The 138,090-nt window shown below is 51.3% G+C and overlaps 5 protein-coding genes across 12 annotated transcripts in view; 2 read left to right on the top strand and 3 right to left on the bottom strand.

Annotated features, from left to right (window-relative positions):
- ACSS2 (acyl-CoA synthetase short chain family member 2) overlaps positions 1–25,340 on the top strand; it is a 31,578-nt gene extending 6,238 nt beyond the window's left edge. Inside the window, exons 3-19 of one of the 2 annotated variants that reach the window (XM_048321673.1) lie at positions 11,163–11,254; positions 11,754–11,857; positions 12,142–12,214; positions 13,001–13,076; positions 13,970–14,084; positions 15,639–15,677; positions 17,421–17,558; positions 17,805–17,975; positions 18,761–18,894; positions 19,137–19,269; positions 19,680–19,736; positions 20,004–20,084; positions 20,622–20,730; positions 20,871–20,939; positions 22,077–22,253; positions 22,969–23,043; positions 23,564–25,340. In XM_048321673.1, the coding sequence (XP_048177630.1) occupies positions 11,163–11,254; positions 11,754–11,857; positions 12,142–12,214; positions 13,001–13,076; positions 13,970–14,084; positions 15,639–15,677; positions 17,421–17,558; positions 17,805–17,975; positions 18,761–18,894; positions 19,137–19,269; positions 19,680–19,736; positions 20,004–20,084; positions 20,622–20,730; positions 20,871–20,939; positions 22,077–22,253; positions 22,969–23,043; positions 23,564–23,691 (1,771 nt within the window). In that variant the 3' untranslated portion in view covers positions 23,692–25,340. The remainder of the gene's footprint in view (positions 1–11,162; positions 11,255–11,753; positions 11,858–12,141; positions 12,215–13,000; positions 13,077–13,969; positions 14,085–15,638; positions 15,678–17,420; positions 17,559–17,804; positions 17,976–18,760; positions 18,895–19,136; positions 19,270–19,679; positions 19,737–20,003; positions 20,085–20,621; positions 20,731–20,870; positions 20,940–22,076; positions 22,254–22,968; positions 23,044–23,563) is intronic. The other variant, XM_048321674.1, reaches the window with a different exon arrangement.
- A 468-nt stretch (positions 25,341–25,808) lies between these two features.
- GSS (glutathione synthetase) lies at positions 25,809–36,687 on the bottom strand. 6 transcript variants are annotated; one of them, XR_007207184.1, is made up of 13 exons: positions 35,126–35,640; positions 34,558–34,703; positions 33,280–33,355; positions 32,341–32,480; positions 32,108–32,224; positions 31,894–31,974; positions 31,537–31,614; positions 29,888–29,954; positions 29,103–29,297; positions 28,639–28,720; positions 28,113–28,302; positions 26,097–27,425; positions 25,809–26,047 (listed from the first exon to the last, which is right to left on the bottom strand). XR_007207184.1 is itself a non-coding variant. In XM_048321676.1 (13 exons), the coding sequence occupies exons 2-13, from the start codon at positions 35,943–35,945 to the stop codon at positions 27,302–27,304; spliced, it is 1,425 nt and encodes a 474-aa protein (XP_048177633.1). In that variant the 5' UTR covers positions 35,946–35,952; positions 36,611–36,687; the 3' UTR covers positions 25,809–27,301. The 6 variants fall into 6 exon arrangements, 4 of the variants coding, with proteins under 4 accessions (XP_048177633.1, XP_048177634.1, XP_048177632.1 ...); XR_007207185.1 differs by having other exon boundaries at positions 25,809–25,998; XM_048321676.1 differs by lacking the exon at positions 35,126–35,640 and adding exons at positions 35,817–35,952; positions 36,611–36,687 and having other exon boundaries at positions 25,809–27,425.
- An 8,728-nt stretch (positions 36,688–45,415) lies between these two features.
- On the top strand, positions 45,416–73,787 carry MYH7B (myosin heavy chain 7B). Of its 2 annotated transcripts, XM_048321577.1 has the most exons (43): positions 45,416–45,475; positions 46,214–46,369; positions 47,075–47,178; positions 48,813–48,956; positions 49,041–49,197; positions 49,298–49,325; positions 50,388–50,484; positions 51,345–51,368; positions 53,087–53,179; positions 53,902–53,965; positions 54,067–54,165; positions 55,144–55,247; positions 56,098–56,236; positions 57,361–57,479; positions 58,251–58,400; positions 58,733–58,903; positions 59,567–59,746; positions 59,831–59,963; positions 60,395–60,471; positions 62,069–62,156; positions 62,585–62,702; positions 63,246–63,369; positions 63,727–63,863; positions 64,271–64,526; positions 65,038–65,280; positions 65,677–65,853; positions 66,205–66,350; positions 66,904–66,994; positions 67,553–67,942; positions 68,331–68,457; positions 68,768–68,886; positions 69,522–69,718; positions 69,882–70,231; positions 70,714–70,838; positions 71,118–71,233; positions 71,360–71,552; positions 71,630–71,833; positions 71,940–72,065; positions 72,181–72,351; positions 72,603–72,707; positions 73,092–73,187; positions 73,343–73,480; positions 73,668–73,787. In XM_048321577.1, the coding sequence occupies exons 2-43, from the start codon at positions 46,273–46,275 to the stop codon at positions 73,671–73,673; spliced, it is 5,823 nt and encodes a 1,940-aa protein (XP_048177534.1). In that variant the 5' UTR covers positions 45,416–45,475; positions 46,214–46,272; the 3' UTR covers positions 73,674–73,787. The 2 variants fall into 2 exon arrangements, with proteins under 2 accessions (XP_048177534.1, XP_048177535.1); XM_048321578.1 differs by lacking the exons at positions 45,416–45,475; positions 46,214–46,369; positions 47,075–47,178; ... (1 more) ...; positions 50,388–50,484; positions 51,345–51,368 and having other exon boundaries at positions 49,138–49,197.
- A 908-nt stretch (positions 73,788–74,695) lies between these two features.
- On the bottom strand, positions 74,696–109,745 carry LOC125334585 (transient receptor potential cation channel subfamily C member 4 associated protein). Its single transcript, XM_048321579.1, has 19 exons — positions 109,518–109,745; positions 99,085–99,213; positions 98,705–98,821; positions 96,109–96,166; positions 95,074–95,129; positions 93,419–93,547; positions 92,109–92,310; positions 90,418–90,606; positions 89,221–89,363; positions 84,902–85,033; positions 84,181–84,239; positions 82,079–82,180; positions 80,635–80,718; positions 80,245–80,335; positions 79,584–79,724; positions 78,356–78,464; positions 78,044–78,156; positions 77,609–77,815; positions 74,696–76,638 (listed from the first exon to the last, which is right to left on the bottom strand). The coding sequence occupies exons 1-19, from the start codon at positions 109,737–109,739 to the stop codon at positions 76,501–76,503; spliced, it is 2,421 nt and encodes an 806-aa protein (XP_048177536.1). The 5' UTR covers positions 109,740–109,745; the 3' UTR covers positions 74,696–76,500.
- A 2,268-nt stretch (positions 109,746–112,013) lies between these two features.
- EDEM2 (ER degradation enhancing alpha-mannosidase like protein 2) lies at positions 112,014–120,568 on the bottom strand. The gene is made up of 11 exons (XM_048322016.1): positions 120,394–120,568; positions 120,215–120,325; positions 120,094–120,133; positions 119,627–119,732; positions 118,172–118,297; positions 117,314–117,525; positions 116,030–116,171; positions 115,641–115,765; positions 114,786–114,930; positions 113,571–113,692; positions 112,014–112,658 (listed from the first exon to the last, which is right to left on the bottom strand). The coding sequence occupies exons 1-11, from the start codon at positions 120,510–120,512 to the stop codon at positions 112,167–112,169; spliced, it is 1,740 nt and encodes a 579-aa protein (XP_048177973.1). The 5' UTR covers positions 120,513–120,568; the 3' UTR covers positions 112,014–112,166.
- Positions 120,569–138,090: the final 17,522 nt, after the last annotated feature.

Here is a 138,090-nt window from a genome sequence, read left to right as displayed (position 1 = left end):
CTTCTCTGTTAAGTCAAATCTGCTAAGAGAGAAGGAACTCAGGCAACACTTTGTTGGTTGCTCTGTGGCAGAGCAGTGAGGAGAGGGGTTGTTTAACCTCTCCTGCCTGGGAGAGCAGCTCAGCTGCCTTGAATCAGGGGAGCAGCTTTCATTTGGGTTTTGTTGGATCTGTTTGTTCCCAGCCATTTGCTCAGAAACCTTTGGTAGCTGCTACTGGCAGGGATACAGCATCCATCTATATAAATACAAGGGAATATCCAGAAGGTATTGGACCAGATAAACAAGTGAGATGTCCGTAAGTGCCCAGGATTAAATGGCATGTGCCCCAGATGGGGGGCAGGAACTTGAATGTGGAATTGCAGAGCTGCTGGCCAGGGTATGCTGGTGGTGTTTGCGAAAGGTTGCAGTGCCAAGGGCTGGGAGGTTGCCAGCCCCTCTTTGCCCAGAGAGGGCAATGGAGGGAGTCCTGGGAACCAGTAAATCTGATTTGCATCCCTAGGGGTACAGTGAAACAGGGTCACTGGGAGAGGTGGTGGAGCTGCTGGCAGAGCTGCCCGAGCACGAGGCCGGTGGCACTGAGCGCACGGAGATGGCTCTTTTCAGACCACCTTCGGGAGCTTTCCCACAAAAAGTTGTTCAAGAAAGTAATTCAAGTGTGCCTGGAAGAACAGTGTTTTTGTGGAGCTGGTTTAGCCTTGCCCTTTGCTTCCTCACTTTCAGTGGTCACTCTTCAGGGTCAGCAGCAGGACTGCCAAGGACAATGTTGAAACAGAATTGCTGATGGTGGCCAGGCCCACGTGCTCCAGAAACAGCATCTCCTGCTGCTGATGTTGCTCCTGGAGGCAAAACATCAGCTGTGGTTCTTACCCAACATGGTACTTTGGTTCAGTCTAAGAGGCTCTTGGCTGAGCTGCTGTGAACACAACTGCAACGCTGCTGCGTAAATTACACCAGTGACAGCTTTTATCTTCTTACTTAGTACTTTTTCCTCATCCTCCTCATTGCTCTGACAGCTCTCTAGGTCCAGCACAAGGGATTTAATAACTTTTCATGAATTTCTGCTTCCACCCGTACCCAAAAATGTTGGTTTATACCCTGTGCAATGCTGCCTTTCTGCATGGTTCTGGGGATGTGATTGTACAATGACTACCTGGGGCAGTATGAGGGGTGTGTGTGCACTGACAGTGGCACCTGGATTTTCCCATTTCTGTGAAACTTCTGTCTTGTTTTGCTTGCAGCTAGTACAGGCAACTGGCTGTGTTTTAAGAAAACTTGATTACTGTAGGGAAGGGCACCGTGGTTGTGCCATGATGGCATATTGTAAATATTGGCAGGAGATTTGAAACTTGAGGTGGATAAATGGAGTTCATGGACGGAGAGGATGGTGAACTTCTGTATGGATTCAGGACATGGAAGATCAGAGCCTTCAGTTTGCTCATTGGACTAGAAAACCTGATTATTTTAGCTGTGTGAATCGCTTGTGTGTTCTCCCCTGGTGTGAATGGAGCAGCAGTGGACAAGGACTCCGGCTCCACGTGGATGAGACTTGCTCCAATTAGGGGACAAAATGCTCAAGCTTTGCCAAAAGAGGTGTGAGTGGGTGCTTTTTCCAAGTGTGGCATTTTTCGGGTGGGTTGTTGCATTTGCTGTGCCTGGTGGACTCTCTGTGCTCAGAGCTCCTGGGCTGAAGTGTCGATGGCCAGTGGTTTCACAAGAGCTCTTGCCTCCCCCTTTTTGGGGCAGGGTTTCAGTTCTCTGTTTGCATTTCTGCACATTACTTGGAAATGTCGAAATGAGGTGTGGTAGGAAATCGTGAACCCTGGCGGTTTTCCATGAATTCATTTTCACAGATGTCACCTCCCTTCTTTGGGGGAATCCCTCAAGGAAGTTGAGGGCCTTCCTGGTTGCTTTGTTACACTTGACTACCTGATAGTGCCCAGAGAAGCTGTGGCTGCCCCATCCCTGGGAGTGCTCAAGGCCAGGTTGGATGGAGCGTGGAGCAACCTGGGATGGTGGAAGCTGTCCCTGCCCATGGAACCAGGTGGTCTTTAAGATCTTTTCCAAACCAGACCATTCGTTTTATGTTTCATTCAGTGGTAATGAAGCATGTTTGCCATTCCTGATGCCACTGACCATCTTCTAAGAGATGTTCCCTAAATGACATTCCAGCAGGTGACACTTGGCTGTCACCTCTGGAGGTTTATGATGCATGGAGTTGAAATGTCCACCAAAAATCTGATTAAAAGCCTAATTTCCTACCATGACCTTTATGGATATTGTTTGAGCCTCCATTGAAATTGCCTTGTCTGGCTTTCTGTGTTTCTAGAAGCTCTTCAGAATTTGGCAGAGTGTTCCAGCCAGAGATGCAGCTATTTCCCAAAATGGGGCATTTCCCAGCTGCAGGGAGCACGTTGATTATTTTACTTACAGAAGCTTCATCCAGGGTCTATTCCACAGCCCAACTGTAAATTGTTTAAACAAGGAATCAGCTGTTTTGTACTGAATATAAGCCCTACTCCCATTGGACTGGTAAAAATAGTCCATGCTCCTTTAGAAACTGATGGTAAACATCTCAAATGTTTCCTCTCATGTCAAACTCTCACATTCTTCTGCAGCATTCAGTGGGTTTGACTGGTGGGGTTACGAGTGCTGGCTGAGGGCAGCCAAACTCCGTGACCTGCTGGGTGAGTCTTGCGCATGATCTCTGTTGCAATGCTATATGATCATTTTGTTTCAAAAAAAGTAATTAAAATTTGCTTTAAAAAACCTCTCCCCTAAATAAAATAGTCAAAAAGCCGTCGTTTGTCTCCATTGGTTGTTCTCTTGTGGTTTAAAGTACTTCAGAAAGTAAGAGTTAGAGTTAATGCTTTTCCTCTTGACTTGATGGTTACTCAGTATCAAGCAAGTAGGAAAACTGTGAAGCCATAGAGGAGCAAATTCCCCTTGCTGAGCCCATCAGCACAGAGTGGCTGCTGACACCGTCAGCAGGGTATTCACATGTGGTCTGTATGACTTGTAAAATGACTTATCTTGTCAAGTGTTCCAGGATGAGAGTCTATTTCCCTTGAAGAGGGACTTGTTAGCTGCTGTTAATCCTGTCTTCCCCAAAACTGTTCCCCTGGAGTGTTCTGGCTCTTAGGTGTGAGCACACACTGTACAAACCCCACGGCACTGAGTTCACTTGCCCATGTTGGCTGATGAACCAGCAGCAGTGTGAGGTGGGAGGTGTTGATTCCTTTAGAGATGTCTGAGCATCCCACTGCCTAAAGAAAGGGGCTTGAAGTAGATTTTAGGGCATAGCCTGGCATGAGCTGGATAACTGGAGGTAATTTTGGTAGGTTGATAGTTAAAGAGTGGTTTTGGAGGAGTGTCCACCTCCAGCTGGGCTCTGTGGTGTAAGATCACTCAGGGTATGGCAGAGTGAACAGTGGTTGGGCTGCACAAGGTAAATATTACTTCTTTAGATGCCTCTGGTATTTGTTCAGCTTCTGAAAGGCTGCAGATACAAAGAGTAGCTGGGAGTGCATTTAATGAGAGGGAAGGACAGAAAGATGGATGTGGTTTTCCTATGGGACAGTAGCAGCCATGCAGGGTGTTGGGTGTTTGCTTTGTAGGCTGCATGTCCATATGGCTGTTTTTAAAGGTGAGTAGAGGACTGATTCCCTGATCAAAGAGCAGATGGTGGCCCATAGTCCCTGTAGAAATAAGCTCCATTTTAGCTGTTCTGTAGAATACACACTAACACAGTGCCTGTGTTGGAGTCAGTTGGGCTGGAGGGGATGGGCCTGGGGCTGAGCATAGAACATTGTGCCCTGCAGAGCACAGGGCTCCTGCTTTGACACAGCTGGTTTGGGTTTCTTAACAGCTATAGGAACCCGTTCATCCTAGGTATGTGACCAGCTTTTTAAAATCTACTTCAAGTCACTTCGGGATGGTTTGGCTCAGAGATGGATTTGAGAGCAGAGCTTTGTTAGGCCCTACCTAAGTGTATGGGGGACGCTGGAGGGGAAAATTGATGGATGGTTTTAATGCAGTTGTCACAGTCAGCTGTGTGGGTTTAGGAAGTGATGGTATTAAACTGTTAAGATTCTTCTTTTCCCTGGGCTTTGTGTTCCCAGGTTTTCTCAACAATGTTCTCTCAGTGCTGCCAAATATCTCTGAACACACTAGGAAGACTTTTTCACCAGCCCCTCCCAAGCTGAGCTCTGTCATTACTCAACTTCTTCTTTCTTGATCCATGTTGTGACGCAAGGGGATTTAAGCATGGTGATGGTGGGGTTGACCTTTCTGGTAAACCTGCTGCTCCAGAAACCTCAGGCTTCCCAGAACTCCTTCGGGAATTTTACATTACTGTGGTGGGAGATAGTGACGCTAAGCATGGGCAGGGCTGGGCAGTCTGCCCTGTTATTATGAAATGTTCTCATGGAAGTTTTTTGCAGACCCATCTGCTTGAGCAGTTAAGAGCATTTCCATATTGAACAATCCCTGCAAATACCAGAATTTTTTTCTGATGAAAGGGTGTCTTTTTCTGATTATCTTGCACAGCCGCTCTCCCCAAACTTCATGCTCCAATGTATCTATTTTCTCAAAACCAGATTTAAAATGCTGTCTTTACTCAAGTGCCATTCCTCTCTAAAATGGCATAAGCAAAGCTGGGGCAGAGGGAGAAATGCTATTTTTTTTCAGTTTTGGCTGCTGTTGTTCCTGAGAAAGGAAGATATGTCCAGGCAGACCCTTTCCAGACAGCAGTTTTGGGTCTGTCCTAAGAACAGCCGAGGCCAGGTGGTGGCAGGAGGTGCGTGAGCAGCTGACACCACAGTGGCTGAGCACGCCCGGGGCTCTCGCTGCCCATGCGGCTCACGCGTGAGCACATTTCCCACATGGCAGGAGCCTGGCTGGGCCCAGCTCTGCCTGGAATTTTGGCTACTCTAATTCTGGATGTGGAATGGATCGGGGAGCCATGAGCTCTCCTGGCCGCCCCCGGTGACCTTGCACGTGAAGAGCTGTCACCACAGCAGGACAATTCCTTCCTTTACCTTGTACCCTGCTCTGGGGACAGGCTGCTGGTGAAGCAAGAGCTGGAGATCTCTCATGCTGCTTTTGGTCCCATGTTTAGGAGGGATTTTGGGCTCTGAGCATGTTTTAGTTTAGATGGCAACAGAGATGTTCTAGGGTGGACATTGCCACAGTCGCCATCTGTGCTCTACTGGAGTCCCAGGATCACAGAATTAACTAGGCTGGAAAAGACCTCTGAGATCATTGAGTCTCTCTGTGGTTCCCCACTGTGCAAATTCTTTCTGTGACATGGCATCATCTGGTAAAGGTTTCTTTCCCTCCTACAACGCCTTTTCCAAACTGGGAATCCATGTTTACTTAAGGGTGCTTTCCAATAGGGAAAATGCAGAGCCTTTGTCCTGCATTAAGAAAAATTGCTCTGTGGGCTGCCATCACATCTCTGCCAGTCAGAAAATGAGACCTGGTAGCTTTGAGATGGTTTGCTGTGCTCTGAAAATTTACCTTTCAGATGCCCCACACCTCTGCTTGGTAACTTTGGGTTACTGCTTTTACTCAATCACAGGATGGTTTGCATTGGAAAGGACATTAAAGCTCATCTTGTTCCACCCCCCTGCCACGGGCAGGGACACCTTCCACTAGCCCAGGTTGCTCCAAGCCCCATCCAACCTGGCCTTGAGCATTTCCAGCAATGGGACAACTGTGGGTCCTGTGCCAGGACCTCCCCACCATCACAGGGAAGAATTTCTTCCTAATACCCAGTCTAAACCTATTCTCCATCAGTTTAAAGTCATTGTTGCTTGTCCGGTCACTAGATGCCCTTGCAAAAGCTGAGTGATGTGTTGACAGGAGCTTAGAGGAGAAACTTAAATGATCTGCAGCCCCTTTGGTCCTCAGTGGGAGCATTTTCAGGAATCAGAAAGGCTTTGGCTTTGTCCTTAGCTTGCTTTGGTCTGTGATTTCTGTGTTTCTGGCTGTGTGGATCTGCAGATGGTCTGGCAGACCTTGAAAACTTCTAACACTTCACTTGCTTGGCTTTAGTGCTTCCTTTTCTCCTGTACATCACCTTATCAGTGGTGTTGTAGCCCTTGTAAACCACAGTTGCCATCTTTAATTCCTTTGAAAACTGTAATTGCCACTGAGGCACCCCACGCTTCCTGCTGCTCCGTGCCAATGCCGGGGCAGCTTTGCCTAGGGAGTCGTAGTCATCTGTTATTCAAACAGGTGATGCAAATAACTTTTCTTTGGAAATGTGGTGAAAGAGAAAAGCCAAACAATGGCTGATTCATTTTCAAGTCAGCTTTGCTTGGTCTGTTTGGGTGCTCTGGGAAGCGTGTGTCCCCTTGGCTGCTGAGTTCCTGCCCCTCCCTCCTGTTTGTCACCCTACAGCTGAGATGGGCTCGGCTCACTTGGTTAGGTGATGAGTGGGTGAAGCAGACCATGCTTTACAAAGTCCTGTAGTCAGCCCTGGTGCTTGGCAGAGGACGGTAACTTCTTAACCTGCTTTGGTGTAAATACCCAGGAGAGCATCTGGGCACAGCATCCCTCTCCCACACTGCTGCTCTGCATCCCTGACTGCTCCACAGGGTAACTGCCTGAGCTAATGGGGCTCTACAGAAATGCTTGCCTGCTCCTACAAACCACCTTCCCTCCTACACCATGTATGTACAGCACTAAATCACTTGCTCACCTGCGTGGTGGCTCTAACAGGGAAGCTTAACCTTGATTTACTACCTGGGCACCAGGTGAAATAGCTCTGTGGCTCTGCACCTCCAAGGTCAAACTCCAGCTGAGCAGGCAGTCTGTGAGCCCCCTGTAAGTGTGGTAGTGCCACAGAGGTGACGAGTGTTCAGCTTTCCCACCTGATGTTTTCTTCCTCCCCTGCCCGTGTGACTTCTCCATGTGGTTGTTCCTTGCTCGGACGCTGGCAGGGTCTGTGCCATGGGGCTTTGTGTGTCCCAGTGCCTGCTCCGAAGTGGGGAGCCCTATGTTTTAACTGCTGGCAGAAGGGAGCAGGAGGGTAAGAGCTCTGCAGAGCCTGTGCTGCCTTTCATATGTTGACAAGGATCTGTTTGGAGCAGGGCTGGGTGCTACCATCGTGCATCGTGCACACTGTGGTGGTGGTGGTGGTCCCCCATGCCCTTGGGGTGTCTGGGCCTGGCAAGGAATGGCTGCAGGCAGATACAAAACTCTCCTCTTTGCAGGAAACCTGGCTTCTTCAACAAATCACCATTTCTAGGAGAAGACCTGCCTCAGAATGCCTCCGGTTGTGCATCTGTGTGTTTAGGTGAAAAACTTGGATTTACTGAGTCAGTGGGTGGTTCAGTGGAGATCTTAGAATGGGTTGGGTTGGAAGGGACCTTAGAGGTCATCTAGTTCTACTCCCTGCCACGGGCAAGGACACCTTCTACTATCCCAGGTTGCTCCAAGCTGTGTCCAACCTGGCCTTGGACACTGCCAGGGATAAAGCAGCCACAGCTTCTCTGGGCAGCCTGTGCCAGGGCCTCCCCACCCCCACAGGGAAGAATTTTTTCTGTATGTATTCCATATGGCCAAAACTCTCCTTTCTCCAGCTGAGTATTCACACAACATGCAATATGTAAAACACAGGCTTCTCAAGTGCTAAAAATCTCAAATGCATTCCTGCCATGGGCCAGATGATACTGTAAAATTTTGGATTACAGTTGCTAAATGTAGGACTCGGTTTCAAGATGGGAAAAAAAAAGTCAGACTCACTATACTTCACCAAATATTTCATCCAGTGATATATCTGGGGTGTTTGGGGAGCTGAGAATTGGATTTTCCTTTCAGAAGAAGCCTTGCTGTTAGAGCACAGATTGCACACGAATAATCACAGCAGTGCTGCTGCCAACTATTTTCACCACCAGATCTTAAAAAAATATGTATTTGGGGGGTGTTGGATTTGGTGGGGTTAGAACTGCGGAGGTGAGTTCTGCAGTGCTGTTTTCAGAAGAGTGAGGGTTATTTTTGGAGTTTTATTTCTTTTTCAGTTGAATTTGGACAAGGGAGCCCATGTGGGATGCTCGGATGCTCTTGCTTATGTCAGATGGGCACCATTGGGAAGATGCTGCTGGCAGAATTTGGATGCCAGGAGTTTACAGGCTCGCTTTTGATGCAGAGTACTTGATAGCATGCAAGTGGGCATTCCTTTAAATGCCCTTTCTAAAATCCATCATTCACTGGGCTTTTGTGCCAGAGCAGAGGACGGAGCAGTCTGAGTGCTACTGTAGCCTGCTGAGTATAGCTGTGGGCACTCCAGACTATTTTCAGATGCAAGGAGACATAAAGCAATTGCCTGCTCTTGAGAGACTGCTCAAGGCCTTGGCTGGAGATGCACTGAAAGGAGGCATCTTGTCCTGTAGAAGCAGTGGCATGGTTTGTTTCTCATTGAGCACAAGGTCTTCTTAAAACATGAAGCCTGAGGTTTCCCCCGCTGGTGGTAGAGGAGCTGTTTATTTGCAGTCACGCAAATAAATGGAGAGGACTTTGAAAGCCTCCTGAAAATCCTCGCAGAAGTTTTAACTTCTCTTTGACTTTACTCTGTGCTTCTCCTGCAGTGCCTTATGTGTTCTGACCTTGAGGACGAGCCTGGGTACATTCCTTGGCCTGAATGTCCCTCTGGAATCCTGCCAAGGAGGAGGACCTGGCATATTTGAGATGTGCCTCTCATGTGCAGGGAGAGCAGGAATGTCCGAGCGGTGCCTCGTGCCAGGTGGCTCTGGGCAGGTCCGTGTCCCTCATGGGCACTGTGTGCACGATGCAGCTCTGCCTGAGGGGTCACAGGGCTGCTGCCCTGAGAACCCACAGCTTGGGTGACCTGGCTGCCTCTCCCCTCAGCTACCAGCCCCCAAATAGCACGCAGGGCCTTGGGCAGCCTGTGCTAGTCTTCCCTCCTAGTGTGTTCCCCTCTTAGTAAAGGCTGTAATTGGATACTTTGCTGGGGCAGAGCACAGACAAAGGGACATCCTTCCACCCTGCCCTGTTTGTTGAGCTGGGGGCTGGCTCGCAAAGGGCCTGCCTGTGGTGCCCAGCAGACCCCAGTGACCTTCAGGTGAGGGATTAGTGGGCTGGGATGCTCCAGCTTGCATTTGGAAGCATTATAATTGTCTTTGAAAATCTATTCCATAGCAAGGCTCGTGGCTAAGGGCAGAGTTGCATGCATAGTGATCCTGCACGTCTGGTCACAAGCAGGTTTGCACAGCACCAGCCTGGATGTAGATGGACAAAGGAAAACCTGGATGGTGAGAGAAGGCGCTCAGTGTGCAGCCAGACACAGCAAAAGCAGATGCTGTTCCTGTGAGCCAGATCAGTAACAGCTGCACAGCCCAGCACTGAAATCAGCTCTTGGATCTTTGACCTCAAGTAAGAGAATGAAAAAGGAAACTGATTTCCTGGTTTCCCTTTCCTAGCTGAGAATCCTGCTGTAAGGGACCTTGACTAATAGTTTCACATGTCATTTAGCTCAAAGTGATGCTTCTGGCTGTGATGGGAAAAGGAGAGGAAACTGCTGGGATGTCAAGGCTGAGCCGCCTGCCTTGGCCTCTGGTTCACTCTCCCACACTTTGCTTTTGATCTGTATTCTTGTGTCTCTCCCCTTTGCACTTAGAAGGGGCCAAACTTGCATAAAGGATCAAGCAGAGAATCACCCTTCCAGCAGCCAGTGGTGGGAAGATTCCCTGTCCTGTGTCAGTGCAGGTATCATGGTCCCAATTGCTGCAGAGCACTGTGGAAGCCAGGAGCGTAACTGGGTATCGAGAGGGATGAGTCAAGTGTGTAAGCAGCAGATCCACAAGTAGCTTTTGAAGGGGATGATCCAGGTGTATCCACCAGTTTTGGAACCCCTGTTCTGTGTGGGACAGGAGCAGAGCTTGTATCAGTGGGGCTCCCCCAGCTCTTGTGGTTTCTCCACCAGGACCATGTCTGCCATTGGAGCACGTGGTCACTGTTGTGATGGCACAGAATGGCATGATTTACAGAATTTCTGCATTTCTGCATCCCAGAAGCCTTCCTGCTGTTTGTGTTGCTGGCAGAAGTGGTTGGTTTTGCTAGAATTCCATACTTAGTTTTGGAGTGCTCTGTTTGATGTGTTGAAGAAGTGAGGTTTCTGTTTCAGAGCTAGGCAGAGCCTGGCTGCAGTCCTGAGGGAGCACTGTTGTGCACCCCACTGGCATGGAGGTGCTTCTTGGCCTCTCCCCAGCACCAGTGTTGCTTTTCATTTGGCTGCACACACTAAGGGGACACTTTTCCAGAAGCACTGGCAGCTGAGAGTGATGTGATACCCTTATTCATCTATGGGTCACTGGCGTTTCTGTGCTGGCTGCCTTGGAGAGACCTGGAAATGTGTCTGTGTCCTTCCAGAGTGTAGGAGAGTGCTGCTGCTCCAAGTGTGAAGTCATGTCAAATTCTTTATGAATTTCCTGATCCTTTGGGAGTGCCACCACATTTGCATGTCTGAAGTGTTGAGTCACATTAAAATTAGCTGGTTTTTACTTCAGTAGCAAGCCATTTCCCTGGGGATATGACATTCCTGTCCCTTCTCCGGGTGCAGCCCTTGGCTCGTCTTCCCATCAGAGTCTGGGCTGCAGGAGCCCGGAGTTGGTTCACGGAGGACCACGGGCAGAATAAGGCAGAGCAGGCATGACACTAAACAAACATACACGGGTGTATTTATATATGACCTTGGAAAATAAGGCAGCCCTTGGCATCCCATCCCAGCCCATCAGATGTCAGGTATGTGGGGCTGGGTGTTGCTGCACACTGGCCCATGTTTCATGCAGAGATATCTGCAGGCGTAAGCAGCCAGGAGTGAGGGAGCCATGCCATAAATCCCAGAGTGCTCCTGAGCCGGTGCACTCTTAGCTTTGGTTCTGTTGGACTCTTTTTGCCTCTCTGAAAGTGCCACGTAGTTCCATTTCACACATTCAGTTGCTTTCAGTAGTGGTCTACACAGAGGTGGGAACTTGAACTGATTTTCCTACTATTGGAGAACTTTAGTCCAGAATTTGATTTCTGGAGTTTGGTTTGCTCGGAAGGGCAGGTGAGGACATATTTGTTGGCCAGAGCAGTTTTCAGTCTCACTCTTACCTTGTACTGCCTGCACAGTAACAAATGTTATCTTGCTTTTCCAGGGAAGGGAATGAACCTGGAGATTCCACAAAAATCACATACCGTGAGCTGTTGCACAAAGTCTGCCAGTTTGCCAATGTCCTCCGCAGCCAAGGTACACAGCTGAGGCAACAGGAGCACTGGATACTGGGGAGGCATTTGGCCAAGGGTTTGGAGATTGGGGTCATCTCTTGTGTGATTTCCAGTCTGTTGAGTAATTCTCATCAATTTGCTCTGCAACCTGCAGATTCATTCCTGGCTCTGTCTGTGAAAACTGATCAGTGCTGGTAATGTCAGCACTGGTACACTTCCTGTATAAGGAAGAAATCAGTGCTCAAAACTTCGTGCTCTGGGGTTTTCCAACAAGTGGGCTCTGGTTATTTTCCTGCTTCCTTCAGGGAGGCAGATGAGAACATGGAGGTTCATTGCCATCATCTCTCAAGAGTCATTAGTGCTTGAAAGGCAAAACCCAAGGCTGCTTCAGCTCTAACTCCAGCTGAAGCTTTATTGTGTGCATATAAACGTGGAATTAAAATAATTTATTTCTATATCCTGTTCTTTTGCCATGTAACATGTTCATTTTGACAAATGCCATGTTCTCCTTCCCTCCATAGGGGTGAAGAAAGGAGACCGGGTTTCCATCTACCTGCCAATGATCCTGGAGCTGGTCGTAGCTATGCTTGCCTGTGCCAGGATTGGAGCTCTGCACTCTGTTGTGGTAGGAACAAGCTCTCTGTGCTGCCCTTGGTGCTGAGCTCTGAGGGGAGCAGCTCTTGGTTTTGGGAGAGGAGCTGGAAAGACGAGTGCTGACCATGAGATGGATGGAAGCTTAATTAAGATGCTGCTGTTTCCCTGCATTAACTGTGCAATGAGCTCCTCCAGCTCTCTCCACCAGTGCCTGGTGGTGAATCATTTGCTTTGAGTGAGCTGCACAGCAGCTGTTGGGGTTTGGGGCTGGGTTTCTATGTGTCCTTGCTGACTCTGCTGTGTGCTCTCTGGCAGTTTGCAGGTTTCTCTGCAGACTCCCTTTGCGAGCGGATCCTTGACTGCGGTTGCTCTCTCCTCATCACGGCAGGTAAAACACACATCTGAGCAACTCTCTTCCTGTTGCCTGGCTGACAGGTCTTTATTTTAAAAGCTGGAAGTGCAAGAGGGAAGGGCAGTGCCTCAGCTGAGCCTCCCAAGGTGGATGCTGTGCTGTAGCTGTGCCCAAGTGCTGCTTCCCACTCAGGACGTGGTGAAGCCTCTAAGCAGCCCCCCAATTTGTCCTGTAAAGCTTGATGTCACCAGCTGCTAATAGCATGTTTCCAAACACTTCTTATCCATGTTCCTCCCCAAAGTCAGCCAGATGTTTGCAAGATGTATGATGAGGCGGACCTAATACAAGAATTCCCACCCTTCCCAGTTTTTTAAGGACATTCCTGCTGCAGCTCCCAGCCTTGTAAAGCAAAGGGTCAAGAATGTGGCAGTCGTTGCATGTAAGCCCACTGCATTTCCCCAGCTGTTTTTCCAACAGTGCAAGAAATAGTATTTTTGTAAATTCCCATGGCATGAAACAGACCCACTAAACTGCAGTCTGTGTTCTGGATGCATTGGATTATTTCCCACAGGATATTCCCAAGAGATTTGTCAGGTCAAACTGGGACCGCTCCCAGAGAAGGAATTCCACCATTTCTTTTGGCATCAGTTTCTCTAGGCTAAAAAGGTGCATCAGGAAAGCTTTCCCATCAACTGCTTGTCTGCTTCCCCTCACTCCAGTGCATGAGCTCTGCTCTGCCGTCCTGCAACTGCTTGTTGCTCCAGCTGTCCCAGGCTGCCTTGGCTGGGAAGCCCCTCTGATGTTTCCCTCACCATTTTGCAGATGCCTTTTATCGAGGGGACAAACTGGTCAACTTGAAGCACATTGCAGATGAAGCCATCCGGAAATGTAAAGACAGGTAAGTTTGGATTCCCTTGTAAAAAAGGCCATTGCTGCCAGAATCTGCTCCTGCACAAATGGGAGTTGTCATAGGTGGGCAGACTCTGCAGCAGGTCTGACACCAACAGTCATCAGATGTTACAGAGAGGGAAATAATCACGGTGAAATGACTTTGCCAAGCTTACAGACACAGCATCTGTGTAGCTTGTGTGAGACTGAATGTGGGTTTGTGTGTTAGAGCAAACATGGAAATTCAGGGCAGATAGTCTGCACGTTAGAAATTTGAACTCTTTAAGAAAACCTAAGTCTTTATGTCTGTAAAAATAGGTACCTGGGAGGACAGAAGTTGATCCTGAAGCTGGGAATTAACTGGTGGAGACTGTGTTGATACTCTGACAGGGTTGAAGGGAAATAAAGATCATTCTGTCAGTGTTTTGTAGGCTGTCTTTGCCCTCATGAGGGGGCAAACACCTACGCCTTTCCTTGATGTATAATCAGGCTTTGGAAGCCTTTACTCCCTCTGAGATAGTCAGTCATGCCTAGGGGTTGGAGCAGCCACCAGTATCTCCTGGTAGGAGGGCTTGTTCCTGGTCACAGGCAGGCAAATTTGGGATTTGTAAGGACAGCAGTGTCCTTGGAGAGAGACTTGTGGGACCCCCACTTTCTCCCCAGGAATCACACCTGATAAATCCCCAGTAAGTTGTACACAGACTGTTCCTGCTCTCTGAGCTGTTCCTGTGGCTGGTGTCCTTGGAAGTTCATGGTGTACCTGCAATTTGCATGGCAGCAAATGCTCCAGCTCAACAAAAGCAGCTCCAGGCTCCTGCCCTGCCTCCAGTGCTGCCTGTGAATACCAGGAAGGGCTGGCTCAGCCCCTGAGCAGCCCAGTGTGACAGCTCCTGCCTTTTACAGGGGATCCTCTTTGAAAAAGTGCATCGTGGTGAAGCACCTGGGCAGGGAAGAGATAACAGTGGATGGGACCTGCAGCAAGTCTCCCCCTCTGAAAAGGCTGTGCCAGGATGTGCAGGTGTGTTCCTGGTGGGATGAGACGGGGGTTTTATTGCCATGGGCCTGAGACCAGCAAATGGATCAGTGCAAAACCACTGCAGTGATTCCCTGGACGCTCCTGTTCTGACTCCTGTTCCTGTTTACTCCCCTTCTTACTGATGTTGCAGTGTGAGTGGTCTGAAAAACGGTTCCTTTTCCTTAACAAGATCCTCTCCTTGCTGCTTCCTTTAACACCCTCACCAAGCTGCCAGCCCACAGGACCCCTGGGTACATCTTCCAAAGCCACTAGGGACAAGATGCCCATTTTCCTCTGCCCAGTACAAGACTTTTCCTTCCTAGCCCTTTGTCTCTCTCCCCTTTTGTGCAAAGACCAGTGCTGTGCTGCACTGTAGCTGTGACATGGGAAGCAGGAGAGGAAACCCAGGAGATCTGTGCTCGTGGCATGGGCTCGGTGCAGCCCCCCAACAGGGCAGCAATCCTCTGCTGAGAGCAGTGCAGGGTGTGTGCAGCTGGCACAGGGGCTCTGTCAGCTCTCAGGCTGGGGCTTTCCCTTGCAGCTGAAAACAGATGAAAGGATGTGGGCCAGAGGCATGTGGTGAGATGGGGCTGGAAGGAGGAGAAGGTGGTGTGGAGCTGTGGCTGCCTGCTGATCTCCCGAGGCTGCTGAGCAGCCCCGCTGTGCCCAGCCCTTACCTGCTCCAAAGGCAGGTTACTTTCAGCTACCCCACAGCTCCAAATCTTGCAACATTGTCTTCTGTCCCTCTGTGTTGGGGGATTATTTGCACTGAGTTATCCCCAGGCTGCTGCTGGCTCAGAAATGGGTTGTGTTTGGGGAGTATTTGAGCTTTAGACTCTGCTTTCAGGAGGAGTGGTCTGTGCACTTCCCTGGAACAAGAAGTCCAGCAGCTTCTCTACCTTCGAGTTACTTTTCCTCGTTCAGCTGTGTTAATTTTATTGGGGTGTTGCTCTGTGTATGACAGCCTGGCCATGTTCCTTGCCCTGCTCTGCCCCTTCTCTTGTGAGGGCAGGGTAGATGCAAGGGAATGGGAAAACAGGGGCAGACCAGAGTTCCTGTGTGAGGTTTCCCTGGCAGAGTGGTTGCAGGGCAGCCTGTCCCTGTGCTGGTTCCAGTAGGTGAGGTGAGGTTTTTGTGCAGAATGTCCTGGAGGGTGGCTGGAGGGTGTCTCTTACCCTTTGGCTCTCTCTGCTCTACTTGTTTGGACACTTTATTAAGGATTCTTTTCCCTCGTGGATGCATTTTTACTGTGCCATTGGCTTGTGTGAGGCTATTGGATGGTCTGTGGGCTGTGTGCTGGCTCTGTGCCTCTGTGCCAGCCATGTGCAGGAAGTGGCCTTGGGGACTTATCCTGGAGGCACTCAGGGAAGGTGATGGAATGGGCAGGCTTCTGCTCACAGGGCATCTCCTGGCCTGGCCCTGGATCTGAGCGTTTTCCAGGCTGCCAGGGTGATTTCCCAGCATCCGGGCCTGTGGGCTTCCAGCTCCCTGCTTGCAAAGCCCAGTGTGGATCCTCCACTTCCCAGATTTCACACCCTCTTTGTGGATTTTTAACAGGAAAAAAAGACTGAAAGCTCACAGAGACTCCATCCCAAGGTATTTACACACAGCACTGCCTTCCTCTTTTTGGCACCTCCTCTCTGCTTCCCATGCAGCTCCTCACCTCCCCTAACTGGTCTGGCTGCAGGGCCACACGTGCCCTCCTAACCGGGCTACCAGCAGCTGCATGTCAGTGACAGACCCCACCCAGCTTGCCAGAGCTGCCCACAGCGTGGGGTGAATGCAATGCCACCAGTGCTTCCAGAAGCAGACCCACATCAGTGACCCCTGGGCACAGGCCAGCATGCTGCCAGGGGATTGCAGAGCCTCTGGGATGCAGTGTCAGCATCCAGGTCAGGGTTTGGCTCTCTGCCCATCAGCAGCAGCTCTCACAACGCACTTCCCTTTGCAGGGAAGCTGGCAGGGGTCACCTGCAGCTTCCTGGCCACAGGCAGCAAACCTGGAGCTCCAGAGCCAGCATGTGGACTCTGCCTGCCTCACGTGGCTTCTGGAACCCCAGAGTGGGCAGGCAAAGACACACAGTGCCATGGGGCTGACCTCCTCCCTGGGGCACTGGAGGCTGGGTGCTAAATCAGGGATCCTTCAAGGAGGGATGCAAGAGAAAACTGCTGGATGCCCTTGGGCTTGTTTACCTGGTGCCTGGCTGGGACCTTGCTGGTGGGACAGAATTGTGGAAACTGCTTTCCCAGGTAAAACCAGGAGCCCTGGGGGTCCATGAAGGCTTTCCAAGTGGGCCCAGTTGTGCCAAGCTGTCAAGCAGCTGATGTCCTGGGTACCACATGTGTGGGAGCTGTGTGCTGGGCTGTGGGGTCCTGGTGCCTCCAGATGTCAAATGAGCATCTTTAGGGCTGCACAGAGTCACCCTGCGCCCCCGTGGCTGCTCTCTGTGCACCGCAGCTGAAGGAGCTGTGGGGAGTCTGGCGCTGTGAGGAGGAAATGTGCAGGACTCTGGGTCAGGTGCCTGCCCTCACAGAGATGGGAGAAGTGAAGGTCTGAGCGGAGTCTGGGGCATGTTCCCTGCACAGCTTCCCCCAAGCTTCTCTGAGGAAAGGTGAGAAGGTCAGGGAAGTTAAGTCTTGCCCTGAGCAGTGGCACCACCCTGGAGAGGTGGACAGCCAGAGCAACCGTCAGGGTGAGCTCAGCCCATCAGCCTCAGGTGTTGGTGGCTCTGTCACAGTTCTGGCATCTTCAGTCAGCCAGCGCTGGGTGGCTCTGCACTGGTGCAGTCACTTCTTACCAGGGTAGTTATTACCTAAAAACCCAGAGAACAGATTTTTTGGGAGGCCTGCAGGGCCAAGCAGTGTGATCCCACCATGCTGCTGTTTGTCTCGGGCCGTGCTGCTGTCAGGATCCCCACAGGTGGCTGTGGGACAGGTGGCTGTGTGGCTGTGCTTGCTGCTTCGCTGTGGGACTGCAGCTCAGGGCAGCCCCACAGGGCAGGAGGAGCCTGTTTGTGGGAACAGCCCAGAGCAGCTGCTACTGCAGGGCCTCTCCTGGCTGCTGCTGCTGCCCACGGGGATTCATCGCCGTTACCTGCGGTCTGGACACTCTGCTTCAGGTGTTGCAGGCAGACTGTGTTTAAAGGTTTTCCTCATGGCTGTGGGCTGTGAAAAGGAGCTTCTGGAGTGGGAGCTGCAGCTCTGGTGCATGGTTTGCAGCAGGCTGTGCTGTGAACATCTCCCTCGGTGGCCCGTGAGGGGGGCGAGGTTTGGGTTGTTCTCCTCATCCCCCTTCCCTTGTTTTTGGACAAGCCTGTTTCCAATCTTGTGCTTTCCTCAGGCCCCCTGGAACCCAGATGTGGACGCGTGGTGGCACGAGCTGATGAGTGGTGCCAGCACGGAGTGTGAGCCCGAGTGGTGCGACGCCGAGGACGAGCTCTTCATCCTCTACACGAGCGGCTCCACTGGAAAACCCAAGGTGTGCTCCCAGCTCCCTGCACGGGACAGGCCAAGCCACAGGAACCCCTCAGCTGGGGGAACTGCTGAGGGGGGAGTTGGGAGTCCCCAGCAGGAAGAAGAGCCACAGAGGTCTTGGGAAAAGGGCTGTGCTGGTCATTCCTGCTCAGCTGCTGTTGGAGCTCAGTGATGTTCAGCTGGGCCTGGCAGGATGAGGGTGGGTGTGGGTGGGAGCTCACCCTGACACCCCTGTGCCTTCTCCTCACAGGGTGTGCTGCACACTGTGGGTGGGTACATGATTTTTGCTGCCACCTCGTTCAAATACGTGTTTGATTACCAACCTGATGATGTGTACTGGTGCACGGCCGACATCGGATGGATAACGGGCCATTCCTACCTCACCTACGGACCCCTGGCCAACGGGGCCACCAGCGTGTTGGTGAGTGCTGCGTGCTTCACTCCAGGAAAAGGGAGCTGGTGGTGCTGAGCTGCATCCCTGCACTGCTCTGTGATGGTGTGCAGGGCTCTGGGAGGAAGGGTGGTGCTCTCCAGGGAGGGCATGGTGACTGCTCACAGGGGTAGTTTGCACGTGGCTTTTGGCTGGTTAATTTTTCAAATGCTCCCTGTTTCTTTCCCATAGAAGTACAAGCCTTGTGTACCAATGGAAGCAGGGATGTTCTGAGTTAATGGAAAAACTGGATCAGGGGCTGGTGTTTTCCCTGCTGATGCTGATTTGGCAACTTGTTGTTTAACTCCTGTGCCTGTATCTCTCTTGGCAGTGTAACAGATCAGGGAGCCAGAGACCTGTGCCCAAAATCCCCAGGGAAATGCAAACAGGAAAATCACTGTTATGGTGGGGGGGGCCTTTAGGGAGTTCCTTGTGCTTTGGGTTGTGATTCTGTCACAGTGTTGGACCTCTTGCCCTTTGCCATGTGGGCAGGGTCATTTGGGCTGGTGGAACTGGGTCACTGTGGTGGCCACCCAAGTGCTTATGCTGCAAGGGGGTGTCAGGGGACATCTGCTAGGACAACTGGGGTGGGCTGATGCCAACTCCATCCCAAGGAGGCAGCGAGGGGGGTCCTTGACCTGGGCTGGTTTCACTGTGTGCTACCCCTATAAGGACATGCTGGGGTCCAGCTGCTGTTTGGCTCCTCCCGCTTGGGCAGGTGCTGCAGGTGCAGAGCAGTGAGAAACAGCTGTGTCACTGCTCTGTCTCCTGCTCAGTTTGAAGGTGTCCCCACCTACCCAGATGTTGGAAGAATGTGGAGCATCATTGACAAGTACAAGGTGACCAAGTTCTACACAGCACCCACAGCCATCCGGCTGCTGATGAAGTACGGCGAGGAGCCCGTCAAAAAGTGAGTGCCAGTCCCAGTGACATGAGGACATTGGCTGTGCACAGCAGGGTTGAGTGGGAACTGCCAAAGTGACCAGGTCTCCTCTCTTCCCCTATGGAAGAGTGCTGAGAAAGCTCTGAGCTGTACCTGCAAAGTCCATTTCGGGTAGCCCAGGGGTTCCTGCAGGCTCTGCTGTGCAGCAGGCTCACAGCTGCTGCTCTCCACGGCCTGCTGAACCCCTGCCAGCCCCTTCCTCTCTGCAGGCACAGCAGGAAGTCTCTGAAGGTGCTGGGGACTGTGGGTGAGCCCATCAACCCCGAGGCCTGGCTGTGGTACTACAGTGTGGTGGGAGAGGAGAGGTGTCCCATTGTGGACACGTTCTGGCAGACAGAGACGGTGAGTCCTAGCTGGGTGTCCCTGGCACCTCTCTGTCCCTTGTGCTCCCTGCAGGGCCTCTTGGCAGGTTTCCCGTAGTGGGGTTTTGGGTCTGTGGCCTGCCCAGGAAACTCTGGTGTGCCCCTTCTCTTCCTATCCTGGAACTCAAACAGGCTCCAAGGGGAAACCTTCCTCTCCAAGGGTCTCTTCCAGACTGTTCTCTGGACGCTGCTCTTCTTCCCCTCTTTCTCTCCCCCAGCAGCTCCAAAGCTTTGTGCCCAGACAGACTCCCCGTTGTGCCATTCCCAGGGCCCATCTGCACGCCTGCCCTGAGCAGCCCTGCCTGGGATGTGCTGTTGCCAGAGCTGATGGCACAGCTGAGGGATGGGCTGGCATGGCCCAAACTCACCGGTTTTTGCCTCTCTTGGCAGGGAGGCCACATGCTGACACCCCTTCCTGCTGCCACCCCCATGAAGCCAGGCTCTGCTGTGAGTACTTGTGTTCTCCCCATGAGCCTCAGCAGGGCCCTGTCTGTGCCATGGCTGGGTGGTTGCAGCCTGCCAGGGGGTGGGGGGACAGTGGGGAGGTGACCACCAGCCAAATCCCAGGCTGGCCCCCTGCAGCCATGCTCATGGGTCCCATGTACCACAGCTCTCCAAAGCTGCCCTTGCTCTGCCTGCCAATCCTGCTGGTTCACAGGGGTCTGATGCAGGGGCTCACCTCCATCTCTCCTTTCTCCCTGCTCCTCATGGCAGACATTCCCCTTTTTCGGTGTGGTCCCTGCCATCCTGAGCGAGTCGGGGGAAGAGCTGGAAGGAGAAGCAGAAGGTTACCTGGTAAGGAAGGGCTGATCATCCCCACCCTCCCTTTGTCCATTCCCTGTGAGCTCTGGGATATTCCTGGTAGACTACCCACATCTTTTGGCCCAGGGAAGGGGTAGAGTCACCATCCCTGGAAGTGTTCAAAAAATGTATGGAGGTGGCACTTGAGGACATGGTTTAGTGGTGAATGTGGGTGATGGTTGGACTTTTCCAACCTTAAAAATTTGTGATTCTACCTCCACTAACTCTGGTCCACACAAAGAGCCCCCTGGGGTGGTGGGAACTCCCTTCAAGGCCATAACTTTGTGGGAACTTTTACAGCTGATCACTGAATGAACTTGCACATGTGGGCAAGGCAGGAGGATGGGAACAACTCCTCAGCCAAGCTCCTTCCCCCTGGCCAAAACTGGTGAGACTTTCCCAGTGGATCAGCACTGGCAGCGAGTGTCTGAGTGCTACTCATGGCTGTCTCTGACATCTCTCTGACAGTGGTGTACCCCTGGGTTATTGGGGTGGCTCTCACTGCCCCAGCTCTGTGGTTTTCACCCCCAGGTGTTTAAGCAGCCCTGGCCAGGGATCATGCGCACGCTCTACGGAAAGCACCAGCAGTTTGAAACTGTTTACTTCAAGAAGTTCCCTGGGTACTACGTGACAGGCGATGGTAAGGGCGTCCAGGCTGCTGTGGTCACAGGGGCCTGGGGACAGCAGTGGAAATCTTACCCTGTCCTGCCCTCAGAATCCTTTATCAGTTGCTCTGAGGACTGGCACTGCTGCCTCACACTCATTTCTGGCTATTTTTAGGTTGCAGGAGAGATAAAGATGGTTATTACTGGATCACAGGGCGAATTGATGACATGTTGAATGTTTCTGGTAAGAAGGAGTTTTGTCTTCAGTGGGGACCAGTGCACTTTCTGACACCTTGCTTTGTGACACTTCTGCATCCGTTTCAAAAGCCACCTGGTTTATAGGGATGGTTCTGCATCTGTGATTCTGCCCAGCAACCTGTCCTCAAAGTGGATCCAGTTGCTGGGTCAGGGTTATTTCAGGGTTATTACAGGGACACACAAGCCTGTGACTTGGTGACTTGCTGCACCATTTTCCCTGGAGACGATGCCCTGGAAGGAATGAACCTTCTGTAACCAGCCAGGGCACCTCTGTGCTGAAGGATTTAGGGCTACAGGGAATCACAGAGTTTAGGCAGGACTGTGGGGTTGCTAATCCAACCTGCTGCTTCATGGAGGGCTCACCTCAAAGCTGGATCAGGCTGCTCAGAGCTCTGAAGACTCCTACCTCTCCTGAGTGAGTCTTCGAGATTCAGCTGCTTCTCAGTCCATCATTTTCCATATACTCTATTTAATAGTTCCCTCCCTCCTTTCCGGGAGCCTGTAGCCTCCAGGTACATCCTGCTGGCTCTGAGGTGCTGCTTTACTTGTCTCTGGATCAGACTAGATTCTTCCACCTGACCAGCAGTGCTTAATTCTCCAACTGATCGTTCTGGGAGTTGACCACCTTCCTGTGGCTTTCTGTGACAGCAGTGCCAGGGTGGGATGTCAGAGCACTGGTGCAGGAGCAGAGGTGTGCAGGAGTGAGTTGTGCCCCTGCCCCAAGATGTGGTGTGTCATTGCCCCTCCCCACAGCAGTGAGCTGGAGCCTGGACTCTGCAGACCCAACCTCTTCCTCTGCACCTTCCATGTGGGCAGGTCTCCTCCTGCCAAATCCAGCTCCTCCTCAGCCTGTGCTTTGGAAGGGCATCACTGTGAACTGTCCATGATCTGTTCCAGAAAGAAGCCTAAAGGTGGGAGGGAGAACAGCCAGGGGAGGTGGCTGCTGCGGGTGAGTGACACCTGGCAGCTTCCAGAGCACTGCAGAAATGAGTTTCACTCTCCCAACTCTTGTCCTTTCCCGAGCACATCAAACTGATGCTTTCAAACCTGTAGTTTAGGGCCTTTTACAGCCTCAGGCCTCTTCCTGCAGGTCAGTAAAGCTCTGCCTCCCCCTTGTTTCCAGGTCACTTGCTGAGCACGGCGGAGGTGGAGTCGGCCCTGCTGGAGCACGCGGCGGTGGCCGAGGCTGCCGTGGTCAGCCACCCGCACCCCCTGAAGGGCGAGTGCCTCTACTGCTTCGTGACCCTGAGAGAGGGCCACGAGTTCACCAAGAACCTCACAGATGAGCTCAAAAAACAAGGTAGCAACAGCCAAATACTGGGGAGCAGGCAGGGGGAGGACAGGGGATGGAGGGGTTAAGGGCTCGGGTGCCTGCAGGAGGTGCTTGTGGTCTGGGGAATGCAGCGTGGACAACTGCCACGAGGTGCCTCTTGATTACAGAGCATGGCTGACAAAGACTAAAATTAGTTCTCTCGGCCTTTGGCTGCTCATGTGATGCCATCTCTGCCTCGTGGGAGCTGGCAGCCCTGTGAGGGACTGGGGTACTCAGCAGCCTTTTGTTTGCAGCAGGGCTCTCCCTGGCAGACTGGAACATCCTGGGAGGATCATTGGGTTTCTTTGGGGTGGTGCTCTGGGTGTTTGTGCTCCACTCTCAAGGAGCTGTTTCACTGCAAACTGCAGCATTGAATACACAAAACGAACCTGCCCAGCAGTGAATCAGTCCTTGCTCTATCAAAATGGTCATGGTGATGGTTGTAGCCATTAGGGAGGTCTCTGGAAGATGGAGGGAATGAAAAGATGAATGTTCTCACTGTTGGGGAAATGTGCTTATGGCCCTGTTGGCATTGCAGGTCTTGCTGTCCCCTCCCACAGTGTGGAGGCCCAGGTGCAGCAGCCCCAGGCACTGCCCTGCCAGGTGCTCCAGGAGCTGGGCTCTGTCTTGCCACACATCCTTTCCAGTCAGGATAGAAGGTTATCTCCTCACCCCTACAATGAAAATCTCTCTTTTTTTGCAGTCAGAGAAAAAATCGGGCCGATAGCAACACCTGATTACATCCAGTACGCCCCCAGCCTGCCCAAAACCCGCTCAGGTGAGTTCCAGGGATGGTACTGGGGAGGACTGGGCAGCTCCTGCCAGTGGAAGTTGATCAGCCCTGCACTGCTTGTCCAGGGCTGCTCAGATTAGGGAGGGTGCAAGCTCAGGGTGAGCAGGATGTGCAGGTCTGGTACTTCCCACTTCTGCTAAGGATGCTGAGGAGATCCTGACTCCTGGGGAGGGGGACTTTTTATATGGGCAGATAATGAAGGACAAGGGGTGATGGTGTTAAACTGCTGGGGGGCAGGTGTAGATTAAACAGACCTAAGGAAGGAATAGTCTCCTGTGAGGGTGGGGAGGCCCTGGCACAGGGTGCCCAGAGAAGCTGTGGCTGCCCCTGGATCCCTGGCAGTGTCCAAGGCCAGGTTGGACATTGGGGCTTGGAGCAACCTGGGCTAGTGGAAGGTGTCCCTGCCCATGGCAGGGGGTGGAATGAGATGGGCTTTAAGGTCCCTTCCAACCCAAACCATGCTGGGATTCTGATTCCTGCTTCCCTTTCTTGGCTGTCATTACAGGAAAGATCACCAGACGGATATTAAGGAAGATTGCCAAAAATGACCAAGATCTGGGGGACATCTCCACCTTGGCAGACCCGGGCATCATCAAACACCTTTTCAACAGCAGATGTGACACTAAGCAGTAGCAGCAGGACCTGTCCCTGCTGAGCAGAACAGTGGCAGTGGCACCTGATGAGCAGGTCCCTCCAACAGCCACTGCCTGCCCAGGAAGGAAACCTTCACCTGTTGAATTGAATGTACCAATCGTAGGAACGAGGAGAGTCTGGCTCTGGAGAGGCCGTGTCCATGCCCTGGATGAGGTGTCTATCATGTTCCAGATGGATGTCACACATCTGAGGGTCAGCCTGGTGCACAGAGGGACTCATCCTCCTTTTTCAGCACCTCGTTCTTGATTTTAATTTAATTTGGGGGGGGCGGGGGAGAGGGCGTTAATTTACTTTATGTCCTGGAGGGGCCCTGGCACCTTGTGCACAGTGGGAAGGAGCTTTGGGGGTTGGAGGGGAAGTGGTGCTGGAGTTACTCAATGCAGGCAGGCCTGGGAGATGCATCTGCCACTGCCCACAGAGCAGCTGAGCTTCCTTCTGTCCTCGGAGTGCTGCAAGCTGAGGAGCACTGCAACAGCCACACCATCCCTGCACAACTCAGCTTGTCCTGCATGCACTGTCCTGCTGCTAGCACAGCTTCCCGGGGCTTCCAGGGGAGTGGGGCAAGGCTCCAGGGAGCTCTGGGCTTTAAACAGGTTTTTTTGGGCAATCTGATACCAGGAGCTGCTGCTTCCTAACTGTGTTGTGCCAGCTGCTGCATTGTCCCCAGTCCAGGGTCCTTCACTGGCCATGGACACTACAGGCAGCCAGGAAGGGAAAGCCTTGGTGTGATATGTTCCATGGAGCCCCGGTTCCTCCAGCCCTGCTGCCACCAGCTCACAGCTGAACCAGAGCTGGAGCAGCTGGATGCTCCCTTTGTGTCCTGGGGGAGGATTGGGGGCTGCTGTTACCCCAGAGGATGGAGAGGAAATGGAGCCAGGCAGAGGCACCTTTCTCATGGCACCACGACCACTGCTACAGCAGATAAACCAAGGCAGGCAGGGCTGTAGGAGCCCTACACATTTCTTCATCAGGAAAAAAGGGTGGGAGATGTTTAAAGTCAGTATTTGCTTGTATTTGGTGTGGTTTAAGAATGATGAGAGCTAAAGGCCCCCAAACCTCTTACCCAAGAGCCTGAACACCACCAGAGTCCTGCCAAAGCCATCCTTCCTCCAGTGAAGGACATTTAACTCCAGCCAGGGCTGAGCTGGAGCTGATACCTCCTTTACAATGTCTGTATGAAAACTGCATGTGAACTGTTTGATTTTGCACTTAAACCAAAGGAGAACTGGGCTTTAAAACTTGCTACAACAGCTGTTTTGGGGAGTGCCAATGGACAGGCATTACCTGCAACCTGAGCTGACATGGGGCTGGAAAGGAGGAGCAGCTGCTTCTGGGTTGGGGTGCTCAAGGCAGGTGTTGGGGTGCTCGACTGGGCTGTTGGCCAAGTCCCAAATCTCACTTGCTACTGCTGCTCTCACTGGCACAGCACCTGTGTCACCTGTAATCCCGGTGCCTGCCCGTGTCCCATGTGCCCCCACAGCTCTGTACCACTGGATTGTGCCACCTTGGTGACAAGGATTCCTACATCATCCTTCCTCCTGTTACTCTTTGTCAGCTATGTACTTTTGGCTGGAAACAGCGAGAATTTAATGCAAAATGAAATAAAATTCAAGAAGACAAAATGGAAACAGGCAGGGAGTGTGTGTGGGTGGGAGGTGCTTGTGTGCTCTTGGGTTTGGGGTGCTCAGTGCAGTTGGGAGTGGCTGTGCCAGAAACCAGGACTGGCTTTTGGGATGGGGAGGTGCAGGTTCCTGCCACCATGATGTTTTTCCATGGATTAGGATTTAGTGTGGCTGTGTGTGCTGGCTCCAGGGCTGCAGCCTGTGCCTCAGTTTCTCCCTGGTCTCCAGCCACTGCTGCTCCAAGGCTCGTGGAAAGCACAAGACAGTGTGACACCCACATGTCACCAACACCCTCATGCAGCACCAGGGCCAGGGAGACAGGTGAGCAGCTGAGGAGGCTTCAGGGCTCTCAGTACAGCTCAGGGCTGCCTCACCTCCACCCTGGGCCTGGTCCCCTCCCAGGCACAGCCATGGATCTCTGTGTACCTGGCCAGGTGTGCCCCTGAGCTCAGACAAACCTGGCACAAGCAGCAGTCAGATTGCACATTCCTTTTAATCTCTGGCTTGGGGTAATCAATTCCCCAACAAAACACCCAGGAATCCCAGGCTCAGTCACACTGGAAGAACGGAGCAGTTTCCCAGGTGACCGATTGGTGATTGATGCCACAGCAGCAGAGAGCCAGCAGGGCTGTCACTCAGCACGTCCATTCTGCAGGAATTCCACCTTTGTGCTGGTTCTGTCACTCAGCACATCCATTCTGCAGGAATTCCACCTTTGTGCTGGTTCTGTCACTCAGCACATCCCTCCAGCAGGAATTCCACCTTTGTGCTGGTTCTGTGTAACTGGCAGGGCTGGGCTGAGGCTGCCTGGGCTCTTCACTGCCAGAAAGGTGCAGCTTTTAGGGCTGAGGAGGAAAGGGGCTGAAGGAAGAGGCAGAAGACGTTGAGCAGGAGAGCCCACACTCCTCCACTGCTGTGCTGTTCCCTCTGATCCATGAAACCTGGAAGGAGACACATCTCCCCCTCTGCTGGTGCTGGTCCCAGAGTAAGGTGCTTGGAGCTGGGGCTGTGCCTGCCCAGCCTCTCCTGCAATTCCTTTGCTTCCCCACCACAGAGCTCCCAGTATCAGCAGGACCATTCCCAAGGTCGGGGTTTCCTGACAGGAAGATGCTCAGTGTTTGATTTCAGTGGGATGCACTGGCACAAGCCCAGGGGGCTTCAGGGTTTATCAACACACACAGGGCTCCAATTCACCACTGCCTTGGGAGCTGCCTCCAGCTTGTGATCTGTTGGACAGGGCTGTGGGAAGCAGCAGGAGCAGACACAGCCCTGGACCCCGCACTGCTGCCTGCCCTGTGGGGCACAGAGGCACTGTTCAGGATCAGCACCCAGTCCAACAAAACAGGAGTTGGGCAAAGCGAAAGCAAGCAAGAGGCCCTTGGCAAATTACCCAGGGCAGCTGTGCCTGGTGCAGGAACCCTGAGGGCTCCTCAGGCACAGGGGAAAATAGAAATGAGGACAGCAGCAGCACAGGAAGAAGGGCTGGAGGGGCCATCGTGAGTGGAGCTGGGCTCTCCTCTTTAAGCTGGAGAGCACTGAGGCACTGGATGAAGATCAAGGCTGGTACTTGCCCATCCACCTTTCTCCTCTCATTCCTTACACTGTGTACATCTCCAGAAATTACACAGCATCAAGGAGCTCAGAAGTGGGAGCAGCACTCTACGTCCCACTGCCGTCAGGCCAGGCCCCAAGGGAACATCCAGACCCTTGCAGTCCTGGGACTCACAGCTGGGCTGTGCACAGGGCAAGGCCCCCTGAGCAGGCAGAGCAAGGGAATCCCTTCTTTCTGGAGGGAGAATCACAGGAAGAAGCTCGGGCTGGCACCCTGGACCTTTGAGCAGTTGCATCCACACAGTCCCTCCTCACAGCCTCCAGCATGTTGGACCTTGGCAAGTGCACCCTTAGGAGAAATCCCTGTGGCAGATCAGCTCTTCAGGCAGCAGAGGGGAGGGTGGGGCCATGGCTCTTCACACCAGGTATGGCGTGTCCAGCACGGCCACCCCGGCTGCCACGCCGCCGTCCGCGTGCTCGATGGCCTTGGTGCGCAGGAGGTGACCGGCGGCCTGGTTCAGCACCAGCTCCTGGCCCTGCCTGCAAAGGAGAGGGAAACTGAGCCCCTGCAGAACACAGAGCTCATGGCATTTACCTTGGGCAGCGGATTCACCTTCCCTGTCAGCACCCAGGGCAGGGCAGAGCCCCAGGGCTAAGGTGGGGGCCCTGCAGTGGTGGCTGCCCTGGCCATTCTGCACACGGGCAGTGCCAGGGGCTGAACACTGCCAGAGCACCTTTGTTCCCAAAAGAGTGTGAGAAGGACTTTCATTTATACCCTATGGAAATCTGGTCTATGAGGGCTTAAAACAAAAGCAGCTGCTACTAGGGTTGAACAGGCGTTAGGCCTTCAGGTATTTCAGAGACCACCAGGGCTTCAGAAAAGCCACACTTCTGGATGTGGCTGCATCCAGAACCCAAGAAGTGCTCCCAGAAGTCAGGGATGAGACACACCGATCCCACGATCCCATTACACCAGTAACTGCCAGCACGAGCCCTGTGGTTTTCTAACAACTCGTTTGGCAGCAGGTTCAGAGCAGCAGCTCAGCGTGTGCACACGAGCTCAGAGCTGCCGCCAGGGGCACAGCCTGAACGGTCACATCTGTCCCCTGCACCTGCACGTCCCCAGACATCTGTCCTGCTGCTGTGCTTGTGCAGCACAGAGGGCAAAATGCTCCTGATCCACGTCAGGAGCAGGGACCTGCCCTGGAACACAAGCACATTCCTCACCTGACATAGACACCAAAGATCCCGAGCTCAGAGATGCACTCGGACACTTGGAGGGGACTGTGAGCCCTCAGCAAGTAATTCAGTGCTGGCTGGGGTTTGATCTTATCCATCAAGATGTAGGAGGTTCTCTCAGGGCTGTCTTTGATCTTCTCCAGAACCTGCCTAAGCTCTTCACCATAGAGATTGTTCCCTGGCAAACAAAACCAGCATGTCAAGCCCTTCCCAGGACAGCAGAAGCCCCTGGCCCCAGCTATGTAGCCCTGGCAGCCCAAATGACCTGGCCTTTGCCTCACCAGGGCCTTGAGAGCTCCTCCAGGAGCAGCTTTGCCTTAGTAGCAGGACTAGTCCCCATGGCTATGAGTAGCCACAAGACACTCCACCCTTTATCCCTCAGCACAGGACCAGGAGCTGGCACAGAGCTACTGCCCATCCCAAATACAGCACAAATCACAATGGAAACGCCCAGGGGCCCAGCCCAGCTCACACCTCCACAGCCCAGCTCACACCTCCACAGCCCAGCTCGTACCTCCACCTTCACGCTGCGGCTTCAGCACAAAGCGGTCGGGGTCAGCGATGGCTGTGGCAGCTATCATGTCACCCTCTTCACCCTGGCAGGAAAGGATGGAAACAGGTTGGACATCAGGAATGATTTCGTCATGGAAAGGGTGGTTTCACACTGGAATGAGCTGGATGGAGCCACCATTCCTGAAGGTGTTCAAGGAACAACTGGACAGGGCACTCAGTGCCATGGCCTAGTTGGTAACGCGGTGTTTGGTCAAAGGTTGGACTCAATGATCTCGGAGGGCTTTTCCAACCTAAATGATTCTGCAAACAGCAAAGCATCAGGGAGCAGCAGGGGCTCCTCAGCAGATCCCTCTGAGCAGAGGGATCAACAAATTCCCCAAGGACCACAACAAAGCCATCTCTTCTTCTCAACCAAAGAGCACAGGTGTGCATGTCCACTCCTGCTCCAGCCCCATTCCCACTCACCTCGTCCAGGGAGTAGAGTCCAGCAAAGGTGGCTCTCATCCGAGCGATGGCCTCGGGGCGGCCGGGCAGCAGCTTCTCCAGCGTCCCCGGCCGGCTGAGCTCCTGCTGCACCTTCTTGGTGCCCGCCAGCTGGGTGGCAATGTCAGGGCACTTCACTGCCCGGGACCTCTCCAGCAGCAGCCGCGCCTCCCAGTTCTGAGGCAGCGAGGGAGCAACCACCCCGTGAGGAGAAAAAGAAACACACAAAAGGTTTGCTCTGCTCTTTTCTGTGCAGTTATCGACATATGGTTTGTCTCCTCCCTGCCTGCTGGCAGGGACAGGGGGTGGGAACAGCACTCCAGAGAAAAGCAGACATGGATTTCCCACCACCTCTGGGAAGAGCACAGTCAGATTAATCCACTGTGTGCTCCCTCCCCAGCTTGTCCGGTGCTGCCACCTCGAGACACCAGCAAGATCTGCTCTGTGCTATTAATACCTGCAGCCTGATTGTGCTAAGAGAGCACAGAGTGAAACCTGTAAGCAGGTGCTCATACCTGTGTTAACCCCTATTGTACAAAAGCAATGCAGTGCTGCACTAAGGGATCAGCCCCTGGAGAAGAAAGCCACCCATTTTTCTTACTGCAGGGTCACCCACATGCTCTCTGGAGTCACAGCTTCCCAATGCTCTCAGCCACACCAGGCAGGACTGACCCCACCCCAGACAGGGTAGCTGCCCCTGGGATTATTTCAAGCTCCCTGAACAGTGCTCAGCTGGTGGTTTCTGGGGCAGGGAGGTGGGTACTGACCTGCTGGTCATAGTTCTGGGGCACGTAGCCCTCTCTGTAATACACCACTGCGACCTCCTGGCCGTCCCTGGAATGGAAACCAGAAGTGCTCGGAGAGCCAGGCCAGGCCCTGCCCCATCCCCAGCACCAAGGGGGCATCACAGCCCTCTGCCCCTTCTCCTTGGCCTCTGGCCCTCCTGCTCCTGCCTGGCTCTGCCAGAGCAAGCTGACCACTGAGAGCCCTGGCTCCTCTCCACTGAGCCCCAGCTTGGCTGGTCCCAAGACACAGAGAGCTGACACCCGGCCCCTGGGCTCAATAATTCTGACAACCAGCCTAGCAGAGAGTAAGAACCTCTTTTTTAACAGCTTTTACCCCACACTGGCTTAGGGGCTCAGCCTGGAGCAAAGGAGGCTCAGGGGGGACCTTGTGGCTCTGCACAAGTCCCTGACAGGAGGGGGCAGCTGGGGGGGTTGGGCTCTGCTGCCAGGGAACAGGGACAGGAGGAGAGGGAACGGCCTCAGGCTGGGCCAGGGGAGGTTTAGATTGGAGATTAGGGCAAATCACAGAAAGGGTTGTCAAGCACTAGGACAGGTGGCTCAGGGCAATGATGGAGTCACCATCCCTGGAGGGACTTTAAGACGTGTGGCTGTGGCACCTGGGGACACGTTCAGTGGTGCTGGGTTACAGGTTGGACTCCATCTCAGAGGTCTTTTCCAACCATAACAGCTCTGTCATTCTTGAAGCTGGAGGGAACAGGGTTCTCCTCCTGTGTAATTCAAGGCAGGACATCAACTCATCAACCTGAGAGGCACCAAACCACCCTGCCAGGGCTGGGCTGGCAGCACAGCTGTAGCACCACATGCCCAAACTTTGGCCACAGAACTGTGCACTTGGTCTGGCAGCTGCTGGCAGGCAGGCAGGAGAGGCAGAGGCATTCAGCAGTGACGAGGAAGGATACTCAGGAGGAAGCACAAGAGATACACTTTCCCCTCAAGTATCCGGCCATGACAAATGTATTTGTTAATTAAACACAGCACAGACACCAAAGGTCAAACCATGGAAAAATCAGCCTAACTACAGAAAAATCACTGGCATGAAACCATGTCTTCCCTTAGGTTCATCCAGCTCCAAGCACATTACCTGGAAATAGGACAAACGTCACACTTGGGACCAACTGGGAGTCTGTGATCCTCCCATCCTGGTCTCCACAGAGAGCAGGCAAGATGCTGAGTGAGTTCAAACCCAAGAGATCCTCAAAGGACATGGAATGCTGCCTCCTCCAGCACTAACAACCCAGCCCAGCTCCCACTGGGAGAGCATCATGTGGACAGTAAACAGGAAATGGCCCTGTGGAAGCCTCTCCAATAGCCAGGGCTGTTGAGAGCAGATCTTTGTGGAGGAGGTAAAAGATCCCACAGAGCAATGAAGGCTGAGGCCTCAAGGAGGGAGATTGTGAATGCAGCCGTAAAGAACTGATGTGCATCTGCAAAATGTCACCACTGTGAACACAAAATCATCTCAGCTCCAAGAGGAAACAGCAGCCTGGAGCATGGAAGAGAACTGCTTTCTCAGTCAGTCACTACTTACACTCAGCTTTGGCTGCAAGCTCCCACTGCCAGCCCCGTGTGCCCGAGAGACGGCAGGAGTGCGCACCTTGGCTCATACTCACATATACAGCCTCCTGCTGGCATCCAGGGAGCCCTGCTCAAACACATCCCGGAACCGCTTCCTGATCACACGGATATTCCTGTCAGGAGGAGAGCGAGAGTCACCAGGCTGGGCAGGGGTACTTGAGCTGGAAATCGTGGGTGGAATCGGTGGCTGCAGCAAGGAGGATCTGAAGGTTCCTTCACAAATAGCCTCAGGCTTTGTACAATGGAGGCAGAGAAATCCTACAGCCCAAAAAACTCCCTGTATAGGAACCCTTCCTATGTATCCTATGATCTGGCAGCAGTTTGCTCAGCTTCCCTTTCCAGAAACTGAACCATCTCCTTCCTTTCCCATCTCAGGGAAATTCAAACTTTACCTGCTCCAAAGCTCATTTTCTACACAACGCTGATCAAAAATGTTCCTCTGGATTTCCTCCACCAGAAACATCACCACAGCCCTGGAAGAGATACCAAGAACATCATTAAACCCATAAACACTTCACATGCTCCCAGCTGGATAGCCAGCCTTCCATCTCTGTGATTCAGGCTTCCTGCACTGCTCCTGTCCATGCTCTCCTCCTCTGTCCTTACCTTTGGGAACCGTAGAGCTCCCAGGCTTTGGCAATTCCCAAGGCCAGCCCCTTCGCTGGGTTGTTGGGCAGCAGGTGTGATGCCTCCTCAGTCTTTCCCAGCACTTTCAACACCAGCCTGTGGAACACAAAAGCCATTACTGCCATGTCCATGCCCAGCTGGACCAAGGGAGCAGCATGGAGAGCACAGGGGCCACGCAGTGCAGCTGCTGCAGTGCTAGAGGTGCTCCTTACCCGTGGACGTCGGCGGTGCGGGAGGTGAGCCCCCCGAAGCTGGCAGCAATGGTGTTTATTTCTATCTGCCTCAGAGCTGCTGTGCCATCCAGCCCGCAGTCAAACATGTAATCCGAGCGGTTGATGCCCAAAAACACAGTCTGGAACACAGGGAGGGGAGCTGGGGTCTCCTGTCACCTTTAACTGCAAATCCGTTGATGACCTCGCTTCAAAATCCTCCCAGAGCAGATCCAGTCAGAGGATCACAGAATGGTTTGGGTTGGAAGGGACCTTCAAGATCACCTCAACCCAGCCCCTGCAGTGGGCAAGGACACCTTCCACTATCCCAGGTTGCTCCAAGCCCTGTCCAACCCAGCCTTGAACATTCTGAGGGATGGGGCAGCCACAGCTTCTCTGGGCAACCTGTGCCAGGGCCTCCCCACTTGCACAATAAATTTCCTAGTATCTCATCTAAACCTATTCTGTGTCAGTTTGAAGCCATTCCCCCTTGTCCTGTCACCCTCAGTTTGATAAAAACCACTGCAGGTCACACACCTGGGTGCTCTGCCCCCTGCCCAGGGCCCACAGCCCTCTCAGAGCTCCAGAGGAGTTCCCAACACTCCTGAGAGTAAAGGAGCTTCTGCAGGGATGGCCTGTCTGGTGCAGGTCCCAACAGGACACATGTCCCTGCACACTCCTGAGGCTCCCAGAGGACAAACCACATTAAATCCTCCCACTCCAGGCCAGGCTGTTTCTAGCAGCACCAGCCAAAGAGCTCAGCTATTCAACAGGGCAAGGTCGTGAGCTCACAGGCTGTGACAAGACATCGCAGCGCAGGCAGTGAGCAGCCTGGCCAAGGGACAGCTCAGAGTCCACAGTGCCAAAGCATGCAGCCAGAGCCCAGGCACCCCCACCACAATGCCAAGGGGCACAGACCACTGGGATCCCCTGCCAAGGTACCTGAGCCAAGCCTTCCTCCAAAACTTGCATGTAGATTCTGAAGAGTTGAGCTGTGAAGTCGTCTACCTTGATGGTGCTGGAAAGAAACATAGACCACATCAGTCCCCTGATGCTGTCACAGAGGAACAAGAAAATTAATTCTTCTGCAGAAAAAGCCCTTAGCAGGGGCCTTCTCCAGCACAAAGAGCAGGGCTAGGGCTTGATCAAGTGCTGCAGCACTGTGAAACACCTCCCCATGAATGCTCAGTGCAAAACCACAACACAAACCCAGTTTGCCCAGCACAGCCACTCCAAAAAAGGCCCTCCTGTGCAGAGGTGACTCATTGGCAGGGCAGAGATGGGACAAGTAAAGGCAAAGAAATGCAGCAGAGTTCTGCAGGTTCAGGGAAGAAACCACAGGTCTCTCTGTGCCTGCCCACACAGTTCAGAGAAGTTTCACAAGCTTAATCCAAGTCCCCCTGCCCTGTCAGGCTCCAAATCCCTCCAAAACACTGTGGCCCTGCTAGAGTAGGTGTGGCTTTTCCTCAGGGTCCCAAATCCCTGAGCAGCACCTCCAGGGAGCTGCCCTGGCACAGGGCAGGCACCTGAGCACACGCAAGCCCCAGGTGCTGCATTCTTTAACCACAGGTATGAACACATCCCCACAAGCTCTGGCTGCAGCCAGCTCTGGAAAAGGCACAAGCACTGGAACAGCTCCAAGGGGTCAGGCTTCAACAAAACAAAAGCATACTGGAAACAGCCCCCTCTGCTCTGTGCCAGTGCCAGAGGCAGCAGCATGTGCACAGGCAGCACAGAATGGGCAGCGGGAAGGGAAGAGCGATTTGTAGAAGCATCAGCCCCACAATTCTGAGCAGCAAAGTCAGGGATGGTCACTCCAGCCCAGGGCAACAGCCACAGATAAACTCAGCAGAGTCCTGGAGCCAGAGCTGGAAAGTCCTGCACCCAGAGTTTGTGGATGGGAAAGAGGAGATGGGGGTGACTGACAGAGGGTGTGGGAAAAGGAACAGACACCTCCTCTCCACCACTGCTGCAGGAGAGCTGGTGGCTACTGGACAGACACAGGCAGATGCACAATAAGACTACAGGAGACTCCTAAACCCAGGACTCAAAGACTCCAGTGATTTGCATTTAAGGCCCAGGGTCCAACAAGCTCATAAGTATGAATTCACAAGCCTAAAACAGTGGCAAACAGACCTCAGAAAGGCAGGAACGCCAGAAGGGTGATAAATGCTTTACATTTGAAATACTTCATTAAAATGCAACACACAGAAACGTTACCTGGCCAGAGTTTGCTCCAGGAATTCTTTGTTTTGACTGATGGCATCCACCAGCAGGTTAAAATCCTGCTGGACAGCATAGGCTTGTTCAAACAAGGCCCGTGGCACTGCTGACGGGAGCAGCGTGAAGGGCGCGTAATTCACCACCTGCAAGCAGGGATGAAGCACAGCAGTCAGGTCTGGGCAGCTGAAGAGGAGCTAAAGAGGTGCTTCCTCTGCTTGTCTGAAGGGTGAAGCCACCCCCAGCCCTCCTGGGCAGACACAGGGCCTCGACCCTGCGGATTCCTAAGTTTTGAGGACTCTGTTTTATGAACCATCCACAGGCCACTGCTGCTCCAGAGCTCAGGGACTGATGGCTTCCCCCTGTCTCCACCTGAACTGGGCAGCACTGTCTCCAGAACATCTCAGTGGCAGAGAAAAGGTTCATTTGCCGGTCCTGGGTTCTTGGCCATCAGTTACTTCCTTTGATCCCTGCTCAGTGACTCCAGACCCCTGGCTCATCCCACATCTCAGGCACGGGGTCACACTCAAAGTCTATATATTAGACCACGGAGAAGTTTCCAACTCACCTGGATTTTCACATGAAACAAGGGACACTGGCAGTGTGTTTGGCCTCTCCTCCCAGGCTCCCTCTTCCTCTCACCCTTTGAGATCAGAGCCCTGACACCAAGGAGCAGTGCTGTGGTGAAGACCTCCCTCCTCATACCTCTGGCAGCTGCCTGCTTGCCCCCAGGCTCCTCAGAGACCCTTTCCCAATGGTGCCCCACTCCCCCTGCACAGGGGTACTTCTTCCTCTGAGACCCCTCATGGCATCCTGCTCCAACAGGCTGAGCCCTCCCACCCCAGCCATCCGCCAGGGATTGCCCAGAGGTAAATCCCACACATCAGCCACCTCCACCTCTGTCACCTCACCCCAGGTATGGGGCAAAGGCTGATCATAGCTGGGAACACGCCAAAAGCAGAGGCCCCTCCGAGAGACTCTCCTCTGGTTCAAAGGTTCATACAGGTGGCAAGAGGCTGGGAGACGGATTAACTCCCAGCACCAACACTGGCAACTTCCTAAGCCTTCCCAGATCTACCCCTCTCCTTGAAAAAGGGAATCTGTATGGCAAGGCAGTCTCCTCGGGGGCTGCGCTCATCATCGGGATGGGCTGTGAGCTGCAGCCCCAGCTCGGCCCTGCTCCAGCCGGGAGACGCTCCTTGAGAAGGGCTCAGGGACCCCGGGCACGGCAGCGGCTCCTCCCCGCGCTGCGCACTCACATCCGAGGCGTGGGGCTGCTCCCCGGTCCGCATCAGCACCCCCGCCAGCAGCGCCGCGTCCACCGCCACCGCCGCCGCCTCCCGCACGGCCGCCGCGTCCCGCACCACGTCCCGCCAGGGCGCGGCCATGGCAGCGCTGCGGGCACAGCACAGCAAGGGCTCACTGCCCGTCCCACACCCTCGCCGTCCCCATACACCAGACCCCTGGTCCCTGTCCCGGCGTCCCCAGCCCCTGTGCCCTGACCCCCGGCCCCTCGCTCTCCCCCAGCCCCTGTGCCCTGATCCCGGCCCCTCGCTCTCCCCCAGCCCCTGTGCCCTGATCCCGGCCCCTCGCTCTCCCCCAGCCCCTGTGCCCTGATCCCGGCCCCTCGCTGTCCCCCAGCCCCTGTGCCCTGATCCCGGCCCCTCGCTCTCCCCCAGCCCCTGTGCCCTGACCCCCGGCCCCTCGCTGTCCCCCAGCCCCTGTGCCCTGACCCCCGGCCCCTCGCTGTCCCCTAGCCCCTGTGCCCTGACCCCTGGTCCCTGCCCGTCGTCGGCCCCCGGTCCCCAGACCGTCACTGCGCCCGGACCCCCGAGCCCGGTTCCCGCTCCCCGGCCCCTTACTGGTTCCCGCTCCCCGGGCCATCGCTGTCCCCTGAACCCCGACCCCTCTGTCCCTCTCCGGCCCCCCGGCCCCTACTGACCCACGACCCCCGGTCCCTCCCCGACTCCCGGTCCCCGACCCCTCGCCCTCTCTGACGCTGCCGGTCCCTCCGCGGTCACCACACCGCCCCTGACCCTGGCCCCTCACTGACCCCGTCCCCCGGTCCGTCCCGGCGTCCCCGGTTCCGCCGCCCGGACCCGCTCCGGCCGCTCGGTGCGGGCGCTGCGGACGGCCCCGTGATTGGCCAGGCTGCGCTCCTCGCCCCGCCCTCCATTCAGATTGACAGCGCAAGAGACCAATCAGTGCGGGGAAAGCGCCCCTCGCGTGCGGCGCCGCGCACGCGGGGCGGGAGGAGGAGGAGCCGCGTGGGGAGCGCGCAGCGCGCACGCGCAGGGCTGTGTCACGGGGGTGTGACGTCATGTCGTGACATCAAGGAGGCGCTGAGGGCGCTGGGGGTGCTCGGCCGCGTCTGGGGCTGCGGCTCCTTAAATCCGAGCGCTGCAGGCAGGGGCTGCTCGGGGCCGGGGCTGCTGGGGGCCCAAAGCGATGGGAGTGGCTGGCGCAGTGGTCTCGGAGGCGGCTCCCAGCGTCGGCCGTGCTGCGGCCCCATGGAAGCGCCTCCGCGTTAACTCGCTGGCGCCCACGCACTGGAGCTGCGTTATCTGCTGCCCTCGTGGGAGCTGGAACTCACCCTTGGCAGGCAGGAGAAATGCAGACCTGCCCGAGGAAGTGAAAGGAATTTGAAATATCTTTGTGCTTTCCATTTCTTGCCCTCTTCCTCCCCGAAATGCCGTTGCTGCACTGCAGTGACAGGGCCCGGGGAGGGGCTGGCTGAGGGCACCTCGGTGTCCCCCGTTGCTCCCGGGTGTCCCCAGGGCGTGTCCCTGGCCGTGTGCCGGGGCAGGGAGGTGCTCCCAGGTGCTCAGCAGTGTCTGCGGTGCCCTGGGGCACAGCACAAGCTGAGATGTTTCTCCCCTGTGGCTGTGGATTTTTCTCCCCTCTGCCGCGCTTCCTCAGGGGACGGGGTTGCTCGCTGCCCTCGTGTCACACAGAGCCAAGGCTGGGGCTCTTCCGGGCCTGCTCACCTGGGCACACCTGAGAAAGAGCAGATCCCAGAACCCTTTCATGTACTTGCAGGACATTCGTTGCCCAGCAGTAGGGCTTGAATTGGCAGTGTGGGCGATTGAGAGGGTTATTCCTCTATTAGGAGCAGACCCAGAGAGTTCATCACTGTTGGACAGGTTGGGACATGACTGGCTCTTTATCCTACTACCTGTGCCAGGAGTTGTCCAGGGCATTTCGAGCCACTTAGCTCTGTTCTTAGGGATCTATCACCAAAATGAAGCTCTGTGGTTACAGCTTTCATGGACCTGCTGGAGCAGAGCCATGAAGATGCTCCAAGGGCTGGAGCCCCTCTGCTCTGCAGCCAGGCTGGGAGAGCTGGGGGTGCTCACCTGGAGAGGAGAAGGCTCTAGGGAGACCTCAGAGCCCCTTGCAGGGCCTAAAGGGGCTCCAGGAGAGCTGGAGGGGGACTTTAGACAAGGTTCTGGAGTGACAAAACCAGAGGAACTGGCTTCCCACTGCCAGAGGGCAGGGTTAGATGGGATATTGGGAACAAATTCTACCCTGTGAGGGTGAGGAGGCCATGTGCCCAGAGAAGCTGTGGCTGCCCCATCCCTGGATGTGTTCCAGGCCAGGTTGGACAGGGCTTGGAGCAAACTGGGATAGTGGAAGGGACATAGACATGGACATAGAAGTGACAGGGACATGGAATGAGATGAACTTTAAGGTCCCTCCCAATCCAAACCATTCTGTGATTCCATAAACACCCACTCTGTTTGTTTTCTGGACACAGGAATCCTTCTTCTTTTCCCTCTCTGCTGCCCCATCTGTCAGTAACTGTGGATTCACACCTTAATTAATACAGAATTTGGCAACTGGTAATCCAGTCGTATCTCACTGGAAAACTGCCCTGGGCCAGGATCCAACTCAGGCCCCACCAGCAGTGAGGAACAAATTTTAATAAGGATGCAGAAGGACAAAGTTTTCTCAAACAGAAGCATTTCCCTTCTCAGTCCTCAGTCCTGTCAGGGTCCTGCATCTCCTCTACCTGATGCTTGCTCTGAGAGTCTGAGAAAGGGCATAAAACCCTTCAGTTTCTAAGTGAAACACTGCAAAAATTGTCCAAGTTCAGTGCAAGAAGCTGGGAAAAAAGCTCTGCCCTTTCCCTGGGAGTTCCTGGAACTGAATGCACCCTGCTCAGAATAGAAGTGTTTTATAGGGAGCTGTGACTTGCCTTTTCTGTCTCTTTTCCCGATTCACTCTGGAGAATGAGATTTTTTTCAGAGTAATCCAGTAGCCCAGGGAGGATTTGTACGCGCAGATTGCTCCTAATCTCTGCCACAGGGTCAGAGAGCTGCAATGCAGCTCGGAGGAGGTTGAATCATAAAAAAATATGGCAGACATGGTAAGTATTTGGCATGTTCCATGCAACAAAAGATGAACAACAGCAACTGGGCCATTATCTTTATTTGCTAAAAATAGAGTCCCGCAAAGTTTAAAGAAAAGTATTTTATATTTGTAAACCTCTCCTCTCCCTGTTAAAGAGCCTTCAAAGATGGGCTTTGTGGCTTTGGGCTGTCGCATCCCCTTTCAAAGGCTGCCCTGCGCTCAGACAATTGAAACTCGAGACAACATCAGCCACAGCGGGGTGGGGGGAATGAATAGTTGTGCCATGACCCTGCTCTCCTCGCTCAGCCGAGCCTGGCACGTGAATGGGAGCTCTGCAGCAGGTACATCCCCCAGGCAGCCGCATCCCGCAGCCGGGATGCCCACGGCACACCGCAGGTGGCCCGGCCGTGCAGGGCACCGAGGGCGCTGGCAGGGCCAGCAGAGAGCCAGCACCCAGCTCGCTTGCCCGCACCGCTGCTGAGCTTTGCACGGGCAGTCGATACCCTTGGAGCTGCCGGTGGGTGCAGAGCTGGGTGCTGGCTGCCCCTCCACGCCTCCAAGGAGCCTCTCATCACTCGCACACTCGCTGCCCTGGTACCCTAAAATGAGGAAAAAAAACCCCAAAGCCCCGGATCTCCTTTGCTTTTCCGGCTTCAGAGAATTTAGCCCAGTCTGAGGTTTTGGGCGGCTCTGTTGTACCTGAGGATATTTGGGCATCGATGCAGAAACCAGCGCTTGCAATAGAGCAGTCCCAAAGCCACCCACGAGTGGTCACACGGCAGGAGGGGATGATGCGATGCCCAGCACCAGACCCATAAAGACAGAACAATAGGGCTATTTTCATGCAAGAGAGTTCAGAGGTCTCCTCGGAGAGCCAAACCTCTTGCTGGCCCATCATCCACGAGAAAAACAAGACAGAGCTCTGGAACCCTGTCTTCCCTGCGGTATAAGCACCAGCTTCAGCCGGGGCGTGACAGAAATCTATTGTCTCTAAGGCTGTATTTCGATGCAAAATGCTCTGGTAAAGCCAGCAATCCTCCTCCTCCCCCCCCCCCCCCCCCCCCCCCCCCCCACGTGTGGCTATTGTTTGAAGTGCAGAACAATTGAAGGGTGCTCTCATGGGCTAAAGATAGAACGGCAGCTGGTGCTGTCCTTTTCCCTGTAACTGAGAATAAAACAATGCCCGAGTATTGTCTGCACTGCTGGAGCAGTGACATTGGACTCTCTGCCAAGAGAGCATCTAAAAGATCAATGAAACCCGGGTTTATTTATAAGCGGGTAGTGTCATTTCTTCCCCAAAGTAATTTCACTTCCTTGGCTTTTCCACCAGACCATTCTGTGCCGTGAAGTGGCCGCGGAGTGAGGTATAAATAGCCCGAGCCTGGCTGCGACAGGGGCAGCAGGACCGGCTGGTGGCAAACGGAGCTGCCGTGCTGGGCTGCACCTTTGCTTCCCCGAGCTGTGCCCAAGCCTCGACAGCACCAGGGTGGGGACCAGGCAGGGATGCTGATCCCCTTCTGCCGGCAGGAAGCAGGTCCCTGCAGGCACAGCCCCAGTGCTGGACGTGCAGGGACCAAGCAGCTGGTCCCTGGGACCAGATCTCCACCAACACCAGCACTTACTTCCCGGGGCAGCTTTTAGAATCAGCCTGAGAATATCCCGGCTTGGAAGGGACACACTGCGTTCATCAAAGCCCAGCTCCTGGCCCTGCACAGACACCCCAACAACCCCACCCTGGGCATCCCTGGCAGCGCTGTCCAAACGCTCCTGGAGCTCTGGCAGCCTCGGGGCCGTGCCCATTCCCTGGGGAGCCTGGGCAGTGCCCAGCACCCTCTGGGGGAAGAACCTTTCCCTGATACCCAGCCTGAACCTGCCCTGGCACAGCTCCAGCCGTTCCCTGGGTGCTGTCCCTGGTCACAGAGAGCAGAGATCAGTGCCTGCCCCTCTGCTGCCCCTCGGGAGGGAGTTACAGACTTCCAGGGAGGGTTATTTCACTTACCTGCCACCAAGCAGGTGGGAGCACAGACTGTATGTGTGTGTCCAGCTCAGCTGCTCTGCTGGGGTGCTCAGGAAACCCTTGATCCCAAAAGCCATGGGACAGAGCCTTGTTTAGGGACAGGGGACAGCTTGTAGGGAAAAGCTTCTGTCTGCAGTCCAGACTAGAGACTGGATGCCTGGAACCAGACATTCGCTGCAGTTTTGGCATGGAAAAGCACATCTTGGCTGATGTGCCACAGGGAGGTGAGAAATTCTCCTGTCATGAGGTGAGGATATGCAGGAATATTCCTCCCTCCTGGGTCTTGAGAAGGGTCCAAGCTGACCAGATCCCATAAAGAACTCCCATGCTTGTTGCCACTCCACTTTGAACAATTTCCCCTGCCACGAGATGGACTGAGCTCGATCTCGTGTGAGGGTTGATGACCCAGAGCAGTGGGGAGGCTTCCTGTGGCATGAGGGAGAAGGTGCAAGAGGGATGGAGAGAGCAGGGGGCTGGGATGGGATCGTCCCAGGAACTGATGCTCTGCAGGCAGCTGCTGGTGTGGCTGGGCTTGGTGTGTATGTGCAGGCCAACACCCACCCAACCTCCTCCAAAAATCTCCCAAATCTGCTCCCAGATCACACAGCAGATGAAAACCAGTGCAAAACCAGAGTGGTTGGGGCACTGCAGGGGCAGACCCTGCCCACAGAGTGTCGGAACTGTTCTGGCTCTGATCAGCCTCTGCCCCTCCCTTGCAGCCTCCAAGGCAGCTGCTGGTCATGATTTCCAAAGGCTGCCGTGTTCCAGGGTCTGTCCTGGCAGGCCAGCTGCAATTAAGGTGCTATTAAGTATTCAAATGAACAAGGCAAGATTCTCTTTACTCTCATTGTTTTGAAGTGCATTGCCAAAACCTCACCAAAGGCTCACATATTCCTGTAATTTTGCAGTGTTCAGTACAACCTTCATTCCTACACAGATGCTTTATGATGGCAATCCCCAGAACAAAACCCCTTGGAACCTCAAATCTGGAAAATCCAAGGCGAACAAACAAAACCTCTCCGATTTTCCCGGTCCCCAGGTGACCTCACTCTCTCCATGCCTGCGTGTGACCTTGCTCACTAACTCTATACACTAATTTCTCATGCCACATCTCTTCCAGGAGCTTTCTCATTCCTGATACTCATTTTGGAGGCTTCCTATGTGGAGGGTCAGCCACCAACATGCCTGTGCTGCCCGAGGCTCCTGCATGGTGGAGTGGGGACCACTGCAGGAAGGTGCTCATGGCAGCCTTGTGTGTGTTCATGAAGGGTTAGAGAGGCAGCACCTCACCCCAGCCAAAGGACAGCCGGCTCAGGATGGGTCCAGCACTGTCCCATGCTGGGAAGTGCCCAGGGAGCTGTGAGATGAGGGGATCCAGTGCTCACCCCATCCTAAACCCCACAGGAGCACCTTAACTTTGGGATCCCAGCAGCAGAATTGCTGCTGCCCCCATCTCCTGCTCACTTCGAAGGGGCATGGAAAGCTGTGCTGGGCTAGTGGCTGCTGTCTTGGTCACCCTCGTGGGACAGCACTGGGGGGGGCTTAGGGGTTTGCTTTGGAGGGGGCCTTGCACAGCCAGGCTGAGCCGGGGGGATATGACCAGTCTGGCAGCACTGGCCTGTCACCTCCTGCCTCGCTGCAAGCAGACATTCCCACTCCATGGAAATATGCCTGAAATAGCCCCTCTGCAGATTGTCTTTATCTAATCAGCCGCCTTCGCACCCCCCTCCAGTGCATTTCAGGGGGCTGATAGTGGGGATATGTTAAGTGTGGAAACCTCTAGCGAGCTGCCTGACACGGAGAGTAATTCTCCTTCCTGCCACTTATCAGAGCCTGCTAATGGGAAACATTCCTCCTGGGGGTCAGGGAGCAGCCAGGGGATTTCTCTGGAGAGGGTGGCTGAGCCCCTGGCACCCTCCTGGCTCTCCAGGGCTGGGTAGGAGCTGGTCTGACCACAAAACATTCACTGAAGGGGCAGCTCTGCTGTCTGTTGCTGGTGGTGTCCTGCCCCATGGGGAGACAGGCTTGTCCAGCCCTCAGGGCTTGGCTGAGGAGCCCCATCCTTTTCCATTGTATTATGGGACACCAGCACCACACACAGAGAGTTCTCTTGGGGGGAGAACAGGGGTGTCTCAGTGGTCAGGGGAGATGATTTCACTGCTGAGGGTGGACATGCAGGGCTGGTGGATCATTTAGGCTGACTGTTCATTCTGGGCAAGAGCCACCTAGTGAAAACTCCCCTCTGCTCAGGCTGAAGCCATGAGCTCCTTGTTGTGCCCATGGGATTTTGTGGGAGGTCCATAGGATCCTACTGCCCCACTGGGAATGCCCTGTCCCACCTCCCTGAGCAGGGCACAGCTCAGGCCTTGCCAGCCACACAAGGATGAGCTTCCCACCATCCAGAAAACCACATCAGAAACACCAGCGCCAAAAACACCCAAACCTGGCAGAAGAACCCTTCAGCAGCTGCTGGAGTGACCAATTCACATTTCCCCGTCTACAGATCTGCTCAGCCTTTGATAGACCCTGCTGGAACCTCTTCAAAGAGGGTGAGAAACCAGGGCGAACAGAAGGAACTGCAGGAGGAATCTCCGAAAATAAAATTGCTTTAAAGATAAGGCAGGGGAGGGGGTGAGCAGAGTGCGGGGCGAGTACATGCCCTGAGAAGAATGTGTCAGGCTGGGCCAGCTGGTGTGTCTGGGCCAAGGGCTCATCCCACTGCCAGGCCGCTTGTGGCAAAGGTACTTGGCACAGGACCCACCAAATCCTCGGGTCCCTCCAGGGAGTGGGTGGAAACCTGACTCTGAGCCCTGGGCAGAGAGGCAGAAGACCACCAGGGTAACCTCAGAGGGAGCTGTGGCCCACTAGAGCCTGTGGCTCTTCAGGACCCTGGAACTCTGCCATCTTGGCAAGACTGAACACCTCTGTCATGCCATGCTCAAGAGAGACCTCAGGACTGGTGCGCCCACGGTGTCCCTGGTGGGGTTGCAGCTCTGCACCAGCTGCTCACAAAGCCAGATGAGGAGCTGCACTCCTGAACACTAACCTGCTGAGGAGTGCCCACATGGGACATGGAGATGGGGGCCTGCACCCCATTTCATCCTGATGTACCCAAAGTCCTTGTTCATGCTACAGATTCCCCTCCGTGGGACCGTTTCAACTCTTGGGGGAGTCTGGTACTGTGCAAAGCGCTGACATTGCACTGCACAGCCAGTGAAGGCAACATTAACCCATCCCTGAGCCTAGCCATCCTCCCTGCTGGGGCTCAACCCACAGGGGAGGGGTCTGGAGTCCTCCTCCACCCCATGAATCTCCCAGACTTCTCTCCAAAGTGGGGTGGGAGGGCAGGGGACCTTTCTGTCGGGGGGTGCGGAGATGGCGGCGTTGGGAACCCAGACTGGGGGGTGTAGCAGCAAACCTGTGTGCTGGATGGAAAGACTGACTGTGACTGGGGCTCAGATTCAGGGCAGGTGCTGGGGCTGCAAAAATCTCTCTGCAACCTGGGCTGTGTGCCCAGGCTGAAGCCACACACCCAAAGCAGCCTCCGGTGCTGCTATTCTGGCTGTGACAGAGGCCGGGCCACATCCAGCCTGGGCACAGCACTGCACAGCTGATCCTTAACTGCTCCCTGCCTCAGTTTCCCCTGGTCTCAGGAGGGTACAGCAGCCCCAAGTTACTCTGGGGTGTGAGAGGTGCTGAATGGGGAACACCAAACCCTGCAGCCACAGGCTCTGGCTCTCCAGGGTAGAAACCTCACTGCACTTTGGATGCCAGCAGCTAAATCGTTTTTCCTTAAGCTGGAGCGGCCCCAGGGTGTCCTATTCCCATCTCAGGCAGCCCGTGGTGGTGCTGCCAGGATGGAAGTGTGCTCCAGGCTGCCATCACCGTGTTGCACACAGCACTTTTGGGTGCTGGCTGGGTAAAATGGCGTGCAGGAAACCCAGCAACCTCTCTGCTGAGAGATTATGAACCTGGCCTAGCCACAAAACAAACTCCCATGCCAAGGTGAGGAGTTCTGAGAGCAGAACCTGGAGGATCAAGCCCCGCGGTCCCTTCCCTTCCAGACTGGCTGTCTGGGAGAGGCTAAACCAGAGCTGAGTGAGAAGCTGCGATGTTCCAGCTGGAAAAGCCAGCGGCCACACACATCCCACCAAGCAGCAGCTCTGCTGGCATGGTGTGAGGAAGGAGCAGCAGGATTGAGTGCTCAGGTGCAGGAGGAACTGGCAGAGCTCTCATTCCTCAGCTCCCCACTGGAGCAGGCAGAGCAGGCTGGGAGAGCTGTGCTGCCTTCCCAAGCTGGAGTCTCTCACTCTGCCTTTGTACTCGCCTGACAATACAGGAGTAAAAATAACCAGGCTGCATTTGCAGAGAGATAAAAGTGAAGTTTGCCTTTTGTGTCTGTCCGGGCAGTGGGACAGCAGCACCAATGGAGCTGCGTGGACATGACACATGGGAATTTCTGACATATCTTTTCCCACTCTGACCTTGACAGACACAATAAAAAGGGGCTTTGCAGCACGCACAGAGCCACTCGGTCCTAGCACCAAGGTCAGTAATACAGAGCATGTCTGTGTGCACGCGTGTCCCCTGTACTAACCCGCTTCCCCCTTGCAGGGTGGCTGATCCCAGAGGACAGGGGCTGACTCTGGTGGCACAGGGGAGGGTGGGATAGACTTGGATCATAAGCATTTTTGCTGAGGACTGTGTGTTTTGCCAAGCTGTGGCTCCATTCGTGGTGGCTGCGGCGTTCCAGAGCTCTGTAGGGTGGCACTGCATTAGATGGATATTAGGAAGCACGGTCACAAAAGCGCTTTTCCAAGCTGCCACGGCAGCCTTCTAGAAGGGTCTTCCCAGGGATAAGACATCCAGCCTTGCTTTTATCTTCCTGCAGTATTGGTCAGCAGAATAGCCCTGGGTCTTTGCAGAGGGTTTGTGTAGGGCACCAGGGCTTCAACAGGTCTGTAGAGCAGGGATAGGTTTTAGCTGAGTTTATCAAGGAAAGGGGTGTTACTGACAACCTCACCTAAAGTGGGAATGTGGATTTTGACACCAAAGCGATTCTGGCTCACCCAGCTGGGACTTCCATTGTGGGGATGACAGGAGCAGAAGGGAAAGTGTTCAGTAATTGTCTCATTAATATAATTTCTATCAGCTAGCAGTGTTGTCGCTGTCTTCTCTCGCTCCCTAAAATTAAAAGCTTGTTTGGTGTCCGTGTTGCTTTTGGTTCTCAACCCCATGGCGAGCAGTTTCCCCATGCACTGACTCCTTGTCCTTCCCTCCTGTCAGGGCTCAAGTGTCCTTCACTCTTCCTTCGCTGCTGCCAAATCTCCCTCCAGCCGGACAAGATGTCTATGCTGGACATGAGCGAGTTTGGGGAGGCTGCTCAGTACCTCCGGAAAAGCTACACGGAGCAGCTGAAGCTGCAGACAATCCCGTTCGATGGTAAGAGCCCAAGGCTGCTCAGCACAGCCCTGTGTGTGTCCCCGGGCCAGCCCCTCTGCCATGGCTCTCTTAGGAGTCCTCCCTGCCCCTTTCCCTGTGCTGCTCCTCAAGGCATCACAGACACTGCAGAATTGCCCCAGCACCCTGGAGGGCAGGAAGATCTCAAAAGTGGGAAAAGCAGGTTTTGGAATTTCCCCTGGTTTGCTGAGGTGTGGGTAGAGGTGATCCTTCATCTCCCCCGACCCTGAGGGGCAGGGGGCTGAGGGAGATGGGCTGAGGGTCTGGTGTCAAAGCCTTCTGCAGCTTTGTTTCATTTCAGAGGTGTCCTCCCTGTCCCAGCCACCCCATTTTTCCACGGCTTCCTATGCTCAGGCTCCAGGGCCCAAGTTGCTCCTCTCAGTTGGGCAATCAAGGAGAATTTTGCTTCCTCACGCTGTCCTTTTCTCATGACGGTCTGAGTGCAGGCACACATGAAGCAGCAGAATCCTGTCAGGCTAGAAGTTGACTCCAGCAGAGTAAACAGCTGCCAAACACGACAAGGGCAAAGAAATCCCAGCTCCTATGACTAAGAACATAGGAAGGAATCACTGTCCTTCCACATTATCAAACTGCATTTATGTGGCTTTCAGTTGACAATTTCAAATGGTCTCCTGCATTTCAACCTATATTATGTCTCCTTTCCTTTCCTTTCCATTTCTCCTACAGGAAAGAAGCGAGCTTGGATCCCGGACGAGAAAGAGGCCTATATTGAAGTGGAAATAAAAGAAAGCTCTGGTGGCAAAGTCACTGTGGAAACCAAAGATAAGGAAGTAAGCAAATACCTTTCCTTTTCTGAGGGAGAGCAAATGTGTGCAGAGGGGGGATACGTGTGACAAGATCACGTCTGAAGCCATGAGCTCTTGCTGATAGCCCTGTCCCGCTGATCAGTCGTGCCCCGGGGGGACACACACAGCAGTGTCAGCACACGTAGGCCAGTTGCTTGCCAAGAGTGGCCCCAGTTCAGCATCTCCCATCGAGGGGTTGCTGCCACAGCCGGGGTATCCTTCGGGACACACTGAGGGCACGGTGGGGCTGGCCCAGCACAGCTCCTGGATGGGGAAGCACCCCCCAGAACAGCCCTTTGTGATGCTGAACCAGTGCCTGGCTCATCCCGAGGGCTGAAACAACAGGTAAGGGGCCAATTGGCCAATTCCTGCTCGTTTTAGCCCGGATTTGCAGTGGGGTGAGCAGTTGGGAGGACAGGCTGTGTTGGGTGGTGAGGCTCTAACTTTCTGGCAGCGGGAGGGAGGCAAAGCAAGCAGGGACCAGCTGGTATTTGTCAAGATAATATTCAGTGCAATTAGCTGCAAATGATCTTAATTAACATTCCTTTCTTGGCTATGAGAGTCTCATGGCCCTGCAACTCCACTGCAGAGCAGAGACTCACACTGGTATGAAACTGGGGAAAAAAAACAAGGACCTCGCCAGGCAGTAGATGATAGACTTCATTATTTCTATTTCTTCTCTAGTCAGAATGGCACTAAGAAGGGTTCGTGCCTGCCAAATGTGAAAAAAAAAAAAGATATGTAATTGTCTTTGAAAAGCGTCAAGGCTTTGAAAATATTTTTGTCTGAATTTTGGAAAGCAAGTAAAATTTATCATAGAGGAGTTATAAATTTTAAAAGTTAATTTTGATATTTAGAACACCTTCAGATTCTGAGAACAGTTTCAAAACCCTCTTTTGCTGTTACCTCTTGAAACTGTCTTTTTCATGATTTGTCATGGATTTACAAAATCAGAAACTATATCAGCTTTCCCTGGATCAGCATTTCCAGCAGAAAGTTTCAAGAGACATAAAGCCCACCCTTATCCTGTGTACCCTCCTACTTTTGACACCTGATGCCTTTTAACACCATGCACTTCACCCGTAAAAAAGATAAACCTCTGAAAGATTTCATTTAATCTTTATTAACAAGACCATTTGCTAAATCCAGCTTCTCCCATCCAGGCCAGATACGTAATGTGATCGTTTCCCTGTGCTTGGTCTCGTGGGATTAAATAAATCCAGTTTTAAGTGATGGGATACAGGCTTCAGCTGTTTGCCCAAACAACCAGGGATCTCTTGGAGCAAAAGGCTGCACTGCCACAGGCTTTTAGGCTGGGAAGAAGAGCACAGGATGGGGGTGTCAAACACACTGCAGGGGAACAACCTGGTGTTGCCCAGCTTGGACCTCCCCTGGCAGGCTCAGCCACAGCCCCTCTCGCTGAGGAGGGAACAAGCTGGGCTTGCTTGTCCCAGCTGGGCTTTGTGGCTGGGTGCTGGTGGGGCTGTCCTGGGCCTGTCACCCCAAAGCGGTGGGCAGCCCTGTCAGGATGACAGCAGGCACTGGGGCCAAGGTTGTCCCCAGCACGGGACTGTCAGGAGAACTGGGGTCCCTCTGACGTGTCCCCCCTCTTCTGACAGACGCGGGTGGTGAAGGAGGACGAGGTGCAGCCCATGAACCCCCCCAAGTTCGACATGATTGAGGACATGGCCATGCTGACACACCTCAACGAGGCCTCTGTGCTCTACAACCTGAAGCGCCGCTACTCCCACTGGATGATCTACGTAAGCCCGTGGCACGCGTGGGCTGGGGAGGTGAGGGGCCATTGGGACACCCCCTTCCCTCATCCACCCATTTTCCGCCCGCAGACCTACTCGGGGCTCTTCTGTGTCACCATCAACCCCTACAAGTGGCTGCCCGTGTACACGGCGCCCGTGGTGGCAGCCTACAAGGGCAAGCGGCGCACGGAGGCACCGCCGCACATCTACTCCATCGCCGACAACGCCTACAACGACATGCTGCGCAGTAAGCCCTGCCCTGGGGGACCCCAAACGGAGGAGTCCGGGCTCCTGGGACAGGGGTGGGGTGGGCAGCGCTGCCCTAATGCCGGCTCCTTCTCTTCCAGACCGTGAAAACCAGTCCATGCTCATCACGTAAGTGCCCCTCCATCCCCTCGCCCTGCCCAGCCCCGCTATGAGCAGTCGAGACCCCCGTGCCGCGCTCCCTGGATGGGCACCCTGTGCCCAGAGGAGCCCCCCCGGCAGTGTCCCGTCCCCCCCCATGCCGGCAGCTGTCACCCTTCCCGCCCAGGCTGCCGCCGCCACCGTGCCAGGTGACAAAGCCCGCGCGGGCCGGGCTCCCCCGCACCCCGACAGCTGCGGGAGCTGCCGTGGGGCGCCCCGAGCACCGGCACCCTCCCGGGAGCGAGGGGAAAGCAGAGATGGAGGCCAAGGCCAGAGGGAGATGGTGGCCGGAGGGGCGGCGGCGGGGGAGGAGGGTGACGTGGGAGGGTGGAGGCCAGGTTGATTTCAAGTGACATATAGATAAGGGCTATATAAAGGACTCTAAAGGACCCTTCTCCGCTGCCAGGAGCCACGGACATTTTTAGCCTCGGCCATGGCCTAATTAGGAAAGGCAGGGGCTGCGGAGAGATGCTTGGCGCGTGTCCGGTGGCGGCTCCGCTGCCCGCTGCCCCCGGCTCTTTGTGATCTGGGATTACAATGGAGAGCGGCTCACTAACTATAGGGATGAGCTCAGCGGGGCCCGCCAGCTCCCCGCAGCCCACAGCGGGCACGATCCACCTCGGCGCGGTGCCGCTGCCATCTCCGAGATGCCCCAGCAGAGCCGGGCGTGCTGAAAGCGCCCGAGCGGCCGCGGGCGAGGCCGGTCCCCGCTGACCCCGGACAGCTGCAGCCCCGCGGCCAGGGCTGGCCCGCCTCGGTGGGCGCCTCGTGCCACGCCTGCAGTGGGCAGCTGAGCCCCCGCGGCACCTCCGGAAGCCGGGCAGAGCCCGGGCTGGCAGCCGGGAGGGACGCGGGGAGCCTGGAGCTGGGTGTCGCTCCAAAGGCAAGCCCTAAAGACAAGCACGTAGCCCGCCAGGCTGCGGGATTGAGAGCTCCAGCCTCTCCATCCCTCTGAGACTTCAGGGTGGCTGCGATGAGTTGTGCCTGTTCTTTGTCTCATGCCCTTGATCTGTGTATTTCTGTTACTCTAAGCGGAGAATCTGGTGCTGGTAAGACTGTAAACACCAAGCGGGTCATTCAGTACTTTGCCATTGTCGCAGCCTTGGGCGACACACCGGGCAAGAAAGTAGTAAGACCTTCTTTTGAAACAAGTTCTTGTTGTTTTCTTCCTTTCTTTCTTTGTTTAAAAGTTTTTTCCCCCTCCTTCCCCTTTCTTCTTCTTACTTTTTCTTCCCCAACTTTTTGTGTTTGGAAACTAGTTTTGGTCTGACCCGCCCAGGGCTTGGCTTTTCCCTGACTTTTGAACAAGCAAGGCTTGAAATTATTCTGCTCAAGGGGAAATGGATTTTCTTTTTTTATATGGCTGCTCAATCCGTGCAGCCTGGAAGAGGTGGTCGTTAGTTGTTCTCCTTCTCTTCTCTTCCTCCTTCAACACCCCAGTGATGTTCTTAAGCAGCATTAAAGGGATGAAGTAAACCTTCCATTTCCCACCTTGCCTCTTTTAAGCCTTGCTTTTCAGCATTTTCTCCTTTTTTCCCCTCCATTTGTTAATTTTGACCCTTTTCTACCTTGTGCTTTTCTTGCTCTTGTTTTGATTCTTGCTTTTCTTTGGTGCTGGTTATTTTTGAGCTGCCCTTGCAATTGCTTATTTCTTCTGGATACCTTGAGGCTCCAGCCTGCTTTCCCCTCGTGGAAGCAAACTGGCTGCTTTAGGTATCTGACAAGCAACACTTCAGCATTATTTTCTTTCCCCTTCTTTGAGTTTGAATTTAACTGTTCTTGCTTTTTGATGCATTTCTTTATTTTTTTGAGCTAATCTATTTAACAACTTTTTGGCCTCTCCTATAAAGTTTAATCCTCCCAGGTTTTTTTTTTTCTTGGACTTTTTTTGGCACTAAATGGTCATGCCCTGCTTTTCTGACCATGCTTCTTGTGGTTCTTGCCTGACTTTTCTGGATTTCTAAAGACAATTTTCTCTCCTTTCTCTAGGCAGCTCTTGCCACTAAAACTGGGGTAAGTGTTGTGGACTCTAATGCTGAGGACAGAGTTCTGCTGCACCACAGATCTATGACAGGGTGATGTGTGGGGCTTCTACCTTAGGTCTGGGAGCAGCACCTTGGCAGTGTTTAGTTCTCCACTTGGCTTTGTATCTCCCCTCTTCCCATAGTTGGAAGCTTTGCTGTTTCATCTCTTGGTGTCTTTCTGCCTTTATGACTCCAGCTTCTCCGTCAAGGGATAATTACTCCTGAAGCATTCATTCCTATCCAGTGTTTACCTGGGGGTGGTGTGGGCTCCTCCGAAGGTGAGGTGAAGCCTGCACTCTCTGAAGATCCTCCTCAGCCTCAAAGCCCAGCTGAGGGTGGTGGTGCTGAGGGGCAGGAGAAGACCCTTTTTGCCACAGGCAGCCCTGTGCTCTGGCTGCAGATCGGTGCCCTGCTGGTGCCTGGACTTGCCACCCTCTGCAAAGCCCCAGACTGGCTCTGCCCACCACTGCAGGCAGCTGATGTCCTTGTCTGGGGGACATTTCTGAGGTGTTTGCTCCAAGGAAATCCAGCAAAGGTTCAGCCCCTGGGGCTCCCAACACATCCTTGGCCCTTGATTTCTCTGAGCCTTTAGCTGGTGCACACCCTTGGCTGGGGGATGTTTATCATCACATGAGTGACCACCTGGACAAACTCAGAGTGAGACAGCTCAGGGGCTGAATCCGTGGGTCTTGGGGCTGCCCTCACTGGATCTCATAGGCCAGGTAATTTTAGGCCAGGCTGAGTTTAAAGATAAGAGATCAAGGGATACTCAGGTGATAGTGTGTTGGTAACTGTGTGATTCACAGCTGCTCCCTGTCTCTCTTGCCCTTCACACACCTGGAGCTGCAGAGATGGGGAGCATTTGTGGTTCCAGCATTGGAAAGAGAGGGTGGCTCTGGGTGGGCAGAGCCCAGAGTTGGTGTTCCCCACCTAAGGAAAGCCCTGTGGATTGTCATGTGTCAGAGCACAGGCAAAAACTCCCGTGAAAAATCCTGCAGGTGCCTTTGCCACCAATCTCTATTGCTGATGTCAAACCCCACCATCCTTCATGTGGTTTGGCACCAGTCTCTTGCTGCTCTCCTCAAATCCCTGTCCTGCTTTACCTGCATTAGACAGAGGCTGTCTCTTTATCTTTGAGCAGAGAAACACATGGAAAAACAAGGTTAGGAGAGGATTAATCTTAGGGCTTGCTCAGGAGAGCTCCAGTATTCCCAGCAGATCATGCCAGCTGGGACCTGTGGTGTATTCCCATCACACTGGGACCCTGCCATGCATGTTGTTGGTGTAGGGACCTCTTGTTTCACAATATGCTGTTGATGTGAGCTGTCCTAGACATTTGGTTTGCTGGAAGAGGAAATGCCTGATGTCAGAGAGCCTGAAATGATTCAGACTGTTGTGGTGACAACACGAGCTTGCTCTTGGTTTGCATATTGTAGCTCCTAAGAAAGGACTTCTGTGTGCAGAGGGGACAGCAGCCTGGGTCTCCAGAGGGACCAGTTTAGGCAAGGAGAAGCCCACAGAGAGCACTGCTGCAAACCCCAGCTCTGCTGATCCCTGAACTGAGCTGCATTGCCTGGGCAGGCCAGGAGGTGCCTCAAGGACAGCTAAGGAGTGCAGCAAGGAGCCCCTGGCACTGCCCCGAGTTCTTGGTGACTGATCCCCTCTGGCTGTGTGGGACCTCACACATCCTTTGGTTTTGTTTTCCAGGGCACCCTCGAGGATCAAATCATCGAGGCTAACCCAGCCATGGAAGCTTTTGGCAATGCCAAAACCATAAGAAACGACAACTCCTCGCGTTTTGTGAGTGCCTCAGCAGGACGGGGAGCTGTGGGTGTTTGTGTGGGCTGGAGGCACGGCGAGTGGCACTGTGGGTTCGTGCAGTGTGAGCCACGGGCATGTAGCAGGGATCTGCTTCCCTAGTGGGAATGCACTGCCAGGGCCAAGTTTTTTCTAGTTGCGTCAGTGCAGTAAATGGTGGCCAGCACGAATGGCCCTGGTGTCACAGCCTGTGGCTGGAGAGACATCCCTGGCAGGACCCGAGCTGAGAGGGACAGTGAGCACAGCCCAGAGTGCTCTGGAACAGATGAGTGTGTCCCTTCCAAGATGCAGCATTGTTTTTGCTAAGCCCAGCCTGGCTCTGCTGTGGCTGCAGGGCTCCTGTGCCTTGGAGGGGAGGGAGGCACTGCTAGGGGAGACCCTGAGCCCAGCACAGAGCAGGGGCTGTGGGCAGGCTCAGTGTCACAGCGCCCTGCAGAAGTGCTTCGTGGTAAGAATAGGCCTGAGGACAGGCATTTATCTGCTGTCAGTGAAATTTCTGCCTGCCTGGTATTTAAACCCCTGGGCAATGCTGTTTGAGCTTCTGCAGGTTACAAACCAGAGAACTTCACCCCTTTACAGAGCCCAGTAACTTGCCTGGCATCAGCAGAAGCGCAAGAAGCAGGAAATTAATTCAGTTTCTAGGGCCTGTTCAGAATTGTACCTATGTAGCCAAGCCCACACTTACCTCCCGTGTGTGTTTTCAGGGCAAGTTCATCCGCATCCACTTTGGTCCCTCAGGGAAACTGGCCTCTGCAGACATTGACATCTGTGAGTAGCTGCACTGGGGAGGGAATTCATCCCACTATTTGGGCTCAGCTCTGGGAAGGAACAAGCCCTCCTCTGACCCCCTCTGCCCTATTTCATTCTAGATCTTCTGGAAAAATCCAGAGTGATTTTCCAGCAACCCAAAGAGCGAAGCTACCACATCTACTACCAAATCCTCTCTGGGAAGAAACCAGAGCTGCAAGGTAAGGCAGCCAAAGATGCAGACAGCCCTTAGAGCAGGATGGCCTGAGAACAACCCCAGAGAGCTCTGCTGTCAGCTTTGGCATCCACAGGAATGAGCAAAGCCAGCTCACCATGCAGGTTCTGCCCTTGAATGCTTTGCTAGCTGCACAGGATCATAGGATTGGGGCATAATTCAGGCTGGAAGGGATTTCAAGAGGCCATCTAGCCCAGCCTCCGTTATCCTCACAGGCTGAGAAGTCAGACTAAAGCCCTTTCTGCCACTGTGTAGGAGCAGAGGTCACTCAGGGTCTTTTTGCAAGGTGGGAGTGTGCTTTGCAAAGCTGCCTTGCACAGTCCTCATGGGGTGGTGGGTACAGCACTGACCTCAGCGCTCGCAGGCTGGAGATTTACTCATTTTGGGATAGAGGGAAGTGTTTTGCAGCCTCCTCCAAACTCGTTCAGCCTCCCTAGTGAGATGACGTGTTTCAGGTGAGCTTGGGAACAGCTGCACAGCTCTCTCAGGGCCTTGGAGTAGATCCCCAGGACAGCCCCCCCACCTGATTCGAGTTTGTGCTGGGGCAGCTCTGTGCTCTGAGCAGCCTCCCGGTGCCACATCACACTCAGGAAGCCTTTCCCCACGCAGAAGGATGGCTGGCACAGCCCCCTGGGGTGGTCAGCTCTTGGCTGTGGGCTCCTGAGCTTGGTGCTGAACAGCACCTTATTAGGCAGGTCTGAGAGAGCAGTAATCTTATCTGGAGTCACAAGGGCATGGTGGCCACTTCTAAATCAGTCTGCAGCCAGGCCATTTCCCAAGATAGCAAGCAGGAGGCAAGCACAGAAGAGGTGGACCCATGTGGGACCTGCCTGTGCTGGAAGAGGCCATTCCTCCCCCAGCTCGTGCCCTCTAGTTGAGGCTGGGGAAGCCTTCCTGCTGCCATCTGTGTGCAGGGATGTCTCTGCCAGGCTGGCCTAACCCTCTGCATGTCACCCCCCAACAGATATGCTGCTGCTGTCCCTCAACCCCTACGACTACCACTTCTGCTCCCAGGGGGTGACAACAGTGGACAACCTGGATGATGGCGAGGAGCTCATGGCCACGGATGTACGTGCACAGCCCGGGGGCCTGGGGAGGGCACAGCCTCCTTCTGGGCAGCTCTGGGGATGTGTCCTGGCTTTTGGTGTGTCCCTCTTTAAATCAGCTGGGAATTCCCTCTGGTTTGTTGGCGGTTGTAGTGAGCCTACAAGAAGGGGCAGAGTGACTCTGGTCTCCACCAACAGCCTCATCCAGGCAGGGAAGGGAGGGTAATTCCCTGCATCAGGAAGGGCCTGTGGCACGTGAGCACTTCCCACAGTGCCCATGAGAAAGAAGATCACAGAGTCATTAAATCTGGAAAAGACCCCTAAGATCACCAAGCCCAACCTGTGCCCGATCCCCACTGTGTCCCCACCCAGAGCACTGAGTGCCACTCCAGTCCTTCCTTGGACACCTCCAGGGATGGGCACTCCAAACCTCCCTGGGCAGCCTCTTCCAATGCCTGACCACCCTTTCTGGGAAGAAATCCTTCCTGATGTCCAACCTGAGCCTCCCCTGGCACAGCTTGAGGTTGTTTCCTCCCATCCTGTTCCCTGGGAGCAGAGCCTGACCCCACGTGGCTGTACCCTCCTGTCAGGGAGCTGTAGAGATTGGTCAGGTCTCCTCCTGAGCCCTCAGCTTGGGAAACCTCCTGCTTGTGCATGCTAGGCTATTCCTTTTGCTTTCAAATAGGTCTTGTGGGAGCTGGAGCCACATTCAAACCCCACAGACAGGTTTCCTTGGTTAGGTGCCCACCAGACAGAGCACCCTGCCCAGCCCCAGGCCAGGGAGAGCACCTTAGGAGATGGTGGGAGAAGGAACCAGCCCTCACCTCAGCGTGGTGAATTTGTTCTATCTCTACTGCTTTGTGTCTCCTCAGCACGCCATGGACATCCTGGGCTTCAGCAATGACGAGAAATATGGCTGCTATAAAATAGTGGGGGCCATCATGCACTTTGGGAACATGAAGTTCAAGCAAAAGCAGCGGGAGGAGCAGGCAGAGGCTGATGGCACTGAAAGTGAGTTGGGCTCTGTGCTCCAGACCTGCCCAGCCTGGCTGGGTGCCCACGTTCCTGCAAGGCCAAGCTGGGGTAGCTCCCCATGCCTGGCCTGTGGAGGTCAGTGACCCTGATCCCAAACACCCACACGGTCTTAGGCCCTGCTGGGGGTGCACAAAGGGCTTGTCCTTGGGCAGGAATATTTAGGACAGTCTCTCTGCAAGATGGGCTCGTCTGCATCAGACTTATGTCGGCAGCATCACAGGGTGTCAAACCCTGGCTGGGCTTCATCTTGTGCAGTCTCCTCCTGCTCCTCATCTCCTGCACTTCACTGGACACCATTCCAGGCAGGGCATCCACAGAGGGTGAGCCAGGCCATGAGCACGACCTGCTCAGCTCACAGCCTCCTGAAGAGCAGCTAGAGTAGGACACAGTCACTACTTTTCTTGGTTTGCTGCTCAGGAAAATCCAATGAAAAGCACAGATCTAAGATCAGTCAGGCTGCAGAGCAAACCTGAAGGGACAGGGTGACTTTCCAGCATTTGCAAGGGTGAGAGAGGGGAGCTCTAGCCCTTACTTGGAAGGCTTGAGCAGAGATCCAGCAGAAATGACTACCTGGATCAGTCTGTGTCATGTTAACATTCATGAAGGAAAAGTTCTCTTTGCCTCAGGAATGGCAGCACAGGCATTAGCTGCTACCTGGCAGTTAATGAAGGTTTTGATCTGGCAGTGATTTCCCTACAGAGGTGTTTTTCTGGCTACAGTCTGCTATTAAGAGTTTATGAAAGACAATCACCTCTCTTCTGGTCACTTCAAATTCGCTGCATGGAAATTCAAACTTCCACTGGAAAATGCATCAAGATTCCCAGACCAAGAAGACTAAAACCTGATAAGCACTTGATAAGGTGCAGCAGGTATCCAAGCAGTAACCTCTCAGGCAGGAGGTTCAGACTTTAAAGCATCATAGACTATCAAAGATGGAAAATCACATTAGACACTGGAGGAGACTCTGGAGCAGGTGGAAAAACCAGTGTGGTTAGCACTGATCATCATAAGAGCTGGTCACTTTTTATTTTGGTTCCTTTTTCCCTTCCCAGACCTCCCTCCTGCCTTTGTGCTCCTCATTCCTTTGTGCTGCTTTCCAGGTGCTGACAAAGCTGCCTATCTCATGGGGATCAGCTCAGCTGACCTCATCAAGGGGCTGCTCCATCCTCGTGTCAAAGTGGGCAACGAGTACGTGACCAAAGGTCAGAACGTGGAGCAGGTGAGTGTGACAGGACAACAGGACACGTGTCCCCTGCTCGGGGGTGCTCAGGCCCACCGCCCACTGTGCTCTGCACAGCACCACTGGTGCCTCAGTTCACTCTCTTGGGTGTAGGAAGAGACTCCAGAGGAGCAGGAGAAGGTGTATCTGCAGTTCTTGGCTTTCAGCAGCAGGGAAAGTGGGTAGCAGAGCTGGCTGATAGCTTTGCACATTAACCAAGGCTGGAGATTCAGTGCAGTGCCTTTGAAATGTGGGCTGGATCCCAGCCAGAGGAGCTCCAGGCTCTATGGATCTGCTTCAGAGACAGTCACACTCCTGCGAAGAGTTCAGCCCTGAAAAGTAAAAAACTCATCTGAACACTCATCTGAACTGGGAGACTCAAATGCACCAAAAATGTGTCCTGTCAGATTCCAGCCACACCCCAGTTAGGAACCCAGACTTGGCCTGGGTCGTGCAAGCCAGCCCTCAAGTACAGTTCAAGAGGACCTCAGGAGCTGGTGTCTTATCCAAAGTGGGCTGTAGGCTCCTGCCAGGCACAAGGCTTCTGAAAATACCCCTTTAAACTGAATTTATGTCCTAAGACCTTGGAGGCAAGATAGGCTAGGTAGGCAGGAACACACTTGTGAGGAATGTAAAACTAATTTTGGAGCTTGTACTGTAACCATGAACTTCTTGGATCAGTCTGTGTGCCAGGAGGAGCTCTCTCTCAGCCTCTGGCTCCTGCAGGAGCCAGGAGAAGCTCACTGTGTGCCCTGGGGTTTGCCTTGGCAGGTGGTCTACGCTGTGGGGGCCCTGGCTAAAGCCACCTACGATCGCATGTTCAAGTGGTTGGTGACCCGCATCAACAAGACCCTGGACACCAAGCTGGCCAGGCAGTTCTTCATCGGGGTACTGGACATTGCAGGCTTCGAGATCTTTGAGGTGAGTTCTGCAGGCCCCTGCAGTGGGTTCAGGGGAGTGTTGTAGGGACAACTCAGTCCCCTGGTGTTTGGGAGCTCTATCTCCTCTAAGAAACTGCTGGCCTTGATGAGGAAACGAGCTCTTGTCTGATGTTTCTGGAGCAAATGGGCAGCTCTCAGGGAAGGATTTAACACTGCTGTGGGCACCTCTCCAGTGAGTGCTGGCTACCTGCTCTGGTAGCAACACAGCTGAGCATGGCAGGGATCACCCCTCACACCCAGACAAAGCACAGGAGTGAATCCCTTCGCTTCTGGAGCTCCTCCTTCTGACCCAGGTCTGCTTTGTTCTTGCAGTTCAACAGCTTCGAGCAGCTGTGCATCAACTTCACCAATGAGAAACTGCAACAGTTCTTCAACCACCACATGTTTGTCCTGGAGCAGGAGGAGTACAAGAAGGAAGGCATCGAATGGGTCTTCATTGACTTTGGCCTGGACCTGCAGGCCTGCATCGACCTGATTGAGAAGGTAAAGTGTGAGGCAGGGCACAGGGCTGGTACTGCTGGGGGATGGTTTGTTTGCAGAGGCTGCAGGAGTGAGAGGTGCTCTGCTACCAAAATTAAATGATTCCCTCCCCAGTCAGTGGCAAGTGCCCAGCTTTATTTTCCCCACACTTACAGTTCAGAGCTTCCAGCCCACTGAGACCTTTTTGACACAAATTTTGACTTTATGAAAACATGGAAATTCTGTTCCTACCCACTGGTGAGCCACAAAACCTGGTGCAGCCTTTTCCTCCAGAGAGCAATCATCTCTTCCCCTTTTCTCCTACCCACTTGCCCCTCAGTGCCTCTTACTTGAAAATATTTCCACCATTGCATGAAGGAAACTTTCTTTTTTTTTTGAAATGGAGCAATCCTGGAGAGGATCCCTCCTTCTCAACAATCTGTTGGACCAGGGCAGGCTCCTAGCTCCCATGGCTCGCAGGGCTGGCCAGTCCCACATGGGCATGGGAGGTCAGATACAGCCTGGAATATGCCAGTGACAGCTTGGCCCTATGGCCAATGTCTTGCACCTGCATTAGGATGGGATCTCCCAGGTCAAGCCTGTGCTCATTGGCACAGAGAATCCCATTTTGGAATGGGACGTGGCAATGCTGAGCACAGTCCTCTTTATCCCCCCCTCTCCCTGCAGCCCCTGGGAATCCTGTCCATCCTGGAAGAGGAGTGCATGTTCCCCAAAGCCACTGACATGACCTTCAAGTCCAAGCTCTACGACAACCACATCGGGAAGTCGCCCAACTTCCAGAAGCCGCGGCCGGATAAGAAGCGGAAATACGAGGCCCACTTTGAGGTGGTGCACTACGCTGGTGTGGTACGTCCCTGGCAGCTCTTCCCAGCATCCACACCTTCCCCTGGCGGGGACGGGGCTGTCCTGACCTTTCCTCTCTGGGGACAGGTGCCGTACAACATCGTGGGGTGGCTGGACAAGAACAAGGACCCCCTGAACGAGACAGTGGTGTCCGTCTTCCAGAAATCCCAGAACAAGCTCCTGGCCTCTCTGTATGAGAACTATGTGGGCTCTGCTTCAGGTGAGGAACACCCTCACCCCGTTTTTAGCCTCAGTCTCTCCCCTCCTCTCCTCCATGCCCAGCTGTTGGTGCAGCATCCCTGTCCCTGGCAGCCCAGGCAAAGGGATAATCCACATTGATCCCTAAAATCCTGCCTGGCCTGAGTAGGTGGGTGCTGGTCTGAGGGCTTGTAGGGCTGTTGTGGTGGCCCTGTGACTTTGTGGGTGAAGGGGTGTCTTGCTACCAGGAGCTGAGAAGCAACACCCAGAGCTGGGTACTGTGGGAGGTGTTTTTGGTGGTCAGTGCCTTTGTTCTGCAGCAGGGCACAACCACCTCTCCTTTAGAAACAGCAAGGGCTGTGAGAATTTTAGAGGTGTTTGGGGGTGCCTCTGAGTCCCTCAAGCCAGGCAGATGTTTTGCTGATGTAAATAATCGATATTTCAACCCCACAGAGGAACCTCACAAGCCAGGGACCAAGGAGAAACGTAAAAAGGCAGCTTCTTTCCAAACAGTGTCACAGCTGCACAAGGTAAGAGCCAGCCCCTCATGCAGGGCTATGAGGGAAACATGCTCTGAGAGTCCCACTGGCAGTCCCACTTCCCTGCCAAGCTTCTTGGCTTCTTGCACCTCCTGGGGCCTGAGGGACCAGCAGAGCTCCTGAAGGAGCACCAGAGCTCCTGAAGGACCACCACTAAGCCAAAGCCCCCAGCTCCCTCTCATTCCTGGGCAAGGGGCCTGTGCCTGGCAGAGTCCACGCCTGTCCCCATGCTCCTAGGGCAGGACATGAGGCTCCAGGGTCCCTTGGAGCTGGGCTCGTGCTGCTCCTGCCCACGTGACGCTTGCAGCAGCTCCTCCGCCTTTGAGAGAGCGGCAGTTAAGACTTGTAGTGATGTTTAGATAATTAATTACATGAACATCACTTTAAGTCTGTGCTACTTCTCTCCTCATTCCTGTCAGCGGGAAGGACAAGCTTTGGGCAGAAGAAAATGGAGGAGGATCTTGCAGGTCTCTGAGCAGGCAGCTCCCTGTCCTGGGGGGTGACATGACCCATTTTACAGCTCAGGATGTCACACAGCTCCATCCCATGCTCAGCACAGGAGTTACTTGTCCAACCCAGAGCTCAACCAACTGGAAAGCAGCACAGAGGGATGTGTCCTGCCATCACAGCCTCTTGGTGACAGGGCAGTGGACACGGCCCTGCGGCTGCCAGAGCTCCGGGAGTGTTTGGACAATGCTCCCAGGCACTGTTGGGGTGTCTGTGCAGGGCCAGGAGCTGGACCTGGATGATCCTTGTGGATCCCTTCCAACTCAGAATATTCTGTGATTCTGTGCCGGGGTGCTTGAAGAGGGCAGCTCTGTGGCAGAGCTCCTGCTCAGGGAGAAGTGTGACTTTCCTCCTTCTGGACAAGTCTCAGGCCTTGGGGAAAGGTGCCTGCGGTGAGGAGTTGCCCCATGGTGATGTGGAGCTGTGGGAAGGTGTTCCCTTCCCTGAACTGGTCCTGGATAGGCTGAGCCTGTAAAAGCAGGGAAAGGGAGCTGGAAAGATCGAGGATGCAGATGCCTTTCCCACAAGCAAAGGCAGGGCTGAGCCTTGGAGAGACAAGGAGGTGCAGTCTGGATCAGCAGGGCCCTCTGGCACGGCCAAAGGGGGTGAAGCGCTGTGGAGGTGCAGGGAAATCCTGCATGTCCTAGCATCCTCTGCCTGCAGGCAGTGTGGACACCAGCACTGGAATTGCAGGGCGCTGAGCACAGAGCTCTGTACCAGGAATATGCTTAGTCCTGTGTCCCTGGCTCTCCTCTGCAGCAAAACTTTACCTACAAGTACTTGGGAAGCATCAGGCACAGCAAACCTCTCTGGCACAGCAAAACCTGCCGGTGCCATTTGGCCTGTCTGCCAGCCCCGTGCCCTCTGCCATGGCTCCCACCCTGGCACTGATCCTGCCCTGGGGCTGGAGATGTCCACTGGCAGGACAGCAAGAGGAAATTTCCCCTTTCTCATGCCATAAGGGGCTCTCAGGGTCTGCTCCCTCCCTGCCTGTGGGGGGAAGGGGCTGGAGAGAAAGAGAAGTGTTGTAGGGAAGCAGAGCTGTCCTCTCAGCCCCTCACCCTCTGTGTCTGCCCTGCAGGAGAACCTCAACAAGCTGATGACCAACCTGCGCTCCACCCAGCCCCACTTCGTCCGCTGCATCATCCCCAACGAGACAAAGACCCCAGGTATGGGAGAGCTGAGGCAGCAGCCTGGCAGTGCCCCTGGGGACAGCCACATATGGGAGCTGGCAGGCATTCTTGCACCCACCCTCTCCCCAACCCTCTTCATGCTGCCACCGAGCCCTGACCCCATCTCAGTGTTGAAACTCCTGCAAGCCAGGCCAATCTCTACTAGGGATAATGAGCTTTGCCACGCTCCCATTTTGGCTGTGCACTTGGCACTTGTATAACAGCAGCTGTGGATGAGTCTTTCAGGCTGAGTTCCACCATCCAAGGCCCAGGCTGCAGCACTGGTGCTCAGCACAGACCTGCAGGACAGGCTGACACCTGTGTTCAAACCACGGGATGTTCCCAGGGTTCAGGCCCAGGCTACAGCTCCATTTCCTCTGCCTTGATGGGCTGAGCATCAGCTCCATGTCTGTCCTCCCCCACAGGAGCCATGGATTCCTTCCTGGTGCTGCACCAGCTGCGCTGTAACGGTGTCCTGGAAGGGATCCGCATCTGCCGCAAGGGATTCCCCAACAGGATCCTCTACGCAGACTTCAAGCAGCGGTAACTCCTTCTTTTTCCTTTTCAGCAACTCACACATGTTTTGAGGGCAGACAGGCTTGTCCTGGCTCCAGCCTGTTCCCCCACATACCCCCAAGTGCCTGTCCAGTTTGGGATAGCTTTGCTGCTGGCTCTGGGGTGCCAGCCATGGAGAGTTTGGGATGAGATCTTCACGTTTGAGGTGCTGAATGCAGGGCTGGTGCAGGGGGATGGTGGCAAGGCTCAAGCCCTCAGATCCGGGCTCAGATTTCTCTCTGCCCTTGGGATGGATCCTTGGGGTTCTCCAGCTGGTCCCGCCCATGCTGTTTAGCCCAGGTCTAGTGAGGCCAGTGGCCTCCTTGCACAGCCCCCCTGACGTTCAGGGACTAAATTCTGGCAGGGTTCCTTGGTGCCTGCAATCCTGTGCTCTGGAGCAACTGGTTCACACACAGCTTCAGCCTGTGGTGCAGCCACATGGCTCCAGTGGGAACTGGCATGACTGGGGTACTGGGATGATGGTGGTGCTGCAATCCTCCTGCATGGTCTCCCTCTGCTTTTTCCCCACAGCTACCGTATCCTCAATCCAGCAGCCATTCCAGAAGACAAGTTTGTGGACAGCAGGAAGGCCACAGAGAAGCTGCTGAGCTCCCTGGACCTGGACCATGCACAGTACAAGTTTGGTCACACCAAGGTGAGAGCGGGCAGATGGCCCTTGGGAGGGATGAATTGTCCCTCCTGTTGCTCTCCGTGCCTGTGTCTGCCTGGCCACAGCCCTGCTGTAGCCCTGCACTCTGCAGGGTGTGTGTGGCCCTTGAAGGGACTCAAGCTGGGAAGAGAAAGAACAGCTCTGAGCAGGTCACTGCTGCCTGACCTTGTCCCACCCACCACAGCAGCTTGTCCCTGCCAGGCAGCACGATGTGCTCAGGGCAGGAGATCTGGTGCCAGATGCCTGTGCTGTGTGTGGGTGCACCTCCAGCTCTCCCTGGCAGGCTGTATTACCCCTGAGCCCTCTGTCCTTCTGCTGGTGACTCTGCTCTCTTACCCACAGGTGTTTTTCAAGGCTGGTTTGCTGGGCTTGCTGGAGGAGATGCGAGATGAGCGTCTGGCCAAGGTCCTGACAATGCTCCAGGCCAGGATCCGTGGGTACCTCATGCGTTTGGAGTACCAGAAGATCATCAGCAGGAGGTAGAGTTGTGGGGGCAAAAGGCAGAACTTTGTGTCTCCTTGTCTCTTGTGCACATGTCAGTGGGTTTGACCTGTGGGACTTGCCTGTGTCTGGCAGGGGTTGGTCCTGAGGGATGGAGGCAGACCTGGAAGAGATCTAGCATGGCCCTGGTAGGAAGGATCTAGGTGTGGGGAGCCTCTGGTTTCCTCTGGAAGATTCAGAGGGAGGCAGAGTGAGGAGAGCTGAAATCCAGGCCACCCCACCCATCCCAGCAGGGCCAGTACAGTGTGCAGACAATGTGCCACTCATTCACCATTGTGCCATTTGTCTGGCTGGTGGAGAATGGAGCCGTGTCCAGGCCTGCAGAAGCCAAGATGGGACATGGGGAATGTACACCCTTGGTGATGCTGTGCTTGTATTCCCCAAGGGAAGCCCTCTACACCATCCAGTGGAACATCCGGGCCTTCAATGCTGTCAAGAACTGGTCCTGGATGAAGCTGTTCTTCAAGATCAAGCCTTTACTCAAGTCTGCTCAGACTGAGAAGGAAATGTCCAACCTGAAGGAGGAATTCCAGAAGCTGAAGGAGGCTCTGGAGAAGTCTGAGGCAAAGAGGAAGGAGCTGGAAGAGAAGCAGGTCTCCATGATCCAGGAGAAGAATGACCTGGCTCTCCAGCTGCAGGCAGTAAGTGCTTCACCCTCTCTCTGGAAGTGTAAAAACAGTGCAGGGCCCGTGGGTCGAAGAAGGAGCAGAATGTCCTGGAGCCCTCCTTCAGCCTCTTGCAGTTCTGAGGCTCCTCCATTGCCACAGTCAGTCTGAAACACAACCTAAGGCTGTGCAGAGCTGAAGTACCATCACATCCTGGGGCTGTCACAGAGATTTGTGAGCCCCTGGCTCTGGGAAGGGTGTTCTCCTCGCAACGGGGTGGGAGGGAATGGCAATGTTTGCTTGCCAAATTTTGTGCTGTTTTTTGTGCCAGCGTGTCCTTCCTCTGGAAAGATGGAGTTGCTCTTTGGCCCTGGTTGGTGTGAGTGGTTGTCCTGCACACCTTGATTACGGGCAGTGACTGGAGCTGTAGTTTTTGTACACCTGAGCACCTTGGGTTTGCTCTGTCCCTTCCACAAGGAGAAGACCAGGGCTGTGAGCAGAGTCTGGGGGCAGAGGGTGAGCCCTGGCTCTCCTGTGCCTCTCCCAGGAGCAAGACAACCTGGCAGATGCAGAAGAACGCTGTGACCTGCTCATCAAGTCCAAGATCCAGCTGGAGGCCAAGGTGAAGGAGCTGATGGAGCGTGTGGAGGATGAGGAGGAGATGAACTCGGAGCTCACTGCCAAGAAACGCAAGCTGGAGGATGAGTGTGCAGAGCTGAAGAAGGACATCGATGACCTGGAGATCACGCTGGCCAAGGTGGAGAAGGAGAAACACGCCACGGAGAACAAGGTAACCGACCTCCCTGCAGCACCCAGCCTCACTGCCCTGAGGCCTCAGTGCTTGTGGGGACACCAGAGAAACATCTGGGATAAGGCTGCTGGTGTGGGGGTGCTGGGGCAGGGCAGAGGGAAGAGGGGAGTGAGAGAGGGCAGAACCTTCCATGTCCTGCCTCATTGCCCAGAGGGGTATGGGCAAATGGTTCTGTGCTGTGGCAAGTGATTTGGAGCATGGAAAACCCCTGGTGGGACCAGCCTGGCCAAGGGGAGAGGGGCTGGCTGCCGGTGGGGTGCTGAGCTGCTGCTGCCCGTGGATGGACTCCAGCCTTGCAAGGATCAGACTGCTGGAGTAGCTTTGCACCTCCTCCCTCTGAGAAGATTCTCTCTATGTTTGTCCTCGCTGATCCAGGTTAAAAACCTGATTGAGGAGATGGCTGCTCTGGATGAGATCATTGCCAAGCTGACGAAGGAGAAGAAAGCCCTGCAAGAGGCCCATCAGCAAGCCCTGGATGACCTGCAGGCTGAGGAAGACAAGGTCAACACACTGACCAAAGCCAAGGTCAAACTGGAGCAGCAAGTGGATGATGTGAGTCACGGGCCAGTGAGAATAAAGCAAGAGAGGTTTGAGTCGTATCTCCAGGAGAGCCCAAAGGCTGTCCCTGAGTGGGATCTGGAGTGTGGGATTGTTACCAGATCCCTGTTTAACATGGCCAGTTGATGCATAATCCCACTGACAAACTACCCCTGAAACAAGAGGTGGTCTAGAGCCCCTCCTGGAGAGCAGTCCTGGGCTGAGGGAATGGGACTGGAGACCGGCTGGGAAACACCTCTGGCTCCCAGGGCTGGGTGAAGTTCCCACATGGGTAGTGGACATGGGTAAGGGTGGGGCTTGCAGAGAGTCCTTTCCCTCCCTACCCCACCTCCCTTCATTCTCCAGCTGGAAAGCTCTCTTGAACAAGAAAAGAAGATCCGCATGGACCTGGAGAGAGCAAAAAGGAAGCTTGAAGGAGACCTGAAGCTGTCACAAGAGTCTGTAATGGATCTGGAGAATGACAAACAGCAGCTGGATGAGAAGCTCAAGAAGTGAGTGCGTGACACCTACCTGGGCTCTGGGTTGCTCTGCTCCTCTAAATTTAGTGGATGTGTGGCCTCTGCAGGGGCTCTGGGCTGTGGCTCTGGGCACTGCTGTGTGACCAGTCCAGGCACGATGAGGGCTGGGTTTTCCTGGGCACTTTGCAGAGAGGCTGAGGAGCTTGTGACAGACTCACAGACCAGGGCACGATGGACCTTCCTTTGGGCATGGGGTTGGAGAGGAGGGGCTTGCCTGGCAGGATCCAACACTGCTGGGGCCTCAGCTGCAAGTACAGAGACTTCACTCATGTCTCATTCTCATTGGGGAACTGGAGAACACCTTGGGAGCTCAGAGGGAAACCCTCAGAGCCAGTTATCTGCCTATTTGGCTGCTCCAGCCCTCCCTGTGAGCTTTCCATGAGAGTCTTCTTACCCTGCAGTCCTTTCCTGTGTGGGCTTGATTGTCTTCTGGCCTGGGTGTAACAGTGCAGGGAAATTCAGGAGCCAGAAGGAGCTGTCAGAACAGTGTTTGTCTGACCAGAGGCTCTGCCTTCTGTCTGTACAGGAAAGAGTTTGAGATAAGTCAGCTGAACTCAAGGATTGAAGATGGGCAAGTGATGGAGGCCCAGCTGCAGAAGAAGATCAAGGAGGTCCAGGTATGGTGGGAAGAACTGTTCTTACAGCCTGGGAGCCTGAAATTTCCAATAGATGTGCTGGGGAATCTGCATGGGCCAGTCCCTCTCTGAGCACAAGGGCATCTCCTTGGAAAAAGCTGACATGGCTGGCAGGAGCCAAGCCCTCTGCCAAAACATGGTGGGTTGAAAAAGAAAGAATGAGCTATTGAGGTGAACACTATCACCAGCCTGAGGAACAGCTTCCAGGACGTAGTTCTCTGTCCAAAATAAAAACTTTAATCCAGTGCCCAAACTCTGAAAACCCAAATCTAGGACGCTGGGCTTCTTCCTATCAGAGACAGATCCCCACAATCATGGAAGATCCCGTGAAAAGTAGCTCATGCCAGCTGGATCATGGCAGGGATAGAGGAGACCAGGAGCTCCAAACATGCTACCAAGGAGCACCTGCCCCCCGAAACAGCCCGAGACTGGTGGCTTCTTGCTTCCCATCATCAGCAGAGACACTGCTCTGCTGCAGAGAGCAGAGATGCTGGAGCTTCACCCAGAGTTTGGAGCATCTGCCCTTTTCTGTGTGTCCAGGCACGCGTTGAGGAGCTGGAGGAGGAGCTGGAGGCCGAGCGAGCCGCCAGGGCCAAGGTGGAGAAGCAGCGGGCGGAGGTGTCGCGGGAGCTGGAGGAGCTGAGCGAGCGGCTGGAGGAGGCTGGCGGCACCACGGCCATGCAGCTGGAGCTGAACAAGAAGCGGGAGGCGGAATTCCTGAAGCTGCGGCGAGACCTGGAGGAGGCCACGCTGCATCACGAGGCGCTGGCGGCCGCCCTGCGCAAGAAGCACGCGGACAGCGTGGCCGAGCTGGGCGAGCAGATCGACAGCCTGCAGCGCGTCAAGCAGAAGCTGGAGAAGGAGAAGAGCGAGATGAAGATGGAGATTGATGACCTGTCGTCCAACGTCGAGTACATCACCAAGAACAAGGTGGGTGCTGGTTCTCCACAGGGCTGTTTGGTCTCTCCTGTGGACGTCAGTGGAACTGGGTGCAGCGTGACCAGCACAGCCATGTCCATGGGATGGTGTCTCAAATAGCTCTTTGCCATGGCCAAGTCCCTGTTTGACCCACAGCTTGTCCCTATGTCACTACAGGATGCTTTACTTGTCCTAGTCAAGTTTGGAGGCTCTGGGAAGACATTTCCTGGGAGACTGACTGCAGAGAGCCCCTGTTAGCTTAGCAGGGAGCTCTGACAGGCTCCTGCTCTCTGCCTTGTGTGCCTGTAGGATCCACTGAGCGGGACAGGGAGTCCCAGGGTGGGAGAAGGGTGCTCTGTGGCCAGAGCTTGGCTCAGCTGGGCTGTGTTGGTGCCTGCAGGCCAATGCTGAGAAGCTGTGCCGCACCTACGAGGACCAGCTGAACGAGGCCAAGGCCAAAGTGGACGAGCTGCAGCGACAGCTGACGGACGTGAACGCCCAGCGGGGCCGGCTGCAGACCGAGAACGGTGCGTGGGGCACGAGCCAGGGGCACACGGCTGCCTCGGGCATGCTCTGACTCTGGGGTGTCTGGCTGGGGGAGTGGGGTTCAGCCAGGCAGTCTGTCCTCTTTCTCCCATGGAGGGAGAAGCTAGTTGTGCCTCAGGAGGGATTCCTTGCTGGCATCCTTTGCCTTTAACTGGTTGCCCATGGCCCAGCTTGCCCTGGTGGGGATACAGCTGGGACAGCTGGAGGCCACAGGCTCTGGGGGAGTGTGGGCTAGTGCAGATTGCAGCCCTACAGCCCCAAAGGAGCTGGTTTGGCTCTGTTTGAACCCAGGGGAGCTTAGTCGGCTGCTGGAGGAGAAGGAGTCCTTCATCAACCAGCTGAGCCGTGGCAAGGTCTCGTTCACACAGAACATTGAGGAACTCAAGAGGCAGCTGGAGGAAGAGACCAAGGTGAGGTTTCAGGGCATGGCTGTGTTGTAGTGCTAGGTTTGGTTTAGCTGGCTGCAGCTTTCCCTGAGAGCTCAGTGGGGCTGCTTAGGGCAGTGTGACTGTTTTCGCCCTCCCGTAGTCCTTTTCGGACGGCTCCATGGTTTTGCTCCAGCAGCCATCAGCTCTACAACACAGTGACAGCGAAGGAGGCGAGAAGGGTCTCCCCATGAGGGTTTCGGAGGACTTTTAATAGTTTCATCTTGTCCTGGTGACCCCCAGAGGCAGAGAGAGCTCATGGTGCGGGCGCAGGGGGGTTTTGTCAGATTGCAGGGGCGGTCCCTGGGAGGAGTTGGGGTACAGGGACCGATAGGGAGAACCCGAGGGGGTGGCCAGGGCTAGGGCAAGGGAAAGTGGGGTGGGGGGGGAAGGATGAAATATGGGATCAGAAAAGCGGTGGGTAAACAGATCACCACATGGCTGGTCTCCGGGTGGCACTGTGGCAGTGGCTCAGACTCTTGGGCAGGGGAGGTGGGCCGTACCCTGCACACAGGGCAGCTCTTCACCTGGGAAGGGCAGAAGCTCCCTGCTGCTGCTCCCAGTCCTGGCCACGGCCTGTGTCCTGGAGCTGGGGTCAGCTGCTGCTCTCCCTTCCTCAGAGCAAGAACGCCCTGGCCCATGCCCTGCAAGCCTCCCGGCACGACTGTGACCTGCTGCGGGAGCAGTACGAGGAGGAGGTGGAGGCCAAGAGCGAGCTCCAGAGGAACTTGTCCAAAGCCAATGCCGAGGTGGCCCAGTGGAGAACCAAGTACGAGACTGATGCCATCCAGAGGACTGAGGAGCTGGAGGAAGCCAAGTAAGTCCCACGGCACGAGTCAGTTCCCTGTGGGTGGCAACTTTCTGTTCAACAGTGGGGCTCTCCCAGACCCAGGGGGACACAGCACGCTCCTGCCTGGATTTGAGGCTGTGGGGCGGGATGGCGCTGGGGCAGCGAGCGCTCACCCCCGTGCCATCGGCAGGAAGAAGTTGGCCACCCGGCTGCAGGAGGCAGAGGAGGCCGTGGAGTCCGCCCACGCCAAGTGCGCCTCACTGGAGAAGACCAAGCACCGGTTGCAGACGGAGATCGAGGACCTCTCGGTGGACCTGGAACGCGCCAACTCGGCCTGCGCTGCCCTGGACAAGAAACAGCGCAACTTCGACAGGATCCTGGCCGAGTGGAAGCAGAAGTACGAGGAGACCCAGGTGGAGCTGGAGGCGTCGCAGAAGGAGTCGCGCAGCCTGAGCACGGAGCTCTTCAAGCTCAAGAACGCCTACGAGGAGTCCCTGGACAACCTGGAGACCCTCAAGAGGGAGAACAAGAACCTGCAGGGTAGGACTGGGCTCAAGTGCTCCCCTTGGGCTCTGCCCAGACTCCTGCTCCTGCCCTGTCCTCAGACATGTGGGATTGGGTCCCGTGTTGGCCAGGAGTGAACCTTGCTGCTCAGCCCATCCCTTGGAGGGATGCAGCAGCCCTGCTGGGATGCCAGCGCGTGTCTTGCCCTCATGCTGGGGACACTCTGGGAGGACAGGCAGAGCCACTTGGCTCCTGTCCCCAAATGGCTCCTGTGCCCAAATGGCACACGATTTGCTGTGTGGCACTGCCTTGGGGGTGTTGCTCTTGGACCAAACAGGTCCTTGATGCCTCTTCTATGCTCTCTCCCAGACTGCAGAAATGTCCCCAGGCACAGCCTTGGCTGCTCTCCAAGGGGCTGTGGGGCATCAGCTGAGCCTGGGCAGGGGGACGGGGACATCACTTGCACTGGGCTGGCCCCACAAATTCCTTCCTGACCAAATTCCTTCTGTCCATGGCAGAGGAAATTTCTGATCTGACTGACCAGATCAGTCTGGGTGGCAAAACCATCCATGAGCTGGAGAAGGTGAAGAAAATGCTGGAGAATGAGAAGAGCGATATCCAGGCAGCTCTGGAGGAGGCTGAGGTGAGTCCTTGTTTCCCATATGTTCCTGCTGCCCCCAAGAGCCACTGGCCCACCCTGCAGCTCTGGCTGGATGCTGCTGGGCAATGACAGTCCTGAGCCGGGCTGTGACCCCTGGGAATCCCATTCATGGGGGTCCTGCAACCACTGCAGGCACTGGGGTGGCTCCACCTGCTCTGCCCCCATAGCAATGGGCTGGGGGGGACAAGGCCAGGCTGGGGTGGGTGGCTGGGGAGAGCCCCCTTCCCAGGAACCACCTTCCCATGGCTGCGCTGTCTCTAGGGAGCCCTGGAGCACGAGGAGAGCAAGACCCTGCGCATTCAGCTGGAGCTGAACCAGATCAAGGCTGATATGGACAGGAAGCTGGCAGAGAAGGACGAGGAGTTTGAGAACCTGAGGTGTGTGGGGTGAGGGGACAGGCTGGGACGTCACTGCGGGGGCAGAGCTGGCACTGTGGCCCCGGCAGGGCTGCCCCAGGCTGGGTGTCCCCAGGGGCCGTGGCTGACACGGGGCCTCTCCTGCAGGCGCAACCACCAGCGCGCCATGGAGTCCATGCAGGCCTCGCTCGACGCGGAGGCCCGGGCCAAGAACGAGGCCGTGCGGCTGAGGAAGAAGATGGAGGGGGACCTGAACGAGATGGAGATCCAGCTGAACCACGCCAACCGCCAGGCTGCCGAGTTCCAGAAGCTGGGCCGCCAGCTCCAGGCCCAGATCAAGGTTGGGACAGACTCGGTGCTGTCCCTGCTGCCAGCCCGGCTCTGTGCTGTCCTCACTGACCCCACGCTGCCCCACAGGACCTGCAGATCGAGCTGGATGACACCCAGCGCCACAACGACGACCTGAAGGAGCAGGCGGGTGCCCTGGAGCGCCGCAACAACCTGCTGCTGGCAGAGGTGGAGGAGCTGCGGGCAGCGCTGGAGCAGTCGGAGAGGAGCAGGAAGCTGGCGGAGCAGGAGCTGCTGGAGACCACTGAGAGGGTCACCCTGCTCCATTCCCAGGTGAGGCACTGCCAAGTCCCGTGTCTCCACTGGTGGGAGAGTCAGGAGTCTGTGTAGCAGTGGTGAATGGCCAGCCCCGGTCACAGTGAACCTGCTCTGTGTGCAGAACACAGGTCTCATCAACCAAAAGAAGAAGCTGGAGGCAGACATCTCCCAGCTGAGCAACGAGGTGGAGGATGCAGTGCAGGAGTGTCGCAATGCTGAGGAGAAGGCAAAGAAGGCCATCACGGATGTAAGAGAGTGGTGGGAACTGTGCTGCGTGGCTGGGGAGAGTCTCACGACTTCTCCACTGAGCCCCTGGTCTGGCCTGGCCTTGTGATGATGTCCCCCTGCTCTTGGCCTCGCAGGCTGCCATGATGGCTGAGGAGCTGAAGAAGGAGCAGGACACCAGCGCACACCTGGAGCGCATGAAGAAGAACATGGAGCAGACCATCAAGGACCTGCAGATGCGCCTGGACGAGGCAGAGCAGATTGCTCTCAAGGGGGGCAAGAAGCAGATCCAGAAGCTGGAGGCCAGGGTGAGAAAGCAGGGGCAGATCCCTGGCTGTGTCCTCCAGGAGCAGGCTCCTGGGGCTGCCCCAGTCCCTGCCGTACCAGACTCTGCCCCAGCCCTCTGAGGCCAGGTGGTGCCTCTGGGGGAGCAGGGCCCAGCTCAGGATGGTATTAGCCTCTGCTGTGGCTTCTCTGAGCTGGGAAAGTGGCTTGGCCTCAGCTGGGCTGGTGTTGGTGCTTGGGAGCCAGGTGCTGAGCTGGCCTGTGCCTCCTGCAGGTGCGGGAGCTGGAGGGAGAGGTGGATGCGGAGCAGAAGAAGATGGCAGAGGCCCAGAAGGGCATTCGCAAGTACGAGCGCAGGATCAAGGAGCTGAGCTACCAGGTACAGCAGCTCTGGACACAGCTCCAGCCCTGGGCCAGCAGCACCTGCCACAACTCTTCCTGCTTGGCCTCTTGTGGTACCCAACAACCCACCCACCGAGCCCAGCCCAGCCTGGGCTTGTTCTGGGCTCTGTGTAGGGAATGACAACAGCTGGACAAGCTTCTCCCTGTCACAACATCCACTCTCTGCTCTGGGTCCTTCTGCCCCATTCCCCAGCACCTCCTGAGCTGGGTGTTGGGACACAGGGGGGAACCAAGGGACAGGTGCTGGTGACATGGGGCTGGGGGCTCGGTTGGTGCTGTCTGTCCTGGCACCACTGGGACAAAGGTGAGGGGCAGGTGAGGGGCTGCTGGGGTCTGACTAAGGGGGCTGGGGCACTTGCAGGCTGAGGAAGACCGGAAGAACCTGGCTCGGATGCAGGACCTGATTGACAAGCTGCAGAGCAAGGTCAAGAGCTACAAGCGCCAGTTTGAGGAGGCAGTAAGTGCCCATCACTGCTCTGGGACAGGGGACAGGGCTGCCCCTCCCTGGGACTGGCTGCCATGGCTGCCAGGGGCCGCAAGAGCAATGTGGGGAGCTCGGAGCTTGCTGTCGCCTGTGCTCCATGCACCCACCTCTCCCCTCCCCCTGCCCAGGAGCAGCAGGCCAACTCCAACCTGGTGAAGTACCGCAAGGTGCAGCACGAGCTGGACGACGCCGAGGAACGCGCCGACATCGCCGAGACCCAGGTCAACAAACTGCGGGCACGGACCAGGGACGTCACCATCTCCAAGGTAGGCACTCGTGGATGGGAGCATGGGGAGGTGGGCAGGGGCTCCTGCCAGCCCTGGAGCCAGAGGAATGACCACACAGCCACAGTCCCAGCCTGCTGTGGCACTGCCGCCTCGCTGAAGGGTGGCTGAGCCACTCCCTGCCTCCAGACCCCAGCTCTCACCAAAGCCTTTTGGGGATTTCTTCCAGCATTAGGAGCCCTGGCTGCCTGCCCTGCCCTGTCCCAGATGCTGCTGTAGGTTGGAGGCAAGTGGCTGCAACAGTCACTGTCAGCTTTGCACTGCATGAATAAACGTAGATCTGCCAGGACTGGCTCTTTTGTGTGTCACAGGGTAACCCGGGCCTTGGTCTCTTCTCCCGGGGTCTTGAGGAACATTTTTCACAGGGAGGCACAGGCAGGAGAGAAGCTCAGTCCTCCCTCTCCCATCTCTATGGCCCTGGCGTGGAATGGGCTTTGGGAAAAGAGCCCTTTCCTCATCCCTCCCCACCAAACCACATCTCAGCTGCAGGGGACCGGAGCAGAGGCGTGAGGCAGGACAGACTTCAGCCACTACTCCTGAGGACATAAAGCCCTCCAGTGCAGCCCTGGATGGGGTTATGGCTTTGGCAAAGGCACTGCAAAGAAAGACATCTCCACTCATTTCTTTAAAATAGATTTCTTTAATAGTTTCCATTTAATGTTTATTTGCAGTTAGCAAATCGGCATTAATAGGGCAGCACAAACCTCAGCAACCCCTGGGGACAGTGCAGACTTCCAGAGGTATTTGTTAGTGCCGGGGGGTCCCAGCTCCCTCCCATCCCAGCAGAGCCTGCTGCCACCTCCATGGGTCTGGTCCCTCTCACCATGAGATTCTTGAGGCATCCGGCATGGACAGACATCCCAAAGGAATGTGGCCCCAGCTGGGATTTGCCTGTGGCCCTCTGTGCACTGGGGCGGAGCCCAGCACGCTCCACCCCTGGAGGAGCTGCCGGGGCTTTGTTCCCTGTGCCCTTCTCTGCCGAACCAGCCCAGAAGCAAAGCCCAGCCTGTGCTCCCAAGGCCTGGGAGGACCTCCAAGGATGGTGTGAGCTCAGCTCAGCTTCTCCCAGGACCATGGGCAAGGCCAGAGGCACCTGAGCCCCAAACTGTCTTTAAAATACAGAGGGGAGTGAGACTGCAGGGTTACAGCAGCAATCAGTGGATGCACCAATTAACTACACTATGGAAAAGGCATCCCTTAACTTAAAAGCCTTTTAATTTGAAGCATTTATTTTAAGTGTACATCTATTACAGTTAAGAAGAAGCAAAGATACACCAAAAACACAAATACCCAAGAACAAAAAAAGTACAGATGAGAAAGAAATGAGCTGAAGGGAGGGAGGGGCAGGGTCAGGGTGACCTGGTAAGGAACAGAGGTGAAGCTGCCATGGCAAAGAAGTTCCCCAGGGTACCCTCACCAGAGCCAGGATGCAGCTCCCAGGGAGGGACACTGGGATGCCCAGGAGCTCCTGCAAGGCTCCAGCTTTATGCACAAGCTCAGCAGCTCTGACCACCCTGTGAGCCCACAGCAGGACACTGAGGTGTGGGAGAAGAGAAAGGAGAAGGGAGATGTTCAGAGACAAATCCTGCCCCTGGGGCTGGAGCCTCCTTCACTCCTCCAGTCCCAGCACAGGGAGCCTCAGGGTGGGTTTCATGCTGCTGGCAACGACGAGAGACAAAAGGCTGCAGCTCTGGGACATCCTCACCCCTTCGGAGCCTGGACAGAGCTGAAGTCATCTCATCAAATAAATTAGAAAATGTTAAAAAAATTCAGATGTGTGTTTCAAAACTGGTTTCTTTTAGCTGTAGCTGCAAGACATGTTTTTGACTTAAATGTAGTGGCTTAAGTGTAGTGTATCTCATTCCTGGGTATCTGAATGTGTTGGAGCAACATGGTGTTGGTGAGCAGGCAGGGCAGGTGCAGGTTTGGCAACTGGGACTGCCAAAACCCGATTCCCCCTTTCCCAACATATCCTACAAAGTTACTTTCAACCAGGAGTGTTTATTCCCAGCATTTAACACATTCTGATTAAAACAGATCCAGGAAGAAAAACGGACATCTCCAGTAAATATTGCACTTCAAGATTAACGTGTGTGTTGATATTAAGGACTGAAAGCAGAGACTGACATAAGACTTCCAGGCATAGCAGGTTAACATCAAGAGCAATGGTCCTGAAAAGGATTTTAAAACCAGATTAGTTACCCAAGAAGGGACAAGCCGCAAGTTTAAAAAATTAGTACATTTTAATGCTAGTGCTCCGTGAAAAAGCCAACCCCTGTTGCAATTCCACCACTGCTGAAATGTCTCTGTTCTCCAGCACTGCGAAACGCCTCCGGATGGGAAGGATCTGCAGGAAGGACAGCAGGAGCAGAGGTTCTTTCCTAATGCACAGATAGTTTTAGTACCAAATGATCCAAAAGGAGATGGTAAAGAGGTGACTGGAGCTGGGGCTCTCAGGAATTAAAAGCACACACACGCACACACACTCATGCTCTAACCAACCCCAAAGCCCCGATTCCAAGCCCAGCGGAAGAGTTACACCTGCAGGGAGTCCTCGTGGTGGCTTTGCACACGGCTGGTGGCGGGGTCCTGCTCAGGTTGGCTCCTTGGACCTCACACTTGGAGGGCAATCGCTGTGCTTTTCAACTTGCTCATCCCAGCAGCCCTGAGAGAGCCACACCTCAATCGGCAAATACAGAGAACCCTCATGTCAGCAAAACCCCTTCTGCCAGCCCCGCCAGACTGGGAGAGAGGAAAAAAAATAGTACAGGCTGGTTTTTGCAGGTGATTATTTTTATCCCAGAATAACTGGAAGATACATCCCTGAATGTGTTGCCCAGAGAGCTGTCCGAGTCTCAGAGGTCAGAGCTGGGGCCGGCAGGGGTGGGGTGGGACGACGCTCCGCGGCTCCGAGCTGCACACACACACTACACAGCGTATCCCTGAAAACCCCCAGGTGCGAGGGACCCTCCGAGCTGTCCGTCAGAAGCTGGAGGCAGGAATTACTCCTCGGAAAAGTCTCTGTCAATGTCCATGTACGCCTCGTCGATGTAGCTGACTATGGCACAGGGGGACGTCCGGTCCGGACTGAGCAGTATCGAAACAGTCTCTTTCCAGTAGGTAAAACTAATACAGGAGCTCTGTGGGCACAGACAACAGGAGGGTCAGTGGGGGCCACAGCACCAACAGGAGCATGAGACACCTCCCAAAGCTGAAAATCACTTCCTCTTCAGCCCGAGCTGCCCAGCTCCACAGTGTGACCAACACTTTGGGTTCCCCATTCTGCCCTCCCTCCCTGGGGCCTGCACCAGAAGGGCTGGGTGTTGAACACCTACACCCTCTACAACCAGCTTCGCACTCTCCAGCTCCAGACAAGGACTGCCAGCGCCTCTGGCAGCTGCTAAGAGCAGCACAGGGTGACCCCAGCCTGCCTACCTGGGCCAGTACATCCATAATCCCAAACTTCCCCTTTGCTGTCCACTCCAAACACAAACGGGGACCCTGTGGTGCCGCAGATAAGCCAATGCTGGAAGCGGCCCCCACTCCTGAGATGACACAAAAACCAACACACGCCCCCTGCCCGCACTCCTCCTGCATTATTCCCTCAAAGCCAAAAGGCCACTCCAGCAGCCCAACACCAGACCATGTGTCACCCACATAACTGGATAATTGGTTCTTTCTACCCACTAGTGGCCCAGGACAAACCAGCTCTGGCGCAGAAACCTGCAGGCTGCTCCCTTGGCTTACATCAGGTATTTTTCCTGCACTGTTTGCCACACCAGGAAGAGGGAACAGTCTGGCTAAGGTGCTGACTAGTCTGGGAGCTCTGCCTCCCCCTCCCTGGCCATCCTGCCAGCCCTGCCTCTCTACCCCACTCAGCACTAGGAAGTGTCACTTCTGTGTGCCAGAGCCAAAGCCTCAGGCTCTGTTTACTGGGAAACCCAGCACCTGACTGGGAGAAGGTGTGAAAAACACCACAGGAGTTACACTGGGGGCAGACCTTTCCTCCCTTCTTTCCCTCCCCAACCTCCCACCCCCCGTTTTTGCCAGCAGACCGGCAGACAGGTGTTGCTGTGATCCGACTCCTGCCATGGTAAGAGGGTCACATACATTTTCTAAGCAGGTGCTGTCTTTATCCTTGTTGAGGTAATGCTGCTGCCAGAATCGCAGGAGACTGTGGAAGTTGTTCAGGATGAAGCCAGGGTATTTTTCCGTGTATTCCATCTGTTGCAAGGTGCGCAGATAAAAAGGGAGCTTTTCTTTCCTTCGGGCCAGCATTAGGATAACTAAACTTGTGTTCAAACAACTGACATTTTCCTGGAAGTAAAAACGACACAGCAAAAAAAAAAATCTAAATACCAAGATACCTGTTGTACATGCCCTTGTAAAGCAAGCCTGTGGAAAGCACAATGGAGGTGTTCCTGCACACAGCAAGGAAAAGGGACATGGGTGTCCACCAGGGAAACCAGGCTCCTCCCTGCTCCCAGCCCTGCTCACCATTCCAGTCCCAGAAAGGCAACTGCCAAGTCACTGCCAGCTCTTTACCTGTGTAAGTGTCTGTACATGGATAATATTAATGAGACGGAAAAGGAAGGACATCCTCATGGACATCTGGGACATGTAGGACAACAGGCGGCACTCGGACAGGACTTCTGCAACTGCAGCAAGAGGAGAACCAATCACCAGCTGCTGAAGGTTCAGACACGCTGAACCAAGCACCAGGGCAGTAAGAACTGGTGCTCAAACTTTCAGGGTGGCATTTCCTTATCTAAGCCCCCAAGTGTCAAAGCCCAGATTTAAATTAACCATTATCACCACCAGACACCCCCCAATCCCACCCCATTGCTTCCTGTTCACCTTTAGCATCAGACTGATTCTCAAACCGATCCAGGGACAGCGTGATGCAGCGAACGAGCATGTTTGAGTCCACCAAAGAGCTGTTGATCTGATTTAAAAATATCTGGAACTGAACACAAACACTTATTAGTGTTGAATTAAATAAGTTTAAATATATTAATATTCAGGGTCATTACCTTTTAGTTACCTCTAACAAGTGTAAGAGGGGACATCACCCATGGCCCTGCCTCATCCAGCCCAAGCCAACACTGGCACTGAGGGATGACCAAACACTATGGAATGGAAAAATGTCAGTCCTGGCATCCCCAAGATCTCTTTTGAAGATGTGTCACTCCAATGAAAGTGAGATTTCATACACTATTTGTTTTGAAAGAGGGAGAATTCCTGCAGCTCCATGTTGTCCTACAGTGATTCTGTACAAGCAGACAGTGCTAGGGAGGAATACAGTGAGGGAGTCACACAGAGTGAGAACTAAACCCGGTTACAGATCAATAAATAGGAAGCAAATAGGAAGTATAAAGACATTCTCTAGAATGTTTGAGTTAATTTACTAGAGAAAAAACTCTGAAAGAGTTTTCTTTTAAATGCACTTATACTTCCATTCTCCAAGGTCTGCCAGACCTAAGAGCAATGACAGAAGCATTACAGAAACAAAGTTCAGAGGATGAGGCCATTCAGAACCTACCCAACCAGCTGATGTTATATGTACAAAGTGCACAAGAGCATGAAACCATTCTTTGCTGCCCATTCTTTATTTACATGGGAAACTCAATTTTATAGGTAATTACCTAAGCCATGACTTCTTAAAATGTCTCTAAGTTCAAATAAGATCAAATATCTACATCTGTTTGCAGTATCAAGTATTTTAAGCAATATTCATGAAGGACTTCCCACTGCAAGCTCCAGTAAAAGACTTTTTGGAGCTGTCTCAATGTCCACAGCTATCACTTAACCCCAAATGTGGTGACTTCACAGGAAATGTTCTGCCACTCTTGAGCCTCATCCTGGAACAGGGCAATGTTTGCTGACCAGCTCAGCACCCACTGACTCAGGACAGATGGAGCACTGCTGAAAACACTGAGGGACTTTGGCAACTCATCCCTTAATGTTTATTGTGCCCCAAGCTCTAAAACCAAACCAAGACCAAATGAATCTGAGTTCTACTGCTGTGTCTGGTTATGAAAGGGTGTAATTTGAGCCACAGGGGGCAGCTTTTACAAATATTTACCTTCTCATCTGTGTTGATGTACTTGTTGAACCTCTTAAATGCATCAATGTTGAATTTCATCAGCTCTCCCAGAAGGTCAAAGTAACTCTGAAGCACATCCCGTGACTTGCACTCACTATCAACAATGCAGTAGAGAATATGCTGGCAGGGGAGGAAAACATGTTATTGCCACAGCTTCATCCAAGCCAGCAGCACAACACAGACTCTGATTTCATCAGTATTTAAAGCATTTATCTGCAGGTTCTTGGGTGACTGAATATCACAGTATCACAGAACTAAAGACAGTTCAGATGAGTCTCCTGTTAAAACAACTTCCCAGTGATGCAGGTGATACAAACGGCCACAAGCAGAATTCACAGGTATATTTTTAGAGGTGTTCCCAGTATTTGTCATAGCTATACAGGAATAAGGGGCAGTTTTTCATTTATTATTATTATTGTTGCATCTATTGTGATTTCTCCAGTAAACTGTGATCCTGATTTATCTCCCTTAGTGTTTATTCCCTCACTATCAAACGGGGGCAGCTTGAGTGGCCTCAATTTCCCCACTGAGTTTTAAACCCAGCATAATACTTAACACTGCATTTTTATCCACTTTTGGATTTACTACAGATAAATCCTTCTTGATTGCTATGGAGGATACCTGACATAAACTTATTTACCTCCAGGAGTCCTCTCTTGAGCAGGAACATCTGGTCTGCATAGGAGGTGGTGCCTCGCAGAAAACTTTCAACTGCCCTTGCTTGCCAAAACCTGAGAAACAGAAGAAAGGAGGTGTTAGTTTTGAAGCAAGGGAAGTACTTGATCACAATTCTAATTTAAATCCAGTTTCCTAATCTGTTTCATTCCAATCTGAAGCTGGGGTCAGACCTGTTGATCACGCAGAAAATCACTGGCTGTGATTTATTCTCACCTGCACTGCCACCTCAGCACAACAAAGCCAGACCTTTCCACAGCTGATTCTCAAACATTCTCAGCTGCTCTAAGATGGATGACACCAAAGCTACATCCCAGGGGTCTCAAACAGCACATCAGAGGCAAAGTGAACCCACCTGAAGGAGGATTCTGCTGGTTCCTTCTTCATGACCTGAAGCAATCTGGTCAACAAACCTCTCTTCCCATCACAGACAAGACTCCTGCAGCAGGTGGAGAAATGACAGCGTGAGTGGAAGGGCTGGGCGAGCACTGAACACTGAATCCAGTCACTGTTCCAGAGCTTTTGATGATCAAAATCTCAGTATTGAAGTACACAGTACAAATATTGTGCTGGTTCTACCAGCAGAAGAGTTCTCCTCACTGCCCTTGGTAAATATCTGCAGTACCTGCAACACGACTTCCAAGTAAGTCCAAAAGAAAATTTTTCTCTCAAAATTTTAATGATTTCAGAAATACCAGTTCACATCTTGTGGGAATCAAGAGATAAAAAAAAACAACAAAAAAACCCCCTACATTTGAGCTTAGGAATGAAAGAAACCCCTCAAGAAATGTAAAGGGAAGTCTGAATTCCATTCAGGAGGCACAGCAGAGTATGGAAAGCTGGATGCTACACGAGGTTGTAGTAAAAGCAGAGAGGCTGTACAACTGCAGGACTACTTGTATTGAACAGCACCTTCAGTGGAGTATCTACCTGCATTAAGCTCATGCAGAAGTAATACCTTGATCTCACAGATCAAGAAAAGCAACAAGAAAACTAGATGCTAAGGGTAAAAAACACCCCCAAGTTCTTCCCAATTAGACACAGTATTATGATAATAATTGTAATCTTGAAATCCTCTTAGAGATTCCCTTTTGGAGTGAGGTAAATCTGCTCTGTGCAGATTTGTCCATGCTGATACCCTGGGAGTATTCTGCCAAACTAAATTCTGCAAACAATGTTCCATCTGCTGAGGTTTATACACCAGAATCATGTATTAAAGAGCTTATTAGATCAAAATCTATCTAACAGATACTCAAATGTAACACAAGAGATTCTGTAAGTGGTTTAACATGTTAATCTAATTTAGCTTATTCTGGTTATTAGCTGCTCTTAAAATACTCTGACACTTGGATGTATTCATGCAGCCTGGAAATGGACATTATGTGTGCACAGGCTGCTCCTGAATGCCAGAACTAACACTTATTAGCAGGAGCAAGTAATGATTTGAGGGATCACAGTTCACTTTCCAGGTCTGTCTGCAATGGCTGACGTGAGGAAGGCCAGACAGGCAGAGCCAGCACATCACAGTGAAGTCTGAGCCATGAACTCAAACCCCTCATTTTAGGGTTTTTTAAAGTTGCTTTTGTTTTTAAAGCACCTTACTCTGAGCATGAGCACACCTGAGATTTGCTAATGACCATCAACATGCCACAAACCTGCACACTTCCCACTGAAAGGAGTCACTGAAATCAAAGTGTGGTGGACAGACAGAGCTCAGACAAAACAGGTGATGTCAAACTTCCAGTCTAAGTGCTTCCAAAACTCTGAAATCCGTGACTACCAACTCAATCCCCTCTCACCTGTCAGTGTTGACCACTGCATCCACTTCAGGGATGTTGGCTTTATGGGAGATTGCACTCAGCTCGTTCAGTTCCTGGCTGTTCAGAAGGAGATACTTGTTCCTAAAGCAAGACAGTGGGACAGGAAGGGAGAAAACCAGGATGAATTCAAGAGGCAAAAATGCAATTCCATGAAAAGCAGAGCCACAGGCCAACAAGGGCTGCAGGACTAGGCAAGCTGCTTTCTCCTGGCTGCTCTTCACAGTGTTCACACTCTGCTCCCTCCACCAGGCCAGCCAGCTGCTGCTTGGGAAAACATCCTCCAAAATTTACCAAACGCCACTTCCAACACTGACGCTTTGAGATGATGGTTCTTTGCTGACTTGTTTGGGATCTTGTGGTTTGTAAATATTTTCTTCAGGATAACACTCATTTTTAAAAAAATCTCAGCAATGTTTTGCTGAATTTCAGAGCAAAATAACTATTAAATAGCAAACTTTTTCACTGCTTCCTGAAGTTTTTCTCTACCCTATAGTGATTGCTCTTTTTAAGTAATAAATCTCAGACAGAAAGCAGAAACTGCAAAAAAAGGGCTCAGTCATCCTGGTATTTTATTATCTGAACAAACTTTACCCTGGAAATATTTAAAAACATCAGGAAATATAGAGATCCAAATAAAAATGGATCTAAACCGCAGGAATGTACATGAATTCTTTATCAAATACTGAACTTTTCATAATGAAAATCAATTATTTTGTCTGTAAAGTGAACTAAATGCAGAACAAGTCTGCCAGAGTGGAAATGTAGTCCAGGGGTTCCCTTTGCCAGACTCCCTGCCCAATGCCAGTGTGCTCCCTGAGAGTCTTTCTGCTTCCAAGTGCTCAAAATCAGGCAGCAAACATTTCTTTTCAGGAAAGCTCAGGGAGCAGAGGATGCAGTGATGACTGTGAGGTTCCTTCTTGCTTCCAACACTGTCATCCAGATTAGTGCCCACTGAGCCTCTCATGCAAAGCTTCCTTTGATGCGGATCAAACAGGTGTCTGCAATGAGAACAGAGCCTTTCTGTCTCTGCAATAAACAGCTCTGCAAGTTTTGGACACAATTTCACTGCATCAATATCAGCATACAAGTACTTTGCTCTCATCTTGTCCTCAGTTAACTCAGCTTATCTGTGATTTCACAGAAAGCTCATGTAATTATTTAAAACCCCCAACCAGATCCCACACATTCCACTTGCTCAAATGTTAGAGTTGGGAGCTGTTTTCTGCTCAAACAAGCCTGAGATCTTTGTAGCAGCCACTTAAATAGTAACATCACCTGTAGAGATTTTATTGGAAAACCTGGAGCGATTCTCAGGCAAACAATGTCTTGCATAAAGGATTTAGAATAGGTCAGCATTCCCCCCTTGTCTATGTCTAGCAGCTCCCCATTCTCAAAGCTAATATTCCACAGTGAAAAAGGCTGATATTTGAAATCTATCCAACGGGACTAAAAAGCTGCACAGAAATAGCAGCCTGGCCCTAGGAATGAGCAGCACCTGAAGTGCAACATGCCTCTAACACAGCTGTTTGTAAGGAACTGGACACCATCTCCCAGGACTGAATTAGAGCAACAGGACACTGATGGAATGCAGGATGCAATTCCACAAGTCACAACTAACACCTCTGTAGCAGCAGCACAGCATTAAAAAAAACCCCAAGCAAACTGCATCACCCCTCCAACTGCTCCAGCAGATCCAAGTTTCCTAAGGATGCCTTTTGAAAGCAGACAGAAGCTTTCCTCCTATTTCCCTGGCTCACTGTCCGCTCTCAGTGAGAAGGCAGAGAAAGAGGAAAGCTGCCTCCTTATTCCTTCAGCCAGAAAGCGTTAACTCATCCTATACATGTTTCAGCTCATTTCAACACGAGACAAAATGGGCTGGGTTTAACCACACCAGGCATATTCAGACATGCCCACTGCAGAGCAAATTCTTAGGCTGTTCCAGCAAGAGCTGAAAGGCACATGAAGTGTAGGGACAGTGCAACATTCCCTTCACGTGGAGCCTGCCCCATGCCCATGACACCTGGAACCACAACCAGGCAAACACCACCAAGCCACAACCCACCACAGCTTCTCATACTCACTCATGGTGGTCACTGAAACTCTGAAGAAGCCTCAAGAATTGTATCTTTAAAGTAATGTCCTAAAAGGAGACAAGAAAAGTAAAAAAAAAAAAGTACTGCTTTAGTATTTCTCATCAGTTACCAAGCTGACATGAAACAGCTGAATGGAAAACCTTTCCAAATCAAACCCCTTTGGACAGCAGAGCAAGGGACTTGCATAAATGGAGAAGGCTGCACTTCTCAAAATAGAAGTGGAGATTGCCTCCAAGCCTATGCACATAACAGGTAATCATTTCTTTTCACTGCAATGGCAAAAAAGCTTATAATTGTACTGATCAATTCTGAATGTGTAGGTTTGGAAGGAAAATAATAAAGAGTCCAACACAAAACCCAACCCTCGCCCTCCACCCCCTAAACCTGACTGTGGCACAATTTGTACTCTGTGTCTCTCCCAGGCAGCTTTTCTTTGAATTTTGGTTGTCTTCTACCTCTGGCTTCCAGGGTCCAGAAATTTACTCCTTTCGCAGTTCCCAAACTAGGAGAGAGGGGAGAGACTAAATTGGCCCTGCTAAATTGCTAGCACGAGCCAAGGATAGACTTCAGTGAAGACAGTAATTCCTCAAAACCTGAATGCTACCACTTCTCAAGTCATTGATTATACAAACACCCAGTTGCTCAGCACAGCTCCTCAGGGGTGTATGACAGGAAAAAAACCCAACACAGAATCCCAGAAGTCCCTCACCGGGCTGCAATCACAATTCTGGTTGTGTCCGTGCAGAACCAGGGCTGAGGCCGAGTGCTTCCTCCAGATGAGTTTGTCAAACAGGTTATTGAGGCCAGGAATGAGTCTGAACTCTGCTATCATTTTATGAACCTGGGGAACAAGAGAGGTACAAACACGTCTGCTCCAGCCTCAGACACAGATTTAATGTAGTCTGGAAACAGAAGGGCACAACCATGTTATTCTCTGACAAAACATGTGAATTCTTGTCTCAAACAGCAAGTGTTTGTGTTAACACACTAACCACAGTGCAGTAGTTTCCATTTGGTGGACATGGATGGAGAACAGACATTTTGGGATAAAGTTCTTCACCAGTGCTTCAATTAACTACTGTGTCTCTAGAAGCAGCTTTGGGCATCAGGACATCACTTCCAGCACGCTGAAAATGCATCTACACCAAACAGCTGAGCTGGGGATATTCTGCTGCCACTCATCCCCTGAGTGTCCTTTCCCTTTCCAGACACACAGCTGGAGCTCAGGTAGGCCTCTGATGACAACAAAACCCATCAATATTGGTTTTGTTCAGGGGACCTGAGCAGAGTCCAGCAGTAACACAACCACACCACACTGCTCCTTCAGGTTAAAGGGAAGCTGAACTTAGAGAAAAAAAATGCCAAATTGCTCAGGTTTATTTATCAGTCTGCCTGGTACATCTTTTTTATTCATATAAAAAAAGCTAATAATTTTGGTGTGAACAGATGTTCAATACCTTCCATCCAAGCTGGGATACTTTTGACATAAGGGATTTGGAAGATGAGGACTAAGGGAAATACAAAGTGGGATTCTTATCAGCTGTAGGCCTAGGACAAGCATTATTCCTTGAGATGTGGTTGCAAATGAAAACCACATGACTGGAATGTCCAACATGCTGCAAAAATTAAGTGCCCAAGTAATTGACATGTTCCTTAAAACCAACAAACGAAATCACTTAAAAATACCCCAAGTTGTCCCAAGACACAGAACTGTAACCAGCAGCATTTCAAGCAGATCATCTACTTCATTTTGTTTACTCGGATACCTGAATGAATCAAAATATCCGAAGCTGATGCTCTTTTACAGATTTTAGTCCTAGTTTGCAGCACAGCTGATGGCTTTTTGCACTCCTCTTGGCTGTAGCCACCAGCTGTGCCATCTTTATGGAAATCACATTCCTGGTGCTGGACATTTCAAGCATCACACCTGAGGAAAGCATCCAGCTCCTTCCCACCCCACCCATGCTGCCCTGACAGATTGCTGAGCTTGGAGTCCTCTGGTGCTCCATTATTTTAAAACACTCTTGGACACTGGTTTAGTCACAACAGCAGCTCTGAGGAATCTCTCTGAACAAAGTGCTCCCTATAGTGCCCCTGTCCCTCCATGGCACAGGCACAACAGGAGGAAGCCAAGCGTGTGAGCTGCCTGCAAGAGCCTCAACCCTCAGTAAAGGAAGAGCTTCTACACTCACAGTTTTAACTCCTCAATCTGCTCCTTTCCAAATGACTCCGATTTCAAATGTGTGCAGTTTAGTTTGCTCAGCTCTGAAGCTCTCACCTGACAGAGCTCCTCAGTCACATCACTGCCTTTGTATCACTCTCTCTCCCAGACCCCAAACTCATTACAGTTCCTCTGCCTGAGGATGCCAAGACAATCCCTGCTCTATAGTCACCCTTCAAATGACTTTGGCTTTTTCCTGCTGCCATCCAGCTTCACAGGAATTGCTCTGTTGCTTTCTCAACACTAAAACTGTCTCTGCTGAGTTTCTGTGTGTGCAGTGTGGCTCCCTACAGCAGGAGCAAGGAAATCAGCTGATAGCTCTTCACCATGACACAGACATGCAAGACAGCCTAGAAAAATACATAAGGAGAGTAATTTAGGGTGTGACGATAATGAGAAGGTAGCAAAGGCCCAGATCTGCAGAGAAACACCACATATCCCCAAGGGTGAGATCATCCCCAAAGTGGCAGCAGGAGGAGCCAAGTCACAGTTACCAATTAATGCAAATTAGCCAGCAATCAAGTTTAAACCAAGGATTCAGAGTAAACATTTGGGGACAGGTTGAGTTTGGGAGGCTGCACCTTGCTTCAGGCAAACACCACACCATTATGTCAATTGTTACAGTGGACTGAAGCAGGTCTGTGATGCCCTTAATAAAATTCTATGCAAAATGAATCCAATCTAAAACCAGCAAGTCCTTTGGCTGCTCAGACTGGTACCACAGATCCTGTGCTTTTATTCCTTCACAGAAAAGAGAAACCAAAAGGCAGCTGAAATGCTTGTCTGAGTGTGCTGCTGCAGACACTGCTGTGCCTGCATTCCAGAGCTTCCCACTGAGAACAGCTCAGCTCCAGTCCTCCATCTCCCTGGCTCTCAGGAAGGGCAGTGGATTCACATCTGCCATGCAAGTCTTATGCACATTAAGGAATGAAGAATGTATCATGTGTTTCAAAGGCAGAGGATTTCATAAAACAAAACCAAAAAAACAAACAAAACCAAACAAAAAAACCCAAAAAACCAACCAACAGCAAACAAAAAACAAAAGAACAACCAACAACAACCAAAAAAAACTGGCTCTGGACAAGAAGTGTTTGGGAATGTAGTAAATCCTTCAATTCCCTCCAGTCCTGAATGAGTCCTGGGAAGAAGTGAACTGCAGGCTAGCTTTATCCTTACCTTCCCCATCTGCACAGGGGCAGAAACAGCAGATGAAGGATAAAGAGCTGTTTTCCCAGGAAATTAAAAAGTGAATTCAAATCTAGCTGTCTCAGCAGCAGAGTTTTTGCCTTGTCACATTTGACAGGAGCACACCAGAAGTGACCCAGGGAGGGAAGGAATCTAGCACCTCCAGCTCCCTCCAGCAGCAGCAGGATGAGTGCAGGCTGCAAGCAGTTCCTGCAGTATCTATAAAACTGCATTCAGGTGGGGCACTCAGGCAGGGATGAATTATCTGTCTTGATACAATGGAAAAAGAAGTCCCCCTAATAGATCCATGTTCTGGTAGTTTCAGTTACGTTTTGGGCTTTGTTTACATTTTATTTCATGCCTAACAGAAACAGCACTTCTAAAAGGAATGACAACATGATTAGGAGTTGTTTATGGTAGTGACTGTGGTTTCTGAAAGAATTGCTGGTTCCCTCTGCTTCCTCTCATGCAGAATCTGATTCTTTTAATGCCAAGTGTCTGTTTAGAATCACAAAATCCCAGGATGGTTTGGGTTGGAAGGGATCTTAAAGCCCATCTCACTCCCCTACCATGGGCAGGGATACCTTCCAGTATGCCAGGTTGCTCCAAGTCCCAGCCTTGAACACTTCCAGGGATGGGAAGCCCACAGACTCTGCTGTATGTTCAGGGTGAACAGGTCAGTTATGTTTGGGACTGAACTACAACTGCACTTGCATTCAGATCAAGAGATTTAGGAAAAGGCCCTCGGGAGTGTTTGTGACTGACACACTGAGAGGTTAATACTCAAAATAAATGTGCTCAGGCTCCTGCCCCGCAACACAGTCTCTCTTGCCTAATACAACAGCCCTTCAATAACTCACACCAATTTGGCCCTGCCAGTGTCCAGGACATCTGAATGCCCCTGCCACCCCATGGTGCTCTGCTGAGCTGAGCAGACTGCCAAAGCTGGAAACCTGTCAAAATTGCACCAAGGATTGCTTTACTTTTCCCTTCACAACCTGCTTTTGACCCATTTAAATGAAACCACAGCTGAGCTGCAGTGACTGGTTCTTCATCACCCTGTGTGAGGCAGGGAACAATTTTTTTTTTTAATTTCAAAAGGAAGAAAGGCAAAGGAACAGATGAGTGGGATTTCCCGGCAGTGACCAGTGCAGACAGCACTGAAGTGCATCTTCCCAGCTGCGAGTTTGACAGCACACTCACACTTTCCCAAGTCATGGCACATGCTACAAAAATCATCCTGAGGGTTTCCAAAGCAGCCAAAGAAGGGTAAGGCCTGAAGGGGCTCCATCCAAACTCATCACTCATCAGGAGTGGTGAGAACACTGACTGCAGCTCCTGCAGCATCCAGGTACACCCACACACTTCCTCCCACAGGAGGCATCCCCCTGCATCCCTCCTGCACCAGAGCAGAGGCTCTGCAGAGCACAGTGTGTGCCCAGCCCTGGCCTCGTGGTTCCCAGTGGAAAGCTCCCAGTTTTCTGGGCAGGGCTGCTGGGATGGGATTGCCCAGCTTTGTACCTTGAGCTTTGCCCTGTTGTTTCAGTGTCCATGACCTCATTCATGAGCACTCAGGTTTAAAGAGATGCCAACTGTGAGTGTGACCATCCTTTGGGGCTCACCTGATTCCTCTGCCTGCCCATGAGCAGCACGCAGAGAACATAGAGCACCTCCAGCTTGTACATGATCTCGTGCATGATCTTCATGGACTGGGGCAGCTGTGTTCTTGTGGAGGTGTTGGCCAGTCCACTCTCATCTGAAGACTCTGAAAAAGATGGTGAAGCTGTGAGACTGAGGCAGCTTCAACAGGAAAGGATTTGTTACAGTTGTTACTTTTATACTGAACACTGCAGATGCAGGAGCAGCACATCTGCTGGAATTTTCTTCTCAACTAAAAATAGTGATGTACAGCAAATAACCAATCTGAATTACAGGCTAGAGAAAAAATATAGCTGAAAATTTAGAGGAGATAAAATCTGATTTTTTAAAATTATTTTTCCATAATGAGCTAAATGGCAGCATCTCCCTAAAATGAGTAGGCTCACCTAAATGAATTAATAGACTACTGCACCAGGGCATGGCATAAAAGGTAATAAAAGTAGATTGGAGTTTATGAGAAGCACTTACTATTAAATCTACTTTCATTTCATACCTCAAAACCAGTATACTTAGGCCACAGTTAAATAAATTTCATAACCTTATAGAGAATTACCCTGCTAAGAGCAGAAACAGGAGTACTAAGTACTTTTGAGTTCTACCAGACATACACTGCATTTTTGTCATACCAAAGGATGAAGAAACAAACCACACACGTGCTTCAAAGCATTTTCCTAAGGTTGTATTAACACTTCCACTGGAACAATTTTTTTTCCCCAATTAACTTCTTTAATTTAGCGGGAATTACCTTTCCTTTTTAAAGGAGGGACCACGTGCTTGGTGCGAAGCATTTGAACCCAAAGTCATCAGCCAAAGTTTTACAGTAAAATGCTGGTGAAGGCACTTACCTCAGGAGGGTTATTTTAATCACTCTTTAACCTCACAGGTTAGGGCTGAGGATGCACAGCATTTCAGTGCTAGCCAGGCATGCAAAGGGCACAGATTGCTGTAGGATGGCTCCTTTTGCTAATTTCAATTCATTAAAAAAATCAGTGCTACATGAGAACAAAACAGGAGTCAGACCTAAATGTTGATATGTGAGCCCTCCATGCAAGAAAAGAGGGATCTGGACCAGATGCAAGGAAAAGCAACACGTGGCAAACCCTGAAGAAGGTTAAGACATGCATCAGCTGCTGGTGGGCGGAGCAATGCAAGCCAGGTACCTGTACTGCTCTGCTCTGCCTCCTCATTTGCCACTCTCATCAGTGCATCCAGCACGAGTGCATTGTCCAGCCAGGTGTACCACTCTTCCAGCTCCTGCAGGAAGCTGGAAGTCCCTGTAGTTTCAGACACCTTCCGTGTGGCCAGCTTGCACAATCGCTCGATGAAGCCTGGAATATTCAGAAGTGTTGCTGGGGAAAAAAAAAAAAAAAAGAGAAATAATTTTATTACAATTTAAGATCACCACAAGGTACCAGAACATCTACTTTAGGGAAACAGAAGCGTATGGTTAAAAAGATCTGGTTAAAAAGATCAGAAGATGGAAGAATTCAGTGCACTCTCCTGTTAAGGACTGGAAGAGAGCATCCATACCTCAGGAATAACTCAGTGTTGTTCTCCAGTCATATCAAGGAACTGATCTGGCTGAAAATTAAGCTGGCAGAAATAAAGCAGCAGCCCTTGGAAGAGGCAGCTCCACCTCCCCTCTCCTCCTTTTTCCCTCCTGTGGGGTTGGTCTGTAGTAACTGAACTGGCTCCCTGCAGCAGCTGGGAGGAAAGCTGTCAGCCTTTCAAGTACTAGGTTCCTGAATTAGTTCCTTATGGAGCAAAACAGATGGAGAACACAGCACAGCAGCCCCAGGTGAGAGGGTTTGAACTGTGGAACTGCACCTTTAGACAGAGCAGTGCAATGACAGAAGTCAGGGCTCTGCAAAATGTTTGAGGAGGTGCATTTTGCTCTCAAGAGTAACTTAATTACAGGACCTGTCTGTTAAAGATACATGGCTAAAGCTTCACACTTGCAGGGGCAAGGAAAAAAGGACACAATTTGGCCATGAACGTTACATGAAAGAGTTTCTTCTCTGCAAGTATAAGCTCCCTGATAAAGTTTTTAAAATAGAATATACTGTACAGCCTTAGAATCAGTCTCTGATTGTGCCCATAAAAAATGATTAGCTCAACATTTGCTTGGCAGGGGCCTATGCAATTATCTGCTTCAGAAGCCCAGAAGCTTTTCAGCACAATAAGAACTGAAAGCAGCAGATTCTACATTTGATGGTACTTCAACTTTTTCAATTCCTACTCGTCCTTCTAGGCAAGACTTCTGCACCTGAGAAGTACTCAGCAAAGTAAGGAAAGCTGCACTGTGCCCAAAGTTAAGGCTGAGCTCAAATCCACAGATTTCCAAGGCTGGTTTGGTAACACTAGGCAACATAATTAATGTTGAACATACTTCTCTTTTGATAAAGACAGACATCCTGGTCAGGACAACATCAGATAAAATCAGAGAAGGACCTGCTGCAACAGCAAGCACACTGCAGGCAGTTTTAGTTCAGGAATTCATATTTTACGGATGACAAAGAATTACTGAGAGCTGCTAATGGGAAGTCCATGGATGTGGCTGAGGCACAGAAAACAAATCCAGTTATTTTAAGCCACTCAGTTCATCAGAGAGTGCTGAAATGACAGAAATTAACCCACCTAATTAGCAACACCACATGAAACCAAAAGCTACAAAGTTTCATTAACAGGAAAGATGGTTTCCAGGAAACTAAGGGGAGTGAATAAAGAAAAATACTTTGTAAGACACAACACTTTCAGTATCCTCCAGAAACGTAACACTATATGACATTGAGAGAGGAAAACTTTATACATTGCTGAGATTATTCTGGCTTGTTCACAGCATAACAATTACCTTGATTAATTTCAGCTCGGGAAGGGCCCAAGTTTTTTTTCTGCTGGGCATTTTTGGCCAGAAGAGTGTGCTTGTCATCACTGCCCGTGTCGAGCTCTGAGATGGTGACAGCAAGGATCCTGCAGAAGTTGGCCAGCTGCTGCTGGTCAAAGCTGGACACCAGGCTTGCCAGGTTGGGAATATCATCCAGCTGGATCATTTCCTGGAGGAGGCAACACCAGCTGAGTCACATGCGATGGTCAACAAGTGAACACAAGCAGATCTTCCCTGAGGAGCCCTCTGGGTTATTCCAATGTTAGCAAAGGAGCAGCAACAGTCTGAAGGCAGCTGGGATTTCCAACTGCTGTCAGGCTTAGCAATTCCAAAAGTACAGATATCCATATTTTAAATACTATTTTTACATTCGCAAAACATTTGGGGGCCTTTTTTAACTAAAAAACCCACAAAACCACAACCTAATTTAACACATAAATTATGTTTAGGTATTAGAAGTTTCAATTCTGTTTTCCAATCCTGTCTTTTCTTTGAAACTCACAGGTAAGAACTTGTGAATTATCTCTCAGTCTTTTCATCAGAAGTTCTTTTTAACAAAAAGGTGTTTTGAAAACAGCTTTCAGAAAAAAGAACCATTTTTGTTCAGATAAACTAAGCTTGTTTTTTATTTCAGGAAGTACATCAACCTCAACCTTATTCTAAATAATGAAGTATCAAGTTACAGACTCCTGACCTTCTCCACAAAATGTACACAGACACTTCCCATTCAAGGTCTTCCCAAGGTTACACCTCTAATATTTTACTTGCATCACATCAGGGCACTGAGCTGCAGTGATGCTGGCAAGTAAGTTCAATAACCAGGTTTGTGCAGAAGGTTTAAGTGCCATGTCCCAGCCTACAACTTCTTAGAGAGGTGAAAAATGCTAAGGGATACACAGGAAGCCTTCCAGATGTCAGGAAAACAAGTAAGGTATGTGAAACACAATCAGCAGGCAAGGATGAAAACTCAATTTATATGAGGTTCATTTTTTTATTGGAATTATTGGCTGTTCTTTAATGACAGTGAGGTACTCAGACCATGGGGACTCAGCTCCCATCATTCTCTGAGATGGGTAAAAGCACCACAAGTATGACACCACAGGAATAGTTTGGCTTCTGTATGAGAAGTGATTGAAGTTAACTATTTGTGTGAACAGGTGGGTTTCACATAAGCTACAAGAAGTGAGAATGGCACAGCAACTCTTCAACGAAACAGCTGTCTTTCCCCTACCGGGCTGGAGAGCCATACAAATAATACTAAGAAACCAGTAACGAACCTTTTTAACTCCCAGGATATCTTCAATGAGCGTTGCAGTTTGTAGGAATGTCTTTTTGTTTGTCATCAGTGTAAACAGGAACAACACAAAGTCGTTTCTCTCCGCCAGTCGCCTCGTGACTCCTTCCGTCTAGAAAGGAGCACACACAGAGCCACTGAGAGCCCACCCTGAGCAGCCACATGGCACAGCACACGCAGGACAGCCCTACAGATGATGTGGTACTGAGTCAGCTGCTCCTGAGACCAGGAAATGCTGTGTTTATGGCAACCCAAACCATCTGCAGTCCTTGTTTGGAGTCAACGTGGCGCCTGCAACAATGCCAGGATGAGAGGCTTCACCTCAAGGCAGTTGTTTTCTTGTCTGAATCTAAAGCCAACCCTGCCTGCCTGGGCACACACCGGAGGGGCTTGGCTCTGCTTTGCCATACAAACTGTGGCCAGCTCCATGTCAGGGTCTGCAAACACAGCAGCTCCTAAACCCTCAGCACTGCCCTGTCTGAGCGACCCGGATCAAGCACTGCCCTAAATGAACTGGGTGGTGAACCCCAAAGTCAGGCTGAGGCATGCAAACCCAACTTTAAGGCTGCCTTTCATGTTCTGAGCTCTCCTGAGAGCACAGCCAGGCTTTCCTGAACTCACAACTACATCCTCACTGCTGTGCCTTATCCATGACTGACAAATTCCCAGTGCTCACAGAACCAGACTAGCTCAGATAATTCCCCAGTATTTACACTAAGCATAAGAACAGTTCATGGTGCCCACAGACCCACACCATTTCTGCCATCCTGGACACTTCTCATCCAATCCCAGCAGTAATACCAAAGTGAATTAAAACAGCAGCTAGTCTAGAAATTGCAAACTTGTTTTTTAGCATATTCATGCTACTCTCAGTTTGCAAAAGTTGCATTACCTGCAGTTAAAAAAATAAATCATCCAAGCCAACAAAAGAAGTGTTCCCTCTCTTCCCCCTCCCACGTGTACACAGATCCTTATCAGGGAGACATGATCTAGTAAGACTCAAACTCTGGAGATCAGACTGATGGTTTTGGAACAGCTCCAAGCCACTAAGTGACTCTTTTCTAAATTTTTGTTAAACAGTGTTCCCTAGGTTATGGCATAATGAGGTGTTGATGAAGTAAACAATCCTGAGGATGTCCCCTTCATGCATAATCTGAGGCCTTTGCTTTTAGGCTCAGGATTTTAATGACGAGATATTTCCAGAGTCCTTTAACCCAGCACCCTCCTTTGCACTGATCTGCCACAACTGAACTGAACTAAAATCCAGCACATGGAGTTGCAGGATCTAACTTAAAACCCTTTGCCAGCCCCAGTTCTGAATAAGACCAGCTGTAGCTGGGTTTAATAGGGATACATTCCCAGCTTCAAATTTTAAGCTGGAACGTGACAAAGGCTGGCACAGCTTTCCTATGGAAACACAGAGACAGGAAGATCCAAACAAAGGAACTTAAGCTTGACAATGTGGCTAAGAAAACACATTATTTGAGTAACACATCAAAATACAGAGTGATCCTGTATTTAACTGAAGGAATTTTAGTGTAAAGCTTTGGAGTAAGTTTAATTTACACTTAAAGAGTCTGTTTGTTGTCTTATCGAGCAGCACATGTAAAAAGTGACCAGGAGAAGAGTTGTACTTACACATATACAGGTGTTGTACAGTATGCTTAAACAGTCCTTGATGAGGTCATCACTTACTGCAAAGGAGAGAGGAGAGCAGTCAGCCAGCAGCCACTCCCTGCCAAGGAACACCAGTGTCCGTGGGAGGGACATGGAGAGCTATGGAATGGGTGACAATTTCAGGCTGCTAGCTCAGAGCACACATGCAAACACCTTACAGGATAGAAACCACAAGAAACACTCTATACTTGAGCTGTTCACATGCTAAATTATTTTTGTATGGGGGGGGGGGGGAAAAACTACCCTTCGTGCCATTTTCTCCACTGGCAACTCACGCTGTTTTCTCAGCGCCTAGACTTCATAAAAAACTTTCAATCTGTTTTACTGCAGCACTTTAATATTTAAAATATGTTTTCAGCACAGGCCTACAATTGTCTACAGCTCAAGTTCAAGTCATTTCACCTTTGAAGTTCCCTGGCTGGCGGGCACAGGGTGCACCATGACATTCCCTTCCCTCAGAAGGGCTTAGGGAACCAGCAGAATCCCAAACAGGGGAAATGAAAACACTGCAGCCAAGCTGCTCCAGCAGGAAAGTTGAGCTGAAGCCACTGCACTCCCTCTCCTTACAGCAATGTGGAAATGAGTAGTCACATAACAAAAAGCGTGCTGTTTTCCTGAGCTACTCATCTCCCAGTCTCTGCAGCTCCCATTACATAAACAATGTTTTGTGGCTTTTTATTGATAATTTTTCACTGTAGCTGTAGGCACAGTAACCATAACAGTTTCCACTGATTGCAGATTAATGCTTTGAATCAAGTATGTTGTGCTGAGTGCGTGACTCTCCGGAACCGTGCCCAGAAACAGGTGACTCTCCCAAATCCCAGCACGGATCAGTACCACGGAGAACAAAGACACCAATGATTCATTCTTAAATGAATCAACAGGAAATTGCTGGGATGGAAAGAGAATAACAGAAAAATAGAATGATTTCTGTCTGAAACAGAAACATAAGGCAAAACTGGGGAAAAGAAAAAGATAAACCACCTATTTACTCACTTTTCTGCTTCTTTTTCTGTGTAATAAGAGTTGGTCTCATGAGAATTTCTACTAAAAGCTGTAAAAATAAGACAAAGAATTAAGGGAATGATCACTGAGATACAAATAACCAATTAATTTGTCAGTGACAAACCCAAACCTGTCTCTGCTGAAGTCACAGAGGTGAATAATGAAGGCTCTACAATCAAACCCCCACTGGTGTCAAAATCACACTGACAAATAATAGTTGCATTTACTCTGAAGAAACAGTAAGAGCTGTGCAAAATAATCTCCCACGAGCAAGTTTTAAAGAATTTGAGCTTGCAAAGAATGTAATTTCACATGCCTACAGATAACATCAAGGATGGTGATCACACATCTCTTAAAATAAGGAATCTTCAGCAATAATCTGCAAAGAGATGCAAATCTTGCCAAGGCTTTCTTTAAATCTTGCTGGGCTTCAAAAACATTTCAGGTCCAGACAAAATTTAGCAGCTCCAGATTTTATCTCAGCACCAAAAAGACACTACTTGTGTACAGGACCCTGTAGGTATATTTACATTTATATTTATATTAAAGGAATGTAACAATCAGCTTTCCAAGACCAGGACTGTGTTTCTGACTGATGCAGAACTGATCTTTAGTTGCTCTAGTCTATACCACTGGTTTAGCTTAAAACATTTGAAAAAACAGCAGTTTATTTAAAAATGAAAGTTGGCTACCAGAAGGAACTGGTGACTTCTGCAAGAACTACTGCAAATGCCCCTGGGTTTAAAACTCAGTTTAAAATCGTCGGCATCACCCTGTCAATGCCAACTCACAAGATACTTAAGAGTTTACAGCTTGATCTATTTGTCCCATCTTAACTTTACTCTTCTTTTAATGAACTACTGACCCAGACACAGAGGAAACCACCTGGCATCACTGGAGGCCACATTTATACGCACTGACATAAATAAATAGGCAACTTTTAAGAGGAATATACATTTTCGAGCAATATTTGTAGTAGCAGCTGTAGCATTAGTAAGGTAGAGAAAATGACAGCATTTTTCTCTACCCTATTAATTATTACACTGCAGATCTCGTATTAATGGCTTGTGTTTTAGGAGGACAATGCACACCTCAAAGTCTGGGGTTTATGCTTTAATTCTTGGGTTTTCTGCCTCTCACCAGAGGCAGAAGGAGCAAAAAGGGAATTATGAGATCGTGCTTCTTGGAATGGGGATGCATTCAGGTATAAAATCCATGAGGTTTGTGTATCATCTCATGTGTTTGCACTCTCAGGTCTTCTTTTACATGGATTCATATAAAGGGAGGAGCCAACCAAGGTGGTTTTGTTCTTCCTCAATGTAAAGGCAGTCAGAATCCAAAAATATTTTAACTATCACACATTGTAGCCTAGGGAGTACACTGCAAACTGAGTGTCCTTCAAAGTTACTCAGGTTCCACAGCTCAAAATATTGCAAAATAAAATCAGCACATGGCACACACAGCACCAGCAGATCAAACTTCTTCCCTTCAAATCCTAGAGCAGGATTTTTGAAAACACATAGCACTGGTTTCTATCACTGCCTTTAATCCCACTAAACCCACCTCTATCAGCCAAATCTCTGCCCACAGCACCAGGTAATTGCAGTGTATCTGACATTCACCATCTCCAGCCCAAGGGGGAAAAAACCAACCAAGCCCCAACCAACCAAACCCAACAAAACAAGCTGTCCCCAACACACAGAGATGCTGTGCATTATGTTAAAATCATTTCTTCAGGGAGTACCACAATTTCCCTTTAAAAACAAAGGAAATTGAAAACATTTTCATAGTGTTCTCATTTGCTTGAGTAGTTGAAAGCTTTTGCCCTCAATTGACAGGAACAACTAAACCAGTGCTCATTTCAAAACAACATAAACAGAAGCTTTAAGTAAAAGCAAGCTAAGTGTAACAAGAAATAAATAGCAAAATCTGTTTAGTTAAACTAAATAAAAAGAGAGTGTCAATTAGTTCACTGGAAAATACAAATCATACATTTCTAATGAAAGCCAAGCCAGAGCCAGGCACCATAAAACTGAGCAAATGGGTATTTGTGCAATGTAGAATTAAAGCAAATAAACAAAATGGTAAATTGCCAAAATGTCCACAGAAACCTTCCAGTTCTGTTTAAAAAACTTTGCCATAGATGAAGCAATAAACAGACAACCTGGCTAAGACACAGCCCTGGTGTGCTCAAACTGCCCCAGATCCCCCAATGTTAAGTGAAATTCTCACTGCTCCACGGCCAATTGTGTTATTTTATCTCACAACTAGGAAGCATTTGAAACTGTCTTCATTCAGAACTGAAGGTCTAATCTTTTTCAAGGCAAAAACAGAGTGACTAAAGAAATAGCCAGGTATTCTAGATTGTATAAGAAAAAAACACCTCACTTTGGATGTAATACCTTGAAAAAGACACCCTTTTCCTATTTTGATTAACAGAAAGAGGCAAAATTCTAATGCTTAACATCAAATTGGTAAAGTCATCCTGTAGCTTGAATTTTAGAAGCTTCAAAGACCTCACTGAAGGATTTCTCAGTGGGATGATTATCATACAGATCTTTCGATATTGTTGAAAAAACACACTTACATCGACTCCTCCAAACAAGTCAAATGTGTATGTGTTTGGGAAACTGGACTCTTGAGCAGCTTTTCTGTCTTCTGTGACATAAACCATGGCTTCCATCGAAAGGAGTGGAGAAATTTCCTGCATGTAGGGAATAAATACAGAGATGGTTCAAAAACAAAACTGTTCATCAGTATAAACACAATTATCTTCCACTGTCTGTGCGATCCACTGACTCATCATCACCTGCAACCCCAGCTCTCACTTACCAGCCAGTTTTTGACAGATACCACCATGCAGACAGCTTAAATAATTAATAGAGTATGGAGTATGATCACAGTAGACTTTAAAGAAACCCACAACAAAAGTATCTCAAGCTTTAGGAAGAAGTGTGCAGGCAGTACCTTTAGGATGCTTTGGCACTGGGAGAAGTCGCTGTTTGGGTGGCTGTGCTCGTACAGCTTCTGCAACAGCAGGGGGATCCCATTCCATTTTGCTTGTTTATCTCTTTCCTTCAACAAGGCCTCTGTGATCTGCAATGAAGGAAGAACGTAATTCCCATGTGTCCAACGCTTCATAACCAGGAAAATAACCTTATCACCTTCCTGGAAAAAGAGCTTACAAAATCCAGTATGTCTTCCCATGCAGCAATTTATCCAGGACAGGTAACTGCAGAATTTTACAGATGTAAAGTATCTTAAGCAGCACAGACAAATATTAATCTGCTTAAAGCAGATGTCACTTAGAGTACATAATCTCATCCTGTATTTTTCTATTGATTGTGTATTTTAAAATGGGAACACATTAGTCTCTAAACAATTCCATTAGCAGAACTCCAATTGACAGGTCAGTGAAGGAGGAAATGGGTGCCCTGCCACTGTCTCAAATTACACTGGTCCAAGGTGAAGAATGCTGAGGATGGAAAGGCTTCATTACTTGATGCATTCAGCTAGAAAGGAGTATTCCCTCAGCCAAGTCCCTGAAGTCATTATTGGTCACAGTAATGACCCAAACCATGAAGATTTACAAGCAGGAACATATCAAAGACAGAGAGAAAATTCCCTCTGTAGTCTTGGGCTTGGGTTGTAGATGGAGACCACCAACTAAATCAGTAGATTTAGTGGATAAGTGTCATTATCAGTAGATAAGTGGCATTATCCTGAGAAACAGGCTGCAACCACAAAAAAGAACACCTTGGCATTTGCTACTCATATTCATCACTGTGTTTAACACCTAAAAAAAAGAAGTAGCACCACAAGACTGAAATATTCTGCTTAAAATCCATGAAAGATGTTTTGAAGTCTGAATACTTCCAGGTTAACGCCAGGAGAATCTGTCAAGGAGGAGCGTAGGACCTTAAAATTAAAATTCACCATCCAGCCAATGACAACCAAGCTTTAACTCCTTTCCTCTCTGATACTTCAGAGGTACCTACACCAGCCCCAACACAGGGACTTATCACTGTATACAGGATAAGGTAAAGCAGACAACAATTCCAGCAGCATTTTTGGCTGCGTTTACAAACATTTTATACGCCCTCCAAATAAAAACAACAAAATAAAGAAAACCCCAATCCTCTGGTCAGCACCTCAAAGCAAACCTTAGAAAACAGAATGTCCTGAGCTGGAAGGGACACAAGGATCACCCAGCCCAGCTCTGGGCCCTGCACAGACACCCCAACAACCCCACCCTGGGCATCCCTGGCAGCGCTGTCCAAACGCTCCTGGAGCTCTGGCAGCCTCGGGGCCGTGCCCATTCCCTGGGGAGCCTGGGCAGTGCCCAGCACCCTCTGGGGAAGAGCCTTTCCCTGATATCCACCCTAAACCCCACTGACACATTTGTGGGTTTGCTCTTACTCCTAGGCCTAAACCCCTAAGCTGCTCTCATTTTGCACCTTTCTGTGGTTAAGTGACATTCCCCTCCCACCTGCTTAAATCTCGCTTCTTATTCTTTCAGCCAAGCCATCGTTCTCAGACACAGCTCAGTGCACAATTCCAAAGGGCCATTCAATTCCTGATTAGGCAATTATATGCAAATATACTCCAATTTCTGACTGAGATTTTAACCCTCTTCACTGCTTGTTATACAGGAAGACCAGAAAACTGATGGAAGCTGAGAACTCAGCCTGGTAATGTATCTAATGTGGGTCCTCACCCTCATTGTAAGATCCCCACGTACTTAGGATTCTTTTGCTGATGAAATACTTAAAATTTTAGGTAAATAAGAATTTTGAGGGTCTTGAAGTACCAGGTTTTCTTACTACAAGCAGTGATTGAAACAGCATGAGCACACTTGGGACATAAAATTCTCTCCAGTTTTTAACTTTTCCATGCTTTCTGATTTCTGAATCAGAGAAATCAACCAGCACTGCTGGAGAATGATACCATTTCCTTCCAAGACTGAGAAATAGCAAAGGACCAAACCAGAAAGCCAAAATGACCTCTCATCATTTGAGGTCTGGGTCAGCTCCTTGGAAGTCACAGATTCCATTTCTCCTTGAGATACCGAGCACAGAATGAGCCAAAGGAGCTCTACCACTGCCCCATCCCAGGTGTGGGAGGAGTACAAACCCCACAGGCAGTGGGAAGAACTGGATGAATTGCTGGGCAAAGTGCAAAGAACACACAGCAAAATGCCAGGGAAAGAGTCCAACTCCCCAGCCCCAGCTGATGTGGAAGATACCACAGGCAGGGATGACATGCACAGGCTGCAATCTCAGGTTCCAGTAGCACAGAACAGAATTCAGCACTTAAATGCTCTCAGGAAAGGCCAAAAACCTTTAATTAACATTAAAACCTTGTCCTGGGTTTTAACACCACATTTTTAATCACATGTATGCCTCTTGGTTTGGGGCAGGATCCATCTGAGCCATCTCCGCTCCCATTTCTGTACTAGCAGGGCTTCCTCTCCCTGCCCCAGGCTCCGAGAGGAAGCCACAGGAACCTTTCAGAACTGCAATTCTAAAAGAGTGAAGCAAATGTTTCCTTGCTCTCATCATCTTTTAACTGCTTTCAAAAGAAAAATAAAAAATAATAAAAAAAAGGTTTTCTTTCTCTTGATTTAACACATCTTTGGTTTTACTGCAAGCTCTGGCTTGTGGTCCCTGCTCTGGATTTGAGGATATTCTGGCTCGGGATATTTCCATTGTGGCCGGGTGGTATTTGCCAATGCAAAGACTTTGGATTCTGTGAAGGGATTAAAATTCAATCAGACTTTGTGGAGCTGTCTTTCTTTTGGTTCAAAAGTGCATCTCCTGTTTTCTGTAACAGCAGCTAGTCAATGCTTTTCATTTATAAGCAAAACTGATTTTCTTTTGGGGGAAATTGTACTGAATAGTCATCAAAATCAGCCCTGGGTCTTTTGGGGCTCCTTTCCTCTGTAGAACTTTTTTATCTCAATCAAGCACGAAAAGTGTAATCCAACACTGATTTTCTTTTACTGAAAAGCTCTGGATAAAATGCTTGAAATCTTGCACACAAAACTTGAGAAGTTAGGTATTATCTAGCAAGAAGGAGAGGCTGTAGCAGCCCAGCTGGAAGAGGCATCCATTAAAAGCCAGGACCTCCCCAAGCGCTGGCAGCTGTCACACCTTGCTGGCGTTAGGACATGCCAGAATAAGGATCAATTACTGGGAAAACAAGAGCAGCAGCATCAAAGCCTCCCTAAGACGCAGATTCAGCAAACCAAACTGGCACAAACACCAGGACTCCACACGGTCACTTCCCAGATTGCTGCAACATATCCCAGTTCTGGCTCACAGAGAAACCCAAGGACAGCACACTGGAGCTCTCTGGAGTGGTTCTGTTCCAGGCAGATCCCTGAAAACACAGTGGCACACAGCAGCTCATGCAGAGCTCCCAAGCCATGTCCCAGTCCAAATCTGTCCATACAACCCCGGTTTTACACCTGTGGTTTCCTGAATGCTGTTCCCCAGCCAGGCGATCACCACCTCACCAGAACCATCCACGTCCCCCTGCTCCAGCTGTGCCAGGAAGCTGTGGCAGCGTGGATTTGCTGGAAGGGGCAATGAGAGACCTTTGAGAGGATTCAAATTCAGAGATAAAAATGTGTCACCCATGACTGTAAGGTAGAACAGACTGAGTGGTTTTCTCTTTGAAGACTCCCAAGGAACTGGAGCTCAGGATTTCCCAGAAGATTACTCCAAAGACTGTTAACTACCATAGGAACACTTTCTGACTACACAGTTTAAATAAGTTTTGTGCATAATTTTCCTTGACAGTATACAAAGGGCTGAATAAAGACACTGCATACAACTCTGCATATTTCTTTTAATTTTCTTTCTAATCCTCCTATCTTCTAAATCCTTTCAAAAATGACAGAATAAACAGCACAGAATCTCCTGAGTTGGCAGGGACACACAAGGACTGTCAAGCCCAGCTCCTGGCCCTGCACAGACACCCCAACAACCCCACCCTGGGCATCCCTGGCAGCACTGTCCAAACGCTCCTGGAGCTCTGGCAGCCTCGGGGCCGTGCCCATTCCCTGGGGAGCCTGGGCAGTGCCCAGCACCCTCTGGGGGAAGAACCTTTCCCTGATATCCAGCCTAAATCTGCCCTGACAACACCAATTTTCATGATGGTCAATAAATAATTATACCTGCATCTTCCTGAAGTTATATGTTAATACTTGCCTAAATCCATCCCTAGATCAGTCTAGTTTCCCTTTCACTTCTCCCCCTCCACTTTGCTCATCCTCCAGGCACAGCCTCTCCAGCAGCACAGGAGCAGCTCTTCCCCCCTGCTCCATGTCCATGCCCTGGCACATGCTCAGCATTGTGTTACCAGCATTGCCAAAACACTTCTTACTGCCCTGAAATCTCTTGGGAGCTGAAGTTGCTTCCAAATCCCTTCCCCTTCCAGTGAGGATTTTCCTTCTTACCTGTGCTCCTGCACTGTGATAATTCTCCTTGCTCTACAAAGCAAATCTCTGATTTCCTAACCTTGCCTCCACCCCTGTGCTGAGCTGTGGTCAGTGACACCTCTGTGTCTTCCCACAACTGCCAACGAACCGAAGGCCCAGGAGTGGTGACAGCAGCAGAAACACCACGAGCTAATCCTGCCCCCTTTGCTCTCCAAAACAGGGCAAACAGTTTCCTGAAAATTGTGTCTCTATTTCACATTTTACCCTTCAAACATTTCACTGTCTTGCTGAGCCCTACAGGAGGGCATTTGCTGTTACCTTTCAGAAAGCAAAACCAGTGACTCAGGTGTCCAGGAATCCTTCACAGCACTGAAGGATTGCTGCTGTGACAGACTTCACAGCTATGACACATTGCTTAGAAGCTTTTTAAATTCAATTTCTCATTGCAACCATACATTAAGACTGGATGTGCTTTTAAAAAAAAGCAGAATTTCCATTCTTGGTATTTTCCATGACCACTTCTGGAGTATATATTCAAATGTCCTGAAAGTTTAAAAAGAAACAGGCACAAGATTATGGATCTTGATAAAGAGATGCAAGCACACGGTCTCCATGTATTTTTAATAATATCAAAGCCTTTCCATATCCTTTCCTTCAAGCCTTTTAGGCTGTACCTTTAAAAAAAACCAGGAAAACTAATATTTGTGCAATTAAAAAATTATTTTTCCTCTGAACAGTAATAATTCAAGAAGTCCTCTCTGACAGACTGCCAGGAGAATGATTGTCCAGGATTTTGGGGAGTGCCCCACCATCCCAGCTTTTTACTGCATTTTCCTTTCCAGTTGCTAACAACCATCCATCAGCCTGGCTAAGCTCTCTCCCTCCTCACACAATTTTTCCCACAAAAGCCTGTGACCAAGGCAAATGACCCTGCAAGTTTTGGGTTTAACACAACAGCTTCTGCAGGAACACAGCTGCTGGCCCATAGAGCGATTCTGGAAAGCATTCCAAGGGAGAAACTGAGAACTGCAGCCCTGCAGCTCCCGGGCAGAACACACTGTGGTCAGTCACCAGCTGATCAAACACAGGGCACAGCCCCACAAATATTATTCCTAAAAGGAAACTCTGCCGGGAGAAGTCCGTGTAAGAACACCTATGTCCAGCCTCTTTCCAGCTCCTTCATTCTTCAAGTGCAGATAAAGATTCCCTTAACTAGATTCCCTGTTTCTCCATCCTCCCCAGCCCTGGCTGGGGCCCCCATCCCTTCTCCTGCCAACCCAAAAGCCAGGCATGAACCCAGGGACACATTGTCCTAGGAGAAAACATGCCATAGCTTGCAGCCAGGCCTAACCATTCCCACAGCTCCCAGACCACAGCTCTACTCATCAGAACTGGAAGCAGAGCTGGTCTACCCAGGCAAGGAACGGGGTCTCCTGAATCTCCAATCCCCACAGCACTTCCCAGAAAAAGACAATTCCAACCTAGACCTCTGACACCAGCAGCTCGCCAAACCCACTACAGGATCTACCAGATCAGAACAGAGCTACTAGTGTTTGCTTTGCTGATCTTACTCTCAGAGAAAAATAAATCAACTACTATGTATAATTATATTAAAATTATATTATTTCTCAGTTGTTACTTTTCCTTGGAACTTCCTAAGTTTCTTCTTTAATTCATTTTGAAAGAAAACAAAATCTGTAGGGTTAGCTAAGAAAAAGCAGAGGGATAAAGAGTACCATGTCTACATTTTTCTTCTCACTCATCTTCAGTCACACAAAAAAACCAGACACCAACACAACTAAAGTCCAACACAGTCACTTTTTGAGCATTTCTAGTGCATGACAGAGCTCTGGTCCCGTTACATAATAAAAGCATGTCCAGGCTTTCCAACATTCACTCACTGTCCTCCCCTGAAGAGGCCTAAGCCTGCTAACACCCACACAATTAAAGCTACTCAAGTGGATTATATTCACGTGAATGTTGGTTTGTTGGTGCTGTTGTAAGGAGGAAACAAAAAACTGACTCGAAAACAAAACCTTTTCTCAGGGTTAGGAAGCCACTCCTGCTGATAACCTGCAATGGCAGGAGGTTTTGGAAATCTGGATGTCTGAGAAAGAAAAAGTTCTCCTTCCATAGAGCTTTTTTTAGAGTGGATAGGGACTATCCCGCTAAGGGAAGTGTCTGCTCCTAGGGATAGCAAAGCATGAAATACAGCTGGAAAAACAGACTCTTTTTTTCCATTCTGATTGTTTCAGCTAAGCCTTGGCAATCGTGTGAGGGTGAGACCAGTGCTGACGTTCAGCTCTTGGGACTGCACCAGGAGCACGTAAATTTGCCAACAAATCCCTGTTAGTCCATTATTACACTGCTCTGTCTACAGGGATTCCCAGAGCTGCACCTAAAATCTTCTGGTTTCATGCCATATCCACATTGTTCACAGCTGGCTTGCAGCAGATGAAGTGTGTACCCTCTTGCTAAGGGGATTTGAGTTGATCAGCTGAGCCAGAGTGTTCTCGACTTTCAAGGAACAGCAGCACAAACCTTGTCCCAGAGCCTGTGATCCATGTCACAGCTGTGCCCCGAGAAGGACAACACACCAGGCCCCTCACAACCAATATTCTTCCTTATTAGAAATGTGTTGCTTCTGGAAAGCTGTTCCTGCTGCTGGATCACCAGCACCTGCAAAAGCCCCTTGCACTGGCTCTGTGCTCAGGGCAGGGGCAAATCCTGATCCAAGGTTATGCAATCTGATACCAACACCGAGGTCTGTGTGCAGGGCAGCAGCTGATGCCAGCAATGTGGATAAAACGGATATAGGAACAAATAATGGCAGTATCTACTGTAATCTGCTTTAGCTAATCAACGTCTTATCACAGAATCATTTAGATTGGAAAAGACCTCCAAGACCGTAGAGTCCAACCTGTGACCAATCCCCACCTTGTCAGCCAGCCCAGAGCACTGAGTGCCACGTCCAGTTGTTTCTTGGACATCTCCAGACACGGGGACTCCACCATCTCCCTGGCAGCCCTTTCCAATGTCTGACAACCCTTTCAAGGAAGAAATTCCTGCTGATGTCCAGCCTGAACCGCCCCTGACACAGCCTGAGGCCATTTCCTCTCATCCTGTCCCTGTTCCCTGGGAGCAGAGCCTGACCCTCACCTGGCTGCCCGCTCCTGTCAGGGAGTTGTGCAGAGCCAGAAGTTCCCTCTGGAGCCTCCTTTTCTCCAGGCTGAGCCCCTTTCCCAGCTCTCTCTGCCACTCCTCATATGACTGACTCTCCAGCTCTGTTGCCTTTCTCTGAATAATTTATTATTAATAATAAAGCAAGACACCAACTGGCAAGGAAGCCAAGGGCTCAGGGTAGGTGAGTACAGCAGGAACAAGCAGCGATCCAGATTTCAGAGCCTCAGATGACCTCAAAACTGCCAGATATTCAGGGGGCTGTTGCTGTCAAAAGTGCTTTTATGTCCCTGCAAGATCAGAGCTACAAACTTTCAGATGCAGGCCTGTCAGGAGTGATCCATCCCAGCTCACAGCTAAGCCCCAGCTTTCCTCATACAAAAATGGATCTTGAGATCACCTAAGAATAGTACACAAAGCTTTGTTCGAGGATAAATGCCACTGCTGCCCACGGCAGGTACCCCAGCACGGAACTGTGTTCCCCCATCACCCTGAATTAACATCTTGTGAAGGGTTTCCCCTCCCCACAGGACACCAGCAGTGCAGTCCAGGCACCACATGACCCAAAACCTCCTTCCAAAAGACAGCTAGAAAGAGCTTCAAGGACACTCTCATGACTTGCTCTAGACCTCAACACAGCAACTTGACCCGCTCTCAGGCTTTTCAGGAGCAAATCTGTTGAGAAATGTAAGCAAGGGCTCCCACGCTGCCACTGAGGAGTCAACTGCAGGAAAACTGGGAATGTTTTGCTAAAAAATAGAATTTAAAAAAAAAAAAAAAAAAAGCAGCCAAAACTGCCTTGTGCTTCTTTAAAAGTTACATCAAAGTGTTTTGTATTTAGATCATCTACAAACAAAAAAACTGATTCAGGGTAAAAGCACAGAAACATGGATATAAAGTTCAAAACCATTCAGGGAGTTGTTTTTCCCCGTCTTAGTCCAAGGGAATCACAGAATGGGTTGGATTGGAGGGACCTTAGAGCTCATGCAGTGCCACCCCTGCCATGGGCAGGGACACCTTCCACTAGCCCAGGTTGCTCCAAGCCCCGTCCAGCCTGGCCTTGGACACTTCCAGGGATCCAGGGGCAGCCACAGCTTCTCTGGGCACCCTGTGCCAGGGCCTCCCCACCCTCACAGGGAAGAATTCCTTCCAATATCCCATCCATCCCTGCTCTCGGGCAGTGGGAAGCCATTTACCCTTGTACTGTCACCCCATGCTCTCATACAAAGTGATTTAAAACATCCTCCTACAGCACTTATGAAGTGCTGAGAGCTTTATGTGTCCAAGCTTTAACTCTCAGGGCAGCACAAGGATGCCAAAATTTTTCAAGTGAAACAGAACAAAACAAAATAAAGCCACAGCAACAAAAACCCCACCTCATTTTCTGGGCATTATAAGGAGGAGGCAACCAGCAGAAGTTTCCTTGATTGCTGTAAAAGCTTAAAAGCCCGAAATGAAAGCAGTACCACTGAGTTTTTCAAGCAAACCAAAGCGCAGAAGTGGAAGCACCATCCTACAGACAACAGAGGTGCGTAAGGTTGGTACAGGTTTACCTGACTGAAATTGCAGTGGTTGAGGAGGTGCATGAAAGAAAGAGTGCAGAGGTGGACAGGTAAGGCAGTGAGACAAAGTTTGTCCACATGTCATAGGAAATCCACTCCTAAAACAATCCCAAGGAAATAAGTTCCTTCAAAAGAGTCACTACAGGTTTATATTCACGCAAATTACTGGCTCTTCTTAAGGATTAACCGAACTAGTAGCTGAGGAAGCAGCAAAATAAGGACAAAAGAGCTGTAAAAAATCACCTGCTCTTTTACCTCTCTGCTACAGAATGAGGCACAGGCACTCATGATGAACAAATCTTCTCTTAATAATTGCTCAGAATCCTTGTTTATCAAGGCAAATGCTGTTGTCTGCGCTAGTAAATTAGAGAAATGCCAAATTTTATTCCATCTGACCTCTCTTAAGATACTTCAGCTCAATAAATCAGCACCTGAATGCGAGTTCTCTATCTCATGTTTCATTTTCCCAGTCTTTGCTCCATTTTGCATTTAATCTGCAAGAAAAATCCCAATTATTCTCCATAAAAAAGAAATTAATTATCCTTGAGCAGCTTCTCAAAAAAAGCCAACATCAGCACACGACAGGCACAGGCCCGGGGTAAGGAGCTGATTTCATTCCTTGGTATTTCCCAGCATCATCAACTGGGAAAGATGACAAACAAGAAGCAGACCTAGAGCAGCTTCTCATGAAACCACCTGCATTACAGAGCTAAAATGTCTCCTAAGCCCTAATACCACGAGGCTGCCTTTGTCCAGGAAATACGTTTAAATTTCGATGCTGCATTGTTACAGTCCCAGGCAGAGCTTCCTTTCTCTGCAGGGAAGGCCACACCGACCGAAGAGGCGGAGAACGGCTCGGCAAACGCCCGTGCTGCTCCGCGGTGCTGCTGCAGCCCGGCTGAGGCCGGGGAGGCGGGATACGGAGCACGAAAGCACCGGGACACCCTTGTGAACACCCCTCCAGCACCGGGGCAAAGCCCGAGCACGTCCGGGGAGCTCCGGAGCGCCGAGCCCGGGCTGGGAGCGGCCGTTCTCCCGAGCAGGCCCCGCTAGGCCAGCCGGGCTCTCCTCGGCCATGCAGCTCGGCGAGAGGCCCGGCCAGGAGGCGCTGCACCCCCAGCCCCAAACCCCACGGCTCCCCCAGGCCCCGCGGCCCTCCCCGGTTCGCTCCCCACCCCCGGCCCAGGTCCCACGGGCGGCCCGCAGCGCGTTACCTGCGCCCCGCGAGTCAGCCCGCGGCCGCTGAGCTGCCCGTGCCGCAGCTGCGCCAAGATGTTGGTGGTCGCGGCGCGGGCCCCGCCGGAGCCGGAGCCGGGCGCGGTGCCGCCCCCCGCCACGGCCGCCATGGCCTCCGCGCTGGGGACACAAACAGCGAGCCCTCCCCTCGGCCCGCTCCGCCTCGTGCGCAGGCGCGGGGAACGGAGCCCGGCCAACATGGCGGGCGGAAGGGACACCCGCCGGGTGGGAGGGACGGACGGACGGACGGACGGACAGACGGACAGCGCGGCCCCTCCGCGCTGCTGCTCCCCGCGGCTCTGCCTCCCGCCGGGCCCCGCCGTGTGTCCATCGGGGTGCCTTTATGTCCGCTGCGATACCTTTATTTCTCTCAGCAAGGCCCAGCCACACGGTTTTTCGTGTAAGGAAAAGCTCACCGAGAACTGCGCTCAGAGTTCGTTTTTGTTAAAATAAAGGCTTTGTAAGATGGAGCAACACCGGAACAAGGCACAGTTGAGGCTGTCCTGTGTTATTCTGAGTCACCCGGACCATAGCACTAAACTGAGATTAGCTCAGTTGGTCAAAATACCAACGTTTCAGTTCCTGTCTGGGCCATTGGCTTAGAGTTGGACTCGATCATCCACGTGGGTGCCTTCCAACTGAGAAGAATCTGTGAATCTAATCAAGATCCATCTAATTACTCACAGTAGCCATGGACAGATGAGTGAGTTCTCTCAGCTCCAGCAGTGCTGAGGGACAATCTCACTCCCAAGGCTACGGCGCCTTGGTTCTGCTGCTGAAGTTCTTGGATGAGGGTACCAAAATGCCTGGTCACACGAGGGATCTAATGGAGATCTGCTCCCTGCCCCATTATGTCCTTTATTTTCCTCTACCTCACAGGTAGGACAATGCCAAGAGAGATTCAGGACCTGACCCAGCACTGAGCAAAGCTGTTGGAGAAGGCCTGGGGTTTGTTTTCCACAGATTAAACAATGAAGAGCGTGTGAAATGTGAATGGCTGGAAAATAAAAAGATAACCTGTGGTGACAACAAGGAGCCACTAAGAAGAGCTCCATCGTTGTCCAACAATGCCTGTTTTAGGGGCTCCTCTCTCTCAGTAGGGCTGCAAGAGCTGCATCAATGCAGAATACCTGGTCAGCAGCTTGGGAAAGGAGGATACAACTAGAACCTCTGTAGGTTACCAGTCATTCCAATATGCCTGTCCAACATTGCAAGCATCTCTCACCATAGTTCATTCACAACTGGAACAGGATTTCTACCCCAAAGGATAAAATGGAAATTTAATTTAACTTTACAGCACTAGTACAGGTCAAAACAATTAAAAAGAAATACTTTCTCAAGGCAACCACACAGCAGCACAGACCGGGCACTGGTTCAGTTGTATTTAAGTATTTCCCTGGCTACAGGGATTTATTTATCCTGTACCTCCAGCACACTCAAATGACTGTAGCTTATGTGTAGCTTGCTCCAGCCCCCTCACTTTCCAGCGGGCTTGAAGAAAGTCCATCACTTTTCTGCCTGGCTCTTTTTGTTTTCCCTTTTAGAAAGAAAACCTCTTGGTCACACTACTGATTCCTCCTTTTCTGGTCACTGCACACACCTGTTGCAAAGACACTAATAATGTATTTAAAGGTTTGGATTTTCCCAGTCAGCTGAACACAGAGAGGTTCGTGAACATCTGTTCAGCTGCCTCCTGCACCAAGGCAGAGCTGCAGTTTCAGCCTGGGCTGAGTCCCCTTCCACCCAAGGGGGCTCGTGTTCAGCTCAGCTGGGGCACCCCGGGGGTGGCTGCACTGACTGAGGTGCAGTGAAATAAGTGGGGCCCAAGGGGAAGTTAAAAAGAAGAAGGAAATGGGGAAATAAGAGATAAGTATGTTAGATTTTTTAAAAAGAAAGCAAGCTACATTGTAGAATCAATCAAACATTTCCTTGTCCACCCTCCAGCTCAGTTTTTTGTCCAGACATTACGTAGACATTTACTGAAGTGGTTTTCAAGCAGGAGGTACTGACCCACACTCATCTGAAAACAGGGGGACTGAGCACTTTTCTATGTTCCAAGTGCTCCTCTCCCCCCACGCCACCCTTCATGCCCAAAAGACCTGCCAGAGGTACAAATCTGAGCCTTCACCTCAAAATAAACAGGTTTTCTCCACTGGCCAACAATTTTTCAACAAGAACTACATGCTTATAAAGTGGCCAGAGGTAACAGATGGAGCACAGAGACAGCTGTAGTGAAGCTACAGTAATTCCTGCTTTTTCCCTTATGACAAGAAACTCAGGGTCATTTTTATAGACCAAAATAAGCTGGAGTCTTTCTGTAAGCCTGTAAAACTCACAAAATGCAATAAAAAAGGTACATTTAACATGTAGACCTTTCTTTGTCTTTCTGGACACCTGCTTGATATTCAGGCAACCAACCGCTTTGAGATCAGCAGCTCAACAGCATTACCAGCTGGTATCTGAGTCATGGCTTGTAAAGGAGCAGTAGCAGAATTTAATGAGAAGTTGTTTCACTTCATAATACAATTCACATTGTGAGATACCACACTTTCCATTATGAAACTATAAAAATATATTCCCAGAATCTGAAACAAGTTCAGTAATTTAAACGGATGGTGCAAAGGGGATCAGGTGTTATCTAGGAAGACCTGTCCAAGTACTGCAAGCTTGGAGTTAAAAGATTGACTGGGGCAGCTCAGGAGGGAGTGTGAGCTTTTCTTAGAGTTTCTCTTCTCTCCAGCTTTCTCTGAAGAGGCATCTCCAGGGTCTTTTGCATTTTCCCCTTCACCGTGGTCAGGAGCTCTTTTTAAAGTGAATTTCTTGGTTTTCTTCTGTGAGTAGAACTCCCTCATCAAGTCTTCCACCTCCCACTGCTCCTCCTTGCGCTTCCTACAGCAGTGCAGGGCAGCAGGGTCGATGGGATGAGCCTCAGTGTTGAAGATGTACCCTCCAGCATTCAGGACACATTCCCCATACGGTGTAACCACCACATCGAAGTCTGAGCCATCATTGTGGATGAAGTTGTCTGGGTCAAAGAGCAGGTACAAGTATTTGACTGTTTCAGCCAAGAAGAAGGATTCCATGCGATTATCCAGCCTGTGGTCCCTCAAGTCTTTAATCTACAAGAGAAGAAATAGAGTGGGTTACAGTTACATCAAATTCAGTTAGTTATGAATTTAGGGAGAAAAATAAAAACAACTTGGAATTAATTTCAGTTAAACAGCACAGTATGACACCAACTCACCCTGTATCTTATCATAGAATGCTTTGAGTTGGAAGAGACCTTAAAGCCCATCTCATTCCACCCTGTCATGGACAGGGACACCTTCCACTATCCCAGGCTGCTCCAAGCCCTGTCCAACCTGGCCTTGAACACTCCCAAAGATGGGGCAGCCACAGCTTCTCTGCACAACCTGTACCAGCACCTCACCACCCTCACAGGGAAGAATTTCTTCCTAACATTTAAACCTGCCCTCAGTTTAGTCTGGCCAAGGAGAAGAGCTTCCGATCATTTCCCTGCTAAAGAAAAATATCTTAAGGCTTTTACCTACTTACTCCCAATATTTTAAAAGACTTTTTTGTAAAATAGAGCTTGATAGTTTGTTTGAAATCCTCTATTATAGAAATCACTCACTGCACTTCTTGTGTGTTTGACCAGATTTTCAAGGCATTAGTGGGAAAGCAGAATCACACACCTGGCAGGAGGAGCCTGCACAAGAGCGTTCCTGCTCAGCTGCAACACCTACTAGAAACGCAGGAGAAGCTTGTGGTGCTTTCCCATGTTTTGGGCTCTGGTGCAACAGCCCATGACAGAATTTGGCCCACTGTGAGGGAAGCTACGACCAGAAACATGACCAGCAGTCACCAGAGCAGCTTCACAGAGAAATACAAGGGGCTTGTTGGAAAAAAGTCATGTTTTGCCCACAGCGACCGCTTGACTCAATGGCAAAACATCACTCATGAGAACACCTTCTGAAAGCTGATGTTTAGCAGCCCTTTTTAGCTGACATGGCAGATGATTTAGCACTCACAGTTGCAAACCCACAGTCCACCTTGCTGATTTTCTCTATGGACTCCACTGCGTCTCTCCCCAGCTCCAGGAGCGTGGGGTCTCTCGTGGCACGGTACAAGTACATCGCGCTCTCAATCAGCTCTGCAAAACACCCAGACATTTGCCAGCACAAAGATTATCAAACCATACACACAGGAAGATGAGCTATTCCCTGAACTAATTTAAAAATACTTCAGCATGATCAGGTGAACAGCCTGGCTTGCCTTGTGTTTCCTCTGGCTCCAAGCACAGATTTGCTTTTCCTAAGGATGTGCGACAAAGAAATTCCCTCTAACCAGCCTGCAGCAGCTCAGGTAAGAGTGACTAATGCTCCCTCCTACATTCAGCGAGTGGGAGAGGAGCAAGAGACAAAAAGATTAATACTCACTTGTCAAAGTTAAAAAGAAAAGCTTCTGGAAATGATTACAAACAAGAAATTCAACCCTCGAAATATAGTTTTTAAACAACACAGTGGAAATACTCTATAGAGACAACATAAGCACCATGCTGTGTTTATTTACTAAAGAAACAGGTCTTTATCCTGTAATACCTTAATGCTGATGAGTATTCTTGGTAGATTTGTCCAGTGTGGATGGGGACTGAACACTCAGTCCAAAAGGAAATTAATTATTCTCATTTACATTTATGGACCCAATAATCCAGTTAAAATTTTTTTTGGTCAGGGTTGTAAAAACTCAGAAAAAAAGAGAGATTATTTCATTACAGTATCACAGACAACACAGAATCCCTCCTAGATGTTGAGCTTTACTAGTGCAACTAGAAGGAGTTTATTTCTGGAACTCAAGCAGAACTGAAGTGGTCTATTCACACTCACTTTCACTTCCTAGATTTAAAGGACACGAGCAGTCCCTTTAGCATTTCACGACTGAAACACCCCCTGCCAGACAATCTAACACTTAAACATGTCAAATCTCACACAGTGAACAAAATTCATTACCAGGCCACCTTTCTGTACTAACACTATGGTTTGCTTCCTGTTTCCTTCCTGCCTTTGTGAGTGGGGGAAAACAAAATGTGCCGCTCTGACTCTGGAAATCCCTGCTAAAATCCGTGCAGGAACTGAGTCAGGGCAAAACTGGGGAGGAAATTGTGGAGGGCAGATGTTGCTAACACTTGGTCTCCCTACCAGAGCTAAAGCAAGAGCCCATGTCCATTTAATTTCAGTTCTGTTTACCAGGCCTGAGTGGATATCCTTCCCTCTTGTCCACCGTGTATCCCTGGGGAATGTTGTAGAACTCGGGCAGGCCCCCAAACTGCTTCCAGACCGTGTAATAGTTGAGGAAGGTCCTCATGGCATTATCTACATCCCCAATGAGGCTCTGAGAGACAGGAAACAATCAGCAAAAAAACATGGGAGTGAGGAAAAACCAGCACAGGAATTGATGCAATAACATTCCTACAGGCAAAGAAATACCCAGTGACAGAAATGGGTATTTCAGCAGGTCTGGATGGTGTAACTGATACTGGGGCAGGATACCTTAAGAACAGGTAAGACTCAAAATGCTGCTTTTCTGTTGGATCACATTCCCACACCTGAAATAATACGAAGTCTCTGATTTTTTTTAAAGAAGGCTGTGTTTCTTCAAATGTTTAGTCAATCCCAGCATGCAGTCTCTTAGGGAAGATAATAAAGCCTCAGCCCAAACCTGAAGACTGATGAGAAAGCAAAGCTCTTGATGGGAAAAAATCCACACAAATGAAACATTTGTGAGGTGACAGAAAAGAGGGGTGAGTTTCCTTTTCCTTGCATTCCCATCTGGATTATGGGACCACTGTCAGAGGAGTTTGCTACAACAAAACTGCCCTCCCATCATGCTGAATGGGAGACTTTTTTTGTAGACTTTAAATAAAATCAACATTTTCTTCAGCATCATCTTCTATAGGCTGAGGCTACGGTAGATTTCACCAGAGATCAACACAAACTTTTAAACCTGCACAGATGAGGGTTATATTTGTAACTTTTTTCCTGAAGACCAAGCCCTGACAGATGAACAGAATCACCAGATGCTGCTGCTGTGACAGCTCTTACCTGCAGGCCTGGCCAATAGGCCTCCAGGGACTGGAACACAGGCATGGACACCGTTCCTTTGTACATCTGAACCCACAGGTACCAGTCATCAAACTTGGTGTAATTTTTGATAGCTTTGTTATATTCTGTAAAGAAACAGATGAGTAGGTAAGCCATGTGTAACAAAAAGAAAGAAAGAAAAAAAAAAGCTGATTTTCAAGAATGAGAGAAGCCCCTTTTTCACTTGAGCCATGCTGAATGACTTCTCAGGGCACTCACTTTGGTAACTGTTACCACAGACTGTTCAAAAGCAAAGGCTTCAGGAACAGTCATGAATGTGCCCCATTAGATCCTTCATCTCCTCCTGCCACAGGTGCTGGGCCCCTTCTCACAGAAAACAAACCACTCACCTAAAAACATGGACATCAGCTCCTTGTCCTGCAGGAGGATGGCTCCTTTAACCAGGTATTCAAAGTAGGAGTCCACCCCGGCCCCAATCCCAGCATCCTGGGCCACCCACTTGGCAGTGATCACATCAATGTGATTCCCCACCTGGAAGGAGTGAAGGAGAAGGAGAGAGTGAGTTGAAGTGACACAAGGAATCCTGGTCCTTTTATCAGACCATCAGTTTCACAGCTAGACAATGTCCAGTCCAACCAATTTTCTCCATTACACAACACATTTATCAGCATCAGAGAAATGCAAACTGTAGAAAATACCGTTTTTATGCTGATAATGTATTTTATATATATAATAAACATTTTATTCTTCCACTATCAACGCTTCACTGGCCAAAACAACACACTACAATGTACTGTAAAAATGCACAATTTCAACATGAAGTGTCTGGTCCTAATTCTGAACTTACAAAAGAGTACAGAAGGATGGAGAGGTGCAGATACAGAGATAGAGACCAAGAATGTCAAAGGCACAAGAGCTGCCATGTTAATATTTAAATAGAGGCTGGCACTCTTCAGCCTGTGAACAAACCCAGCTGATGAAGAATTAAATACATGATCACGTCTTTCTTAGCAAACATGAAAAAAAACCAGCAATGACTGAGGATTTGGAGTATAAATCAAAAATAAACAAATCCCAAAGCAAACAAAGGGAACCATTTCTTCACACAGCCTGTGTGAATAATTTGTTGCAATAAACACAGGGTATAAATAAATCTGTTTCACTTCACATATGCAACACCAAGAGTTCACAGAAGTTAAAAAAGCAACAGTAGAAAAGAGCAGGAGACAGTGAACACGGAGATAATGCTCCCAGCTCTGGATATTCCTGAACCCCAGAGCTGTACAGGCTGGTAGTATCTCAGTGCACTTGCCATGCTCTTGTTCACTTCCCTAGGCCTTTGTCCCATCAGGCATCAGACAGACCTCTCATTTAATCTGCTACAGCTGCTCTCACAAAAGCTGCAGCACCCAGCAGGAGGCATTTGTCTCCCAGCCACATCTGGTGCGGGCCAGAACAATGGGATAATGTTGGGCTGCTGCAGTAAAGCAGAGATGTGGATGCTGCAGGTGTCAGGAACAATGTCAAGCACGAGCCTTCAGCCCAGTTGTGAGCACTGTGGTTATTTATCTAATTCTGTCTCCTCTCTGTTGAGGCTTTTTTATGCCTAGAATTGCACCCACAAAACTACACAAAAAGCAGCCCAGCACGTTCCAAGTCCATTCCTCACTCACCAGCCCAATATCTGAGCGATTTTTCCACAGTGCCTTCAAAGCCTTCCTGGCAACATCCTCGAACACTGGGTCACCAGTAAGGTGGCTTAAGGTGGCAAACTCCACTATAAAGGTGCCAATTCCAGCAGTACAGGTGACTGGGGTCTCCCCAGGGTTTACTCCATGCAGCAGGTTCACTGTGCCATAGGGCATCCCAGTTGGGGTCTGGAAAGCTGAAACACAGAATTTTGGGGTCACAGAAGTGCTCAGTGTTGTGTTTAACAGACTCTCAAGCAAACATGTGCCTCACATCCCACTGCACATGGGCAGGAAGTGGGTCTGGAGTAACTGCAGAGAACAAAAGAAGTAGAGTGTGATCCTGGGAAGGGCAGAGAGGGTGTCCCAAGGTACACCCAGTCCCGGAAAGGTCCTGGGATCTCCCACCTTGCCAGAGCAGCAGTCTGCAGCCTCACATTTTTTTTACAGCACAGGTAAGGTAGTCACAAACCACACTGGACAGTAAAGTGCAAACACTGAGGCTGTGATCACTCCATGGGTGCACACAAGGGAACAGTGGCATGCCACGAGGGCACATAGCCCAGCTGCAGCCCACAAGGAGCATATAAGGCAGCATCTTCTTGTCTTTACAAGCTGCTGTCTCACAGCCTTTATTTATTATTTATATTAAATACAGTTCCTCTCAACAAGCAACAAACACACTGATGTGTGCACATATACAGCCACATCTTCCCTGCAAACTAAACTTGCTTGGAGCTCAGGGCTGGTTTATGAGCTGGCTCATCAAGCAGTGCATCTCCCATCACAGGCAGCAGCCAGCTCAGGACCCCCAGCACCGTGACACAAAGCAGATGGGCTCACCTGGCAGCAGTTTGCGAGCTGCTTCCTCAGCCATCCTCAGGAGAGGCCCCGAGCACGGCCAGCCTGCCTCGACTTCAACTCCAGCCTTCCTGGAGAGCAGGTGAGCAGAGAGGAGCCCTCCCACCACTGCAAGGGCACATCAGACTCCATTACACCACGTGGGGAGGAAGGAAATCTCACACCAGTTACGCTCATCGTTATCAGAGGCATGGTTTAGGGGGGAAAAAAGTGAGATGGCTCACCCTTACCAGCCTAATTCAAATGTCACAAAAGAAGAGAGATTTGTTTCTCTCTGCTTGTTTGCAGGACAGCAGAAACGTGTGGAGTGATGGCTTCAAACTGACCCTCTGACAGGGTTAAATTGGATATTGGGAAGAAATTGTTCCCTGGGAGGGTGGGGAGGCCCCGGCACAGGGTGCCCAGAGAAGCTGTGGCTGCCCCAACCCTGGAAGTGTCCAAGGCCAGGTTGGACGGGGCTTGGAGCAACCTGGGATAGTGGAAAGTGTCCCTGCCCATGGCAGGGGGTGGAATGGATGATCTTTAAGGTGTTTTCCCACCCAAACCACTCTCAGATTCTGTATCTTTCTTCTGTTATTTTAGAAGCATCAGGCCCTACTTGCCCTACTATGCCTGCACTGCCCTGAAGACTATCAGAATCAATCATATATGATATTATGCACCAGTATAATGAACACAAACCTTTATGAGGGGAATTCTGTTTCATTTCTTCCAGACAATACATTTATTTGTGTAAAGTTCTTAAGACCCTTGGAGAAAACTGTCTAGGCCAGAGTCAAGAATTTTCATATGACTAACAGCAGCTGTGAGTTATTAGCTATACTTAGCTATTAGCTATTACTTATATAGCTAATACAGCTATATTAGCTAATATTAGCTATTTCACAGGCTTGTCTATGGTCACATAACAACCACAGAGAAATTACACTGCTACAAAAATTAGCTCAGCAATTACTTGGCAGGAGAAACAACAAAAGCACAAGTAACAGTTCTGTACCCTGACAGTGTCTTTTAGTTGGATGGCACTGAAGCATCCAACCCAGTGCAAGATTCCAAAGGCCTTTGTGATTTTCAAAAAAAAAAGAAAAAAAAAAAGAATAACCCTAGAAATTAATAATCTCTAATCCAAAACAGTACGCAAAAGATGACAGGATAAAATCTGTATTCTTTCAGTGAAAAATATGTTTACTACAATGCTGAAAACCTCACGCCAGAATACTGAAAGTGCCACGTCTACTTCTGCTTGTGTTGAGACAGGAAGCAAAAAGGGACGTGCAAAGACTAAAAGGAAGTGACATTTGTTTGGGATTTTTCTCTCTGTTTATGTGTCCTGTTACTCCGCATCCCAAATTCCCTCTGACCACCTCCTCACCACTATCTCTGAGACTCGTACAGAAGGGAAACCCAAGCAAAACCCTACAGAAAACCCCACCTCACCTCGAATGTTTGTTTCAAAGACAGATGCGTTGACATCAATATCGAAGTCCACTCCCTCCTGCAGCACATTGACAACTCGCTGGAACTCGGAGACATTTCCCAAGATCTGCAGGGAAACAGAGAATCAGGCTTAAGAGTTCACAGGAAAACAAAGACCAGTTCAATATTTGGGGCTGATTTTAGTTTGGTTTTACTATTTTGTGAAATCATTAGTAACAGATATTACTAAAACACTGACTGACAGTTTCATCTTGCTTCAAAATGCTTTCTTCACACACCTTAGTTCTTTATTCCAGAGGGCAATGGGGCACTGCCACCTGCCTCCCAGGGGTGACACAAAAGGAAATGCAAAGCTCCCAGGTCAATGAATAACTGACTTTTGACACCACCACGTAAAATCCAGGCGTACAGGTGGCTCACAGGGGCCTTGAGCAGGCTGTGAGCACTCAGGGCTGGCTCCTACTCACCAGCAGAGTGTCCAGGGCGTCGATCAGAGTCAGGGAGAAGCTGCGGAAGAGAGAAGCAAGGTGAGACCCGGCGGAGGGGGGCGGCGCATCCCCCATCCCCCATCCCAGGGACGGCCCTTACCTGCCCCAGGTGTCCTGCCCGTCGCACGTCAGCGGCCGCAGCTCGTCGTAGGGAAAGGCGCTCTCCAGGTAGTGCTCGTAGGCGTGGTAGAACATGGCACGCACCCGCTCCCTGCGGCACAAGCACGGCGCGCTCAGCCCCGGCCCGGATGGGCCCCGCACCGCCCGCTCCGTACTCACCGGTAGGAAGCGACATCCAGCCCGCGGGCGGCCGTGCTGGTGCCCGCCGGCAGCCGCAGCGCCCAGAGGCACAGCAGCGGGCAGAGGAAGCGCTGCATGGCCGCGCCGGGGCCTCGCATGGCCGCGTCCCGCACCCGGGTCCCTCACGGGACGCGCTCCCTCCCGGTGCCCCTGCCCCGAGCGCCCTCAGGGCCGCCCCGCGCCTGGCCCCGCCCCCGCGCCTGACAGCCAATGGGAAAAGTCTCCGCCCCCAGGCCCCGCCCCCTCCGCCTCATCCAGCCAATAGGAGCGGCGAGAGCTCGGCGCACGCGCTGGCGGAAGCGCTCGGCGCGGCGGGGCCGCATCCGGGGCGGTGCGGGGTGCGCGGGGCGAGCGGCGGGGCTTCGGTGGCTTGTGGGGTGTTGCTGCCGCCTCGGCGCGGCTGTGGGGCTCTCACTACGGGAATTATCACCGGAACCGCTCGCGGAGAAGCGGGAGGTTCCTGCGGTACCTCCCAGGAGGCTGTAACTCGCCGTCTTAATGACAGGAAAGAGCCTCCGGAGCGGGCAGAGCAGTGGCGGAGCGGGCAGCGCTTTAGGTGCTGCTCTCAAGCCCCAAAATAAAGACGACGAGTGCTGTGACATTCCCATAGAATGAGGTGTTGGCACCCGGGAAGGTGCTTGCCCCATGTGGGACGAGGGCGTGGTGCCTGGCACCGCTCCTGTGCGGTTCCTGTCGGTATCCTGTCCAGAATATTCGTGAAGCAATTGGGGGATTGCTGGCCTGTAGCATCTCTCTTGACAAGCCCTCCTCATGCTGTTTCTCCCCGTAATTCAAACCCAGCTCCGGGTGAGGTTTGTGTGATGCAGCAGCACCTGCTTTGGAAACCGGGGCCCGAATCCATCTATGCAGTCCTGGAGTGGTGCCACCCTCCCGCACTGGAACTGGGCTTCAAATCCGGTGTGTTCCCCTGTCTCAGAGCAGAGGTGGACAAGACACCGGGACTCAAAGCAGCCTGGTTCCCTGGGAGGGGACTGAGTCCCCTGGGGCTGTTCGCAGCTTCCCAGAGAAGCTGTGGCTGCCCCTGGATCCCTGGCAGTGTCCAGGCCGGGTTGGACGGGGCTTGGAGCAGCCTGGGATGGTGGAAAGTGTCCCTGCCCATGGCAGGGGGTGGGATGAGAGGAGCTTTAAGGTCCCTTCCACCCCAAACCGGTCTGTGATTCTGTGGTCAGTGCTGTGGCTCCCACCAGGAAAGACTCCCAAGCCTGCAGTCCCAGCATGGTTACACTGATTTTGGCACCCTGCAGTTCAACCAGAATGGTGAATTTTAACACCAGAGCGATTGGCTGAGCTCTCCCTACACCTCCATCTTTAGACTTGGATTCATTCACACCAAATCCCAGCTGTTCTTCCCACCTATGCCTGTAGATGAGGAGGGGGTGACCGGAGCAGGGAGAGCAGAAACGAGAAGTGATGAATTAACCCTTTGAGTGGCAGAGGTGCAGCATTTAGAAATCAAAACTGGATCACTTTGCTTGAAGGAGAGGGAGGGGCAGAAATAACCCAACACTTTATAATCTCACGGCAGCCAAAGACTCATAGAATGATTTGCGTTGGGAAAGACCCCAAAGGTCATTTACTTCCAACCACCCCACCATGGACAAGGAGGTTTAGCATCAGGGAGGGCTGGCTGTTTATGTTTTTTTAATAAAATAACCCCAGTTCACCTTCTGCAGCCTGTGTCCCACTAGGTGTCAGTGTACACTCAGGTAACTGCACGGTGGCTCAGACAAAAAGCCACCGAGTAATTTCAACGTACTGTTCATTTGCTGCAGCTGTAATTTGGGTTTCTGGGGCCATTTATCATAAAAGTGTCTGCTTGCTGATCCCATGGCTCAAGGCTGCTGGAGTATCTCGCCGTGTTCCTGGGAGAATCAAACTGGTGGAGCCGATTTCACTAAAAGCTGTCACAGTGTGTGACTGGAATGCTTTTTATTAAAGCTCATTTTCCAGACTCTGATTTAACAGTGTTCTAGAGCACTGCCACTTACTGTATACTGGAACAGTAATTTTCCTATCAGAGTCAGTAACTCAGTTCTCAAAGTTGACTGCAATCTTTTTGAAACAGATTTAAGAGAAGCAGGACAAAACACAGGCAGAGCCGTGCAGTGTCTCCCTCCTGGCATCAGAGGGAGAAGAAGTGTCCCTGCCCTGGCATCAGGAAAAGTGGGAATGCTCTGCCCCTGAGGCCACGGAGTAGGTGGCCTCGGGGAGGCAACATCAGAGGTATTAATTGCAGTAATCAAAGACCAAAAGAAGGGATGAACAGAGGGTGATGTAAGCGGGACTGAATCCAGTGATTGATGGGCAAGAAACCAACGGCTGGGAGAGCCAGCTGGACCAAAGCTGGTTGGGAAGAACTTTAAAAAAACTGGGCTTGGTGCAGTGGTCATCACCCTCCTTACCACTTCTTTAGGCAGCCTAGCCCCCCGTGGGTGCATCTTGGGGGCAAACGGGGCTGCCTCCTCCCAGGCACCTCCTGAGAGCCACAGGTTGATTACAAACCCCACTGGAGCAAGGTGACTCTTGTGGCCACCATGAACCCCACCACAGCTGGGCTGAGAAAAGTCTGTGGGAAGCCAGATGGGAGCTGGAGGGGACACCACTGTGCTCAGGGTGCCACACAGCCCAGGCTGCTGGTGCTGCACAGCCCCTGAGCACTGGGGAAACAGCAGCTTCCAGCTGGTGGCGTGGAAATGAGCTGTGTGCTCATTAATAAATAGAGCTGCTGGGATGGAGATTATTTGGAGGAAGGGATGGCTTTCACTGTGGCTGTGGCATATTCTGGAGGATATTAAATGTGGTGTGCACATTATATCATACAAGTAACATAGGCTGGGCTGCAGTAAATCAAAGAAGATGCAGGGAGTGGTGCTTCCAAATGGGCAGAGCACGTTGCTAAAATATTTAGGCTGCATCAGAGTGAAGTGCTTCTTCAGATGCCCCACTCCAGGCTTTCTGTCTTTATGGAAAGGCTACTGGCAAAATCATCTGAACTTTGGTTTGGATATGGGAGAGGCTGCAATTTCAGGGGTGTTTAACACAGGTTTATGACCTCTTTAGGCTGGGGACATGTTTACTACTTGCTATTACCATAAGTGGTGCTGTTGCCCTGCTTGCAATTTTGATGCCCATTAAGATGGAAACGGTATGTAAATCAGGATCCCTCATTAATATTTATAATTCATGGTGGGATGTACGAGTTCGTCTGCTGTGAGAAGAGCCGTAAACAGGAAGTTTATGAACACTGAAAACTGGTGCTAAGGTGGTTCTCTTGAAATAATTTCCCTTTGCAGCCAAACATCAATTCTTAATTTTAGTAGCGCACGTAGCAGGATGGAAATGATGATTGATTTTTCTCCAAGATCTGTGGGCTGATTCAGTCAAGATTTCACTATAAAAGACTAGACATTTCCAATTGCTTTTTATAAGTTCAGAATTGATTTTATTTGTTTAGCACCTGACTAACACAATAAAAGAGAAAAATACAGTCGGACAGAAAACACAGAAAACTGATGGGCTGCCTGGTTTCTGGCCTTCCTTTAGGTGATGTGGTTTTAAGCCATGCTCCTGCTCCAGATCTCTTCCAAACTGGGCCATGCAGAAGTTTTTGCACTGTGTTCACAAAGAACTGAGGCTCTGTGTAGAGTTTGAATGTTTTATGCAAGTCTGGCTCACTGCTGGGATCTTGACAAGTGGGAAAGCAAAAATAAAACTGAGTTGGCATCAGCGTGTCTTGGTTTTTAGTATGGGGACTAGTGGCACCCACATTACCTGGCATCGATAAAGTCCAAAACTGCCTCACTTGTGTGAATGAGGCTTAATTTTCTTTACCCAAGAGAGGATTTTCCCATGGAGAATGTGGCTTTGATATTTTTGTGCCAGGCAGATTTGGAGGTGTTCAGGTGAGTGGTGCCTGTAGGCAAAGAGAGGACAGGCAGAACTTCTGTGACATAAATTCATTGTGTCCCCACAGCCAAGGAGCAGATCCTCACAGGAGAGGTGAGGGTCTGTCTGCTGTCAGCCCCTTGCACCACGAGGGTCAGGGGTGTCTGCACAGGGTTCTTCTGCATCATTTACTGTTCTTGTAAAGAAAAAAAAAACAACAGACAAGAAGGGTTATTTACCCTTACACATAGTGGGAAAGGGCTGGGAAGTTTGGTTAGTGGCTCCAGCTCAGCCAGGATTTGGACTCTGAAGCTCACAATAGTTATTAGGTCTGGGAGGATCCCTCACCTTTCACATGAGCACGGTGAGTGTGGTAAGAAGGGCTGAGTTTGGATAGAAAGGCTGAGTTTGATAAGAAGGGCTGAGTTTACAAGTGGGGAGAAGCAATGAGAAAAAATTCCCATGGCTCTCTGGAAACATAGGTGGCAGAGACATTTTATTCCCTAGTTTATGGTCACATAAAACAAATTCACTGCAACTTGTCAGTGAACAAGGATCTCCTGCTGTTAGGTAAAGGTCAGGGCAGGGGTGAGTTTGTTTCTCTGCTGAAGACAAGGACTGTGTGCAGGAGTGTCTGACTCCACACTGGGCTGCAGGACTGGGGGAGGCGGTTTGGAGCTGCTGGGAGATTTCCCTGGCATTTGGGAAAAGGGAATTTTGTCCTGAGGTTTTGAGGAGGGACAGGGGAGGAAGTGGGGCACCACCAGCAGCCACTCTGGGACAGTCTGGGCTCAGGCTGGGGTTTACTCAGGAGCCTGAGTGGCAGAATCTGACACCGTTCTGTGGTGTGGTGTGAACAGCACAGAGCCACACCAGAGCACATCTGGAGGAGGCACTTCTCCAGCATTCACCTTGGTTTTGCCTTTTAAAATACCCTAAAACCACTTGGAGCACTGGCACAGGCTGCCCAGAGAAGCTGTGGCTGCCTCATCCCTGGAAGTGTCCAAGGCCAGGCTGGAGCAACCTGGACTAGTGGAAGGTGTCCCTGCCCATGGCAGAGGTTTGGAACAAGAGGAGCTTTAAGGTCAGTTCCAACCCAAACCATCCTAGGATTTCATGATTAGGGCTGCTACACAGTGTGTGTCATATCTTGAGGCATTTGAGTGACAACCCTGATGGCTGCCTCTGTCTCCAGATTTATTTAGTGACAGGGTGTCGAGGTTTGATGCTGGTTTTTGCTAAACCAGCACACGGGGTAAAGAGTAAGTTCCTCACTGAGAGTGCTGTTTCGACCTGCTTGGGGTAATAATCTGGAAAACCCTGAAAGGCATTGTTCTCTGTGAAAATTACCGTGATGTTTGACCATTGCCAGCTTTGTGAAGTAGGAATTTCCATGAAAACAGCACAACTGATCTCTGGAAATGGTCACTAATGGAAGTGACGGCCAAGTGATGGTGCTTGGGAAGGGGATGGTTTGCAGTGGGAAGGCAGAGCAGAGGGAAGCCCCAGCCCAGCTAGTTTTGGTGATGTCTCCCATGGGGATGCCTGCTCAGCTGGGCTGGCTCACAGGAGCTCTGCACAGGAGCCAGAGCCACCTGAGGAGCACCACTGTCTGGTCCTGGCAGGATTTGGGTGGGATCCATGTGCTGGCCACACCTCACTCCTCCCTGCAAGAGGTGTGATGATCTGGGCAATGAAATACAGCCCAAATGCAGCTCAGGCTCTGTGACCTGTCTGTCCTCCATTGGTTGGCTGTGAGAGAATTCCCAGCTGGATTTTCTGCAATGAACACCTGCTTTTTTTGTCCATGCTGCTGGCACTCAGTGCCTTCAAAACTTACATCCCCCTTTCTGCACTCACACACTGAATAACTCCCTCCTGGTGAGGTCCTGGCCTCCTTTCCTGGGGATCTACATAATGGCATTTTCCGTGTCTCATCCATGTTTGATGAGGAGGATTCCAGCAGCAAGCTGATTTCCTTAAAACCTTCGCTCTGCAGGTGAGGGGGTGGGTCCTGACCCTGTCCTTCCTGACACTCATTCCCACAGAGCTGTTCTTCCCCTCCTGCAGTGTGGAAGGAGATGGAGGGGACCTCCTTCCTGTCCTCTCCACATCCCTCTCTCCAGGGACTGCGATATCCAGACTCCTCTAAGACCTCAGCTATGCAGCTCCTCCCAGCAGGACCACAGGGACATTTTGATGTCCCCTTTTGCTTCCTGGCAGAAGCCATGGACAAAGACAGCTTTCAATGGAGAGAACCAACCCCACACTGGCCACTTCTGGGGCAGCCTGGACAGATATTCCAACCAGAACATGGTTGGTGGTTTAGAAAATGAAGTGCTGGTCAAGGTATTTGTGTTGAAACCTCTCTGGCAAATGTTTGGTGCTTTGTCAAGAACCGAAACAATGACAACTTTGCTTTAAAAGCAAAACTTTCAGTTTTCAGTTGTTAGTTTGGGATTATTGATAAAAATCAAGAATGTTTTCACTGGCAGTGGCTTTTCAGAGCAGGATTTGGTGGCTAACCACCTGCTGCCTCCACTGTCAACCAGAACTGTTTTGAATGCAGTTTTGCTTCCCTGAGTTCCTGCTCTGTGTGCCCAGAGAGCTCCTGTCCCTCTGGACAGGGCTGTGAGACACAACCCCACCACTGTGACAGCATCACAGATGTCCATCCATGTCCGGCACAGGAAGAGATGTCACATCTCTCTGCTGCTGCCTGTGTCCGTCTCTGGTCAGCCCCCCCAGGTACTTCTGGGGCCCTGGGAAGGCTGCTGCTTTTGCTTCAGCCCTTAAGGGATGTGATTCTGCCCCTCTGCCCAGCCCTGGAGGCACCTCTGGGGTGCCGTGCCCAGCTCTGGCTCCTCAGCCCAGCAGGGCCAGGGAGCTCCTGGAGCGGGGCCGGCGGAGGCTGCGCAGCTGAGGAAGGGCCTGGAGCAGCTCCGTGCCCAGCACAGGCTGAGGGAGCCGGGGCTGCTCAGCCTCGAGAGGAGCCCCAGCTGAGAGGGGCCCTCAGCCCTGGGTGTCCCTGGCTGCAGGGAGGGCTCAGGGCAGGGCCCGGGCTCTGCTCCGGGGCCCGGCAGCGGCACCAGAGCACCGGGCAGGGCCTGAGCCCGGCAATTCCCCTGCCCAGGAGGCAGAACTGCTGCCCTGGGCAGGGCCAGCCCTGAGCAGAGCCCAGAGAGGGGCTGGAGTCTCCCTCACTGGAGTTATTCAGGAACTGACTGGACACAATCCTGCGCCCTGTGCTCTGGGATGGCCCTGCTGGAGCAGGGAGGTGGAACAGATGAGCCCACTGTGGTCCCTTCCAACCTGACCCATTCTGGGATTGTGTGGTTCTATGATGCTCTGGTCTCCTCTCCTCCCAGGGAAAAGCCCATTCTGCTGCTGGCTGCAGGCTCAGGAATGACCACAGGGCTGCAGCTGACTCAGCTGCCAACATGGAAATAAGTTTTAAGGAAATCTGTGTGTCTTTATTAACAATTACTGCGAGTGGTCCAATAGCGTCCGTGTCATGAGAGGACAGTTTTCATGGCAGTTCTGCTCCTGCTGTGTGAATCCTCAAATGTCAGTGGGTTGGAGTGCTCCTTGAGCTCTTACTTGAAGAAGATGTTTATTTCTCCTCTGCTAATGTTATTTAGAGCCTTCTAGAGAGCCTTGAAGGTGAGTGCTGGCTCTGTTTTCATGCCAGACAAAATGCATATGTTGAAGCATTTGTCACCACTCCAGCTGTGGAGCTCCTCCAGGGCAGTGAGGTGACAGGGTGGCAGTGGATTCCAAAAGGACAGGCTCCCAGATGGGAAAAGGACAGGCTGGCAGTGCAAAACTCCCTGCAGTGACCTCCCAGCTCTGCTAAAACAGGTTTCTGATAACATCGGTGTGCCAGGAGAGCTCCTGAGCTCTGAAGGTTGATGATGTCCACTCTGGGAATGACTGAGCACAGGACAAAGCCAGCTCCTGAGCCCAACCCCTTTTTTTTTTTAATGGGGTGCAAAGAAGAAACCAGCAGTGTTACAAAGGGACACCCAGGCACCAATTGTGGCACCATTATCTGCAGCTCAGAGTGGGTAGAGGATACCATGGTCAGTGGGGGCACAGAGCCTTCTCTTGGACCTTTCCTACAGTGTTTTGAGGATAAAATGCATTTCTAATTTGTATATCATTTATCACTGATCAGCTGTAACCTCATAAGTCCTCATTCTAGCCTGTGTCACCTCTGTTTGTCTGTGTCAGACATTTCAGGGCTGTGGCTTGTGCATCTCAACTTTTCAGTTGTGATTTCTCATAAATTGGATGAGCCCCACCAGGCAAATAACAATAACAAGGTACCACCCTACCACAACAATGCTCTGCACTTTTGGGACCAAGCTCGATAGGATTCTTGCCAACTAGCCTGAGTTGAATTTTGCTCATTTTGAGACCTGGTTGGTTGGGCTCATTTCCTGTCTTTCCCCTTTTCTTGTTTTTTGTTTGTTTTTTGATGGGTTTTTTTGGATTTTTTATTTTTTGTGGTGTAACAAAACTCAATGAAGGTTAACAGTAGAAATGGGTTAGAAGTTTACAGGACCATGCTTGGGTGTTTTAAAGGCATCTTGGAGAACATCTTCATGTATCATTCACTCAAAAAATGTAGTGAATCAAGTGAAATGTAGTTAAAATTCAGATGATGCTTATCTATGTTTTAATCTAATGAGTCTTTGTGGGTAATACCTTGTACTAACACACATTTTCTGAATTTTTGCACATGTATGCAGCTGAAAGAGCTGCTTTCATAGCTGAAAGGGGAAAATATGACCTTTTGGAAATTATGGAACTTCCCCTTGCTCTCTGAAAATAGAAAAGAGAATCAAATGAAAAGCACTCTGAGAGATTTCTTTTGCAGATTAGGGAGGAATCTTTTAACCTGCAGTCAAGGAAAACTCAAATTGTCCTCTGCAAGGGTCCTCACTTGTCCGTGCAGCAGATGATAAATAATCCCTGTGTTAGGTTTGAGGGCCCAGCAGGACACAGCGATCAGCATTTGGGCTGCAAAATTACAAGGTTTTAAAACTCTGCCTGTTTTCCTCCTTGTTTCAGAGACTTAAAGGGTCCAAGATCTTTTCAAACTTCCTCTTCCTACACTTGGGTTGGAAACATAACATTTTTCTTAGTGACAGCTGAGATCTTTAACTGAATGGCATCACCTGGGCTTAGATAGAATCACAGAGTTACGGAATATCCTGAGCTGGGAGGGACCCACAGGGATCACCCAGTCCCACCCCTGGCCCTGCACAGAGACCCCAACAACCCCACCCTGGGCATCCCTGGCAGCGCTGTCCAAACACTCCTGGAGCTCTGGCAGCCTCGGGGCCGTGCCCATTCCCTGGGGAGCCTGGGCAGTGCCCAGCACCCTCTGGGGGAAGAACCTTTCCCTGATATCCACCCTAAGCACACAGCTTCATGCCACTCCCTTGGATCCTGTCACTGGGTTTAGGAAACAAAACAAAACTCCTGGAAGCCACTGGTGCTTGGCCAAAGCCGTGGAAGTTCATGGTACATCAGTGCCTTCTCCAGGCACTGCCACATATCTTGAGATTTGGGGCAAGTTTGGCTGTGGTTGGGTGGCATCTGGGCATCATGGACGTGGGTGCCCGTGCTGCCTGCACTGGCTGCTGTGGGGCCTGTGCAGTGGCTGTGGAGAGCCGGCCGAGAGATGCAGCAGCCCGTCCTGAGGTTTGCCATGTGCTGTGAGGCTGATCACCTCACAGAGGCTGGAGCTGTGGCTTTTTAGGGTCTGCTGGTGTCACCTGAACTGCCCAGTTTGCCCCAGAAGCACCCCGTGGCCTCCAGCCGTGCTGCCAGCAGAGGTGCAGCGGGTGCTGTGAGGTGAATGGCCAGCTCATCTCACAACTGCTGTCACTGCTGGGCTGTCGGGAAACGCCGGCACCACCACCAAGATCAGAGGTGTCTGCGCTCCAGAGGCGGGTGAGCAGCAGTCATCCCGCTCTGCAGGGCTGGCTGTGGGTACAAACACGCTCCTGCTCTGGGCTGCGGTGGAAACGTGGCTTTCTGAAGTTTCTCATGAGAAGCAGGACTTGTCCTTCCCAGCCAGGCTGGCTCTTGCCTTCTCACCCGTGCTGTCTCCTGTTCCAAACCCACTTGGGAGCTGATGTTCCTTGTGTGGTGTTTCCCCACATTCCCTGGGAGACTCACTGCCATCCCCCCTCTCTGAAGTGAGAGTCTCCCAGTCTCCACTTACCACTCCCCATTTGAATAACTGAGGAGGGTAAATGCTCATTTACTGGCTCCTGCCTGCGTGTTTCCCCACCTGAGGGGCAGGGATGGATGTGCAGCCAGTGTAGGACGTGGGAACACTGTACCCGTGTGTCTCCTGGCTGGGATGCTGGTGCAGGCCCTGTGGAAAGGCCTTTCTCCATAAGAACAACCATGCAGTGCCTCTACCTGAGTGATTTGGAGGCTGATGACCTACTCAGCCAATGTCCAGGTGGGAAACCCCTACTGCTCACTCAGGAGAAGGGCTTCTCCATAGCTCCATGCGGACTTTTTCCCTTCCAGTCTTTGTCTTGAGTCTTAGAATCACAAATGGTTTGGGTTGAAAGAGACCTTAAAGCTCGTCCAGTTCCACCCCCTGCCATGGGCAGGGACACCTTCCACTATCCCAGCTTGTTCCAAGCCCCGTCCAACCTGGCCTGGAACACTTCCAGGGATCCAGGGGCAGCCACAACTTCTGTGGGCACCCTGTGCCAGGGCCTCCCCACCCTCACAGGGAAGAATTTCTTTCTGATACCCCATCCTGCCCTGCCCTCTGGCAGTGGGAAGCCGTCGCTCCTTGTGCTCTCCAGCACAACAAGACCTTTTCCTTCACTGCCACAGCCCGACACTGGGAAATGCAGTCATACATCAAAGCCAGCAAATAGGAAATGAAAAATGGGTTTTAAAAAAGGCTCCTGAGGAAATAAAGATTCCAAACCTTGTATAACCCCTCTTGTCCAGGCTGGCAGCAGCATGTGAGCTTTGGACCCTTTGACTGCCGTTTTTAAGGTGTGAACAAGTAAGATGTATTACAAAGTCATCATGATATAGTGGTCCTTTCTTTGGGAAGGCAGAGCAAGGTTTTGGAGCTGGGAATGGATGGCCATTTTGCTATGGGGATAATATGCCCCAAATCTGGCTCTACCACAAACCTTTGGAGAAATCTCATCTAGCAAGCACGCCATATGGAAGTCACAAGTTGTTTTGCATCTCCCATCTACACCAGCCAAGGCTGGGAAATGGATTCCCCTGCATGTACTTTGGCTCTTTCCCAAGTACTGGGTGAGCTGGGCTGCAGTGAGGCAGAGGGAATAAGACAAAGATCCCAAAGCACTTCCCATCGCTGGAAGTGTCCAAGGCCAGGTTGGACAGAGATGGGAGCAACCTGGTCTAGTGGAAGGTGTCCCTGCCCATGGCAGGGGATTGGAACAAGATGGTCTGGAAGGTTCCTTCCAACCCAAACCATTCTGTGATTCTTGTGGGGAGCTGGGGCTGGGCAGCTGGGAAATCACCTGGCGAAGGGAGCTGCGGTTGGGGTGGGAGCAGTGCCGGCAGGGTTTGCTGAGACCCACAGCTTCCTTGGCAGAGCTCTGTGAAGTTTCCATCCCTGCTAATAAATCACATGAGCATGATCATAATGACAAAGGAAATAATTACTTCTTCTTAAGAAACTCATCTCCTCGCACCCCAGGGCCTGTGCGTGGAGCAGTGAGTTTGCAAGTCCGGAGCGTGGGAGGGAGTTGAGACTGACAGAACTCAGGACGTGTGTGCCAGGGGTGAGTGCAGGGGAGCTGCAGCAGCCAGGCCTGCAGTGCTGCACGTTCAACAAGGTCATTCAGAAGTCACCTGAGGGCAAAAACCTGTGAGCCAAACCCTGCAAGGCAGCTCTTCGTTAAGCAGCTAATTCTAAATCACCCTCAGGTCAGCCAGCTCCCTGTGACTATCTGCTGAGCGCCCAAAATCAGCAGAGTTTGACCATGAACACCATGGTGGGACAGCAGCTTCAGAGAGCTGATCTGTGCCTGGCCACTGTATGAGCAATGACTTTGCTTCCTATGTGTTCATCTCAGCCCACCATTATCATTTTAAATCATTCCTTACTGAGAGGAAACGAAACACAGCTTTGAAAAAATATCTATCCTGGTGATGGGCTTTGTTTTGCATTTCTTTGTGACAAAAGTGATTAAACTGCTAAATCACAGCTGCTTTTCTCATAAAAAAGACAAAGCATCTTTCAATCCCTCCATCATTTCAAGACTTGCAGAAAGCTCTAGGTAAATGGGAGTGATTTGATCTATCTTGGCTTTATCACTGTATCTCCTACCCACAGGCTCCCAAGCAGGATGCATTTGCTGTCTCATGGCCTAAAAGCTTCCCGTGTTACTCATAACTTAAACACCGAGAGAGAGATAAGGGATTGGGTTTGGTTTGTTTCCTTTCAGAAGAAATGAACATTAATAAATATCTCATTACCAGAAAGTGTCATAGTGAAAGTACAGCGCTTTCTCCTGTTCCACGGTTGGCTCTTTAATTTTCACCATGGTTGAAGAGCAACATGAAAACCCTGAAAAATGATCCCAGTCACACTCAGCTGAGTTTTCAATAACTGCTGGATCAGATAGGGCTGAGCTCCTATCGCAGGAGATGATCAGATATGGGGCAGCAACTGCTGCAGACTTTGCTCGGCACAAATTATTCCCCCCTAATATCCACTGAAAGGTGAAAATTTGCTGTTGTGGCACCCATGATCTTCAGTATTTCAGAAAATTCCTCAGGCCTTGAGGTTGGTTGCAAAGAGCCCTGGTCCTGCTGTGAGCCATTTCCCGTTACATCTCCTGTCACAACCATTGCTCCAGAGAGAGTTGCTGGAGAGGGTCTCCTCCACCAGCCTTGTTTCAAGGAGAGGTGGATGTTGATGGCCCAGAATCATGGGCTGGCCATGGAGGTGGCCAAAGGATCTGCTGCACTGGAGGGCACTGGTGGAGGCTCGGGCTGATGTCTGGTCATCAGGTTCATGGTTGTCTCCAAGGCAGGAATAAAGGTGCCTCTGGTGTGGTGGCTGAAAAGGGCACCAAGGAAGGGTGCCCAGAAATCATGGAATCGCAATATCTTGAGTTGGAAGGGACTCACGAGGATCATCAAGTCCAACTCAATGAATGTCCAACTCCAAATGAAGCTCCAAGAGGCAGAAAGAGAGGAGAGCATCAAGCTGGGGTGAGAGGGAGCAGTGGGAAAGCATCAGTGAGTCAGGATTGTCCCCAGGCAGAGGATGGACAAGACCCCCAGCGAGGAAACTGTCTGCTGTCCTTCAGCCATGCTTGGGACACGAGTTTCTCTACATCCATTCCCTGGAGTGGAGAACAGGGAGTGGAATCATTGCCAAAATCACCCCACAGAGCCTCAAAACATGGCTTTAGCCAAAGAGACAACACAGCCTGTCCTGGATAACCCCCAGCAAATCCACTGCTGACTGGGAAAAGCCAGCGGCAGAGAGCTGCCACAGGGCGTGTGCTTCTGTGCTTCTGGTTCCCCACCAGGGAAAATCCCTGCTTTCCAAATCCCACCAGCAGCTCTTTGCTGGCACTGGTGGTGGAAGTGATTCCATGCCTGGGTTGGGATGGCAGATGCTTTTGGGCAAATCGTGTCCTCCAGCAGCACGAGAACAGGAGAAGTGAATACATAACACACAGGCAGGTGTGGGGAGTGAGAGGGAAGCATGGAAAATGGGCGAGTGAATAAATAAAGGTCAGAAAGCAGTGAAAGGTCCATCTCCTGAAACTGGTAGAAGGGAAAGATCTCATGGCTTTTAGGGCAGTCCAGATCTGAGAACATGTAGGGTTGGCAATATTGTGGTTTATTTGCTACAAATGATTTACAAGGCCCTTCACTGGGAAATAAATTTCACAGGACAATGCCTCCAGGGAAAATAATATGTGTTTGGATGGGTGATTCATCATTCTGCATTAAGCCCATAAGCTCAGCTGACATCGAGGTATACCTGATAATCTCTTATCTAAATAATTTCCCCTTGAAGTCCTCCATCTGTGCAGCTTTGTGTTGCTGATGTGAGGATAAACTGTTGGGCCAAAACTTCTGCTGGGAAAACTGGCCTTGTAGTGGCATGGTCAAGATGGGGAGATGCTGAGTCCTGCCCAGAAGACCCCACACCATGCTGGGTTATGTGGAAGGCGCCAGTGGTGCTAGGCAGCTCCGGAGAGGTGGTGGAGGGTAGGGGTGGAGGGCTGCTCTGCTTTATTTTTTGAATATGGGTCCCTTTAAAACTTCTGAGAATGTCCCACCTGGTGATGTCTTGGCTCCTGATCAGTACCAGAAGAAGGCTAAGAGCAGAGCCTTCATCTAGCTTGGCCAATCTGGAATTGCCTTCATGCTGAGACATTTCACCAGAATTCTCCAGATCTCTTCTTTTCTGCTCCCAGTTTGGGTCACCCTCAGTAGCCACCCTGGCATGAGGTCAGGCCCCAATGCTGAGCTCCAAAACATCTCCCACCAGTGGGATACTGAAAACATCAAACAAACCCCATCCCTCCACAGTCTCCCTCAAACTCCATTTTTTTGCCTTCCTCTCAGCATCCCCTTTTTTCCTGCTGTTGCAATCACAGGGGTTCTTCCATCACAGGGCTCCAGGGGCTGTTTTTTGGGGAGATGCTGATGATGTGTAGATCATCATCACTGCATGCTGTGTGTTGGGGCAGGACAGCTCCAGAGGATGGCACTAGATCTTGGGGTGGCTGTGGTGGGTCTGGACATGGGTCCTACAGCACCTTGTCTTTACAGCTGTGCTGCAAACCCGGGACACACGTGGGGAACGGTGGCCAACCTGCCACTGAGGCCTGCTCGTGGCTGGCTGGCACCTAGTGTGCCAGGGTGACGTGAGGCTTGTGCTGCTGAATTCACAAAATTAGTCACTAATTATAGCAGCCGCCCACAGTGTCCCCAACACCCGAGAATCTGCGGAGGTCACGAACCCCGTGATTCAGCCGTGAGTCCGCATGTAACTCGGGTGAAATAACAGGAAATATGGGCATAACGAGACGTCAGCCCATCGCTGATCGTGCCGATAGCGCGTTCCGTGCTTCTCCCTTTGCCATGGAAACAGGCTTGGATGGCACCCAGAAGGGTAAATTCTCTGCAGCTGCCTCTCTCCTGAATCCAGGCGGTGGGTTTGCCTCCTCTCCTGGCTGGCAGGGATAGCTGAGCCCCACAGCAGCTGCCCCACAGCTCCCAGTGCACCTCTGCCAGCCCTGAGAGGTGGAGAGGATTTGTGCAGGAAACATCCTTCCAACCCAAATGACACCTCCATCCAGTCCTGGCCAGCCTGGAGAGGAGGAGGAGATGGAATGCACGGTGCCCATCCCTTTGCCTCACACACGGCGTCCCAGGGCCCCATCCACCCTGGACCAGCTCCAGGATGGAGAGGTGGGAGCAGCTGCCCATGGTGCCAGTGCCAGGGTTCTTTCCACTGGTGCTGGCACAGTTTCTGGGCGGCAGAAGGGCAGGGCTGCCAGTAAACAGCATAGCTGGAGCCTCTCAGATGTGGGTATTTTGTGTTCCTCCCGTTTCTCCACAGGGGAAAGCTGTGAGCAGAGCTCTCCCCCTGTAGTTTTGGTGTGTCAGGAGGAAGGGGCTCACAGCCCAGGGGGCAAATCCGAGTGTCTGCATGGCCCAGTAAGGAGCAAGGATGGGTCTTCCTCTTCTCCTCAGCTGCTGCAGCACAGGTGGTGGGCACAAAAGTTGTGTCTGGCCCTGTTTTGGGCAGGTTTCTCTGCCCATAAGCCACCTCATGAACCTCATCACCCCCACCCGTGGAGCTGCTCAGCCCCCTCTTTCCATCTCTGTGAGCTGCTCATCCTCTCCCAGCTTCTTCCATCTCCTCCTGGCACCCCAAAAGCTGCTGCCTCCCTCATTTTTCCTCCTCTGACTCCTCAAAGCCCATCTCAGTTCCCCCCATGCTCCCTGCCCCTCACTCAGCCTCTGTGGCTGCAGGATTATCTCTCCATTAACATGCAGTTCAGCAAACCCAGAGCATTTTGGAAGGGCTGAAGGGATCTGTGAATTTGCTTTGAATATAGCAATGTGTTTTGGCTAAAGGGAACAGGAGAACATTTTGAAAATGTCAAAATATTTTGTTTAGGCGTTTTTTGAACAAAATGTTTCACTTGGTAGTTGACAAAAAAGAAAAAAGAAGAAAAAAATCAGTTCAAAATCTCCAAAACAAAACCTTCCCACTTTTGTTTTGAGATGGCACCTGCCTTGGAGAACTCAAACTACAAAGGCACAAAAGCTGTTTTCAATGGTAAATAATGTCCAGGCACCCAAGGGAGTTTCTTCAGTGGAAGTCAAAATGTTTCAAAGAAAGTCAAAACATTTTCTGATTTTATTTTTTGCCCTCTTTCCCTTAGTGGGGGGGTGGGGGGAGGAAAGCCCTGTCCTTGCTGGGCCTCCTGATCAAGGGCTCGTGTTCATTTTTATGTTGGCTGCTAAGCAGAAATATTTGTGACAACAATTTGATAGGGGAGCTCAGGTCTACTTCTTGTGCTAGAGAGGGAATTAATGCTGGGTCAGGTTGTCCGTGGTGATCCTTCCTCTCTGCCCCTCCACTTTGGCTTCTCATCCTGTAGGGGGAAGAGTCCAGAGCAAATCTCTTTTCTCCATGTCTAAGTTTGCTCCAACCCCTGCTTTGCCCTGGAGATCCTGGAGCTGTTTCTGAAGTGAGGCTGCAATTCCTTGGTGTTTTTCAGAGCCTTTCTTATTTCACAGAATCCCAGACTGGTTTGGGTTGGAAGGGACCACAAAACTCATCCTGCAGCAGGCAGGAACATCTTCAACCGGACCAGGTCGCTCTGAGCCCCGTCCAACCTGACCTTGAATGTTCCCAGGAATGGGTCATCCACAGCTTCTCTGAGCAACCAGGTACATTTCCTGATGGATCTCTCTGGCCTTGTTCTCCTGTCCTGGTAGGATCAAGGCCTGGGGTCATGATCTCCCCCTGTGCAGCACTGGGGGCATTGAGCTCCTGCTGAAAACAACACACACCCCATTTTCTGCTTGGTTTTCTGTGTGCTCCAGCCATGCCAGCTGCCTGTTTGCTTTTTTGTCTTTCTAACATCTGCCTGGGAGTCCCCCACAGCTTTCACAGCTGATGATTAATTTCAAGTAAATTTGCCCAAAGACTTGAAGGTGGGAAGTTCCTACCAGGACAGTCACAACAGGGAGTGGGGAGGACCAAGTGGGAATGGGTGATCTCATAGTGTTTTGCCTCCTGGTGGCACCTCCAAGGCTTGGGTGACTCTTCTGGTCCTTCTCACCATGAGCTGTAATGTGAAATGCGCCGTTGAAATAAACTATTTAAAGACAAGTATTTTTGGTTAAACAAACATAGGAGGAGCGATTGAGGGAGCTGGGGGAGCTCAGCTGGAGCAAAGGAGTCTCAGGGGGGACCTTGTGGCTCTGCACAACTCCCTGACAGGAGGGGGCAGCTGGGGGGATCAGGCTCTGCTCCCAGGGAACAAGGGATAGGTTGAGACGAAACAGCCTTAAGTTGACGTAGGAGAGGTTTATATTGGAGATTAGGAGAAATTTCTCCACAGAGAGGGTGGACAAGCACTGGAACAGGCTGCTCCGGGCAGTGGTGGAGTCCCCATCCCTGCAGGGATTCAAAAGCCCTGTGGATGTGGCCCCTGGGGACATGGGTTAGTGGTGGCCTTGGCAGTGCTGGGG

Source organism: Corvus hawaiiensis, chromosome 17 (assembly GCF_020740725.1).
Source record: "Corvus hawaiiensis isolate bCorHaw1 chromosome 17, bCorHaw1.pri.cur, whole genome shotgun sequence".
Lineage (NCBI taxonomy): Eukaryota > Metazoa > Chordata > Aves > Passeriformes > Corvidae > Corvus > Corvus hawaiiensis.
The sequence above is the reverse complement of the archived record's forward strand: the minus strand, read 5'-3'. Positions and strand labels throughout refer to the sequence as shown.

What these genes read in the sequence shown, in the direction of transcription:
- GSS (XM_048321675.1), bottom strand. Translation starts at nt 35,260, where the DNA reads ATGAGGAGGGAGGTCTTCACCACAGCACTGCTCCTTGGTGTCAGGGCT. An exon ending in TGGAGGAAGGCTTGGCTCAG is followed by an intron (nt 32,481 to 33,279) that starts GTACCTTGGCAG and finishes CCTGTGTTCCAG; the next exon opens with ACTGTGTTTTTGGGCATCAA. An exon ending in GAGCTCTACGGTTCCCAAAG is followed by an intron (nt 31,975 to 32,107) that starts GTAAGGACAGAG and finishes TATCTCTTCCAG; the next exon opens with GGCTGTGGTGATGTTTCTGG.
- EDEM2 (XM_048322016.1), bottom strand. Translation starts at nt 120,512, where the DNA reads ATGCGAGGCCCCGGCGCGGCCATGCAGCGCTTCCTCTGCCCGCTGCTG. An exon ending in CTGGATGTCGCTTCCTACCG is followed by an intron (nt 120,326 to 120,393) that starts GTGAGTACGGAG and finishes CTTGTGCCGCAG; the next exon opens with GGAGCGGGTGCGTGCCATGT. An exon ending in CCTATTGGCCAGGCCTGCAG is followed by an intron (nt 114,931 to 115,640) that starts GTAAGAGCTGTC and finishes CCTGTCTCTCAG; the next exon opens with AGCCTCATTGGGGATGTAGA.
- LOC125334585 (XM_048321579.1), bottom strand. Translation starts at nt 109,739, where the DNA reads ATGTTGGCCGGGCTCCGTTCCCCGCGCCTGCGCACGAGGCGGAGCGGG. An exon ending in TGGGCAGGCAGAGGAATCAG is followed by an intron (nt 85,034 to 89,220) that starts GTGAGCCCCAAA and finishes CTTGTTCCCCAG; the next exon opens with GTTCATAAAATGATAGCAGA. An exon ending in GCAGTGGTCAACACTGACAG is followed by an intron (nt 80,719 to 82,078) that starts GTGAGAGGGGAT and finishes CACCTGCTGCAG; the next exon opens with GAGTCTTGTCTGTGATGGGA.
- MYH7B (XM_048321577.1), top strand. Translation starts at nt 46,273, where the DNA reads ATGTCTATGCTGGACATGAGCGAGTTTGGGGAGGCTGCTCAGTACCTC. An exon ending in AACCAGTCCATGCTCATCAC is followed by an intron (nt 49,326 to 50,387) that starts GTAAGTGCCCCT and finishes TGTTACTCTAAG; the next exon opens with CGGAGAATCTGGTGCTGGTA. An exon ending in GGAGAACAAGAACCTGCAGG is followed by an intron (nt 70,232 to 70,713) that starts GTAGGACTGGGC and finishes TGTCCATGGCAG; the next exon opens with AGGAAATTTCTGATCTGACT.